General features: G+C 42.3%; 4 protein-coding genes, 1 long non-coding RNA gene and 1 pseudogene across 6 annotated transcripts in view; 5 read left to right on the forward strand and 1 right to left on the reverse strand.

The window, feature by feature from the left end:
* The first annotated feature begins 9,182 nt into the window (after positions 1-9,182).
* On the forward strand, positions 9,183-23,123 carry LOC118391930 (phospholipid scramblase 2-like). 2 transcript variants are annotated; one of them, XM_035783438.2, is made up of 8 exons: positions 9,183-9,345; positions 14,426-14,506; positions 16,345-16,703; positions 16,852-16,894; positions 17,112-17,332; positions 19,234-19,395; positions 19,603-19,764; positions 19,921-23,123. In XM_035783438.2, exons 2-8 carry the CDS (start codon positions 14,494-14,496, stop codon positions 19,978-19,980), a joined length of 1,020 nt encoding a protein of 339 aa, XP_035639331.1. In that variant the 5' UTR covers positions 9,183-9,345; positions 14,426-14,493; the 3' UTR covers positions 19,981-23,123. The 2 variants fall into 2 exon arrangements, with proteins under 2 accessions (XP_035639331.1, XP_035639332.1); XM_035783439.2 differs by lacking the exon at positions 9,183-9,345 and adding an exon at positions 11,118-11,239.
* A 1,667-nt stretch (positions 23,124-24,790) lies between these two features.
* LOC118391929 (activated CDC42 kinase 1-like) lies at positions 24,791-40,919 on the reverse strand. The gene is made up of 15 exons (XM_035783437.2): positions 40,399-40,919; positions 34,800-34,984; positions 34,351-34,421; positions 34,065-34,250; positions 33,649-33,801; positions 33,229-33,359; positions 32,342-32,488; positions 32,039-32,165; positions 31,664-31,810; positions 31,345-31,439; positions 30,696-30,935; positions 27,944-28,017; positions 27,236-27,750; positions 27,046-27,141; positions 24,791-26,841 (listed from the first exon to the last, which is right to left on the reverse strand). The coding sequence occupies exons 2-15, from the start codon at positions 34,960-34,962 to the stop codon at positions 26,638-26,640; spliced, it is 2,349 nt and encodes a 782-aa protein (XP_035639330.1). The 5' UTR covers positions 34,963-34,984; positions 40,399-40,919; the 3' UTR covers positions 24,791-26,637.
* A 523-nt stretch (positions 40,920-41,442) lies between these two features.
* LOC118392704 (probable tRNA (uracil-O(2)-)-methyltransferase) lies at positions 41,443-61,256 on the forward strand (annotated as a pseudogene).
* A 45,822-nt stretch (positions 61,257-107,078) lies between these two features.
* On the forward strand, positions 107,079-111,309 carry LOC118392620 (G-protein coupled receptor 26-like). Its single transcript, XM_035784666.2, has 3 exons — positions 107,079-108,154; positions 108,347-108,460; positions 110,578-111,309. The coding sequence occupies exons 1-3, from the start codon at positions 107,487-107,489 to the stop codon at positions 110,813-110,815; spliced, it is 1,020 nt and encodes a 339-aa protein (XP_035640559.1). The 5' UTR covers positions 107,079-107,486; the 3' UTR covers positions 110,816-111,309.
* A 6,677-nt stretch (positions 111,310-117,986) lies between these two features.
* Positions 117,987-128,911, forward strand: LOC118391931 (carboxypeptidase Z-like). The gene is made up of 12 exons (XM_035783440.2): positions 117,987-118,194; positions 118,715-118,753; positions 119,770-119,987; positions 120,181-120,337; positions 123,274-123,480; positions 124,477-124,706; positions 124,976-125,137; positions 126,446-126,604; positions 126,903-127,041; positions 127,552-127,691; positions 127,791-127,890; positions 127,989-128,911. Exons 1-12 carry the CDS (start codon positions 118,089-118,091, stop codon positions 128,336-128,338), a joined length of 2,007 nt encoding a protein of 668 aa, XP_035639333.1. The 5' UTR covers positions 117,987-118,088; the 3' UTR covers positions 128,339-128,911.
* A 3,793-nt stretch (positions 128,912-132,704) lies between these two features.
* Positions 132,705-144,179, forward strand: part of LOC118392621 (uncharacterized) — a 22,635-nt gene continuing 11,160 nt past the window's right edge. The window contains exons 1-2 of the long non-coding RNA XR_004827403.1: positions 132,705-132,816; positions 135,022-135,144. This is a non-coding gene — a long non-coding RNA (uncharacterized LOC118392621). The remainder of the gene's footprint in view (positions 132,817-135,021; positions 135,145-144,179) is intronic.

Below are 144,179 nucleotides of genomic sequence, written 5' to 3' on the forward strand. Positions count from 1 at the left end.
TTCTCCTTGCGGAGATGGTGCTAAATACATCAACACGGTCGGTCCCTGGGATTGGGCTGGCCAACACGATTTGGTTTGCTTGGAAGGAAAAGGAGTTGGAGCCTTTAGGACGGGAATCTTTTGGAAGGATAATATTGATGGGGATTCTAAAGCTGACGGTGAAGGACGTGTTTTGTTTCCAAGGCAACTCGTTGGAGGGAGCATACGACGTGGCACTATATACAGAGGAAAAACACGATGATATCCTGAGAAGGGCAAGAGCAGTGGGAGGTGAGAGGCCGATGTGCCACTACGAAATAACAAGCCTGGCGAAGAATAACTTTAGGGTTGTAACTGTCAACATTTACAACCCTTACGTTAAGGACGAAGAGGTGAGGGCTTTTCTGGGGAGATACATGGATAACATCTCCTCAGCAAGGCACCTCAAAGACTCCCTTGGGTTTTGGAATGGGAGGAGAGGCTTCCAGGCCCTCCTCAGAGAGGACCCAAAGGGACATGGTGGCTACCTCCATTCTCCTGCTATGTTCTCCCTAGGGGCTGACAGGGAGACGTTGTTTTATGCACGTCAGCCCCCATTTTGCAGGCGCTGTATGGCCTACGGTCACATATTCGCCTCGTGCAGTACAAGAAAATGCAGATTTTGTGCATCTGAGGATCACGAGGCGAGGGATTGTGACAAGCCTAAGACGTGCCATGGGTGTGGCTCGTCAGCACACCTGTGGCGGGGGTGCCCGGCCCGTCAGAGGTCATATGCGTCTGCGGCTGGGGGGAGCAGGAGCGGGGGATGGGGGAAGAAGAGGAGGGGAAGGAAGCACGCCTCATGACCAGAGTACAGGTCCAGAGGGGAAGGCCACAAGGATGGAAGAGGAGCAAGAAGCGGCGGATGGAAGAGAGAAGGAAACGGAAGGAATAGGAGAACCAGGAAAAGCGGCGGAAGAAGGCAACCGAGTGGAGGAGCATGAGAGAGAAGAAAGCGAGGGAGGAGTGGTGGAGAAGGAGACGGTGGAAGAGCAAGTGGACTGGGGGGAAAGTGCCCTGGTGGAAGAGATGAGGGGTATGGTGGAGGAGCTGGCGGGGGGGGGGGGGTATCTCTCCACTGCCGCCATCACCAAAGAAGAGAATGAAGAGGAGGGTGCGATTGGCCGACAGTGAGGGGGAGGGGATGGCCAAGAGAGTGATGGGGGTGGGAGAAACCTCTGGGTTGCTGCTGGTTTCCCCAGGCCCTCAACTTCTGTTGGGTGGGGACACACCTAACAAGACTCAGGACTGGGTACAGGAGGAGGTGGGGAGTTTTTTGTTTGGGGACTCAGCCTCCCCAATTTTTTTCCAAACCAGCTGCAACACTGGGGAGGGGGAGGATTGTGGGGGTAGACCCAGGGTGCAGGGCACCCCGGAGCCAAACACTATTCCTGCATCCTGGGATGGTGTGATGGAGGAAGAGGGGGGGATGTCGGGATTACGGATGGTGTTATCACCGGTAGATATGGAGCAGGGGAGCATCGGGTGAGTCTCCTGTTTTTTTTTTTTCTGTCTGGGTTTAGAATTTGAGTGTATTACATGTTTTTATTTTTTCATGGAGGCTAATTTTACTTTTGTTAGTTTAAATGTAAGGGGTTTAAGGGATTTTGTTAAGAGGAGGGCGGTTTTTATTTATTTGGAGGGTGTGGGGTTTGATTTTTGTTTTTTACAGGAGGTTCACCTGAGGGATGGAGGGGATGTTAGTAGGTTTAAGAGGGAGTGGGACAAGGGGGAGGCGGTTTGGGGTGTTGGAGGGGTGCACTCATCGGGGGTAGGGATTTTGTGTGGGCACAGGGAGGTAAAAGTGGAGGATTCTTTTGTGGTAATGCAGGGGAGGGTTATAGGGGTGGATGTCACGGTAAGGGATTGTAAATTTAGATTAGTGGTGGTGTATGGGCCACAGGTGGTGGCAGACAGGAGGGAGATAGATGGTGGACTGTCTGACGCCCCTGTGTGTCACAAATAGGAAATGAGTGATAGGGGGGGATTTTAATACAGATTTAGGAAGAGGGGGATAGCAGTGCAGGCGCCATTGCCAGGCTAATGGCTTGCCATGGTCTGGTAGATGGTGGTCTGCACACTACTCCGAAAATGGACGGTCCTACATGGCGCAACTCCAGGGGGGTTGAGCGGAGGCTCGACTATATTTTTGTACCCAGGTCTTTGGGTAAGTTGTCTGGGCGGCTGTTGCCTGTTTTCTTTTCGGATCACGACGGGGTGCTCCTGCAGGTGGGGTCGCCAGTCTGCCTCTTTGGTAGGGGGTACTGGAAGCTAGATCGGGATGTGCTGGAGGAGCAGGCTTTTGTTGACGGGTTTTATGGTTTCTTTTGGAGGCTTGAGGGCCTCCGGTCCATGTGCGAGGGGGTGTTAGAGTGGTGGGAATTAGTTAAGGTGAGGATTAGGGCTTTTATAATAGGGTATTGCAAGAGGAAAAAAAAGGGAGGAGAGGAGGGAGGTGGATCGTATCCAAAGGTTAATTGAACTCGAATACGAGGCGGGCAACCTCGGCGGGTCGTTTGACTGGGAGAGATCCGCAACCCTAAAGGCGCAGCTCAGGGAGTTGCAGGGGCGGATGGCTCGAGCTTTCCTGGAGCGTGCGCATAGTGGCTTTCTAGAACATAATGAGACTTGTTCTGCTATGTTCTTTAAGTTGGTTAGGGCAAGACACAGTAGGAAGGTAATGCATGGTGTTAGGGAAGAAAATGGTAGTATAGTTAGAGAACCAGAGGATATGGTCAGGGTGACAACTGATCATTTCCAAGGTTTATTTAAGGAAAGGGAAATAGATATAGAGCAGGGAAATGTGTTTTTAGAACACTTGTCCAGGCGGTTGCTGGAGGACATTAGAGAAGTGATGGAGGCCCAGATCTCACTAGAAGAGGTTGAGAGCGCTCTTAGGAGGATGGGAAAAGGGAAGGTGCCTGGGATGGATGGGCTGCAGACCGGTTGCGCACAGCCCTTCCCTACGTCGTTCATGAGGATCAGACGTGCGGGGTAGAGGGCCGCTCTATTAGATGGAACCTACAGTTAATCAGGGACTCCATCGCTTGGGTTGAAGATAGAGGACTGCCTTTTATGGTAGCAGCGCTAGATCAGGCGAAAGCCTTCGATCGCGTGAATAGATCCTTTTTATTCAGAGTGTTAGGTCGATTAGGATTTGGGGAGAAGTTTATAGGATGGATTCGTACATTATATGTCGGAGCGGGGTGCCGAGTTAGTGTAAATAGTCACTTGGGTAACGTTTTTGACCTCTCGTCTGAGGTCAGGCAGGGGTGCCCACTCTCGGCTCTCCTCTTCGTTCTGTACATGGAGCCTCTGAGGGGCTGCCATTAGGGCAGACACAGGGGTGGAAGGTTTGCTGATGCCTGGAAGTGGTGGGCTGCGTGTTAAGATGACGCAGTACGCAGACAACACTTCCTTGCTGTTGTGCAAGGACTCGTGCCTGACAAGGTCCCTTGCCATCTTTGGGGATTTCACCTGAGCGTCGGGAGCAGTTCTGAACCATGCAAAGTCTTCCGTCAAGTTTTTTGGAAGATGGCGTGGTAGAACGGATGTGCCTGGGGGGTTATCTCTCTGTGAGGGGGCCCTGAGGATTCTCGGGGTCCATTTTGAGACCTCCGGCTCAGCGACGCTAAACTGGAACATGCGTATCGCAGTGGTACAGAGGAAGCTAGCAATGTGGAAAGCTAGGTATTTGTCTTTTATGGGCAAAGTCCTGGTCCTAAAGGTGGATGTGTTGCCGTCTCTTTTGTATTTGGCGTACATCTACCCATTGCCGGCTTGTCTGAGGAGGCCTCTAGTGAGGCTTGTGTTTCAGTTTATGTGGAGTGGCAGGTGCGAGTGGGTCGCCAGGGCACGCATGATCTGTCCCATCGGGGAGGGAGGTAGGGGGTACCACATTTCCCCCTCAAGCTGGACACAATTTTTGTTTCTTTCTTGTTAACGGAGCTTGCTCAGCCAGTGATACACCCGTCCGGTTACCTCCTGCGGGTGTTTTTCTCGTATCAGGCGAGAAGCATAATGGTGTGGTCTAACACGGGTCCTCGGGCGGAACAGCTGCCATGGCACTTTGGTCATGCGGCCAAGTGGCTGCGTGTGCACCCTGAGGTTGAAGTTGCCAGAGAAGGTTTAGATCATAGGCACCTACCTCTACGAGGAGGTCAGAAAGGCAGGGAGTCCGGCGCATGTAGTGGGCATCTCGGAAGTGGTCTGGGAGGGAGTGCAGGCGCGGGGTCTGGACAACAGGCTCAAGGACCTGAATTGGTTGAGCCTTCATAAGTGTTTGCTGGTATGTTCCATATTGTACCGGTATAGTTTGGTGCAATCCCCCACCTGTCCAAGATCCTCTTGTGGCAGGGAGGAGACTGTGCGCCATGTCTTTTGGGACTGTGCCTTTGCCGGAGTAGTATGGGCTAGGGCACGGGTGTTTGTTAGGTTTGGTAAAGGGGGATTTTGTATTGACGTGGGCCAGGTTAGAGAGGGGTGTAGGGAGAGCGAGAGGGACGGATAGGGCACAGGTTTCTGCTCTGGCTTCTCATGAGTCTCTTTAAACGGGGGCTGTGGGAAGCAAGGCAGAACATGGTGAAGACAGGGAGAGATTGGGGGGTGGAAGGGATAGTGAGGAGGGTGGAAGGAGATTTGAGGGGGAGAATGAAGAGGGAGGAGAGGAAGTGGGGGCAGCATGCTGCTCGTGGCGAGGTGGAAGGGGGTTTAGGGCTGGGTGTCATTTAGATTTGTAAGAGGATAGATTAGGGACGGGGAGATAGGAAAAGGTATTTTGTAGGGTGACGGGGAGGGTTTGCAAGATGCTCCCATCAGAATCAGAGGTTTTGTTTGGGGTTTATGTTTAGTTTAATTCGTTTAATTAAAATACCATTATTTGAGTATGTATGTAAATTATGAGTTGTAAAGAATGAATGGTATTGAAGATAATAAATTATTTTTTATAAAATATGAAATGGTTGTATTCAACCTCCAACATCTTGACCGATTGAATGCCCTGTTGAGTTTTATGTCCAGGATCACCTCCGCATGATCAGCTATGACTATGCTTCCTATCCTAGCACTTTAGTAATGTTATCAGTCATCTTTTGAATCACCAGGTCCATTGTGCCTGTATCCGCAATGGTGTTAGCTTCACTAACGTTAGCGAGCTCCTCCTGCACATCTGCAGGGGATGGTGGTTTTGGTCGAGTTCTTAGTAGTTCTGTTGGGCATGTTGTCAGAGATTTTTGAGAAATAGCCGTCAAGACTCATTGTAGGATATCTTATTTAGCCAATTCTACCACTTTTTCAAGCTAGGAGATTAATGTAAGAATATACATTTACGAATGCCACGGGAGCTCGCTGAAACACAGTGTTCTCTCTATGGCGCCATTTTGTCCCCCCCCAAATGGCTTCTTAATAGCTTCTATCTCCAAGCCATAAGACTACTCAACAGCTAATCAAAGGACTACCCAGACCCCTTTTTTACGCTGCTGCTACTCTCTGTTATTATCTATGCATAGTCACTTTAACTCTACCTACATGTACATATTACCTCAATTACCTTGACTAACAGGTGCCCCAGCACATTGACGCTGTACCGGCACCTCCCTGGTCTTTGTAGTGGAATCTGTGTTTGAAATTCAATGCTCAGCTATGGGACCTTACAGATAACTGTTGTGTGGGTACAGAGATGAGGTAGTCATTAAAAAAATCCTGTTAACCAATGTTATTGCACACACGGTGAGTCCATGTAACTCATTATGTGACTTGTAAGCAAAGATTTATTCCTGAACGTATTTAGGCTTGCCGTAACAAAGGCATTGACTACTTATTGACTCAAGACATTTCAGTTTTAATTCATATGTAAAAATTGCAAAAAAACTAATTTCACTTTACATGATGGGGTATTGTGCGTAGGCCAGTGACACAACATCTCAATTTAATACATTTTAAATTCAGGCTGTGACAAAACAAAATGTGGAAAAAGTCAAGGGGTGTGAATGTTCTGAATATTAAGGTGGACATGTCCCCCCATCCCCCATGGTAATATTGCCTATGAATCACAGAGTATGTATGTCTCTGATCTCAATAGCACTGATTAAGAAATTGATGAACAGTTGACAGGATAAAAATATTACTAGGTCATAGGTCAACTACAGTATCAGGCTGCATACATGCCATGTGGTGTGAATGTTTTTACATTTTTAAAAAATCTCTCACTGTCATTTGTAACCTGTTGATCCTGAGACCGTTTCCCCTCAAAATTCAGTTAACTTTAAACAAATTGTGTGCAGGTTGCTTTGTGTAAAATCAGCCTTTGTGGAATGACATAATGCACCATTGGGGCTGATGATTAAATACAGTTGACGTCGGAAGTTTACATACATTTAAACTCAGTTTTTCACAATTCCTGACATTTAATCCAAGTACAAATTCCCTGTCTTAGGTCAGTTAGGATCACCACTTTATTTTAAGAATGTGAAATGTCAGAATAATAGTAGGGAGAATGACTTATTTCAGCTTTTATTTCTTTCATCACATTCCCAGTGGGTCAGAAGTTTACATACACTCAATTCTAATTTGGTAGCATTGCCTTTAAATGGTTTAACTTGGGTCAAATGTTTTGGGTAGCCTTCCACAAGATTCCCACAATAAGTTGGGTGAATTTTGGCCCATTCTTCCTGACAGAGCTGGTGTAACTGAGTCAGGTTTGTAGGCCTCCTTGCTCACACTCGCTTTTTCAGTTCTGCCAACACATTTTCTATGGGATTGAGGTCAGGGCTTTGGGATGGCCACTCTAATACCGTGACTTTGTTGTCCTTAAGCCATTTTGGCACAACTTTGGAAGTATGCTTGGGGTCATTGTCCATTTGAAAGACCTATTTGCGTCCAAGCTTTAACTTCTGATGTCTTGAGATGTTGCTTCAATATATCCACATAAGGGCACCCGTCCCTCCTGTTGCAAAACACCCCCACAACATGCTGCTGCCACCCCCTTGCTTCATGGTGGGGATGGTGTTCTTCGGCTTGCAAGCATTCCCCTTTTTCCCCTGAACAGAACGATGGTCATTATGGCCAAACAGTTCTATTTTTGTTTCATCAGACCATAGGACATTTCTCCAAAAAGTACACAATCTTTGTCCCCATGTGCAGTTGCAAACCATAGTCTGGATTTTTTATGGCTAGTTTGGAGCAGTGGCTTCTTCCTTGCTGAGCGGCCTTTCAGGCTATGTCGATATAGGACTCGTTTTACTGTGGATATAAATACTTTTGTACCTGTTTCCTCCAGAATCTTCACAAGGTCCTTTGCTGTTGTTCTGGGATTGATTTGCACTTTTCGCACCAAAGTACTTTCATCTCTAGGAGACAGAACGCGTCTCCTTCCTGAGCGGTATGACGGCTGCGTGGTCGCATGGTGTTTATACTTGCGCACTATTGTTTGTACAGATGAACGTGGTACCTTCAGGCTTTTGGAAATTGCTCCCAAGGATGAACAAGACTTCCTGCCATCCAGGACCTCCATACCAGGCGGTGTCAGAAGAAGACCCTAAAAATTGTCAATGACTCCAGCCACCCTAGTAATAGACCGGTTTCATCACTGTCCGGTATGGCAACTGCTCGGCATCCAACCGTAAGGCGCTACAGAAGGTAGTGCGTACAGCCCAGTACATCACTGGTGCCAAGCTTCCTAACTTCCAGGACCTATATACTAGTTAAGTGCCTTACTCAAGAGCACAGACTGATTTGTCACCTAGTCGGCTCAGAGATTCAAACCAGCAAGCGTTCAGTTACTGGCCCAGTGGTTACTGGTCCAGCACTCTTAATCACTAGGCTACCTGCCGCCCAGATTTCCTAAATTAAAATCACTTGGAGTTGATTTCCTGGTGGTTTTACAGTTTTTTTTATGTCCAACAATGAAAATTCTACAGAAAACTTGGGGGGACAAATATAGGCCTACAGGCTAATTCTATTCAACTGATCAGTAGAAGATTTATTAGCCCATAATTGAGTCGACATCGCCCTCTTGTGGATGTTGCTTTTTTTGTCAAAGTTGAGAAAATGTTAATGACGTAGTCAGTTGATGAAAAACATGAAAACCTGTAACCCCTACACGTCGACCTAACTTTGAGAGGATTCTGAAGGAATCGGTGTTAATTGTAAAAAGTAACCTATTATTATTATTATGATAAGGCACGAGAAAATACTGTATATTCTCTTCAGCAGATACCGCCTCACTACACTACATTGTAGCCGCAGTCGAAGAGCGTCTCTGCAATGTTTCACTTTACAGTGCTCGTTACCTAGATGTATGTGCGCCTTTACAAATGTTCTTGTCTACTGAAAATTGTCGGTCCGTTCACAGGGTCGTTTCTAACAAGAATTATGCTGCGTTCATAACCAAGTGGGAAGGTGGTAATTACCAGTTGTGAAGTCGCAAAACCAATTGGATGCATTCAGCGTTTTGAACTGGTTGAGAAATGCTGATTGGCTAATGACTCACGAGCTACGTCAATAATGAACTAAAAGTAAAGATATCATGTTAGTAAACAAATTAGCTCTCAAAAATCATATAAATAGATAGCTTTAAAAAAACAATGTTTTGTTGCATTTAACTGCAGAAAATGCTGCTATCAAGGTCATTTCATTAGTAGGTGCGTCAAAGGGCAGCATGTGGGTTGCTAGGGCAGCAAGAGGTTGGAGCTCAGTTATGATAGACACGTTTCCCAATATTATAATTACCAGTTGAGGGACATTGAAGTGGATTTTTCTCAGTCATATGTGGTAAAAAGCTTAATATACCTTCCCACTTGGTTATGAACGCAGCATTAACCTATGTTTTCCTCCCCTTTTTCCGCAAACCAGGGCTATGCTAAATTATACTTAAATAATTTATTTGCCACATTGAATACTCTAAGAATAAGAAGGGATTGAAATCAATTGATACTCTTAAGCTTTTCAAAATTCTTTGAACGTAAAAATCCTGTATGTGTTTATCTGTTTATGATGTTTTGTTACATTTTTTTAAAGAATAATGTATAAATTTTAATAAAATATTTGCATTTTTCATTAAAAAAAATGGAATTTCAATAATAGTAATAATACAAAAGTTTAGTACGAAAATGTTCTCGAACGTTGCAGAAAGAAATACCACAAAAAGTTGCCTCCTTTCAATTATGGGTCTTGTGGCGGCACCTAAAGGGGCGGGGTATCGAAAAGAAGACGAATGTAGCTGATAGCAAACAAGACTGGCAAGCAAGTAGGAATTTTCCTACTATTCTAATTGTCCTCAGTTTTTCGGGCCAAGAACCACCAAACATCGCCTTTTTGGTCATCTGAAAGGTAAGACATTCCTGCCATCTCCCTCCCTTACTTTCACTAATGTAAAGACAACGGAACACAAAGGTTAGAAAATTTGTTTGGTGTTCAACATGATTGAAATAATTAGGCTACAACCTTTTCTTCAGTGTTTCTGGAGGTATTGAACAATGGAAAATATAGCCCATTGTACAGTGTTCATATTAGCAATACTAACAATCAACATTTGCAGCAACAATAGCACAAAGTTCCATCGAAAGTAGTGCTGAGCGATTTATCAAAATGTCGGTTAATATTTCAGTTTTAAAAACAACTTATTGACCAACGTCTGTTCAACTACTTGAACCCCATTAATACTTCTGTGAGCTCAATACGCACATTGCGCAGTTTGTCTAGCGAAAAATCAGGGGTGGATTCAGTACGTTTTTACATTGTGGAATGTTCAAGGAAACGATGCTGTACTGAATAACCAGTTGGAACAACGGGGAGGGATTGGGGAACGCTCTTTAAAATTGTCTTAAAAAATATATAAACTAATATCTAAAAGCAAAAGAGGTATAGTCACATGCATACAAACTATTTACATTACCAGGAATCCTAAACAAACAAATCCTATTCATTACTAATACAAGTTTTAATTGCCTTTGTTTTTCTTTTTAGTTAGTGGTGCCATTGTTTACTCATTTATAAAGTGAACAGTTAGGTTTTGAATTAGACCATTTGCATTTGTGAATATGACATTTACCTAGTATTATTAGCAGTTGAATTAAATATGCTATGTCAATTTCTGAAATAAATCATATCAAAACCATTGTAGTACAACCGGTTCTCTTTTTTTGTAACAAAATTCTGTATGTCAATCCAAAACATTCTACTATAAATAAAGGCAAAATGGTGGTCTCCTCCATTCCACAGAAATCAGTTATTCAGCTTGAATCTTTCCAAAACATGTTTCACAAATTATATGTAACATTAAATTAAACTTCCTTTACTTTGTTACTGATACAATATTTGTTAGCAATTTTCCATGCTTTCCCGCATTGTATATCACCAAGATATTTGACCAAAATAATCTTGCTGAGGGAATTGTATCACAAACAATATTCCTAATCTGTTTTATTATTAAATTTCTTTGATGTTAATATTGCCAATTAATATATTTTTAATGTAAATCTATGCTACTTGCATCAACCACAGAGGAATTTAAGAGATACAGCCCCCTGGGGGAACGTTGTCAGCATGGCCACTCCGCTTTTATGCTCGTCACTCATTCCTTCAATCCACACCTTGCCACTTCCACCGAACGGGAGCAAATATACCTCAAGTCTGTTCAAGAACCGTTTTGGGGAAACGTGTCGGTCAGTACAAACTTTTCCGCAACGTAGCAAACGTTCTAGTGAACTGAACACACCTCAGACCAAGCCGGAACTGTGCAATCTAGTAGTAGCGAGTTGTAGTTTCCAACAGGCCAATATTCGTATCTATATAGTTTAGCACAGCAAACGTGGTAATTTAAACCTCTTAAATGTCAAGTCCCCATATTTTTTTAAAGATTATTTGTGTTCATTCAATTCAGTCTGGGCTGAGAACGGTAGCCCCCATCTGCAAAAGCATGGTTGGCTATTGATTTGTGCCTTCAAATCTTTGGTATGACTTACTACCATATATGGGCAAACGACTTTATAAGGCCAGGCCAAGCCGATGACCTCATTTCAAGATTGCTGCTTCCTACATTCTGTTTACCGTTGTGACGCACAAACAAAATAAACACGGAATATGTTGATATACACTGAAAGCCGGGACTCCACCGATCATGAGTATATCTTATTTGTCTGCCTGTGACTGACCATTATTGATAATCAGTCCCCGGAGTCAAAATGTTTATTTTACACAACGTTTTCAGCGAACATTTTACAAGGTAAGCTTAGATCTGGTCGGTCTTAGCGCTATAGCTACATGGGGGAGTTACATATGAACAAATCTAGCCTATTGCCAATGATATCTGATGCATGACTTAATGGCAGCATAGATTGTCTTTGTGCATCAAAAATATGATGTTGCCTGCTTACGCTCTATATCACCTGTCTGCCCATCTGGACAAGAGGAATACCTATGTAATAGAGGCTGACCGATTTTAATCAGGGCCATTTAAAGTTTTCATAACAATCGGTAATCGGCATTTTTGGACACCGATTACACTGCACTCCACGAGGAGACTGCGTGGCAGGTTGTCTACCTGTTATGCGAGTGCAGCAAGGAGCCACGGTAAGGTTCTAGCTAGCATTAAACGTATCTTATAAAAAAAACAATCAATTTTAACAATCACTAACACATGGTTGATGATATTACTAGTTTATCTAGCTTGTCCTGCGTTGCATATAATCAATGCGGTGCCTGTTCATTTATCATTGAATCACAGCCTACTTTGCCAAACAGGTGATTTAACAAGCGCATTTGTGAAAAAAAGCACTGTCGTTGCACTAATGTGTACCTAACCATAAACATCAATGCCTTTCTTAAAATCAATGCACAAGTATATATTTTTAAACCTGCATATTTAGTTAATATTGCCTGCTAACATGAATGTCTTTTAACTAGGGAAATTGTCACTTCTCTTGAGTTCTGTGCAAGTAGAGCCAGGGTATATGCAGCAGTTTGGGCCGCCTGGCTTGTTGCGAACTAATTTGCCAGAATTATGACATAACATTGAAGGTTGTGCAATATTTAGACTTATGGATGCCACCCGTTAGATAAAATACGTTTCCGTATTTCACTGAAAGAATTAATGTTTTGTTTTTGAAATGATAGTTTCCGGATTTGACCATATTAATGACCTAAGGCTCGTATTTCTGTGTTATTATAATTAAGTCTTGTGATTTGATAGAGCAGTCTAACTGAGCCGTGGTAGGCAGCAGCAGGCTCGTAAGCAAGCATTCATTCAAACAGCACTATCAACTCCCGAGATTAGGCTGGCAATACTAAAGTACCTATTAGAACATCCAATAGTCAAAGGTATATGAAATACAAATGGTATAGAGAGAAATAGTCCTATAATAACTACAATATTCCCAGGTAAGAAGTTTTAGGTTGAAGACTCATGTTAAAAGGAACCACCAGCTTTCATATGTTCTCATGTTCTGAGCAAGGAACTTAAGCGTTAGCTTTATTACATGGCACATATTGCACTTTTACTTTTTTCTCCAACACTTTGTTTTTGCATTATTTAAACCAGGGATTTCAAATATGTAATAGCACTGGGATTGTCTAATTTACAGACATATGCCACTTTGGAGAGGTTTTGGGAGACTTGGAAATATCCCGTGACCTCACCTGACACCACTTACTAAAACATCTGCCCATTTCTAGTTGTTAGGTCTATCAATCCCATTTTCTTCTGATATTGTTCATATGTTGTGGAAGCCATCTGATGCGTTTCCAGCGCTAGTCATCAATAATTCACTTATAGCTTGTCAATGAAAGATGACTTTCAAAATAAAAAGTAAATGTTAGTGTGTGCTTGAGCTTGTGTGTTCTGAATTGTATATCTCATCTTCTGATCATTTCCTCATCTCCCAGATGTCGCCTTTCCAAATCTACCACGTTTTTGCATTCAGAAAGTATCCAGACCCCTTCGCTTTTTTCACATTTTACACAGCCTTACTCTAAAATTGATTAAATTAAATTTTTTCCCCCTCAATCTACAAACAATACCCCATAATGAGAAAGTGAAAAATGGTATTCAGACCCTTTGCTATGAGACTCAATTGAGCTCTGGTGCGTCCTGTTTCCATTGATCATCCTTGAAGTTTCTACAACTTGATTGGAGTCCACCTGTGGTAAATTCAATTGATTGGACATGATTTGGAAAGGCACACACCTGTCTATATAAGGTCCCACAGTTGATAGTGCATGTCAGAACAAAAATCAAGCCATGAGGTCGACGGAATTGTCCGTAGAGCTCTGAGACCGGATTAGGTCGAGGCACAGATTTGGGGAAGGCTACCCAAGAACAGTGGCCTCCATTCTTAAATGGAAGAAGTTTGGAACCACCAAGACTCTCTTCCTACAGCTGGCTGAACTGAGCAATCGGGGGAGAAGGACCTTTGTCAGGGAGGTGACCAAGAACCCGATGGGCACTCTGCCACAGCTCTAGAGTTTCTCTGGGGAGATTTGAGAATCTTCCAGAAGGACAACAATCTCTGCAGCACTCCACCAATCAAGCCTTTATGATAGTTGCCCACGGGAGCCACTCCTCGGTAAAATATACATGACAGCCAAATAGCACCTAAAGGACACTGACCTGAGAAACAAGATTCTCTGGTCTGATGAAATCAAGATTGAACTCTGGCCTGAATGCCAAGTGTCACATCATGAGGAAACCTGGCACCACACCTACGGTGAAGCATGGTGATGGCAGCATCATGCTGTGGGGATGTTTTTTCAGCGGCAGGGACTGGGAGTTTAGTCAGGATCGAGGGGAAAGATGAGTGGAGTACAGATCCTTAATGAAAACCTGTTCCAGACAGTTCACCTTCAAATAGTACAACGACCCTAAGCACACAGCCAAGAGAACGCAGGAGTGGCTTCGGGACAAAGCTCTGTGTCCTTGAGTGGCCCAGACTTGAACCTGATTGAAAATGCACAGTAGAAAATGGTTGATCTCTGACTCATCACACCTATCCTCCAGTGGAGGCTTGATGGGAGGAGCAATAGGAGGACAGGCTCATTCCAATGGCTGGAATGGAATAAATGGAACATAGTCAAATGTGGTTTCCATGTTTGATACCATTCCAGCCATTACAATGAGTCCGTCCTCTTATTGCTCCTCCCACCAGCCTCTGCTGATATCCCCTATACACCTTGAAGCCTCAAAGAAAGACTTAGTGTGTATGTGTACACTGTGTATCATCAACCATGTTGCCCAACCACATGCTTTTTGAACATAGTGGCAAATTCACTTGTGTATGTTTAGGATTTTATGTTCGAGAATATTAGAGGAGAAAGTTCCCTTTTTTTAATAGCGGCCTTGTTAATAGATTGTCTAGAACGGTGGACATGTTTACTGTCATTCACACCCCCCCCTCATTTTCTCTTTGTCTCATAGCGAACCCGGTAGTGGACAACAGAGGAAGTCTGCCTGCTTTCCCCTTTGCGTCCAGTAACTAAGTCATCATGTCAGCCCCAGGTAATGTTTTCTTCTCTAAGTCTCTGTTGCTTTAGATATTATACTGGGTTGTTGCGATGTCCTCATAAATTGCGTCTTTGCATATCTTTTTGCATGTGTTCATATTGTTAATGTGATTCTGTTCGCCACCACTAACTCGTGAGTGTGACTTTTTGTTTCCTGAATAAATGGATAACTTCACCTACTCCACATTCCTCGAGCCCTCCACTGAAACCTTATCCTCCCCAAAAGTGTTCAAATAGCGAGGATGTTTGAAATGGGTCACACTTTTTAAAAAGCTAGTTAACTTGGTCTGTTTTCCTTCCTTGGAGGTAGTGATTGGTATACTATTCAGTGGGTTGCTCTGCTCACATCGCATTACAAAAGGCCAATTCAATGTAAAATGACACCTGCACTGTGATTCATACAACCCCCAAATGATGTCTTCCTATAAAGGGAGATATTTGTCACAGGCACTACTTTTTAAGAGGGCTTCTCCTACCAGGTTGCAGCCAGGAAACAAGACACTCCATTACTGTCTGACTGGCTGCGTTCTTCCATTTACCAGTCAAATGACTAGCAAAATACATTATGGACTCATGTTAGGAGCCTTTGTTTGTCTCTACCCTGACCGTCCCTCAATAACTTGTTTAACCACTGTTGAGTCAGGGTACTGGCCTGCTAACAGACATGCATTTTTGGCCTGGGAACTGAGGTTAACGTATGTGTGGTGAGTTTGATTGTAAATAAGGAAATACGCTTGTCTGCTTTAAACATGCCCAGTCAGATTTCAATTAGATTTTTACATCTCCTAATGCTCTAATGACAGTATAGTGTACATGAACCTTGAGGTAATACAAAAGTTGTGTTGAGAGAGGAATATAAAAACAAATACACCTCCTTCCACTGTGTGTCTGGGTGGGTGTGGGCAGCGGTTCACACCAACCCATAGACACATGGATTTTGGTTCACTGAGGTGTCAACAGACGTGGTGTGTATTTATGAAACCACTGATGGGCTGGAAGTGTTCTCGTAACTGTCAAACATGTCTTCTAGATATTATAAACAAACTACTTTAGTACATTAGTTATACACCTTAACAAGCAACTGTTTTTCTTAACTTTACAAACCAGAAACCGGTTTTATCTGACTGACATGGTGGCTGAAAGCTTGCTCCGACAGGACTGTTTTTGATTGTGTTTTTAACACTCTTTTTGCATGGGTTATATTTATGATTACAGTTTACTTCCCACCTTTGCAGTCAGACAGATTTGAATGTGTTATTTTCCTGTAGCCATACTGAATGTCTTGTCTGTATAGCAGTCCAGTCATACCTGATGAGAATAGTAAGCAGTGCTAGAGATGCTCTTACTGGAATTAGATTCTGAGCAGGAGGAGAGCAGGCCTACTGCTGATTCTTGGCAACAAATCCCTAATTTTCCTGTTGCACCATAGTGCAATACCCCCCCAGGATTTGTATAATGTTATTTCAAAGTATTCGAGATAAGAATTTGAAACCAGAGCTTGGCGTATAAAAGGCTGACTATGTTGATGTGAACTGTGTGTGACGATTATTGGGATAATCATGTGGCGACGGAGTTTGCTGGATACAATACTTTTGTTCCTTGCAGTTTCCATTGAAACGGGTGTGGTGTTGGGAATTCATTTTGTGTCTAACAATACGGCCCACTTTTGTTAAGCAAAAGAGTAATTTATTTTATGTAGAATCTCCAATACACTTCATGAGCCACCAGTTCTGACACCCCACATACATGCGTCTATAACTCCACATTCATGTTTAGCTTTTTATTTATAGGAATATATTGTCAACATGAAAATATTTGTATTTCCTCTTATAGGTTACCCATCCCCTAACCAAGGTACTGGAAGTTACTCCATGGCCCCTTACCCTGTTCCTCAGGTGGGGTATGGTGACCCTAACCAAGCTCCACCACCAGTTGGCTTCCATATGGGCTACAACCACCAACAACCCCAGCCAGGCCACCCAGTTATGTACCAGCCTGGACCAGTAGGCCAGGGCCCAGGTCCTATGCCCATGCCTGAATATGGTGCACCTCAGATGGGTCCTAGCCCAGGCTATGGTGGTCCCGGGCCCGAATACGGTGCTCCTAACTCAGGGCCTCATGCAGCCATCTCCCCAGCCCCTGCAGGAGTTGTGCCAGTCGGCGTTCCACCTGGTCTGGAATACCTAACACAGGTAGGTTAGGCTGGGGAGGAGTGATATAACAGGTTGTCAAATCCACTGATTTCACCAACATCATCTGTTGTCAGTGTACATGCTGGGGTTTGTTTTCTTCCATTCTCTCTCTTTCCATATCTATCGCTCTCTGTTTTCCATGTTTCAGATTGACCAGATCCTTATACACCAAAAAGTGGAGTTGCTGGAAGGTGAGCTTGCTAGTCTTCTCTTAGTATAGAGCGATCAGGATGATCAGCATTGCGTTTACTTGATAGCTACCTACACAAATAGCTAGCTAGAACAAAGTGTTAATAAGATAAATTCATTTAAAAAGATTAAAAGCAATACAAAAACTGTGGTCATTTTAAACTTGCATCTCTCAACATCCCCCTCCCCTCTTCTCTCTCTCTGTTTTCCTCTCCTCAGCATTCATCGGCTTTGAGACCAACAACCAGTACGAGATCAAGAACAGCCTGGGTCAGAAGATCTACAAGGCCAAAGAGAAGAACGACTGCTGCACACGCAACTGCTGCGGTGCCCTGCGCAGCTTCGACATGAAGATCAAGGACAACATGGACCGTGAGGTCATCCGCCTCATACGACCCTTCCGCTGTGCCTCTTGCTGGTGCCCCTGCTGCCTGCAGGAGGTATGTTGGCGTGCTAAACACTGACACATTTAATTACTTTGACTATATAAACAGGACCCCAACCATGAGGGGGAGAGATTATAAAGGGGAGAAAGTGCTGATTTTGTACATTTGCCCACTGACAAAGAAATAATCAGTCTATAATTTTAATGGTAGGTTTATTTGAACAATGTGAGACAGAATAACAACAAAAGAATCCAGAAAAACGCATGTCAAAAATGTTATAAATTGATTTGAAATAAGTATTTGACCCCTCTGCAAAACATGACTTAGTACTTGGTGGCAAAACCCTTGTTGGCAATCACAGAGGTCAGACTTTTCTTGTAGTTGGCCACCAGGTTTGCACACATCTCAGGAGGGATTTTGTCCCACTCCTTTTTGCAGATCTTCTCCAAGTCATTAAGGTTTTGAGGCTGACGTTTGGCAACTCGAACCTTCAGCTCCCTCCATAGATTTATGGGATTAAGGTCTGGAGACTGGCTAGGCCACTCCAGGACCTTAATGTGCTTCTTCTTGAGCCACTCCTTTTATGCCTTGGCCGTGTGTTGGGTCATTGTCATGCAGGAATACCCATTATCAATGTCCTGGCTGAGGGAAGGTTCTCACCCAAGATTTGACATGGCCCTGTCCTGTCATGGCCCTGCCCATCGTCCCTTTGATACGGTGAAGATGTCCTGTTCCCTTAGCAGAAAAACACCCCCAAAGCATAATGTTTCCACCTCCATGTTTGATGGTGTTCTTGGGGTCATAGGCAGCATTCCTCCTCCTCCAAACACGGCGAGTTGAGTTGATGCCAAAGAGCTCCATTTGTCTCATTTGACCACAACACTTTCCCCAGTTGTCCTCTGAATCATTCAGATGTTCAATGGCAAACTTCAGACGGGCATGTATATGTGCTTTCTTGCATGGAGCCCCAGGCCGAGGGAGATTGACAGTTATTTTGTGTTTCTTCCATTTGCGAATAATCTCACCAACTGTTATCACCTTCTCACCAAGCTGCTTGGCGATGGTCTTGTAGCCCATTCCAGCCGTGTGTGTGTGTGTGTGTGTGTATATATATATATATATATATACATATAAAATATATATATCTAGTGGCATGAGATTACTATATATATAGTAATCTCATGCCACTAGATATATATATAAACATACATGGTAATCTCATGCCACTAGATATATATATACATACATAGTAATCTCATGCCACTAGATATATAAAATATATATACATACATAGTAATCTCATGCCACTAGATATATAAAATAAAAATCATAATTACAAGCTGTATGTATGTATGTATGTATGTATGTTTATTTACCTTCAGGTTAGCATTGTACAAACAACTTTGCTAAAAAAAAGTGTTAATAAAAGCATGCAAACTATTGTACTGGAAGCCATTTTGGATTGTCCTAACGTCTCCCCAGTCCCTGTGCTTTGTAAAGACTCATGAATGACACTGAATGGTCTGTTGTCAGTCCAAACCCTCTGACTGTCTTGATCTGGTGCCATCACTTCATCTTTTTAGCTCTCTGTTGAATCCCATTGCTGGCACGCTAACTACAGTACATTCCCATGAGATGTCAACGTCCCTTCTGACTGCAATTTCACACTTTCATTCAGCATCTATGGAGACACAGCCTGTTACCATGTGAAGCATGGTACCTTTGTCTTTGCAATGGTTGCTAAGCCAATAGAATACACCAATGCACTTCTCAAATCAGTGCCATATTTCATGTCGACGCAAGCTTTGCAGTAACCAAAGCACCTGCTATTTCAAGCCACAATGTAAGGACCGAAGCCTGATTTTTGTGTTTAAAAAAAACATTTTTATATTTTTAAATAAAGTATTTTTAAGCACGTTCAAATATCTTTAGTTTTCGATGCGTGTGTCCCTCAGCTCGAGGTCCAAGCCCCGCCTGGCACTACCATAGGCTATGTGTCCCAGGACTGGAACCCCTGTGTGCCCAAGTTCTCCATCAAGGGTGCCAACAAGGAGACCGTGATGAAGCTGGAGGGACCCTGCTTCGCCTGCAACTGCTGCGGGGATGTCAACTTTGAGGTGAGGGGTCATAAACCCGGGAGTTAAACCACTTCATGTCATCCAATGGAGGCACTTGGGAATTAAGCTTCCATCGGGTTGACTATTTTTCCCCACCAACTATAAATCCACCTTGACATCTCTTGTAGACCAGAAAAGATTGTTGCTTATCAGGCAAGGTGGAAAAATTAGTATTGTATTAAAGTCTACACCCATCTAATCCTTTAGCTGACGGGGAAAGATGGAGGCAAGCCCATCGGCCGCATCAGTAAGCAGTGGAGTGGCCTACTAAAGGAGGTCTTCACTGACACAGACAACTTTGGCATCCAGTTCCCCCTGGACATGGACGTCAAGATGAAGGCTGTGCTCATGGGCGCCTGCTTCCTCATTGTGAGTCCACCTGTTTAAATAAAGATATATTTGATTCAAATGTAGATTTTTCTAATCACAGGCCTTACTCATCAAGTTCTATCACTGAGCTAATAAGATGTGCAGTTGTTGGAGGAAATTTAGTTGACATTTTCTTTCCTCTATTTCGCTTCATAGGATTTCATGTTCTTCGAGAAGGTTGGCGACATGAACCAGCGCAACACAGTCTTCTCGTGAAAAAGGAGGGAAAGACCGAGCACTTGATTCAATGCACTCTGTTTTTCAGTTCCTGTTCGGAACCCACTTTTTTTCAGATTCCGGATGAAACTCCTTCCTTATTCCAAAGCTTAGAGGAAGCTGCCATTCCATGCCAGTCCCAGAACTCTTTGTGTGAAACAGCATGAGACCTTATCTGACGATGAGCTTTCCTTTGCGCAAAAATTGCCTTTCTGGACTGTTTCTCTCCGTCCAAATATAAGAATCAGGAAGTTTTTTTTTATTTTCTTTATCTGTATGTGTGGGTTTCAGTACAGTATAGATGGAAAAGTACCTGTTTTATATCAACCTAAATTGACATGCTTAAATCTACATTCCAGATTTTTTTGGTGATAACCACGGCAACCACCTGAATACCATAATGTTTAAGTAGAAATATTAGACTCTACATTTTGCGATTTCTGTTTTGCATTGATATATTTAGCATATAACATGTCATTCATAAACCAAATGTATATGTTAATACATGTCCATCTTTCTAAACTTGAACCAGCCATCAAATATATTACTGTAGTGATCTAGGTAATTTCATGATTTAGTCTAGTACTTCTAAACAGATTGTAGAATTTGCATGTACAATACTATAGTAACTATACGAGCTATGGTGTTATTAGCTCCTGTATCATATTTTGTAAGACGATCATGCACATAACCATACAAAGTATACTTATGCGCTATGGTGAAAACTGGGACACTACCAGTAGTGGGAGAAGGCTCATTTTGACTAGGAATGCTTGTGCTAAATGTGTAGGAAAATGAGATGGTTGCAGATATGTTCATGTATTCTAAATGGCTCTTTCTCTAGCCTTGTCTCATACAGTATGTGTAACTATGTTGTCATGCCACACAAGAGTTGGCTATAGTACATGCAGTAGGGGTCAACGAGGCTACTCTTTCCCTGCCTCTTTTCTCTTGGCTTGTCTCCCTGAATTTGTGCATTGTTTGCAGTGTGCATGGTCTTTTCTGTTGCTATGGAGACTGTCACTCCTTTTTCGTCTCTAGAGATGGAATCTGTGCCAGTAGAAACTGAAAGGAAGAGGGCGTGGTGAGAGAGGGAAACCGGAAAAAGAGATGTGGGTAGTTAGAAGGAAATAGTGGGTGGGAGAGAACATTACTGAACATTGAGGTCAGGCGGTTAGCCTCTTGACAGCCTGGAAAATAAGAGTCAGGGAAACACTTTACTCTCCTGTGTAACCATGCTATTATATTAGTGAGATGATTGATGCCTTACCAATTGTGTTGGGAAGTATACTGTACTCACCCGGCATAGATCCTGAATGGTTGTTTAACAGATTTGAATGTCTGTTTCAATGTCCACTTGCATACTACTTAGAATTCATGGCCAATACATTAATTCATTATAAGTAGTATGCTAGTATGGACATTGGCACATTACCATGTGATTGTGAGGAGTATAGATCAGTGGAACTGTGGTGCAAATGTTGCGAAGAGCCATCGTCCTTGGAACAAAGCGTTGGAACAAAGCGTTAAGACTTTAACCTTTATTTCACTTCTTGGTGTGTCTCAAGTTACCATAGAGATGGATAGAGGACTCTTGTGCCCCAAAGCCTGTTTTAGCATGTGTAGTGCCATTGACTTTCACCAGTTGAAGTAGTTAACGGGGTGGGACTTCCTATGGGTTAAGGAAGGATCACATAATTCCATCTGGGTCATCAGGAGGGATCAGCCAGTTAATTTCTCGTGAGAAAACATTCCACAGCTGCAGGTAACAGTAAATTGCAAATATTTGCTTTATACCAGTTTAAACACATTCCAGGTTGTAGAACCCTTTCAGTTTGTTTACCAACTCATAGAAGGAGTAGACAAAGAAATTTGACTGCTTTAAAGAGTGACTGCCTTTTAAGAAGCAAGGAATACCTTTGAAAACAGCATCCATATGAGTAAGTTATTCTAGTGCCAAAATTGACTACAAAGTGTAAATAGGATTATTTTGGTCATAAAGTCAGTCTCGTCTAAAACTGAGTTTGGAACAACGGGTAAATTAATGTTGGGATTTGATGATGTCCATTTGCCCACTAACATTGGGTGAACAGCTTCATTGATTGCTCTGTATCCAATAAGCATAGACAGTGAGATAGACCTGTCCAGCAGCTCTGACTTAAAGACGACACGTCGCATATTTTACTTGCGAAATACTGAATACTTTTGGTCAGGAAACACACCTCCAAGACTGAAACCACATTTTTCTAATGAGCAACAGAGAAAAAAAACGTGCTAATCGATGTGTTCAGTAGCTCTTTAATGGAGATGCCATATCACAAATGCCAGAATGGGACAGATACAAAGAAGAGTCCTCTATCAGTCTCTATGGTCTAAATGGATATCGTGTCCCTCAATGGGGTGTGGCTGTGGTTCACAAAAGTGCCTTTTCACATCCCAACTATCTTCACTAGTAGGGATCCATTTTGGACAGACAATGTATCTGTCGATGACTTCTCCAAAGCCACTATCAGGAAGCATTGAAATAGTGTCATATTGCTGTGTTTCAATTTAATATAGGCTATACTTTATAAAATGTGAGATTGTATTATTGCCATTAATGTGCTCTGTATGCGATAGCTTAATGTTCTGTTTGTGTGTAAGCATGACCCCTATCAAGGAAATAGCCAATAGTGTTTCTAGTGCATTTTCTATGTTTAATGATTGTGAAATGCAATCATTAAAAATAACCTCTGTGATCTCCATCTTGCTAGCTATTATTTTGTATTTTATTCAAGTGAAATATGAAGTGATGTAGTTCTGTCAAATTGGCATTTTACATACAGACGTGTTGAGGTGAACATTTGAAAATCGTGGGAGGCAACCCGGATGTCTAGAGGCTGCATTGTTTGTGGATAGTGCATTAGGCAAATATGTCAAACATTTAAATTCTTTGGGGCAAGTGGAGATGTTTTGTACCATTTTTGTTTCTGAACATTTTCCTGGGAAACTTTTCCAAATGTTATGTTGTTTTTTTTTAAAGAAAACCAATCTTGTTCTGAGGCTGAAACTAATGTGATTGGGAGATAGGTTACTTTTATGCAAGCAATCTCCACCCGGAGGATTTACAGTATACTGCAACTAATTAAACCTACACCTCAGCCTTTCCTTGTTTTTTTTGTTGTCCTGTCCTCACCTTCTGGAACCATGAGCAGGAAATATTTTTGCTCTCCTTGAAGCCTCTGGTTCTCATGTTGTTTTTTTGAGAACAGGAGGAAAGGACATGCAATATTTGTCCAACCTCAGTTAATTTCAAAGTTGGGGTGGGATTCAATCCCAACCGAGTAGGAGATCACTTGACATTTAGAGGTAGTTTCCAGAGTTGACATCTACAGCATTAAACCTTGAATGCCATCTCAGCATTGACAGCGCTTAGACAGTATTTGTCAACAAAAGCCTGGCTCCGGTGTTTGACCTTTCATCAAGGAATTTGTGTGTTCTGCTTCTGACCAGGAAGAAATGTGTGAAGGAATAAGTGGCACAGGTATAAGGAGCTTGCCTCTGAATCCTGATGTGGGTTAGATCCCAGGCTTGGCACTTGAGTGTGGTTGTGTTGACTTTGCGGGGGTTGGAAGACTAATGGGGGTTCCCCGATAACCACTGCTCATTACTGTTTTGGAATTGCACAGGGGAAACCCCAGGATTTAAGCCCCCCTACTTGTTGCAGCCTTCAGCCATCTTTGTAGCCATGGCTCACTGACCAGGAGTCCATGTTGTCCACATAACCTTGCTCCAGTGCCTGGTTCGAACCTACAACCCCATGCTTATGGGTCGAGATCCTTACACCAGAGCCAACAGACTCCTTCACACATCTTACACTTTTCTTTGTAAATTTGACAATTGCAATAGTCTATAAAGGACAAGGATCAAACCCATAACCTCTTGGATGGAAGGCAGGGAGCTACAGACTCCTTAACATTTTTGACTTGACATGTCTGTTTGACATCAACAGTTGCAGAAGAGATAAGATTGAACCAATAACCTTTTTAGGTTACAAGGGAGGGACCAAACCCCAGAGCTACTGCCTCCACATAAATTGTACTCATTTTCATGTGAGACATCAACAGTTGCAGAAACATTGACAAAAGCGAAAGGTGAGGTTTGAACCCAAAAACTCTTGGTTGAAAGGCAGGGAGACAAGCCATGAGCCAGCCAGTGCCTTCTTCATACAAGTTGCACATCTGTTTGTAGCTTTAAAATTGACACAGAACCAAATGGATTACTTTAAAGAGTGACTGCCTTTAAGAAGCAAGGAATACCTTTGAAAACAGCATCCATATGAATCAGGTTATTCTAGTGCCAAAATTGACTAACAAAGTGTAAATATAATTATTTTGGTCATAAAGTCAGTCTGGTCTAAAACTGAGTTTGGAACATCTGTGCATCACAACAGGTAAATGGGTTGGAATTTGATTTGATGATGTTCGTTTGCCCACTAACACGGGGTGAACAGCTGTGGTGATTGCTCTCTATCCAATAGCATAGACAGTGAGACAGACCTGCCCAGCAGCTCCGACTTTAAGACAGCACGTTGCATATTTTACTTCTGAAATACTGCACCAAACACCTTAGATGTAAAATTGTGCAAAAACATCAAAAATAATTAGATTGCAAAGTAGAATAAAGCAACGGCAAGGTTTAAACCCATAACCTTTTTTTAAGGGTAGGAGCTAGGGAAGGAGACTAGGGGAATAATGGAATTGGACCCATGACTTTAAAAAATATTGGGTGGAGACTGGTGAAAGAGAGAAGAAAAGCCTGTAAGGCAGTATACATTTTTCCAATTAGTAACACATGTCATTTATTTAACAGGGCTTCATAAACACTGCTCTCCACCCCACCCTCAGTGGCCTAGCTCTCTCTGGCACTCACAAAACCTGAGCCGGGATTCAATCCAATCGCAGGTTATTGACATTGCGGTTTTGAAAGGATAATCCGATTACCGGTAAACACTGCATATGTTGGCTCATTCGGCAATTGCCTTTAAAGCTAGAGATGTTTTTGTTGTTGTATGGGCTGCATCTCAATCCACCATAAAATCTGCAATGCCTAGAACTTGACATATTGAATCTCAGCACTAGTGTAAAACTACAGGTCACACTGAACGAAAGATCCCAAACTGCTCTATTTACCACAAAGAATAATTGTTTGACCTAATACAAAAAAAACTTTCCCCAAATTGTGTACAAAGCAGGGTAGGAAACCTTGTTCCTGGAGTGCTGCAGGTACAGCAGGATTGTCATAATTACATGTACAGTAGGCACCACACTGAGCTAATTGATCAGTTCAGTGATTGCCTAAATTCAACATACCTGGTCTTCCATGTCAGTTAAGACAAAAACATGAACTGCTGCAGCACTCCAGGACCAGGGTTGCCTAACCCTGGCATAGAGCCAACTTCATACTCACCCCATGAACAAATAAATGACACTAGTAATACACGAGACAGATGCCCCGATCCCAAACAGACTTGGGTTCAAACACTTTGTGTAGGCATTCATCTTTGTGAACGTGACACCCCAAGTTCTAATATTAAATACAACGGTTAATCCATGTGCAGTTGTCTATATTTTAGGCCGAGAAAAAAAAGGGTATTTTATTTATGTTCCTGCGTTCACGGTTAAATGCTGCATATTTCGGCTCAATGGGAAATTGTCTTGTGGTTTCAAAGCATGATCAATTCGTTTATTGTGATTGTCAATCTCAATTTACACAGAGTCGTGCTTGATTTTAAAGAGATCCTGGTCACCAGGTTGACGGTTCAAACCTCAAACACAAAATAGTAGTGGCAAAGTGCCAGGGGGGCCTGAAAGGAGTAAGGCAGGTTCACAACATAAGGGAGGTGTTCTCATTACTCCCCCCACTTGCTGGAAGCATGCTGAAGTACAGTTTAACATAAGGCCATCTCCCTCCATAGAGGTTTCTCCAGCCCCATGTATTCTCCTCCTGCTCTAGTTTTATAGACAGCATAATGGGAAGCTCGCAATCAATTAGGAAGTCAAGGCAGTGAGAAATGCCAAACACTTCCTGTGAAAGGAAATTACATCACACTGTATATTCTCTTGATTCTACGACATCCCAGCTCTAATGATTTGTAAAATTGACGGGCATGAGCCACATGCAGCAGGGTAGCCTAGTGGTTAGAGCATTGGACTAGTAACCAGAAGGTTGCAAGTTCAAACCCCCGAGCTGACAAGGTACAAAATCTGACGTTCTGCCCCTGAACAGGCAGTTAACCCACTGTTCCTAGGCCGTCATTGAAAATAAGAATTTGTTCTTAACTGACTTGCCTAGTTAAATAAAGGTAAAATTAAATGCACATTTTGTATCAACAAATATAATCAATGCCAATACAATATATACAAATTCATCATGATACAACTATTTTTGAGAACAGAGAGGATGTGGCAGTTCGTCACAAAAAAATGTGTTTAACAGAACTGTAAAAAAAAGGATAAAATAGTATTTAAGGACTGAAACGTCTTTATGGTTCACTCCATATATATTCAATTCCTTTTTTATCCTCCTCCCATCCATTTAATTCCTAAAATTCCTTGTCAGTTCCTCTTAAATGTTGTAAAGCTTTATTGTCTGTTGTTTCCAGTATCCCTCCACCTCTCATACTCCTCCTCGTCTCGCCATGGCAACAGGGGGTGTCCCTCTCTCTCCATCCTTCCTCTTCCTCTCCCCTCCTCCAGTCCTGTCCTCCCGTACCATTCTGATCAGGTAGCGACTGGCCAGCTGTAGATTCCACTGGTAGCGGGACAGGATCATGACGCAGTCGTCACGAGAACACAGGCTCAGAGAGTACAGCTGCTCCATCTGAGAGAGAAGGAGAGAGAGAGAGAAGTGAGGTTGGGGCATCATATTTAGTATTAATTACATAAACACTGATCCAAATACTTAATTGTAGTATTCTTAGTTAACTATGTTGGCCAATGGAGAATACATTTTAAGTATATGTAAATAAAATATGCATTATTTCAGAATTATTACATAAGAATTATAAGAGAAATTCTGTCTTACCTTGAGTTGTTGCTGGGCCCTAACAGGGTTCCACTCATTGCGGCGAAGTGCATTACGAACCTCCTCATTGGTTACTCCATGCACCGCCTCCATGACCTGACCAATCAGAATACCTTAGTAAGTTAGACTAATTAAAGAGCCTGAACTGTCTAATACCTCAAGAACTAAAGACCCTACATCAATTCCATACCTGTGCTATGACGGCTTCCCTGGTGCGTTGCACTTGAGGCGGGTACCTCTCCCTCTCTCGTTCCCTCACCACCCTCTCCTTTTCTTGATCCCTCTCCTTGTCCCCATAGTTATCCAGTGTTGGTGTTGACCGTGCCATGTGGGCCATCTTGCCCAGATTGCTTCCTCCCATGGTCTGCGGTGGTTGGGGCTGAGGCTGGGCTGGCTGTAGCATCTGCTGCTGTGGATGTGTTGGAGGCTGTGGAGGCCATGAGGTGCCTGGGGCTGGATTTGCAGTAGGCCTCTGATCTCGGATCACCACCTGGGGGATCTTGAAGTTTTTGGGGTTCGGTGGGGGCGGGCGAGCCGGGGGGTTGATGCTGGCCTCGCTGAACCTACGGATGTCCTGCTGCATCCCCACGCTGTGGGCCCCCATGGCGGGGACTGGTCCACGACGGGGGTCCACCCTGACCCCTACTACCGTCTGAGTCCAGCTCTGGGGATCGCTCAGGACAGACTCCAGACTCCTGGTCATACCTGGGGACAAAAGGATAGTTATATTAAACATATTTATTGTGTACAAAAGATGTACAGTATACAGCATGTTGGGGGGTGGTTATCCCTAGTTGGTATAGAACTTCCGACCCGTTGCTCTCAATGCTAGTAGAACATGGATAACATGTTCGTATCAGCCATATGTTGATCAAAGAGCTCTGCTTGACGTCGTTACCTGACATTTTCTGTAAGTTGGAGCCCTCTTCCTCGCGATCTCTGCTTGCTGGGCCGCTCCTCCAGTTTACGCTCCTGAAAAACGTCAGAAAACAAACACACAGGTAAACACACTCTCCAAACACACACTGGTCACAGCCTCTAAGCTGAGTGCGGGCCGCAGCTCCCCCGGGACTGCTGCGCAGAAGAAATATCAGCGCGCACAGAGAAGCATGAGATTCAACTTTCTAGAGTTTTCCCCATTAGTTAACACTATCAACATTTCCCTTTACTGTGGCAATTGTGATCGAATCAATGCAATATTAGCCACTTTCAATGCAACATACCAAAACAAACTATGGAAAACTAACTATGCAAGAGATGTTGTTGTCGGCAGAATGCGTCGGAGTAGGATTCTATTGCATTGACATGCACGACTCAGGCCCACATTCTACAGACCGGCGCGCCATAACGAATCAGAGCTGCAGTAGACCTATATGCAAATAGACAATTGCCATATATGGATCTGTGCCATTCACTTTGAACTGGACTGTGTTTAGCGCATGAGCGGTCGTGAGTAGATGCGCTTGTTTTGAGATCAAAGCGTGAGCTGCATGAAGCCACGTGTGTACAGTTTGTTAATATCCTTTGCTAGTTAGTGAGTTATTAGCCCAGTTATAGATGATGTGTAGTCAGCAATATGGGAGTGATTGCTTCCTACAAGAGCACAAAACTTTGAAAAGTGAGTCAAGAAAGAGCTTTTTTTGTCTTAAAGCGGCAGTGTTGTATTTTGGGCTTGAATAAGTTGCCAATATGCAGGGGGTAGCATAATTGTATGGGAATAATGATGCAATTTTAAAGTGGATTCTTGCATCAAACAACATTTTCAGTCACCTCTTTGTCTGAAGGACAAGTGGATAAACAGGTTAACTCTTTTGGGATAGGGGGCAGCATTTTCACTTTTGGATGAATGGCGTGCCCAGAGTGAACTGCCTCCTACTCTGTCCCAGATGCTAATATATGCATATTATTAGTAGTATTTGATAGAAAACACTCTGAAGTTTCTAAAACTGTTTGAATGATGTCTGTGAGTATAACAGAACTCATATGGCAGGCGAAAACCTGAGAAAAATCCAACCAGGAAGTGAGACATCTGAGGTTTGTAGTTTTTCAAAGGTTGGCCTACCGAATACACATTAAGATATGGATAAAGTTGCACTTCCACTAGATGTCAACCATCTTTAGGAACTTGAATGAGGATTCTACTATAAAGGAGGAGCTCATGAAACCTCTGAGTCAGTGGTCTGGCAGAGTGCCTTGGTCTCATGACGCGCGCTCCCGACAGAGTTACCTCTCGTTCCAGTGCTTTACTTCAGACAAAGGAATTTTCCGGTTGGAACATTGATGTTTTATGTTTAAAAACATCCTAAAGATTGATTCCATACATCGTTTGACATGTTTCTAAAGGACTGTAACGGAACTTTGAGTTTTTGTCTGCGCCTCATGAAGATGGATTACTGGGCTGAACACGCTAACAACAAATGGCTATTTGGACATAAATGATGGACTTTATGGAACAGTCAAATCAGTCATTTATTGTCTAACTGGGATTCCTGGGAGTGCCTTCTGATGAAGATCATCAAAGGTAAGTGAATATTTATGGTGTAATTTCTAACTTCTGTTGACTCCAAAATGGCGGATATTCCTCTGGCTGTTTTGGGTTCTGAGCGCTGTTCTCAGATTATGCTTTTTCTGTAAAGTTTTATTGAAATCTGACACAGCGGTTGCTTTAAGGAGAAGTGTATCTTTAATACTGTGAATACCACTTGTATCTTTTATCAATGTTTATTATGAGTATTTCTGCAAAAATCACTGGATGTTTTGGAATCAAAACATTAATGCACGTAATGCGCCAATGTAAACAGATATTTTGGATATAAATATGCACATTATCGAACAAAACATACATGTATTGTGTAACATGATGTCCTAGGAGTGTCATCTGATGAAGATCATCAAAGGTTAGTGATTCATTTGATCTATATTTCAGCTTTTTGTGACTCCTCTCTCTGGCTGGAAAAATGGTTTTCCAGCCAAAGAGTGTTTTTTTGACTTGGCTATGACCTAACATAATCATATGTTGTGCTTTCGCTGTAAAGCATTTTTTAAATCGGACACGATGGGTAGATTAACAAGATGTTTATCTTTCATTTGCTGTATTGGACTTGTTAATGTGTGAAAGTTACATGTTTCCCAAAAATATTTTAGAATTTCACGCACTGCCTTTTCAGCGGAATGTTGCGGAGGGGTTCCGCTAGCGGAATGCTTGCCCTAGAAAGGTTCATGTCAAGCCCTGCATGTTTTTTTTTTTTTTTTTCAAAAGTCTCTGTAGGCCTACAGTTTGCACTCAGCAGACCTGACATTTCTTCAGTGATGAAAACATTTAAAGGGAACAATGGTCATGGGATGTATACTCAAAGGTTCAAAGTCATACTACATTTATCATATAGCCATGGGTTGAGTAGGTTGTTACACTACCTCATGGTGGAATGTTTACAAAAGAAAAGTGCTGAATACTAAGTGGAAGGTGGTTAATTCCTCCAGCTAAGACCCTCCTGCAGGCAGTTTCTAACTTAACCTACTCATCATTGTCAAACATTGCAAGAAAACAGCGCTGTTGAATGCAGGAACCAAGGTTAGCATACAGCATGATTAAGTCCCAGCAGCAAAACATTATCCAAGCCTTATGAAAACCTAATTAAAACTTGACTGACTCATCGAGGCGCTCCGGGGTGCCCCAGCTACGGTCGGGGTGGGTGTCTCCATGCCCTGTGTGCTGCAGACTGCCCTTCAGAGGGGGAGAGATGAGGCTGGAGGCAGGAGGAGCAGGGGCAGCGGGAGGACCAGGGGCAGCGGGAGGAGCAGGAGTGCTGCTGGGGGCAGCCAGGCTCGGGGGGAACCAGCCCACCGTCAGGGTCCTCTGGTTCTGACCCTTCCACTCACACAGCTCCAGACTACAGGGGAAGAATCACATTAAGAAACCAGTGACCATTGTACAATTTCAACCAGTGAGTTATAACCGTTTATACTGACTTATAGACTTAACTAAAAATATAACTGCTCATAAGTCCTTAACAACCCTCTTTACACTTTTACATAAGACTCTGCATAATGTAGTGTTAGCCAAGTTAAGAAAAGCAGACAGAGCGTGGAGTAATTGTAAGATTTTCGTGATAAAGAATTTGATAATACCCCCCCTCTCAAGAATTACCACAAGGGGGCAAGAATTTGAGGATTAGGGTTAACCATCAAATCAGGGTTGGAATGTGGTTCATGAATGGAGCTCTTTGAAGGAGCAGGTTTAACAAATTATTCCATCTTTCGTGTCCATAAATGTTCTCTTTCTTCCTATCCCTCACTCACCCATGGTCTATGACGGTCACTAGGTCGTTGGATAGCAGAGTGAGTTTCCTAGGTTCCGCAAAGTCCCTCACAGCACGCACCTCTATCGGCTGAGCCTAGATAGAGGGAGGAGGGGAAAACTATTTAAGCACGTCTCAAAGTGAAAATGGCCTGTATTCTTGTCACTGCCGACATGCTTACAAATAAACATGTTAAGGAACAACTGGATTAGAGCAGAGATCACCAAACTCAGTCCTGCCCCCCCGTGCACGTTTTGGAGAGTATAATGTAACTGTATACAGTGCATAACAAATGTACATAGAAATGTATAGTCTGTCACCTCTGCCACCAGAGTGGTGAGCTGGGAGAAGGTGGGTCGGTCGGATGGGGTGCAGGCCCAACACTTTCTCATCACAGAGTAGAGTTCCTGAGGACAGTCAGGGGGTCTCTCCATACGCTCTCCCTCCCTCTCCACCCTCCACAGGATCTGAGGAGAGAAAAGAAGAGAGGAACGTTTAATGACAAAGACATATTCAATATCTCTATATTGCAATTTTTGTGGTCACTCAACATTTTTTTTGCTAAAATAATGAAAAAAATATTTCAGAAGTCGTACAGATGCTTGGAGCCTTGAGTCGTTGTGAGTCATGGTTTATCTTAAAAGTGTACAAAAAACTGTCTCCATACTCAATTTCAAAACTTTTTCTACACATACCTGTCTGCCAGATAACCCCAGCCAAGGCTCGTCACAATAGGTGAACATCTCCCAGAGGAGGACCCCAAACATCCACACATCAGAGGAATGGGTGAAGGAGCCCAAACGCAGACTCTCTGGGGCACACCTGGAGGGTGCAAGAGAGAGATGGAATTACTACAAACTGACAATCATCCAGCAAAGAAAATTCCACAGTAGTGATATCTCCACATCGGCTTCCATTAGGTTACACTGCTAAACAATCAATGACTTGCAAATAACATTTCCCCCCACACACTCCTTGATGTTTCCTCCTCAGCTCACCAGGCAAAGGGGATGCGTCTGTGGGCTGTCATCATGTAGTGGTCCTTCTCCTGACTCAGGACCCTCATCAGCCCAAAGTCCCCGATCTTCACCATCTCCCTGGATGCCAGGAGAACGTTCCGGGCAGCCAGATCCCTGTGAATGAACCTGGAGGAGATATAACACAGGCACACTTGACCAGCCAAAACCACAAATGATACTGGGTTTTCATTGGTAAGAAGTGTCTTCATCCGCCTCTGGTCAAATTTGATTGGCTTTCAGGAAATGTATTACGTTGGTCAGAGAAATTGTTTACATTTAGGGTTACGGTGAGGGTTACAGTAAAGTTAGTGGTTAAAATGGCATGTGGTTGTAGCAAAGATTTTTATAACTAAACCAAGATAGACCACAGCCCGTCATTCCAAATGGGAACAAACGAGTCATAGTGGGCAGAACAAGCAAGGAGTTGGGCAGAGCCAAGCGCAAGCTAGCGAGATCCTATTGCAGAATTCTAGCAAACATTTGCATATTTCCATTAGGGAATGCCTACTCTGAAGTGTGCGTGTGCAATAACTCAATTTGTCTTTGCACTCCTTATAAAACAACGCTATTTTTTACAACTTTGACAAAGGGTAAAGTCTACAAAACTTAGTCCACACTGTTTGTAACCGATTCTAGTTTTGGGAACAGAAAACGGTATTGGGATCAAATGTATTAGCAGAATGTCGGCCAAAATCTCTCGTTCCATCTTCTTCCACTGCCCGCCACTAGGCTTCCTCTCACTACCATATGTGGCAGTCAGTGGAAACACCAAGCGAATGCTTCACATTTATACATCCAGTAAAATATCGGTCTCATTGTTCTATCTGTGGTTGTAGTCTGTAGAGTGGGACTGTTTTGTGTCTCACCTGCGACCCTCCAGGTACTCCATGCCTGCTGCAATCTGGGTGGCGAAGAGCCAGAGGCGTGCCAGGGGGTACTCGTACTGACGAGAGCGCAGCGTGTCATACAGGGATCCCAGACATGCCACCTCTGTCACCTGGGGGAAAGATAATACGGTTTTAAAGGGACTTCTTTGCTCTGAGGATTTTACTTTCCCCCCTCAAATTCCCTAAGTGAATTCTTTGAAAAACATAACATCTGAATGACCACTGAAAGTTTCTTTGAATTTGAATGGCTGTATTTGAATAACCAATCTTCCAATTAGAATTTTAGCCTATTGGGCCCAGGAATTAAAGGCGACAGGATTTCAATGTAGAAATATGAGAAATAATAAATATGTTTTATACTCCATCTTTCAGAGGTTGGACAGAATATGGCAGTCTCACCATCTTCAGGGGCTGTGTGAGTACTACTCCGTAGAGGCGGATGATGTTGGGGTGGTCTAGAGACTGCATGGTGGTCACCTCCTGGAGGAAGTCTGTCAGCGTGTCCGTCTGTCTGGACAGGCTACTCCTCAGAGTCTTCACCGCAACTGGCAGCTGTCACGGCAACAGAAAGGAGAAGGATGGATGAGTTAGGTATACTGATTAATAACATTTCGAATAGATTATAATGCAATTTCTATTGATCGGGAATATACTGTAATGCAATTTCTATTGATCTTTAAGATATCTTGCCCTGTGTGTCTTCCAAACAGGCAACCTAGCTCTGGCTTTTCACTAGTACTACTGCATATCTACATTCATAACACTGGACTTGGTGAGTAAAATAAGGGAGATAGTGTTTCTAGTGGGACACTCACCACTCTCCCAGTGGGGGTCTGCCACTCTCCCCTCTTCACCACACCGAAGGAGCCCATGCCCAGCTTCTCCCCTAGAGATAGTTCACTGTCCTGAATCAGACAGGTGAGTGCCCGCCCTCCTGTCTCCTGGCCCTGCCCCATACTGCCCCATTGGTCACCGCCCTCCGGACCACGGCCACTGAAGACCTGGGAGAAAGAAAGAAAATATATTTTAAAAATTATAAAATGTTTTACAATTAACAATCATCAAAGAAATACATTGTGGGAGGTGGTGTACATGTCTTACCTTGGTGATCCATGACTTTGGTCTCATGGTGATCTTGTACCGTTTCACAGCATCCCATAATCTTCTCTGTCCTACATGTCAACAAATAACCATAGATCATAAAACAAACTAGATCAACAGCACTTACAACTCAATTCTACCGTAACCCACTAATCTACTGGTAGTGCCAACATGGAGGATAGTTTGCTTGTGGCTAGATGGTATACTGCTATGGTAAAAAAAAAAAATAATAATAATCAAGTTCATGTTACTTAGAATTTTTGTATTTTAGCTAATACTAACCCTTTTCTTAACCTTAACCCAATTCCCCTAACCTGCTGCGTTAATTATCCTAACCTGCTGCCTAAATTGCTACGAAAAGTCACTTTAATCCGTAACTGTATACCATCTGGTCAAAACAGCAAAACTCTGATACGAATCATTTGGAGGCAACTGCGTCGAGCACTGACCTGGTTTGCTAATGCCGATCTGCTCGAGGTCAGACTCCTTGACATAGTTGAAGTGCTCTATGCGGGTGATGTTGAGGCCGTCCCGGACACGCAGGTAGAACCTCTCCAACTGGACCTCGGCCAGGAGGTGGTACAGCCACTGAGTGTCCTGGTCCATCAGCATGACCCTACAGGGCACCACAGCACTAGTGGGGTCAAAGAGGATGGAGAGGAAGAGTCATGTAAAGGTGCTGTTTAAGTCGGCCTTGTCAGTGGTGCTGGCTGGAATTGCGTGGAGTACTGGAATTAGCCTATATTGCTACCATCATGCTACCCAAAGTTAAAGGTTGGAGTAATGGAGTGGACAGTATTTCGCGATCACAGGTGCGAGACCTTTCAAAATCAACAAAAATATGTCTACAAGCAATTGTTACAGCAACAAGAAACTAGCTTCAATACCTTTTTCCAAATACTAGTTAACTCAACTAACAAAAGAATGGACGATCTGACCAGAGGTCCAGGACCTTCAGAACAGTTTGCAGTTCTCCCAGGGAGAGGCGAGTGTCCTGAAAGAGACATTCCGCAAGAAGTCCTCTTGAGATGACATCAGCACTGTGTGTGAATCATGAGACATAGATGGATTCTGAGGAGAATGTGAGAAGAAATATCACAAGAAACTGCAGATGGATCATAGGAAGATTGAGGTGGAGCCACACCCACAGGTCTGGAACACCTGTAACCAGCCCAGGTGACAGACCCAGGCGGAAAGTCGTCAAGTTCCTAAGGTTCAAAACAAGACGGATGTTCTGGAGAGAGCTAAGAAATTGAGAGGAACCAACATCTTCCTCAACGAGGACTTCTCTAGAGCTGTGCGCCAGAGGTGGAAATAACTCATCCTAGCTATGAAAGCTACCAGAGAGCGTGGGGACACAAGCTCATTGTCCACTCTCCCTCCCTAAAGCCTGGGAGGAATGAGAGAGCCAAGCTTCAGGGTCAGTAGCTTCAGCCTAACATCCCACAGACCTGATAAACAATGTATTTATTACATTTTACCATATTAGAGTGCCTTCAGAAAGTATTCATACCCCTTGACTTATTCCACATTCAATTCATTTTAGATTCTCACCCATCTACACACAATACCACATATTTACGAAGTGAAAACATGTTCAGAATTTTTGCTAATTTACTGATGATATCTCATGTACATACACTATCAAAAGTTTTAGAACACCTACTCATCCAAGGGTTTTTCTTTATTTCTTTATTTTTCCTACATTGTAGAATATTCTTAGCAATGATTTAGGAATCCTTGTGAGTAAGTATTAGCTAGGTTGCCACTTGTTGTTCACCTATTGAACTTCAGTTCATTCAAATAAATAGCTAGCCAGCTACTTTATCCTGTTGCCCAAAGCTAACGTTATAAGCAGCCAGCTAGCTTCATCATTTTGCACTATTGGTTAGAGCCTGTAAGTAAGCATTTCACTGTAAGGTTGTATTCCTGTTGTATTCTGCGCACGTGACAAATAAACTTTGACTTGATTTAGTGAGGCTCGGGTTATGTGTTGCGATCTAGACACAATAAGGATTAGGCACAATAGTGGAATTTTCGGGTTGCCTTCATATTAAAAGTATGTCATTGACAGTAATGCAAATTAATACAAATAGAATTATGCCAGACTTTTATTTTGAAGGCTAACCGCAAGTTCACTATTGTGGTTCATCCTTATTGTGCCTAGCTTCACATAGATGGGTCCGACCACCATTAATCAAATAAGAACTGTCTTATAAATTAGGGCTATTTTAGATGACACCTAGCTATATAGTTAGCTAGTTAACTACAGCTACTGAAACAGATTATGTTGTGTTATTTGCAAAGACCCAAACGGCGTTCCAAAGAAATCCTGATTGAGAATGAAACGACTGAACAAATGAACAACAAAAATGCACAGCAAGTAAGTGAAAGAAATAGGGTTTCATTATGTTTTACTGGTAATGGGGACATAGGTAAATGCCAACAAAATAACTTTTTGGTCAGTGTGGTGTGTGTAACCTTTATTTAACTAGGCAAGTCAGTTAAGTACAAATTCTAATTTACAAATGACAGCCCGACGAGGCTGGGCCAATTGTGCGCTGCCCTATGGGACTCCCAATCACGGCCGGGTGTGATACAGCCTGGATTCGAACCTCTTGCACTGAGATGCAATGCCTTAACACACACATGGACGCAGTGGTCTAACTATTTAAATGTACTAGAATGCTTAAAAGGCCGCAAATATTTTCAATATCGGTTATAATTCTATTTTTGCAAGGAAAATATCGTTATCGGCCAAAATGTAATATCGATGCATCACAAATAATAAGATGATAGCTGAGCTGTATTGTTATATTTCAGTGCAGTCTTTGATGTTATTGATCATAAATTGTCACTTCCTATGGCTTTACATCACCTGCCATCACATGGTTGGAGAGTCATTTATCCAATAGAACCCAGAGGGACCTTATCTGTTCTTCAATGGAAGCTTCTCTAACATCAGATATGTACATTGCGGTGTCCCTTAGGGCAGTTGCCTTGGGCCGTTACTCTTATCTGTTTGTACAAATGATTTGCTACTGGTCTTAGACAAAGCTAGAATGACTATGTATGTGGATGATTCCACACACTACATGTCCGGCAATATGGTGAAGTGCAGCAAAGTAAGACCTAGCAAAACTGCAGCTGGCTTAAAACAGAGCAGCACACCTTGCCCTTAAGTGTGCATCAGTGTTTTGTTACTTGTGTTTTGTGCAGACACCAGGAAGAGTAGCTGCTGCTTCTGAAAAAGCTAATGGAGATCCAAATAATGTATCAGGATGGTCCGGTTCCATTAGTAGAACAATATATCCTTCCTTTGTCAAAGTCGCTTCTGATCTAACTAGAATGGGTAGGTAAGTACGCAAGGGTATAGCTTTCCCCAGTCCAGTCAGTGATCACCTTAAGAGAGTTAAGGGAGGATGCATTTCAAGCCAATTCCAAGATACAGTGTAAACACTGCCTTGTTGCTAATTCCCAGCAGCTTCACCATTGGAATATTATGCATAATTGAATTGGGAATTCACAGATTTTGTTCAGTGGAGGAACATCAGAGAAAGTCAAAGAGCTGTAACCAAAGGAGACAGTACCTTTTCTGAGCCTCAATTCAACAACGAGCCAGCCTGTTTTACCGTAATTATGTTCAAAGTTCACATACCGGCCTCTTCTGGTCGCTATGGACACCCATAACAAGAATTCATCAATAAAAGTCCTGAGTTAATGCGCTGTCTAACAGAAGAGGGAGACGAGTGTGACAGCTTTCAGTACCAGCCAAACATTTAACAGACCTTTGTTTTGTATCAAATCAACCCTAATGAGCAACATTTTTTTTACCTGGCACCAAAGTCAGTGTCAGCTGAATCAAGTTTGTTATATCACATTTGTTGGGGGAAATCCTATCACCCCTGTTCACATGGACAAAGAACCAGTTACAGAAACAGAGGGGAAAGGCGACAATTGAGGAGAAGAATTAACCAATGGAGGATGGGAAGAGAGGGTGGGACAGGAAACAAAGAGATGAAAGTGTGTTAAAATAAGAATAAGCAATTGGGTGCTAATAGAATACGCCAGTGGGTGTTATTCACTTAGTTTCAAAATACATTTGCTCACTGTTTACTGCTACCACATATAAAGCTAATCATACCACAACATTGGTGCCCATCCTTCGGTTCTTAAATCAAGTGACGTATTTTTGTCCAGCTCCTACATCAACTTTGAAATAGTATTTTTTTGCAATCTCAAAGTAAGCAAGCCCACACGTCTGTTGCTCAGAGACTACTGGAAGTGCATGTTCTTCTCTCTGTCTTGAACTCAAATTTTGCAATTCACAAAGAGGCGCAACCTGTGACGCCAAGCTGTAATTTCTACTTAACGTCTATCTAACTACACACGTCATTTCATGTCCTTGTCTGCGTGTGGACTTCCGCGTCAGGGAATTGCCGCTATAAAACAATCACAGAGAAGGGTGTGAATCAGAGGCCTACATTCTTGTGTCAACTATTCTGGGAAACCCAAACCAGTTCTCTCACATCAACTGTCTGACATATCAGATATAACATGTGTGTATGTCTATGTCATAGCTGATGATGGGTACCTGATGTGGGTGCAGACTGTAGCTCGGTTAACAGATGAAGGCCATATCCATTTTCTATTTCCACAGAAAGACCGACAGAAACACATTGATGCAGACAGACGCAAGAAGGGGCTAGCCCGGACAAGCACTATTCCTGTCAAAAGAGATTCCCAAGGACAACTCCCAAACCCACACCCAACTATTTCATGAAAGTCACAATCCTGTGCCAAGTCTGCAGTAAAAACATGCGAGCAACAATCACGGGTCATTTCTCATGCATGCCATTGCTTTGAGGTTATTCAGATTTATGTACACAGGAATGCATCTTTAACCCACTCAGTTACCGGATAATGAATGTTATAAGAGGGAGGTAGCTATAGGGTTGTTTGGGCCTATTTGCTCTGTCCATGAAGCATTTGGGAGGCTTTGTTTACAATTGAGACTACGTCTTTTGGTGCTGATTGGGTGAGTGCACTCGATCAATTAAAAGACAAACTAATGGGGTAACCAGTAACATAAGCATTTCGCTGCACCTGCCATAAAACCTGCAAATCTGTGTACGCTACCAATAAACTTTGATTTTATAACTGGAGTCTGAAAAACCTACTGGACACATGATCCCTGATAAGCTGGGATTCTAACAAAGAGAGAGTTTGACAAAGCTTCCCGATAACATCTCCTCATAGAGAAGGGCTCTTTTAACAGAATGCATGGCCTGACTGACTCGGTCTGATTCATAACAACCAGAACTGTCCCCAATCTACATCAGTCAACAAAGGGAGTGCCTTCAGGCAATCTCTGGGAGTGCCTTCATGCAATCCCAATGAAGTAGCCTGGAAGTTGAGTAATTATTTCAGAGAGAAAGAAATATATATATAGATATATATACACAATCCTGGATACACACGAACCTCTCTTAGCAGTGACATAACTATTTGCATATGACCCTTGTTAAATAAGTATTTTCCAAACTCGGTCCTGGGGACCCCAAATGTTGCAAGTTTTAGTTTTTGCCCTAGCATTATACAGCGGATTCAATTAATCAAATCTTAATGCTGAGTTGACTATTTCAACCAGCTCTGTAGGTCTAGGGCAAAAGCCAAAACATGCACCCTTTGGTTTGGGAAACTCTGCCATTGTCATCCATGATGACTTTCGAAAAAATAGTTTAGAACAAAAATGTGAAAATATTATTTTCTCTAAATCAAATGCTTGATTCATTCTTGCCTATTAAAATGTCATTGTCATTTTTCTCAACAGAGTTAAAAGTAACTGCAACATTTGTTACCCTGGAGTTGATAGTAAATCAAGGTGTAGGCCTATGAATTACTGAACGCCACTAACTGTAACGTTAGTTGTGGGACGCCATTGTTTAGCCTTTCAGAATAAATAAATACTGTCAATATACCGTATTGACTGGTGGGGTAAATTGATACCAAAGGCTCGTTCAACAAAGATAAGTGCTAAATACTTACCGTCAACAAAATGACCGAAAGTCTACTGGTGCCACGATCTTGCTTATTTATGAACCCAGCTTTCGGTTATGCGCGACAACAACAAATTAACTGATTCCAAATAGGATCGGTAGACCTAGAGATAATCCACATCACATGCCATACTGTTTTTCTTCATTTCGTCAACAAATGATCATTATTTTTATTTTCTTAGTGTTGTCGGTTGTTTTATTTTATCGCAAAATATCTGAGAATCCTCACTTAAACTGGTGTGTTTCGCTCTACCTGTCCACAGTGCTCTCTCTGCCTCTTCCTCATATTTTCACTCCACCCCTTTTCAACGTCCACCTGTGCTACACTTGCCCAGCCACCCGCCTACACATCACTTTTTGGACATTGTCAATTCTAAAGATTAAGTTGAAAAGCAGGTGACCATAGCATAAAGTTAATCATATCGCTGTTATATTCCATCAATAACAGCCTCGGGGTATTTCTCTCCATTGATATTTTGCTTGTTTTGTTTGAATGATGTCAAAACTTGCCAGCAGCAATGACTCAAGTACTGTAGAGAAACTATACTCTTTCTCTCTCCCTCCCTCTTTACTGTGCATGTCTGCTCCTGCCAAGCCAGTCTGACTAGATTTTTGCCTCTCACATGGCCTCCTATTTGAATGTGCACCCAGGCAGCAACAAAGTGGAGTGCCCCCTGCATGCACTTCCTTGTACTAGTGGTATGGTACACACAACACAATAGAAAGGGAATGATGCTCAATTTAAAGGACAATCAAGAGTGGCGCTCAAAGAGTCTATTCTCATTAAAAAAAACAGTGGAAACTGGTTCTCTTTCATGACATTATCACATGGATATAAAATTACCGAAAGGGCTTCAGAGTGGCACAGCGGTCTAAGGTATTGCATCACAGTGCTAGTGGTGTCACTACAAACCCTGGTTTGATCCTGGGCTGTATCACAACTGGCTGTGATCAGAAGTCCCATAGGCCGCACAATTGGCCCAGCGTTGTCTGCGTTAGGGTTTGGCCGGTGTAGGCCCATCATTGTAAAAAAATAATTTGTTCTTAACTGACTTGCCTAGTTAAATAAATAATATATAATAAATAATAATAATAAATAATATATATATATATATATATATATACACTGTAGATGTGAATGTATGATTATGTATCAATAATGACTCATGTAAAAATCATTGTTATTGTGAAAAGAGATCATTGCTATATCAGATATTTTGTATTGTTTTTTTAGCAGTGACGCATTGCTCAATTACCATTAATTTACCAAGTGGATTGAGAAATATAACGACCTAATGATACCAGGTTGCGATGTGATATTCAGTTTCTAGAGAGCATGAGTATGTGGGAATAGTGGTGACCATAATTTTGTCTTTAAACGTCTGTCACAGGGTTCCGAATGCATATTCTTGAGCAAAAGGTTCTTAGTGTCAGCTTACAGCATGGGAAGCTCGTACTTTATGATGTGTGTGTGACCTGGAGGCTTGTGACATTTTTCTGTAGCCTTTTCTCACCTGACAATTGGGACCAGGATCCACCTCAGATGCTTCACAGATGAAAGGAGAAAGTTTTTAGGGGTAAATTATCATAATCTTTAGATGGTCTTTGTTTCACAGGAAGCATGTTCATGGTGCTGTAACAGTAATGTGAGGGTAGTTGTCAGAATTTGCATCAGACCTTCTACCCCTGAAGTGTTTATCAAAACATTAAGAAGGTGATCAGTGAGCAGAGTGTTTGGAAATCAGCATAAAAAGGCAAAATAGTGAAGGGTAATAAGATTAGTCATTGGTGTGAGGTCAAACTTGTGATATTTTTTTTTGCATCCTGATTTCACATTTTCTGCATATAAAATAATGTACAATTAGTACAGGGTCGTTCAAGATGTTGAGATTAAAAATACAACAGCACTCTCTGCTGTTGGTTTTTCAAACGGCGCTCTTTTCTTCTGAGTCGCGCTTTCATGGCGTCATCAACCCGCGACAAAATCCCTTTGAAACTATAAATCACCGGAAGTGTTTTTTTTGTTATTACGTTTGCAATGTACAACGTTTCAGTGCTATGCAATTTGCTATTATATCAAAACCATGTTGAAACTAAGTTTACAGACAAATGTAATTATCTTCCGGGAGGATTTTGGTCTGGCGTTAATGTTTAGATAAATAAACCACACGTTGTGAACAAATGTCATTGTGGACGTCATGGATGTGAAACGTCAGAGTCCAAGGATGTTCTTTCTTGCTTGTGTTCCCTCATGTGTTTTATGTATTGATTTGTTGTTAATAAAATAAAAAAAATAAAAAAACACTGAAAAAAAAAAAATTAAAAAAGGATGTTCTTTCTTTAGTGAATAGTGGTATTGAACTTGAATATGACAAGCAGAGACTGGTATTTTTCTGTGAGTGTAACGGATGTGAAACGGCTAGCTTAGTTAGCGGTGTGCGCTAAATAGCGTTTCAATCGGTTACGTCACTTGCTCTGAGACCTTGAAGTACCAGTTCCCCTTGCTCTGCAAGGGCCGCGGCTTTTGTGGAGCGATGGGTAACGATGCTTCGAGGGTGACTGTTGTTGATGTGTGCAGAGGGTCCCTTGGTTCGCGCCCGGGTATGGGCGAGGGGACGGACGTAAAGTTATACTGTTACATGAGGACATTCATTCCTAAAGTAAACTTATGGAACAACAGTACATAAAGACATACTCAAAAGTAAGGACATGCTAATGACAATAAGCTGCTTATCATCGAGTTCTGGCTGACTTTACAGCATGTGCACAACAACAGTTGGATGTGTGAAATGTTGTGTGTTCCTTTTTAAAAATCTTTACATTTTCAGACTTTGAATCTCAAAGAGTAAAGTAAGCTTCATACCAGTTGAGGAGAGTGCGGAAGGTACTGCGTTTCGAAGGAAGAACATCTATCAGATACACCTTCTGCCTGAGAACAATGATGAATGGTGAGTCTTTCCATGTTATGATGTTTAATCTCAATGTCAGCTTCTTCGCCTAGCCTTCCATCAACCCAGTCATGCATGGACACATTGGACAGTGTCTACATTGATTTGCTCTGTAAACACCTCCTGCGGCCTGATGACTGGTTCAGTGACGGGGGGGTCTACCCCTAACTGCCCTGGCTGGTTGAGGAGCTCCTGCCCAAACTGGTAAGCTGGGCCACAGAGAGTAGGACCAGTGAGTTCAGGAGCACCCCGTCCCTGCTGCCTGTAGAGAAGTACAACATCATGTACTAACAGCTGAAGGACAAGTACAAGGAGATGGTCTGGTCTTTCGAAGTGTAGCGTCACAGATCAGATTCTTTGTAGCAGTGTTGTTGTAGCAGTGTTGTTGTTGAAGTTGTTTTCATGTTAATGCCCCAACATACTGTAATATCTGTCTTTGTTTAGGTTTGGCCTGAAGTAACAGACCCTGAGAAGTTTGTTCTTTGAAGATATTGCCTTCGCTACATATCTTTTGATAGGCCTCCTCAGTATATGGACAGAATGCTAATATGTGTGAAATGACAGCTCTTATGACAATAATGCCATTGTTCTATCAGTGCACAGGTCCTATGGGGCGAGGAGCTAGCAGAGAAGGGTCTGATGGTCAAACAGTCCTTTGTGGATCTTGGTTATGGAAATGGTCTATGTATGATAAACACTACACTAGGTTGCCAGAACACAGTTACATAAAACAACCTGATATGCCCTGGTGCTGAATAATAACACCTGGACACCTGTGGAAAACTGACCTTTGTTTCCGATATTTTTTAGTTCACAAATGTCCACTGGATGCTTAATCAATGACACGGTGTAGCTGGTGTGTTGTAAGAAGCTTTAGGATGCGTCCCATATGGCACTGTATTCCCTTTGTAGTGCACTACATTTGACAAGGGCCCGCAAATGAACGACAAAACAAAAAACATTGATTTCAAAGTTTTCTTACATAAACATTTGTTTTACTCACTCTTTCTCCCCAATTATGATCTTGTCACATCGCAGTAACTCCCCAACGGGCTCGAGAGAGAGAGAGAGAGAGAGAGAGAGAGAGAGAGGCAAAGATCGAGTTATGCGTCCTCCAAAACATGACCGACAAACCACGCTTCTTAACCAGCTGCACCCGGACCGCCACAAGGAGTCGCTAGAGCGCGATGAGCCATGTAAAGCCCCCCCCTGGGATCGGACCCAGGTCTGTAATGACTCCTCAAGCACTGCACTGTACTGTACTAGAGCTGGGACGATAAACCGAAAATGATCGACACCAACCAATCACTTATTGCAGCCATTTTGCTGATACCATTCATTACGATAAGTAGCCTATACTAAAGAAATGTGAAGTTTGAAATGAAATACAATTGATGATTTGGTAACAGGATTTCAAATTTGTCACGTCCATTCCCGCTCACTCACGCAACGTCGCCGATTTACTTACTTATGGGCCTTGCGACCATTACGCACACCTGGCAACAATTATTACGCAGACCTGCATCCCATCAGTCACACCTGGAATTCATTACCACCTTGATTACTTATCATTTATCTAGCGCTCTGTTCTGTCAGTCGTCAGGTAGTATTGTTTATATTTCCTTGTTTTAGTTGTCTCTTGTTTTATAATGTTTGTTATTATTAAGCTCACTGCACTTGTTTCCTGACTCCCTGCGTCTACATTCATTTTAATAATTCATAAACAAAATTGATATCAGTAAAAACACTAACTAATTGATAGATCTACCTTTACGTGTTACTTCTGTGAACTTTCATTATCCTCCCTCAAGAGGGAGAGAAATGACAATATCTTAAAGATAAGTGGATTTTTGATGATGGAATTTCAAAGCACAAGGCAATGTTTCATAAAGGCCAAAAAATTCTGCTAAACTAAATGTGTTTATTAGTTGGCAGGGGTCTTTACTTCATTATGGTTTGCTGTATTTTTAATACCTTTTAAGACTTTCTGGTAGATGTTGTGAAAGACCCCTTTTCCATCTGTTTGACAAGAAATCAGTCTTAGCTTATTCAGAATTTGTTGTTGAAAAATGTATATATATACCTTAATAAATCAAATGTTTTACTCTTAGCTTTCATTTGACATGCTCCTATGAACTTCACATGTTGGTGCTCATGGCTTGGAATTGACCATAGTGCACTATATATGGAATAGGGTGCCATTTGGGATGCGGGCTTAATCCGCTCCAATTTCATGCCAGTGTTCAATTCAATCAGTGATGTGATTTAACGTCTAATCAAAACGCTGGATAGCCGTGATTGAAATGACACACTGGGGGTAGGTGAATAGTGTCTTTGTGTACCCAATGTTCAGTTCTGCCCGCTGATGAAGTGATTAGGGACTGACTGACCGTCATACCTGCTTGTGTTTCAGCACCCTGGAAAGGGCATCGATGTGAGGAAACAGAAGATCTGGAATATGTACGACCCATGAACCTATCTAGAGGTGAGGAAGGGCTAAATGAAACACTGTTTTATTCAGCTTTGATCAGTTGGCGCTTGTTACTTTAGAGGGTGTTTATCCTGCATGAGCCTCATAATACCCTTTAATAGACCCCAAGATCAACTTCATTTTGAGGGCTTTGTGGATATTTGGAATTCCCATTTTGTCTTCTTCTAAGAAACCAAAACTATTGCACTATTTGAAATATTTTTGAATACCAAATTAATTCAGATGATGTGTACAGTATGTATTATAGCGGTAATATATTAACTATTTCGTTCACCTTTTCAAATTAAGTCACATGTAGCCTAAGTCTAAACCCCCATAGACACACATGGAATTGCACGTGGGGTTGCAGGGAACCAGTGCTCTGCTGTGCTTTACTTTCCCCCTGCCGCACCCCTTCAATGTTTCATCTGAAGACATGCTGTTCTCTTTCCCTTTACTGTAACCAACATTCTCACCCACTGAGCTACAACCGTCACCGGACGTTGAAAAGTAGTTGAAATTTAGTCAGTCTGCCCTAGCCTTGATTGCAACATCTACAGATCCAAATTTTTGGTCCGGTCTGGACCAGCCTTGATTTCAATTAGGGCCCAGGGCATTAATATAACATCGATTATAGCACCCTATTTTCTACATAGTGCACAACTTTTGATCAGACCCCTACGGGCCCTATGGGGCCCTGGGCAAAAGTAGTGCACTACAAAGGGAATACCGGGCCATTTGGGACATAACCTGAGAGAAAAGGGAGTTGTGCTAAATTAGGGCCTCAAAAAAGAACTTGTTCTCTTGGACATTTCATCTCAGGTGTCAGACAGTCAGAGCTGTGAAGTCAATTAAATTCAGTCCAACATGCTGTCATGAGAGAATTTTGCCACCTCAGTTCCCCAGCGTCGTATAAATGACAATCTCATTTTCTCTCTGTGGCATACAGGAGTGCAGTTCACCTTAGGTTCCCCCGTGTTGTTGTTTTTTACATCATTATAGTTATATAGACTACAGTCGTGAGGATAGCCCATGTGTTTATTATATCAGACCCAGAAGTCTGGACAGTGGGCACCCCATTGTGATTTCCCTGCTGTGGAAAAGCTATTACCCTCTTACCAACAAATGACAGCACAATACCAGTCAATCAATCACCAAGGGCTCTCCACTCTAGATTATCAACTTCAAAACTGTTCTGTTGATTTTGTATAAGTGTTTCACCATGGCCTACTTAGTTTACATAGAGATTATTGTTACAGTACTGCACCACATTATGCAACATATTCAAGACACTCAACCTTTGTTTTGTTTGCAGCTAGGGATAGTATGCCAAGTTACGTGTGAACAGTGGGCAGGTTGGCATTTATTGTCAGGAATCTTAAATACAAATCTTGCCCTGGGGGAAGCTCTGCAAAGTGGTCACTAGCTGGCACAGGCACAAATTCATAAAATCAGATTTTTAACCTAACCTTAACCACATTGCCAACCCTAACCTTTATTATATAGACAATTTTGACTTTGCAGCTGACCCATCTAGCAGAAATGGCTCAGTTCTGCCTCCAGGGCCTTAATATCAAATCACATTTTATTTGTCACATGCGCCGAAAAGAACAGGTAGACCTTACAGGGAAATGCTTATTTATAAGCCCTTAACCAACGATGCATTTCAAGAAATAGAGTTAAGAAAATATTTACTAAATAAACTAAAGTAAAACATTAAATGTAACACAATAAAATAACAATAACGAGGCTATATACAGGGGGTACTGAGTCAATGTGTGGGGGTACAGGTTAGTCCAGGTAATTTGTACATGTAGGTAGCAGTGAAACAAAAGGGGGGGGTCAGTGTAAATACAGTGCCTTGTCGAAAGTATTCGGCCCCCTTGAACTTTGCAACCTTTTGCCACATTTCAGGCTTCAAACATAAAGATATAAAACTGTATTTTTTTGTGAAGAATCAACAACAAGTGGGACACAATCATGAAGTGGAACAACATTTATTGGATATTTCAAACTTTTTTAACAAATCAAAAACTGAAAAATTGGGCGTGCAAAATTATTCAGCCCCCTTAAGTTAATACTTTGTAGCGCCACCTTTTGCTGCGATTACAGCTGTAAGTCGCTTGGGGTATGTCTCTATCAGTTTTGCACATAGAGAGACTGACATTTTTTCCCATTCCTCCTTGCAAAACAGCTCGAGCTCAGTGAGGTTGGATGGAGAGCATTTGTGAACAGCAGTTCAGTTCTTTCCACAGATTCTCGATTGGATTCAGGTCTGGACTTTGACTTGGCCATTCTTACACCTGGATATGTTTATTTTTGAACCATTCCATTGTAGATTTTGCTTTATGTTTTGGATCATTGTCTTGTTGGAAGACAAATCTCCGTCCCAGTCTCAGGTCTTTTGCAGACTCCATCAGGTTTTCTTCCAGAATGGTCCTGTATTTGGCTCCATCCATCTTCCCATCAATTTTAACCATCTTCCCTGTCCCTGCTGAAGAAAAGCAGGCCCAAACCATGATGCTGCCACCACCATGTTTGACAGTGGGGATGGTGTGTTCAGGGTGATGCGCTGTGTTGCTTATACACCAAACATAACGTTTTGCATTGTTGCCAAAAAGTTCAATTTTGGTTTCATCTGACCAGAGCACCTTCTTCTACATGTTTGATGTGTCTCCCAGGTGGCTTGTGGAAAACTTTAAACGACACTATGGATATCTTTAAGAAATTGCTTTCTTCTTGCCACTCTTCCATAAAGGCCAGATTTGTGCAATATATGACTGATTGTTGTCCTATGGACAGAGTCTCCCACCTCAGCTGTCGATCTCTGTAGTTCATCCAGAGTGATCATGGGCCTCTTGGCTGCATCTCTGATCAGTCTTCTCCTTGTATGAGCTGAAAGTTTAGAGGGACGGCCAGGTCTTGGTAGATTTGCAGTGGTCTGATACTCCTTCCATTTCAATATTATTGACTGGGGCTATTGACAATGTGGAATTAGTCTGGACCTGGACTGGCCTCATAGACTGTTATTAATGGATTGTCCATAGACTCTGTGTTTGTGCACTGCTGTGAGCACAAGGTTGATTGCACATTAAGATTTATTTAGTGACTAAGAGGAAACGGAGATACTGTATTTGTTTGTTGTTGCCTCTGTTTTAGCCAATATACTAAAATTGTGAATCCTAAGCAGAGCTGAAATCTAAAAATACAATGCTAAAATGTCACAATACCGGTAAAAATGTAGGCACAAAACCTTTCATCCGACCATACAGTGTTTGCACACAATTAGTAGGCTAGTTGACTAGAAGAATGAATTACACGGAATGAGATTGTGTTAATTATTGCATCTTATGGTTCTTGTGTTCCTTTCAAACTTACATGAGGCAATTGTTTAGCTTGTTTAGCTAGGGACTCGCTGTACCTTTCACTAAAGGCTTGGGGTTCTGTCAGGATCTGCTCCCTGTCCTTTCTGGTGTCCTTATCCTCTGTGATATATTATGATGGGTGTCAAGACTGGAACATGGTGATGGGATAGGATGGTGTCTAGACTAGAACATGGTGATGGGATAGGATGTGTCTAGACTAGAACATGGTGATGGGATAGGATGTGTCTAGACTAGAACATGGTGATGGGATAGGATGTGTCTAGACTAGAACATGGTGATGGGATAGGATGTGTCTAGACTAGAACATGGTGATGGGATAGGATGTGTCTGGACTAGAACATGGTGATGGGATAGGATGTGTCTAGACTAGAACATGGTGATGGGATAGGATGTGTCTAGACTAGAACATGGTGATGGGATAGGATGGTGTCTAGACTAGAACATGGTGATGGGATAGGATGTGTCTAGACTAGAACATGGTGATGGGATAGGATGTGTCTAGACTAGAACATGGTGATGGGATAGGATGTGTCTAGACTAGAACATGGTGATGGGATAGGATGTGTCTAGACTAGAACATGGTGATGGGATAGGATGGTGTCTAGACTAGAACATGGTGATGGGATAGGATGTGTCTAGACTAGAACATGGTGATGGGATAGGATGTGTCTAGACTAGAACATGGTGATGGGATAGGATGTGTCTGGACTAGAACATGGTGATGGGATAGGATGTGTCTAGACTAGAACATGGTGATGGGATATGATGGTGTCTGGAATAGAACATGGTGATGGGATATGATGGTGTCTAGACTAGAACATGGTGATGGGATAGGATGGTGTCTAGACTAGAACATGGTGATGGGATATGATGGTGTCTAGACTGGAACATGGTGATGGGATAGGATGTGTCTAGACTGGAACATGGTGATGGGATATAATGGTGTCTAGACTGGAACATGGTGATGGGATAGGATGTGTCTAGACTAGAACATGGTGATGGGATAGGATGTGTCTAGACTAGAACATGGTGATGGGATAGGATGTGTCTAGACTGGAACATGGTGATGGGATAGGATGTGTCTAGACTAGAACATGGTGATGGGATATGATGGTGTCTAGACTAGAACATGGTGATGGGATAGGATGGTGTCTAGACTGGAACATGGTGATGGGATATAATGGTGTCTAGACTGGAACATGGTGATGGGATAGGATGTGTCTAGACTAGAACATGGTGATGGGATAGGATGTGTCTAGACTAGAACATGGTGATGGGATAGGATGGTGTCTAGACTAGAACATGGTGATGGGATAGGATGTGTCTAGACTAGAACATGGTGATGGGATAGGATGTGTCTAGACTAGAACATGGTGATGGGATAGGATGTGGCTAGACTAGAACATGGTGATGGGATAGGATGTGTCTGGACTAGAACATGGTGATGGGATGTGTCTAGACTAGAACATGGTGATGGGATAGGATGTGTCTAGACTAGAACATGGTGATGGGATAGGATGTGTCTGGACTAGAACATGGTGATGGGATGTGTCTAGACTAGAACATGGTGATGGGATATGAACATGGTGATGGGATGGATGTGTCTAGACTAGAACATGGTGATGGGATATGATGTGTCTAGACTAGAACATGGTGATGGGATAGACTAGAACATGGTGATGGGATAGGATGTGTCTGGAAGAACATGGTGATGGGATAGGATGGTGTCTAGACTGGAACATGGTGATGGGATAGGATGGTGTCTAGACTGGAACATGGTGATGGGATAGGATGTGTCTAGACTGAACATGGTGATGGGATAGGATGGTGTCTAGACTAGAACATGGTGATGGGATAGGATGTGTCTGGACTAGAACATGGTGATGGGATAGGATGGTGTCTGGACTAGAACATGGTGATGGGATAGGATGGTGTCTAGACTGGAACATGGTGATGGGATAGGATGTGTCTGGAATATAACATGGTGATGGGATAGGATGGTGTCTGGACTAGAACATGGTGATGGGATAGGATGGTGTCTAGACTAGAACATGGTGATGGGATAGGATGTGTCTGGAATATAACATGGTGATGGGATATGATGGTGTCTGGACTAGAACATGGTGATGGGATAGGATGGTGTCTAGACTGGAACATGGTGATGGGATATAATGGTGTCTAGACTGGAACATGGTGATGGGATATAATGGTGTCTAGACTAGAACATGGTGATGGGATAGGATGGTGTCTAGACTGGAACATGGTGATGGGATATAATGGTGTCTAGACTGGAACATGGTGATGGGATAGGATGTGTCTAGACTAGAACATGGTGATGGGATAGGATGTGTCTAGACTAGAACATGGTGATGGGATAGGATGGTGTCTAGACTAGAACATGGTGATGGGATAGGATGTGTCTAGACTAGAACATGGTGATGGGATAGGATGGTGTCTAGACTAGAACATGGTGATGGGATAGGATGGTGTCTAGAATATAACATGGTGATGGGATAGGATGGTGTCTGGACTAGAACATGGTGATGGGATAGGATGGTGTCTGGACTAGAACATGGTGATGGGATATGATGGTGTCTAGACTAGAACATGGTGATGGGATAGGATGTGTCTGGACTAGAACATGGTGATGGGATATGATGGTGTCTGGAATATAACATGGTGATGGGATAGGATGTGTCTAGACTAGAACATGGTGATGGGATAGGATGTGTCTAGAATATAACATGGTGATGGGATAGGATGGTGTCTGACTAGAACATGGTGATGGGATATGATGGTGTCTGGAATAGAACATGGTGATGGGATAGGATGTGTCTAGACTAGAACATGGTGATGGGATAGGATGGTGTCTGGACTAGAACATGGTGATGGGATAGGATGGTGTCTGGACTAGAACATGGTGATGGGATAGGATGGTGTCTAGACTAGAACATGGTGATGGGATAGGATGGTGTCTGGACTAGAACATGGTGATGGGATATGATGGTGTCTGGACTAGAACATGGTGATGGGATAGATGGTGTCTAGACTAGAACATGGTGATGGGATAGGATGGTGTCTGGACTAGAACATGGTGATGGGATATGATGGTGTCTGGACTAGAACATGGTGATGGGATAGGATGGTGTCTGGACTAGAACATGGTGATGGGATAGGATGGTGTCTGGACTAGAACATGGTGATGGGATATGATGGTGTCTGGACTAGAACATGGTGATGGGATATGATGTGTCTAGACTAGAACATGGTGATGGGATATGATGTGTCTGGACTAGAACATGGTGATGGGATATGATGGTGTCTGGACTAGAACATGGTGATGGGATAGGATGGTGTCTGGACTAGAACATGGTGATGGGATATGATGTGTCTAGACTAGAACATGGTGATGGGATATGATGTGTCTAGACTAGAACATGGTGATGGGATAGGATGGTGTCTGGACTAGAACATGGTGATGGGATATGATGTGTATACTAGAACATGAAGTGGTCTCCAACTCCTGAAAGGGCTTTCCTTGTTGTCATTTTATCTAGTTTCTCTAGTTCACAGGTTTAGGCTAAAATCATGTATTTACTTGTTTACTTTTGTTGTGTTGTATAAGACCAGTTATTTAATTAGGCCCTACATGGCAATAGGCACAAAATGTTGGTTTAAATTAAATACAAATAAATTGAATTTGTAACCTCATCTGACTCATTATTTCAGATCACCCTTCCTTTTACCCACCCTAACACTGAATGAGCTGGGATAAAAATATCAAGATGTTATCCTCCTTCAATATTAAAAGTTCGCAACAGAGTTCTTTAGCGACAGAGAGCGGCTGGGTGTGTCACAAGTCATTTAAAAAAATGAATGATTCAAAAATCAAATTACGGTCGTTGGCGGTGCGTCTCTCTGATCTAAAGAAGCCTCTTGTGCATTTGGGTGTGGGTTCTATTCCAGGAAATGGCAATCACTCCCAGTGATGGCTTCTTATTCCTGGACACAGACTGGCTAATTGGAAACCACTCGGAGGAGCTCTCGCCGTGGATCCCCGTTATAGCGGCCTGGCAAGTCATCAGCAAACACAATTTGGCTTAGCCGCCTCAAGTGGCAGCTGATCTATTGAATTTGAAATCCTGTTACTTTCATGAGTTGGGTTGGTTTGGGGAGAGGGGGATTGGAGGTGTGTTGATGTGTGAAGGGACTTGTTTGATGCGGTGGCCATCTGATGGCGATGTTGAGCTTGGCTCTTGAAGTTAGTCTCTGGTTTGAAAGCTCCCAACAGTACTTAACAATGCCTCATAGCTCCATAGGCTTTAAATTGTCCTAATTTTTCTTACACGCAACTTTGAGTAAGTTGTGCCTAATTCAGTTGTTCCTACAGTATGTTCTCACCTCTATGATGTCTGCTACATCTGCTTGGCCAGGATTCTCTAAGACTAAACCAACCAGGGAAATAAAGGATAGTTTTGATGTGTCATTTCTGTCACTTTCCTCACACTAGGTCATCCTTCTCCGGCCGGTACATTGTTCTGCCGTTTCTTTGACTTCTATGGGAAGTACCAGCGGTGACAGTTTCAGAAGTCCCAGTATAAGGAATACATTGACTTCATCTCTGAGATCAGCACAGCCTGTGGGTTCAACACAGAGGAGGACTGCCTGAGAATCCCCTCCACAAAGCGGATATGCTAATGGAGCGGCAGGTAGCCTAGTGGTTAGAGCGTTGGGCTAGTAAACGAAAGGTTGCTGGATTGAATCCCAGAGATGATAAGATAAAAATCTGTCGTTCTGCCCCTGAACAAGGCAGTAAACCCACTGTTCCCTGGTAGGCTGTTGTTGTGAATAAGAATGTGTTGTTAACTGACTTGCCTAGTTAAATAAAGGTTCAATTAAAAAAAATAACACCCACACTTGAACACATGGTCCCGTGTGGCTCAGTTGGTAGAGCATGATGCTTACAATGTCAGGGTTCAATTCCCATTGGGAAAAGTACACAAATGTATGCACTCACTACTGTTAGTCGCTCTGGATAAGAGTGTCTCCTAAAACACTAAAAATACAAAAATAATAATAAAAAATACAAATAAATTAAAAAACACAGAATATGCTAACATAAGCCAGTCACATTGTTTTAATCTAACCCTTTACTCTGCAGGTGTGTCTGGTAGGAAAGTCAAAGAGCTACCAGCTGTCGGATGAGTGGAGAGCCAAGTATATACAGGGTCGTCAGACCTGGTCCGGGGTCACAGTACAAGGGTCAAACGTCGAGGGGGAAGCTGAGACTGACAGGTCCCATGGGAGCAACTGAGGAGCTGGGTTCCAGCCCCGAGAGAGGATTGAGACTGTGTGGAATTGCGCCGCCCTCCCCCGGGATTTTGTAGATGGTATAGTCTTACGTGTGGCCAACACTCTGCTTGGTCGACCGACAAGGGCGGGGATGTCCCTGATGCCTGGAGCACTGGAGGTAAGGGAATGGGACTTAATAACTAAACTGTCAATCAAATCACAAGGTAATCTCTCCTTCAAAACATTGAGCTGTCATTGAGGTCATATTAGGTTTAGGAATAAATAAAAAAAAGTACATATCTGCTCTGTGGATCATTACTATAATGAAGTATATTGGGTTTATATACACTACATGGTGTATAGTTGACTCGGTGGAATTCAGGAATGTTAAGGTCATGATAGGTCCCATATGTCCTTCTCGCCCCACCACCAAGGCCCCTGGTGGTGCAGTGCGACCCTGCTTTGAACCCTGGAAGTGTTTCATCCTCTGCCAGCTACATCCTGTGTACGACACACACCGCCCCCATCTCTCCTTTATCAACCCCTCCAGATTCTCCCCTCCCCTCATCCTACACACACACACACACACACACCTTCACCCGAGGTACGACAGATGAGATAAGGAGATGAAGTGTACTCTGATTAAAACAGAAGAATCTCTATCAGGACAGGAATTAGAGAGACAGACAGAAAGGTAGAGTCGGGAGGGAATGAAAAGGGGGGGGGGAGTGAAAAATAGGATGGAGAGACAGAGCGCCTGTAACCCGGGATGGAGATGAATAATGCATTCTGATCCATCTTTTATGGATGACTCTGTATTTGTGTTCTCCTATGGTGCTGCTCTGAAAAGAGGGAGGGTAAGTGGTGGAGGGGGGCTGGGACACTGACAGCAACTAGCCTGCGAATTTCACTGTCTCTCTCTCAATAGATGTGACAATCAATGGACAAGCTAAACAATTGCCTCATGCAAGTTTGAAAGAAACACAAGAACCATAAGATGCAATAATTTCCACAATCATACTGTGTAATTCATTCCTCTAGTCGACGAGCATACTAATTGTGTGCAAACACTGTATGGTCGGATGAAAGGTTTTGTGCCTACATTTTTACCGGTATTGTGACATTTTTGTATTGTATTTTTAGATTGCAGTAATGCTTAGTATTCACTGTTTTAGTATACGGGCTAAAACAGACAACAAACAAATACAGTATATCTGTTTCCTCTTAGTCACTAAATAAATGTTAACGTGCAATCAACCTTGTGCTCACAGCAGTGCACAAACACAGTATCTATGGACAATCCATTAATAACAGTCTAGGTGGCCAGTCCAGGTCCAGACTAATTCCACATTGTCAATAGCCCCAGTTATCCCATTCATCTCAATTAGCAGTGTAGGCTATGGTCTCAAAAGGGCAGCTGTAAACGTTGTAATGATGTTATAGTAGGGTCCTGGGCCCCCGCAGGTTGAAGTTTGTCCTGAATCTTGCCCTGGAGGCAGAACTGAGCCATTTCCACTAGATGGGCCAGCTACAAAGTCAAAATTGTCAATATCATAAAGGTTAGGGTTGGCAATGTGGTTAGGGTTAAGGTTAGGTTTAAAATCCGATTTTATGAATTTGTGCCTGTGCCAGCTAGTGACCACTTTGCAGAGCTTCCTCCAGTTTGCAGAGCTTCCTTCCTTCCTGACAATAAATGCCAACCTGCTGCCAGCTGCCCACTGTTCACACGTACCTTGGCATACTATCCCTAGCTGCAAACAAAACAAAGGTTGAGTGTCTTGAATATGTTTCATAATGTGGTGCGGTACTGTAACAATAATCTCTATGTAAGCTAAGTAGGCCATGTTAAACACTTATACAAAATCAACAGAACAGTTTTGAAGTTGATAATCTAGAGTGGAGGGTCCTTGGTGATTGATTGACAGGTATTGTGCTGTCATTTGATGTCACTGATGTTCTGAAAGAGCTGCAAAATCTGGACCCCTACAAATCAGCCGGGCTAGACAATCTGGACCCTTTCTTTCTAAAATTATCTGCCGAAATTGTTGCAACCCCGCTAGTAGCCTGATCAACCTCTCTTTCGTGTCGTCTGAGATTCCCAAAGATTGGAAAGCAGCTGCGGTCATCCCCCGCTTCAAAGGGGGGGGGGACACTTTTGACCCAAACTGCTACAGACCTATATCTATCCTACCCTGCCTTTCTACGGTCTTCGAAAGCCAAGTTAACAAACAGATCACCGACCATTTTGAATCCCACCGCACCTTCTCCCCTGTGCAATCTGGTTTCAGAGCTGGTCATGGGTGCACCTCAGCCACGCTCAAGGTCCTAAACGATATCTTAACCACCATCGATAAGAAACAATACTGTGCAGCCGTATTCATTGACATGGCCAAGGCTTTCGACTCTGTCAATCACCACATCCTCATCGGCAGACTCGACAGCCTTGGTTTCTCAAATGATTGCCTCGCCTGGTTCACCAACTACTTCTCTGATAGAGTTCAGTGTGTCAAATCGGAGGGCCTGTTGTCCGGGCCTCTGGCAGTCTCTATGGGGGTGCCACAGGGTTCAATTCTTGGGCCGACTCTCTTCTCTGTATACATCAATGATGTCGCTCTTGCTGCTGGTGAGTCTCTGATTCACCTCTACACAGATGACACCATTCTGTATACTTCTGGCCCTTCTTTGGACACTGTGTTAACAACCCTCCAGACGAGCTTCAATGCCATACAACTCTCCTTCTGTGGCTTCCAACTGCTCTTAAATACAAGTAAAACCAAATGCATGCTCTTCAACAGATCGCTGCCTGCACCTGCCCGCCCGTCCAGCATCACTACTCTGGACGGTTCTGATATGTGGACAACTACAAATATCTAGGTGACTGGTTAGACTGTAAACTCTCCTTCCAGACTCACATCAAACATCTCCAATCCAAAGTTTAATCTAGAATTGGCTTCCTATTTCGCAACAAAGCATCCTTGACTCATGCTGCCAAACACCGTCCTAAAACTGACCATCCTACCGATCCTCGACTTCGGCGATGTCATTTACAAAATAGCCTCCAATACTCAACTTAATAAATTGGATGCAGTCTATCACAATGCCATCTGTTTTGTCACCAAAGCCCCATATTCTACCCACCACTGAGACCTGTATGCTCTCGTTGGCTGGCCCTCGCTTCATTCCTGTCGCCAAACCCACTGGCTCCAGGTCATCTACAAGACCCTGCTAGGTAAAGTCCCCCCTTATCTAAGCTCGCTGGTCACCATAGCAGCACCCACCTGGAGCATGCGCTCCAGCAGGTATATCTCTCTGGTCACCCCCAAAACCAATTCTTACTTTGGCCGCCTCTCCTTCCAGTTCTCTGCTGCCAATGACTGGAACGAACTACAAAAATCTTTGAAACTGGAAACACATCTCCCTCACTAGCTTTAAGCACCAGCTGTCAGAGCAGCTCACAGATTACTGCACCTGTACATAGCCCATCACGATGGCAACACCCATCCGTAGCACGCGCTCCAGCAGGTGTATCTCACTGATCATCCCTAAAGCCAACACCTCATTTGGCCGCCTTTCGTTCCAGTTCTCTGCTGCCTGTGACTGGAACGAATTGCAAAAATCGCTGAAGTTGGAGACTTTTATCTTCCTTACCAACTTCAAACATCTGCTATCTGAGCAGCTAACCGATCGCTGCAGCTGTACATAGTCTATCGGTAAACAGCCCACCCATTTTTACCTACCTCATCCCCATACTGTTTTTATTTATTTACTTTTCTGTTCTTTTGCACACCAATATCTCTACCTGTACATGACCATCTGATCATTTATCACTCCAGTGTTAATCTACAAAATTGTAATTATTCGCCTACCTCCTCATGCCTTTTGCACACAATGGTATATAGACTCTCTTTTTTTTCTACTGTGTTATTGACTTGTTAATTGTTTACTCCATGTGTAACTCTGTGTTGTCTGTTCACACTGCTATGCTTTATCTTGGCCAGGTCGCAGTTGCAAATGAGAACTTGTTCTCAACTAGTCTACCTGGTTAAATAAAGGTGAAATATTTTTTTTTTTTAATCTATAATTTAGCCCAAACAACTACCTCTTCCCCTACTGTATTTATTTTGCTACTTTGCACCCCATTATTTATCAGAGCAGCTCACAGATTACTGCACCTGTACATAGCCCATCTAATTTAGCCTAAACAACTACCTCTTCCCCTACTGTATTTATTTTGCTCCTTTGCACCCCATTATTTATATTTCTACTTCACACATTCTTCCACTGCAAATCTACCATTCCAGTGTTTTACTTGCTATATTGTACTTGCTATATTCGCCACCATGGCCTTTTTTGCCTTTACTTCCCTTATCTCACCTCATTTGCTCACATCGTATATAAACTTATTTTTCTACTGTATGTTTGTTTTACTCCATGTGTAACTCTGTGTTGTTGTATGTGTCAAACTGCTTTGCTTTATCTTGGCCAGGTCATAATTGTAAATGAGAACTTGTTCTCAACTTCCCTACCTGGTTAAATAAAAACACGTTTGTAAGAGGGCTGTTCCACAGCAGGGAAATCACAATGGGGTGCCCACTGTCCAGACTTCTGGGTCTGATATAATAAACACATGGGCTATCCTCGCGACTGTAGTCTATATAACTATAATGATGTAAAAAACAACAACAACACGGGGGAACCTAAGGTGAACTGCACTCCCGTATGCCAAAGAGAGAAGATGAGATTGTCATTTATACGAACCAAAGGTCAAAACAGATTGAATTCTTCATGTAGAGGGGAAAGTAAAGCCAGAAATACCTTAATCTCCATGAAATGGAACTTAAAGGTTGGCTAGCTGCTCTGCTGCGAACTCCACTGGGAATTCATATCTTGGCTTACACATATTGTGGAAACACAAAAATAGTTTTTGGCCATGCATACCCATTATCTAAGGCAGCCTGGGGAATGGGTTAATTGTAATACCTCCCTCTCTCCTAACTCGTTGGTATCTGAAATGACGCTGGGGAACTTAGGTGGTGAAATGTTCTTTTATGACAGCACGTTGGACTGAGTTTAATTGACTTCACAGCTCTGACTGTCTTGACACCTGAGATGAACTTTATGAGAGAACAAGTTATTTTTTGAGGCTCTAATTTAGCACAACTCCCTTATCTCTCAGGCGGTGTCCCAAATGGCACTACCCTTTGTAGTGCACTACTTTTGACCAGGGCCCCATTTTTGGCTTTGGTCAAAAGTAGTGCACTATGTAGGAAATAGGGTGCCATTTGGGAAGCAGACTGTGCCATCCCAAAAGTCTCTCCAGACACTCTTACATTTCATCCTTCTCCTACTACTCCATTTTGAACCCTGAACCACCACCTTCTCCTTTTTTATTCCAAATGCACTCTCTCACTCTCTCCTCTTCAGGCAGTCTGACAGGGAGAGAGGTGTTGGAGTAGGAGACTCTACAGGTCTTAAAGGAGTGTGGAGGTCTGTACACCTGCTCAAGAACAACCACCAGGTCTTCAGAGGTACGTGCAATACAAACTCAGCATGCAGACTAGTGTTGAAAAATGATGACAACTTTCCCAGGATTTTCAGTAGTCCCGGTTGGAAGACTGGAATCGTGTAGGAATACGCAGGAAATCCAGAATCCTCCCACCAAAATGTCAGGAAAACGTGAGAGTTTTGGGAATGTTACTAGAATGTTTTTACCCTAATCCAGACATTATCTCAACAAAGCTCTGAGCTCCATATTTGGATATAACCAGCGATGATATAGATCCAGTTTTAAGCAGAGATGATATAGATCCAGCTCTAAGCAGAGATGATATAGATCCAGCTCTAACCAGAGATGATACAGATCCAATTCTAACCAGAGATGATAGAGATCCAGCTGTAACCAGAGATGTATACAGTTGTGCAAAAAAGTATTTAGTCAGCCACCAATTGTGCAAGTTCTCCCACTTATAAAGATGAGAGAGGCCTGTATTTTTTTAAATCATAGGTACACTTCAACTATGACAGACAGAATGAGAAAAAAAATCCAGAAAATCACATTGTAGGATTTTTTATTAATTTATTTGCAAATTATGGTGGAAAATAAGTATTGAAAAGTACAGGCCTCTCTCATCTTTTTAAGTGGGAGAACTTGCACAATTGGTGGCTGATTAAATACTTTTTTGCCCTACTGTATGGATCCAGTTCAATGTAGTGATCTGGTAAGTATCCCATTTTGGCACCAAACATCATGTGAAAATAACATTATTATTTGCATTCTCACATGAAGGTTCATTATCTTGGAACATTTGGTGTGAACATGATGACTATTTTGTTTGCTGCACTCTATATCAATGGTTCTGGTACTGGGTCTAACTGCATGAATCATACTGAAGCAATTCAGGGATTATTGGAATGTCACATATTCAGATAAGAATGCTTGAAGGAATTTTCATTTGGCAGTCTCTCAAAGCTTGCACTCAAAGCTTGCATAAACTCTTGAAACTGGCCTAGACCTATTAGTAATATAAAAATGTTTGTATTAAACCCCCCTCCTCTCTCTCTTCCAGTAAAGGCGGTATGTTCCATATCCGGAACTGGCGGGTACAGACCCAGAAGGCTGCAAGGTACCAGGGCTGATGCTAAGCTGAAGCCCCTACTCTCTGGTGTCCTGAAGATCCGGGCTTGTTGGTTCCATGCCCACCACCCCCACAGATTCCCCCTGCCAGCCGAGGAGTGTGACTTTGCCCGTTGAGCCGACGACCTTCCACCAGACTACTCAAGAAAATGAAGAACTCAAATTAAACGCTCGATTCAGTTTAGAACGTTGCTTTATTTTTATTTGACGTTTTTATTTATGCCGTGAAACGATGGTACACAAACACCTGTGACTACAAAGTCATTTGTACATACTTGGTTGTAATTTATTGGACTTTTCAGACCTAAATCTGGTTAGATACGGTACTTTTGAGTTTGTAATCGGGGAGCAAGCTTTGCTATTTGTTTTGCACATCGCAAATATAACATCTAAAATATAAACATCCTATTGTCTTTATTACCTCACAAAAACCGGTCAGAAGGAAGGACATATGGGCTTAAAACTGTAAATGTCAGGGCCATTAATTATGTATTGGGTAGTGTTCTGGGGGGTGTCCTGTGTGCTGCTCTCTGTGTTCCCGCCTGTGTTCTTCTAACCCCTGGGCTCGTAACCATGTGGCTCAAAGGTCATATGGAGGCAGTAGAGGGCTGTCGTATCTTTGGCTATGCCGGATTAAGTGATATGACATGCTATTCTATAAAATAATTTATCCGTAATTAATATTACATGATTGAGATAATCATGTGAATAACTAGAGAGTCTGGCACCACAAAATAATATTTATAGAGCTGTTATCTTCCGAATAAACTCTTAAAGACCTAATAATATTTTACATCAATAGCAGTCAATATTAATCGTCATCTTAATTCAGTCTCATCTGAAAGTTGTAAATTCTTGGTTACCTGCACGAACCCTGGCTAACAAGTTGAACCAACAATACAAAATTGGGTTTAATTATTTATTTACTAAATACCTAACCAATCACACATACACCTAATTAAATCATAACTTGATTACAAATTACATCATAAAGGAAAACGTCCCTAGCGGGCGGAACAAATATGACAGCTTGTTACACAAAAGAAAAGGGGCTGGGTTTGAGTGAAAGAGTGGGAAGACTGAGGAACAAAGGGCGAAGCTGTGCTATCGTAAATACAGTATCTTATGCATTCTAAATTACCGCCCATTTAGAAAAGGAAAATGCAATAAATATTTACTCTGAGCTGCACTTCGGTAGGTTGGTGGTCGATGGAAGGCCGTGTTGCCCAACCAGGTCATTTGTTCTTTTGAAGAATGTCTCTGCCGGTAAATTGAATATGTTGTAACTTCGTTGTGTGGTAGACGGGATACTCTGTCTGTTCCTTCCTAACCCTCGTTTGCAGCGGCTGTAGGCTAACTCAACGGCTAGGAGGTATCACTTCTGTAGTGAATAAGAGTTCAAAGTTCATACCATTTGCAACCAAAGTTCACGCTGATGTTGGCTTCGTTCTCTGTAGTTATTATCTGAACCATTCTGACATCGGACCGTCTTCCTCACGTCCTCGGAACAGGAGGTTATATTGTCGTCAAGGGCTTATATAGGAAGGGAGAGGAGGGCGTGTTTGAAAGGTTTTATAGAAGAAAATGAAATGCACACATATTAAGATGAGGTGCTGGCTAGCGGAGTAGAAAATGTGAAAATAAAAGAGAGCCGCACACTCTAGGAGCTCAGATGCAAACATTTAATTACCAACGTTTCGACAGCCAAGCTGTCTTCATCAGGGTATGAAAAAGTTTTATAGCCCATGTCCCTTCACAGGACCGGCCACTGATTGAGCAGAGCCCTATCTTATGAAAACCCAAATCTCACATTTTAGAAGCTAAAATCACATTTCATCCCATCACAAATAATTTCATATTCAAACATTTAAATTGAACAACAATTCCATGTGAATCCGATAACTCTGATGTGTAGACTTTCCACTGTAGAGTTTGTCATCTTATCATTGATGACAATGTCTCAGATGACAACCGAACTGACATATTCATTAAGTACCACCGCATATGTTCCATTGGTCGGATTACCAGAATATGGTTAATTTCCCCCCACCTTCTGATTTTCCCAGAATCTCTATGTTAGTCCAAGGGTTTTGCAAAAATGTAACATCAGTAGGGTAGAGAGAGGAAAAAGGGGGGAAGAGGTATTTATGACTGTCATAAACCTACCCCCCCAGGCCAACGTCATGACAGGGCCGACCCAGGGACCACCATGGGGTCAGGAGATGTCTACTGCCATCCAGGACCTCTACACCAGGTGGTGTCAGAGGAAGGCCCTAAAAATTGTCAAAGACCCCAGCCACCCCAGTCATAGACTGTTCTCTCTACTACCGCATGGCAAGCGATACCGGAGTGCCAAGTCTAGGACAAACAGGCTTCTCAATAGTTTTTACCCCCAAGCTATAAGACTCCTGAACAGGTAATCAAATGGCTACCTGTGTGCCCCCCACCCCCCAACCCCTCTTTTATGCTGCTGCTACTCTGTTTTTCATATATGCATAGTCACTTGAACTATACATTCATGTAAATACTACCTCAATTGGGCCGACCAACCAGTGCTCCCACACATTGGCTAACCGGGCTATCTGCATTGTGTCCCGCCAACCCCTCTTTTACGCTACTGCTACTCTGTTCATCATGTATGCATAGTAACTTTAACCACATGTACATACTACCTCAATCAGCCTGACTAACCGGTGTCTGCATGTAGCCTCGCTACTGTTTATAGCCTGTCTTTTTATTGTTGTTTTATTTCTTTACTTACCAATTGTTCACCTAATACCGTTTTGCACTATTGGTTAGAGCCTGTAAGTAAGCATTTCACTGTATGGTCTACACCTGTTGTATTCGGTGCACATGACAAATAAACTTAGCTTTGATTTGATCGCAGTCTCTCCACAGACCTGTTGATTTGTAGGTCAGCCAGAGTGCTAGTCTCTTTTCTACTTAGCTATCGTTGGGTCAGCTAGCGCCTTGTACCTGTGACCGCATTACAGCCTTGCTAAAATCACATTGAAATGACATATTTGTCACATGCACCGAATACAACAGATGTAGACCTTACTGTGCAATACTTACTTACATGCCCTTAACCAACAATGCGGTTTTAAGAAAATAGATTAAACTAAAGTAAAAAAGAAGAAGAAACACAATAACAATAATGAGGCTATATTCAGGGGGCACCAGTACCCCCTTCTGCTATTATAGTTTAATAAACCATTTTTGTGTGAATATTTCTATTGGGATTTAGCATGAATGCAAACACACAAGCACTACATCTACTTGACTTTCCAATGGAGGACACATCTATTATCAATCTATGTGAAGCCTGCCACTTTATTTTCCCAGCCATAGTTATCGATAGCGTGCATAGCTCAGATTTGTTCTATTCACTCTCTTCCTGGTCTGAAGGTGATGTTCAAAGGGACAGCCTGCCGGATAACCTTGCTGAGGCCTGTTGCTGTGTCTGAATAGTAACAAAGATATATACGATTCTGCTTATAGGGGAATAATAGGATGAAGTTGTTCCTAGAGGGCCTATAGACACTGATGTAATGTCTGTTTTGTAGTCGCCACAGGAGACAAGATGGGACCAAACAACACTGAAAGCCAATGGTGTCTGTTGATGAAGAGACCCTCTAGCTGAGCATGAAGAAACAACGGTGGACAAAACCTGATGATTGTGACCCAGTGAGCTTCTCCCTGTAGGTGAAGGAGCCCTCAGGAGAATGACCTTCCTGGAAGGACCGGGGGAGAGAATCATGCTGAATTACACTACTATAGTAGTGGCCCTGGGGGCGGATGTGTGAAAGCTTTTAGTACTCATGAATGATGACTTTCCAGTTGTACACTGATGGGTGGGCTTTAATGACCTGAGCAAGCTACTACACCACAGCATCTCCACCTCTACCCCTTCTTATTTTCCTCACTTCCTCCATACACCTGAGAGAAATCAATTAATTAAGAGCCCTGCCTGCATTGCAGGTCTGCCAAGATCCAAACAGCCCATCAACCCGCTGCCTCACCCTGCACCCTGGCGAGGCGTGTGACGTGTCCGGGAAGTGGCACACAGACCCCCCCACCCTCCCGTTTTTGCTCTCTCAGTGACCCTTTGACCCCATGGCCTTCCCGACCTTCTGACCGGCACAACAAAGATTGATTGGCGCTCCCTCGACCGAGTTGATGCCCCGGTGGTGTGTAAACAAACAAAGCATACAAGCCTGGCTTAAAAGAATGCATCACCACGCCAACCACAACAATAGCAACAAATAGCAGCAAATGAGCCATTGCCAAGCCTCCTTGGGTGTGTGTGTGTGCGTGTGTCTGTGTGTGTGTGTGACATGTCTGGCCACTCAGCTTTGAGGAATCCCAGAGACTCAGTCTCTGCTTCTGAGAAGAAAGAGAGAGAATGATGTAAAAAAATAAAAAAAATAAAAAAAGAACAGAGAGAGAAAAAATTGGCGCTGAGGCCTGAATGTAGGTCAGGGAGAAGTGGCCATATTCTCTCAAAGAAAGATCACAAATGACTTTCACCTTCATGTGTTATTCATTATGTTGCACACACAAATGTCTCTTGTTCGTAGGGGCATAAACTGTCAAACCGCATCAACATCGATACTTTTTCTATGATTGCTATTTGGAGGATAGCAAGCAACCAGTTAGTTTCAGTTCATGTTGTTTTCTCAAAATGGAAGAAAGTGGTCTTGTCTGCAGTGTATATATTGTTTTTTTCAAGTGGTACATAGTAAATAATGTGGTATTTAAGACAAGTTCCCCTCAATGCAGCTGACAGTTCAACATTTATTTAACTCCCTACATCGATTCACTGTTCATCCCAACACGTGTACTTGTAGGCTACAGTATCGTGTGTGTGTTGTGTACTGTGGAGGAGGGAGTCTTAAGTTTCTCCAGCTGGAGAAGGTCTCACTCTCTGGCTGGGCCGCTCAGACAGTTGGAACGCACAGCGATCCCATGTGGTTAGACAGAGGGTCATTGGCACCGAGCGGTTCACTAAACGGTGAACATCACACTCCAAAAAGACCCCAAGATTTACGGCTGGGTTGTTGTGGGGGAATGTTTTTCTGACTGAGGGGTTTGGCTCGTGAGTGAAATGAATGTCGTTCACACAAATAAACCCTCCTCAAAAAGTAACAGAAAATCCATAAATCCCAACTGTAAAAAGATCACTAAAATATTTAGTCTACTGTTGCTTGACAGGCCTTAAATTGGCCTGTCATCAGCATAAAAATAGCCACGTTTCCTAAAACAGAGCTAATTCTAATTTCTACATTTTTTTTATTTAGAAAGAGTGTAGAATTCATATTTTCATCCCTTCCTAATGAGACTAGCCCCAGTTTATGCAACAGCAGTAATACACCTAGTAAATATTGAATGTGAAACATGAGGTTAATGGCTTACTGTATAGGCTAACTCCACACTGGATATCCAGGGTCAGATCCAAACCAACAAGATAACAATACGAAATGTCAATTAGTCATTATTTAATGAGGAAGTGGAGCAGTATAAACATGATTATCCATTTTGTGTGGTAAAGATACACGAGAGATAGAGGTCGAGGTCGAGAAAAGTTCAGACAACAGAAGTTGTTACACAATGACCGTTTGCATTGCAGCTGGACTGGTAATGTTTACACCCTTGTGGGTCCCAGTGAAGGGTTTGTAGGGTCTAATAGGCCCTGTTCCAAAACCTTGAGGAAGAAAGGATGCATTTTAATAGCATTTGAACATGGCCCTAGTTCCTCCTGTTACACATTAAATACATTAAATACAGTGCCTTAGGGAACTATTCAGACCCTTTACTTTTCCCACATTTTGTTGCATTACAGCCTTATTTTAAAATGTATTAAATAAAACATATTCCTCAGCAATCTACACACCCCATATTGACCAAGCAAAAATGGTTTAGAAATTTTAGCAAATGTATTAAAAATAAGTCTCGAAATCGAGCTCAGGTTAATCCTGCTTCCATTGATCACCCTTGAGATGTTTCTACAACTTGGAGTCCACCTGTGGTATATTCAATTGATTAGACAAGTTTTGGAAAGGCACACACCTGACTATATAAAGGTCCCACAGTTGACAGTGCATGTCAGAGCAAAAACCAAGCCATGAGGTCGAAGGAATTGTCTGTCGAGCTCTGAGACAGGATTGTGTCAAGGCACAGATCTGGGAAAGGGTACCGAAAAATGGCTTCAGCACTGAATGTCCCCAAGGACAGAGTGGCCTCCACCCTTCTTAAATGGAAGCCAAACTGAGCAATTGGGGGAGAACGGCCTTGGTCAGGAAGGTGACCAAGAACCCGATGGTCACTCTGACAGAGTGGAGATGGGAGAAACTTTCAGAAGGACAACCATCTCTGCAGCACTCGACCAATCAGGCCTTTGTGGTAGATGGCCAGATGGAAGCCCCTGCTCAGTAAAAGGCACATGACAGCCCTCTTGGAGTTTGCCAAAAGGCACTTTAAGCCTCTTAGACCATGAGAAAGAAGATTCACTGGTCTGATGAAACCAAGATTGAACTCTTTGGCCTGAATGCCAAGCGTAATGTCTGAAGAAAACCTGGCATCATCCCTAGGGGAAGCATGGTGGTAACAGAATCATGATGTGGGGGGATGTTTTTCAGGGACTGGGAGACAAGTCAGGATCGAGACAAAGATGAACGGAGCCAAGTACAGAGAGATCCTTGATAAAAACCCGCTCCAGAGGGCTCAGGACCTCAGACTGGGGTGAAGGTTCACCTTCCAATAGGACTACGACCCTAAGCATACGGCCAAGACAACGCAGGAGTGGCTTCGGGACAAGTATCTGAAAGTCCTTGAGTGGGCCAGCAAGAGCACGGACTTGAACCCGATTGAACATCTCTGGAGACACCTGCAAATATGTAGCTGTTTAGCAACACTCCCAATCCAACCTGACAGAGCTTAAGAGGATCTGCAGAGAAGAATGGGAGAAACTCCCCAAATAGAGGTGTGTCAAGCTTGTAGCGTCATACCCAATAAGACTCGATGCTGTATTCGCTGCCAAAGGTGCTTCAACAAAGTACTGAGTAAAGGGTCTGAATACTTATGTAAATGTGATATTTCAGTTTATTTTTTGTTGTACATGCTTTTGTTTTGTCATTATGGACTATTGTGTGTAGATTGATGATGGGAATTTTTTTTTTTTTATACATTTTAGAATAAGGCTGTAATGAAACAAAATGTGGAAAAAGTCAAGAGGTCTGAATACTTTCCGAAGGCACTGTATATGCAAATGTTTTTATTCATTTGAAACGGACTGTATGTACATCCTAAAGGGATAATTAGTAATTGTGCAACAATATTAGAGCCTGTTTCTTTAATTCCTCAGTAAATGTATCACTATACCCTAACTATACTGAACAAAAATATAAAGCCAACATGTAAAGTGTTGGTCCCATGTTTCATGAACTGAAATAAAAGATCCCAGAAATGTTTCCAAATGCCTGAAGGCACCGCGTTCATCTGTACAAACAATAGTACGCAAGTATAAACACCATGGGACCATGCAGCCGTCATACTGCTCAGGAAAGAGACTTGTTTTGTCTCCTAGAGATGAACGTACTTTGGTGCGAAAAGTGCAAATCAATCCCAGAGCAACAGCAAAGAACCTTGTGAAGATGCTGGAGGAAACAGGCACAAAATATCTACATCCACAGTAAAATGAGTCCTATATCGACATAACCTGAAATGGCGCTCAGCAAGGAAGAAGCCACTGCTCCAAAACAGCCATAAAAATGCCAGACTACGGTTTGCAACTGCACATGGGGACAAAGATCGTACTCTGATGAAACAAAAATAGAACTGTTTGGCCATTGTTATGTTTGGAGGAAAACGGGGAGGCTTGCCAAAGAACACCATACCAACCGTGAAGCACCGGGGTGGCAGCATCATGTTGTGGGGGTGCTTTGTTGCAGGAGGGGACTGGTGCACTTCACAAAATAGATTGCATCATGAGGACGGAAAACTATGTGGATATATTGAAGAAACATCTCAAGACATCAGTCAGGAAGTTAAAGCTTGGTCACAAATGTGTCTTCCAAATGGACAATGACCCCAAGCATGCTTCCAAAGCTGTGGCAAAATGACTTAAGGACAAGAAAGTCAAGGTATTGGCGTGGTCATCGCAAAGCCCTTTTAAAAAAAAGTTTCACCTTTATTTAACCAGGTAGGCTAGTTGAGAACAAGTTCTCATTTATAACTGCGACCTGACCAAGATAAAGCAAAGCAGTGGGACACTGTCACGCCCTGGTCTAAGTATTTTGTGTTTTTCTTCATGTATTGGGTCAGGCCAGGGTGTGGCATGGAGTTTTTGTATTGTGGTGTGTTTTGTCTTGGGGTTTTGGTGTGTATGTATTTGGGATTGTAGCTAGTGGGGTTATCTAGCAAAGTCTATGGCTGTCTGGAGTGGTTCTCAATCAGAGGCAGGTGCTTATCGTTGTCTCTGATTGGGAACCATATTTAGGCAGCCATATTCTTTGAGTTTGCCGTGGGTGATTGTCCTGAGTGTCTTGATGTCCTTGTTAGATGTTAGTTGACACATGTATAGGCTGTTTTGGTTTTGGTTTTTGTTTTTCGTTTATTGTTTTGTAGTGTTCGTGTTTACGTTTGTTTAAATAAACATGGATCGCAATATACACGCTGCAGTTTGGTCCGACTCCTTCACCACATGAAAACCGTGACAGACACAAACAACGAAACAGAGTTACACACGGACTAAAACAACATAGTCAATAACACAATAGAGAAAACACAATAGAGAAAACGTCTATATGTAAGAGTGCAAATGAGGTAAGATAAGGGAGAGATAAGGGTAAGATAAGGGAGATAAGGCAATAAATAGGCCATAGTGGCAAAATAATTACAATTTAGCAATTAAACACTGGAGTGATAGATGTGCAGAAGATGAATATGCAATTAGAGATACTGGGGTGCAAAGGAGCAACAACAAAAAAATCACAGTATTTTCATGAGGCAGTTGAATGGGCTATTTACAGATGGGCTATGTACAGGTGCAGTGATCTGTGAGCTGCTCTGACAGCTGGAGCTTAAAGTTAGTGAGGGAGATATGGGTCTCCAGCATCAGTGATTTTTGCAATTCGTTCCAGTCATTGGCAGCAGAGAACTGGAAGGAAATGAGGCCAAAGGAGGAATTGGCTTTGGGGGTGACCAGTGAAATATACCCACTGGAGCGTGTTCTATGGGTGGATGCTGCTATGGTGACCAGTGATTGGAGATGCTTAATGTGAGTCTGGAAGGAGAGTTTACAGTCTAACCAGACCAGTCTAATCAGACACTTAGAATACGTGAACAACTACAAATACCTAAGTCAAAACCGAGTAGTGATGCTGGACGGGCGGGCAGGTGCGGGCAGTGAACGGTTGAAGAGCATGCATTTAGTTTTACTTGCATATAAGAGATGTTGGAGGCCACAAAGAAGTCCAAAGAAGGGCCAGAAGTATGCAGAATGGTGTCGTCTGCATAGAGTTGGATCAGAGAATGACCAGCAGCAAGAGCGACATCATTGATGTATACAGAGAAGAGAGTCTGCCCGAGAATTGAACCCTGTGCAGTAATGCCATACCAAGCAGTAATGCAAATAGGATTTGTCGTGCCCTCTTCACAACTGTCTTGGTGTGCTTGGACTAGGGTGGCAAAGGGTCGGAAACTTCCCGGTAAATTTCCTAAATTTTTCCGGAAATTCTCCATGGGAAGTTAAGCCCAGGAATTTGTGGAAGTTCGTGTAAATTCATCAAAAAAAGTTAGCTTATAACAGTGAACCTTTTTTGTGGGATACACATAAGGCAATTCTAGGTCTTGTAGCATATTTTGGTTAAACTATCCCCAATTCAATGGAATTGCAACCCTCTGCATGCACAGTGCATTCTTCCATCACATGTACAGCTGATTCTCAAGATCTTGCACACTAATGAGATGCTATTGAGCTCACACTACTACCCTGTCTGAGCCAAGGACTACATGCTTTCTGGTAAATTTTGATTTACAGTACTGGGTGGGGTGAATATATTGTATACGACATACATGATTTTTTTGTAACTAGTAAATAGTAGCCTACAGTAAAGTGCATTTAAATAATTTCTAACTTGTTAACAATTTCTGCTAGTTAGTTTTAGCTACCATGTGGGTTTTAGCTTGCTTGAGCCTGCTAACTGAGGAGTGTTAATTCACTTGTTTCCATACATGTTTCATTTTAAAACATTTATCTTACAAAGGAGTTGTTTAATCTAACTGCTTAACTATTTATCTGTACATGGAATTGTATGTAATTATTTTTTAACTCATTTTTTTCTAGTCTTTACAGGAAAATGCCATGGGCACTATCTGATGTGTGGAGACATTTCACTGTAGCAAATGTAAAAGGAAAAGCTGAAAATGATGAATCAGACACCTTATCGATAGCAACAGCTCACGGTCCTCCTGGAATCAGATGTTTTTTTTTACTCAAAGAAGAAACGTAGTCAGAGAAATGCTGATGAATGTCTTGCTCGAGCTGTGTATGCAACTGGTTCACCTCTGATGCTCACAGGCAATGTGTTTTGGAAGAGATTTCTGAATGTTCTTCGCCCAGCGTACACCACTCCAACCAGACATGCTTTATCTACTAATTTGCTGGATGCAGAGTTCAACAGAGTTTAAGTGAAGGTCAAGCAAATCATAGAGAAATCAGACTGTATTGCGATCATCTCTGATGGGTGGTCGAATGTTCGTGAGCAAGGAATAATTAACTACATCTCCACTCATCCAGTATTCTACATGAGCACAAACACAAGGGACAACACACACACCGGTCTCTACATTGCAGATGAGCTGAAGGCAGTCATCGATGAGCTTGGACCACAGAAGGTATTTGCACTGGTGACAGACAATGCTGCGAACATGAAGGTTGCTTGGTCTAAAGTGGAAGAGTCCTACCCTCACATCACACCCATTGGCTGTGCTGCTCATGCATTGAATCTGCTCCCCAAGGACATCATGGCACTGAAAATAATGGATACACTCTACAAGAGAGCCAAGGAAATGCGTAGGTATGTGAAGGGTCATCAAGTTATTGCAACAATCTACCTCACCAAGCAAAGTGAGAAGAATAAGAGCACCACATTGAAGTTGCCCAGCAACACCCATTGGGGTGGTGTTGTCATCATGTTTGACAGACTTCTGGAGGGGAAGGATTCTCTACAAGAAATGCCCATATCACAGTCTGCCGAAATGCACAGCCCCATCAAGAGGATCCTCCTGGATGATGTATTTTGGGAGAAAGTGATAAGCAGCCTGAAACCTATAGCGGTAGCCATTGCACAGTGCCTCCCCCCCTCTCCCTTAGGAGAGAGAGAGGGAGGGAGAGAGGGGGAGAGAGAGAGACTGTACAGAGTTATGCTGAGAGACACTCCTCCTTTCGATCCCGTCCTTTATGTTAATTGATGTCATCAAAACATTGTGCCTCCGGCTCTGTGCTATGTTTAGAATAGAAACCGTCAAGTGGGACTGCATCATGTCATTAGTACAGTATGCTACAGACACACTTTTTCTTCTCCATCTGTTCATGTTTGTGAGAATAACACCTCAAGTTTAGCCTGGTTGACAGTCTTTTAGTGCTATCATGCCAACTGCTTTTCACTCATGATGCCAAACATGCTTGGCTTGACAATGGGCAATGGAGTTGGCAAGCGCACAAGCAGATCTGGCGCTCAAGATGGTTTGCTTCTCAAATGAGAACCAGCACCGGTAAGGAACACTGTTCAGATAGAGGAAGTAGTGTTATCTACGGAATACCTAGATGCATATACAGTGCCTTGCGAAAGTATTTGGCCCCCTTGAACTTTGCGACCTTTTGCCACATTTCAGGCTTCAAACATAAAGATATAAAACTGTATTTTTTTGTGAAGAATCAACAACAAGTGGGACACAATCATGAAGTGGAACGACATTTATTGGATATTTCAAACTTTTTTAACAAATCAAAAACTGAAAAATTGGGCGTGCAAAATTATTCAGCCCCTTTACTTTCAGTGCAGCAAACTCTCTCCAGAAGTTCAGTGAGGATCTCTGAATGATCCAATGTTGACCTAAATGACTAATGATGATAAATACAATCCACCTGTGTGTAATCAAGTCTCCGTATAAATGCACCTGCACTGTGATAGTCTCAGAGGTCCGTTAAAAGCGCAGAGAGCATCATGAAGAACAAGGAAAACACCAGGCAGGTCCGAGATACTGTTGTGAAGAAGTTTAAAGCCGGATTTGGATACAAAAAGATTTCCCAAGATTTAAACATCCCAAGGAGCACTGTGCAAGCGAAGTTGCATCATATTTCTGTTTAAGATGCGCTACCAGGGCTCATAGATAGTGACCTCTCTGTCGTCCATCCATTTAGCTTCACTGCTCGTGTCAACGGCTCTAGTAGGAAGTTGCGCCACTCGCAAGTTCTAATTTTCAACTTTCCAAATCGTTTTTGGGGCCAAAAATATAAGCAAATGTAATTCCATAATTGATTGTCACGTGTACTTTGTGTTTTAAAGGAGAACTCGACTCAGAAATGAAAACCTTGGCTACATTAAAAAAAACATTCAGCACAAAAATATTCCCTCAGTGAATATGGGTAACTGCTTATCATCTATTCCAGCAGTCTCTCTCATCCTATTAAATTGCTCTGTTGAGATTATGGATTGACGTGTCTTTAAGGGATGAAATTGTTAAATGACTATCTATTGTTGAGAAAGCCCTTGAGGCTCTACAAGATGTGAAAAATATTGCTTGGCTAACATTCTTCCTATTGGAGTTTCCTTCCTTCCTTCAGTAGATACAGTGCCTTAAAAATGTATTCACACCCCTTGAGTTATTCCACATTTAGTTGTGTGACAGACCACATTTTTTTATTGATTAAATTGAGAATTTGTGTCCCTGGCCTACACACAATACCCCATAATGTCAAAGTGGAATAATGTTTTTTGAAATTTCTACAAATTATTAAAAAATATAAATCTGAAATGTCTTGAGTCAATAAGTATTCAACCCCTTTGTTATGACAAGGCTAAATAAGTTCAGGAGTAAATATGTGCTTAGCAAGTCACATTAAAACTTGCATGGACTCACTCTATGTGCAATAATAGTGGTTCATAATTTTTGAATGACTACTACCTCATCTCTGTACCCCACACATACAATTATTGGTTAAAACTTCCTAAGGCTAGGGGGCAGTATTCGGAAGATCGGATGACTGACGTGCCCAAAGTAAACTGCCTGTTACTCAGGCCCAGAAGCTAGGATATGCATGTAGCATATATATATTGGTAGCATTGGATAGAAAACACTGAAGTTTCTAAAACTGTTAAAATAATGTCTGAGTATAACATAACTGATATGGCAGGCAAAAACCTGAGGAGAATCCATCCGGAATTGTTTTTGTTTTGAGGTCACAGCCCTTTCAAATGCTTGTTTATGGGATATTCAAAGGAATACCTCCCAGATTGCAGTTCCTATGGCTTCCACTAGATGTCAACAGTCTTTAGAAAGGGTTGACATAGACTGACCAGGTTAATCCAGGTGAAAGCTATGATCCCTTATTGATGTCACTTGTTAAATCCAGTTGATGCAGGACGGAGAAAGGGGTTACCATAGATGCCAGACTGGGGGTGGCGTTTCCATGGCATCAGAACTGCGGCTGGTTACTACACTTTGACGTAGACAGCTCTTTTTACATCATCTCCCCCAAACATCGCAGTTCAATAACGTTGAATTGACCTTGTAACAGTGTTGCACCTGCATTCCTTGTGGAATCACAGGCACATCAACATGGTGAGTCAGGTGAAAGTGCCACCCACCTGTAGCCCAGGGACACATAATAATCCTAGCACAGACTGGAATATGTTCCGTGATTCATCCAATGGCATTGAGGAGTATACCACCTCAGTCATCGGCTTCATCAAAAAGTGCATTGACGACGTCGTCCCCACAGTGACCATACAAACATATCCCAACCAGAAGCCATGGATTACAGGCAACATCCACACCAAGATAAAGGCTAGAGCTGCCGCTTTCAAGGAGCGGGACACTAATCTGGACGCTTATGAAAAATCCCGCTATGCCCTCAGACGAACCATTAAACAGGCAGTGTCTATACAGGACTAAGATTGAATCCTATTACACTGGCTGATGCTTGTCAGATGTGGCAGGGCTTGCAAACTATTATGGACTACAAAGGGAAACCCAGCCTCGAGCTGCCCAGTGACGTAAGCCTACCAGACGAGCTACATACCTTTTATGCTTGCTTTGAGGCAACCGCACTGAAGCATGCATGAGAGCATCAGCTGTTCCAGACGACTGTGTGATCACACTCTCCATAGGCAATGTTCTGGTCAACATTCACAAGGTGGAGGGGCCAGACGGATTACCAGAGCATGTACAACTGGAAGGGTCTTTACTGACATTTTCAACCTAATCCCTGACCGAGTCTGTAATACACACATTTCAAGCAGACCACCATAGTCCCTGTGCCCAAGAATGCGAAGGTAACCTACCTAAATAACTACCACCCCGTAGCACTCACGTCGGTAGCCATGAAGTGCTTTGAAAGGCTGGTCATGGCTCACATTAACACATTCCGGAAACACTAGATCCACTCCAATTCGCATACCGATCCAAGAAATCCACAGATGCCGCAATATCAATCACACTTCACACTACCTTTTCCTACCTAGACAAAAGAAACACCTATGTGAGAATGCTGTTCATTGACTACAGCTCAGCGTTCAACACCATAGTGCCCACAAAGCTCATCACTAAGCTAAGGACCCTGGGACTAAACACCTCCCTTTGCAACTGGATCCTGGCCTTCCTGACAGGCCACCCCCAGGTGGTAAGGGTAGGCAACAACACATCTGCCACGCTGATCCTCAACACCGGGCCCCTCGGGTGTGTGCGTAGTCCCCTCCTGTACTCCCTGTGGTAGACCTGATCACTGACAACAATGAGACAGCCTATAGGGAGGAGGTCAGAGACCTGGCAGTGTGGTGCCACGACAATAACCTCTCCCCTCAATGTGAGCAGGACAAAGGAGATTGTAGTGGACTACAGGGAAAGGAGGGCTGAAAAGGCCCACGTTAACATTGACGGGGCTGTAGTGTAGTGAGTCTATAGTTTCAAGTTCCTTGGTGTCCACATCACCAACAAGCTATCATGATCCAAACACACCAAGAAGAGGGCACTACAACACTGTTTCCCCCTCAGGAGACTGAAGAGATTTGGTTTGGGTCCCCAGATCCTCAAATAGTTCTACAGCTGCACCATAGAGAGCATGGCTGCATCAGTGCCTGGTATGGCAACTACTCAGTATCTGACCGTAAAGTGCTACAGAGGGTAGATTGTATGGCCCAATACATCACTAGGGCCAAGCTTCCTGCCATCCAGGACCTACAGTGCCAGTCAAATAATGTAGAATAATAGTGAAGACATCAAAATTATGAAATAACACATATGGAATCACGTAGTAACAAAAAAAAGTATTAAACAAATAAAAATATGTTATCATTAAGATTCTTCAAAGTAGCCTGTCTTTGCCTCGATAACAGCTTTCACACTCTTTGCATTCTCTCAACCAGCTTCACCTGGAATGCTTTTACAACAGTCTTGAAGGATTTCCCACATATGCTGAGCACTTGTTGGCTGCTTTTCCTAGACTCTGCAGTCCAACTCATCCCAAACCATCTCAATTTGGTTGAGGTCAGGTGATTGTGGAGGCCAGGTCAACTGATGGAGTGCTGCATCACTCTCCTTCTTGGTCTTATAGCCCTTACACTGCCTGGAGGTGTGTTGGGTCATTGTCCTGTTGAAAAAAAATAAATGATAGTCCCACCAAGCGCAAACCAGATGGGATGGCGTATCGCTGCAGAATGTTGTGGTAGCCATGCTGGTTAAGTGTGCCTTGAATTCTAAATAAATCACAGACAGTGTCACCAGAAAAGCACCCCCACACCATCACACCACCTCCTCCAAGCTTCACTGTGGGAACCACACATGCGGAGATCATCCATTCACCTACTTTTCATCCCACAAAGATACAAATTTGGACTCATCAGACTATAGGACAGATTTCCACCGGTCTAATGTCCATTGCTTGTGTTTATTGGCCCAAGCAAGACTCTTGTTCTTATTGGTGGCCTTTAGTAGTGGTTTCTTTGCAGCAATTCAAACATGAAGGCCTGACTCACACAGTCTCCTCTGAACAGATGATGTTGAGATGTGTCTGTTACTCTGTAAAGCATTTATTTGGCCTGCAATTTCTGAGGCTGGTAATTGTAATGAACTTATCCTCTGCAGCAGAGGTAACTCTGGGTCTTTCCTGTGGCGGTCCTCATGAGAGCCAGTTTCATCGTAGCTCTTGATGGTTTTTACGACTGCACTTGAAGAAACTTTAAAAGTTTTTGATCTTCTCCGGATTGACTGACCTTCATGTCTTAAAATAATGATGGACTGTTGTTTCTCTTTGCTTATTTGAGCTGTTCTTGACATATGGTATTTTACCAAATAGGGCTATCTGCTGTATACCACCCCTACTTTATCACAACACAACTGATAGGCTCAAACGCATTAAGATGGAAAGAAATTCCACAAATTTACTTTTAACAAGGCACACCTGTTAGTTAACTTCTTCGATATAGGGGGCGCTCTTTTAATTTTTGGATAAAAAAACGTTCCCGTTTTAAACAAGATATTTTGTCACGAATAGATGCTTGACTATGCATATAATTGACAGCTTTGGAAAGAAAACACTCTGACGTTTCCAAATCTGCAAAGATATTATCTGTGAGTGCCACAGAACTGATGCTACAGGCGAAACCAAGATGAAATTTCAAACAGGAAATGCCCCAGATTTTGAATGCGCTTTGTTCCAATGTCTCCTTATATGGCTGTGAATGCGCAAGGAATGGGCCTACACTTTCTGTCGTTTCCCCAAGGTGTCTGCAGCATTGTGACGTATTTGTAGGCATATCATTGGAAGATTGACCATAAGAGACGACATTTACCAGGTGCCCCGCTTGGTGCCCTCCGTTGCAATTATTGCGCAATCTCCAGCTGCGTGCATTTTTTCCATTTGCTTCAGGAGAAACCAAACTGCCACGAATGACTTATCATCGAATAGATATGTGGAAAACACCTTGAGGATTGATTCTAAACAACGTTTTCCATGTTGCTGTCGATATTATAGAGTTAATTTGGAAAAAAGTTTGGTGTTGTAATGACTGAATTTTAGTTTTTTTTTCTTAGCCAAACGTGATGAACAAAACGGAGCGATTTCTCCTACACAAATAATATTTTTGGAAAAACTGAACATTTGCTATCTAACTGAGAGTCTCCTCATTGAAAACATCCGAAGTTCTTCAAAGGTAAATTATTTTATTTGAATGCTTTTCTTCTTTTTGTGAAAATGTTGCCTGCTGAATGCTAGGCTTAATGCTATGCTAGCTATCAATACTCTGGTTGAAAAGCATATTTTGAAAATCTGAGATGGCAGTGTTGTTAACAAAAGGCTAAGCTTGTGAGCCAATATATTTATTTCATTTCATTTGCGATTTTCATTAATAGTTAACGTTGCATTATGGTAATGAGCTTGAGGCTATAATTACGCTCCCGGATACGGGATTGCTCGACGCAACAGGTTAAAATTAATTCCAGTTGACTACCTCATGAAGCTGTTTGAGAGAATGCCAAGAGTATACAAAGCTGTCATGAAGGCATAGGATGGCTACTTTGAAGAATCTCAAATATAAAATACATTTAGATTTATTTAACACTTTTTTGGTTACTACATGATTCCATATGCGTTATTTCAAGATTTTATGTCTTCACTATTATTCTACAATGTAGAAAATAGTCAAAATAAAGAAAAACCCTTGAATGAGTAGGTGTGTCCACACTTTTGACTGGTACTGTAAATACAAGGCGGTGTAAGAGGAAGGCCCAAAAATTGTCAACGACTCCAGTCACCCAAGTTATAGACTGTTCTCTCTACTACTACATGGCAAGCGGTACCGGTTGTGCCAAGTCTAGGTCCAAAAGGCTCCTTAACATCTTCTACCCCCAAGCTATAAGTCTGCTGAACAATTAATCAAATGGTCACCTGGAATATTTACATAGTCCAGCCTCTTTGTTTTTACACTGCTCCTACTCACTGTTTATTATCCATGCATAGTCACTTTAACCCAACCTACATGTACAAACTACCTCGACTAACATGTACCCCCGCACATTGACTCAGTACCGGTATCCCCTGTATAAAGCCTCGTTATTGTTATGTAATTTTATTGTTACATTTATTTTTTACTTGCTATTTAGTAAATATTTTCTTAACTCTATTTCTTGAACTGCATTGTTGGTTAAGGGCTTGTAAGTAAACATTTCACGTAAGGTCTACAGCTGTTGTGTTCGGCACATATGACAAATACAATTTGACTTGATTTATTTGAACACAAAATGGCTATTTGCCTTTCATCAAGCACAGTGACGGAAAAAGTACCCAATTGTCATACATTTAGTAATAGTAAACATACCTTAAAAGAAAATGACTCAAGTTAAAGTCAAGAGTTAAGAGTCATCCAGTAAAATAAAAAATGTACAAGTACATCTTATTCAATCATTGCACCCACAATGCTTGCGTACTCCAACGAGCGTCTACGTTGCCAGGCGCTAAAATAGAAGTTGCTTCTATTTGTGACACAGAACGCGATGCAATTCCTGCCTCTCCCATCTCCTCATTGGCTTTTAGAAACATATACCCACGTGCCATCTCCTCATTGGTTATACCCACGTGGGTGATTGAAAGATGAACTGAGGTCGGTTGTGTTAATGCACCTTACTATGAAAGTTAGTTGGCCAATCACCATATAAAGTCCAAAGAAGTAAAAGCCTGGAAGGAGGAGCGATGACTAGAAATTATTCAGTTGACCGTTTTATGTGTGGATTAATTGTTGGAGTAGAGGACCTTGTGCATTTCAGGTAAAATAACTCAATGTTTATATCATAGGACAAATTAGCTAGCAACAGCAAGCTAGCTAGCTAAATAGGACAAAATAGCTAAAAACTGCAAGATAGCTACCTAAATTGCCATAAATGCTTAATGTTTTTAGACCTATCCCCAAATTAATATAATTGGTTCAGAGTTTGTTTTGATATTTCAACCTGCGTGTCATGATCTCGTTTGTTGTGGGGTGACAAAATCAATTTGCTGACGCACGAAGGCGCACATTTGGGCATGGTGTCAGACATAATTTACAAAGAAAGCAGATCAGAGGCAGTAGAAATGGCCAGAACAAGCATTCAAAATGTAATGAGTACTTTTGGGTGTCAAGGAAAATGTATGGAGTAAAAAGTATCTTTAGGAATGTAGTGAAGTAAAAGTAAAATATGTCAAAAATATAAATAGGTAAGTACAGATACGACTTAAATAGTACTTTAAAATATTTTTTACTTAAGTACTTTACACCACTGATCAAGCACGGCCTCTCCAAATACACTGACCCAAACCAGTGTTTTAGCTGGTCAGGCAGGCTGTGTTAGCTTGGGGGTGGACACATCTGGCAGCAAATATGGAAAACTCAAACAGCAACATGTGGACCAGGGGTGGGCAAATAGTAACGTCAAAACAGAGAGCAATTACTGTACACTGTGCTGTTTGTCTTATGAGGGCGTGACTGTAACACTGGTTTGAGACAGATTTTACACAGCTAAAGGTTCAGGCCTGGTTTAACTGTAGAGACTGTACCAAGGTGATCTTAATAGGTTTTGTCATGGATTTGATTATCTAGTTATCTTAACACTGTTGAAATCAATGTCTAATTGCTGAACGTGTGCTGGTAATTGTATTAATTATTATTAATCTATATCGACCATAAAAATGTATTTATAGTGGGGCAAAAAAAGTATTTAGTCAGCCACTAATTGTGCATGTTCTCCCACTTAAAAATATGAGAGAGGCCTGTAAAGACCCAGCCACGTTTCATCTTCAATTCCCTTGCTGGTGGAAGGAGGTTTTCTCAAAATCTCATGATACATGGCCCCATTCATTCTTTCCTTTACACGGATCAGTCGTCCTGGTCCCTTTGCAGAAAAACAGGCCCAAAGCATGATGTTTCCACCCCCATGCTTCACAGTAGGTATGGTGTTCTTTGGATGCAACTCAGCATTCTTTATCCTCCAAACACGACGAGTTGAGTTTTTACCAAAAAAGTTCTATTTTGGTTTCATCTGACCATATGACATTCTCCCAATCTTCTTCTGGATCATCCAAATGCTCTATAGCAAACTTCAGACGGGCCTGGACATGCACTGGCTTAAGCAGGGGGACACGTCTGGCACTGCAGGATTTGAGTCCCTGGCGGCGTAGTGTGTTACTGATGGTAGGCTTTGTTACTTTGGTCCCAGCTCTCTGCAGGTCATGTTCTGCAGGTTCTGGGATTTTTGCTCACCGTTCTTGTGATCATTTTGACCCCACGGGGTGAGATCTTGCGTGGAGCCCCAGATCGAGGGAGATTATCTGTGGTCTTGTATGTCTTCCATTTCCTAATAATTGCTCCCACAGTTGATTTCTTCAAACCAAGCTGCTTACCTGTTGCAGATTCAGTCTTCCCAGCCTGGTGCAGATCTACAATTTAGTTTCTGGTGTCCTTTGACAGCTCTTTGGTCTTGGCCATAGTGGAGTTTGGAATGTGACTGTTTGAGGTTGTGGACAGGTGTCTTTTATACTGATAACAAGTTCAAACAGGTGCCATTAATACAGGTAACGAGTGGAGGACAGAGGAGCCTCTTAAAGAAGAAGTTACAGGTCTGTGAGAGCCAGAAATCTTGCTTGTTTGTAGGTGACCAAATACTTATTTTCCACCATAATTTGCAAATAAATCCTACAATGTGATTTTCTGGATTTATTTTCTCATTTTGTCTGTCATAGTTGAAGTGTACCTATGATGACAATTACAGGCCTCTCTCATCTTTTTAAGTGGGAGAACTTGCACAATTGGTGGCTGACTAAATACTTTTTTTGCCCCACTGTATATTCCCTTTCCAAGATAATTATTCAACAAATGACAGCAGTTTAAAGAGATTGTACATTTTACGTTCTACCAGCACAACATTATGTTAGCTAGAGAGAATGGGTCCTTTGAGGCCACTTCATGTTGTAGTATAAAACATTTTAGGTGCATAACACACTGTTTTAACATAGCTGAGGAGATGGGCACACACTGGTTCGAATGCAACGCCCAGAAATATTCAGTGCAGTTTGAGGAGAGTGGGTATATGCTGCTCTGCATTAGGCTACCGTGAGATGGTGTTGAAAATATAATGATGTTAAACTGTAGAGAAGGTGGTATTGTTCTATAGGCCAACATCCTATCCAAATGTAAATCATCAAGTTATGTTATGATGACATGTACAGTATTATATAGGTTAGGTACGAGGAATGAGTTAAGTCACCCCCACCACTTCCATAGCTCCTGTGCTGCAAAAATGTGCTCTGTTTAGCTTCAATATTTCTGCAGTCAAGATTGGATTGAATACCAGACTGGGTCATCTTCTGAAAGTCATTTCCCAACACCCTGATTTTAGGGCAAAACCTGTATTATAGGTGGCCATCATGTCCAGAAACAAGTCCATATTTTCTGTAAGTAGCCCTGTTCAACACAATCACATTTTACCAGGATATTTTTTATAGTCCTTCCTGTTTTAACAGACTCCCCTCTTCCTTCCCTAGAGAGTGTAGGAAAGTGGGTGACGACGGCTGCAAATAGCGCCCGTCGAGAACAGATGAATCAACGCTGCACCTTGTGCTTAATTAAAGATTAACGAGAAATTGGTTGGTGGTACGGCAGAGGTTTCTAGAAGCCTTAACTTACTTCCCTGATTGGACTTGTGTAACATTGGTTAATACTGCATGGTCCTGCTGAAAAAGTAATGACATCCGAGACGGTGGCAGAATCATTCTTCTGATGACTGCCTGTGTGAAATTTAGAGCCAAAAAAGTGTCCGTATGAAAACTAAAGTTGTCCCATTGCCAATACTAAATCACATAAGTCAGTTTTTATGAAATTGCTTTGAATAAATAATTTGGACCTCCCAAGAAGCATGGAACAGGTTCAGTTTTTCTTCTCTCAAGCAACAGTTCTAATTAGGTAGCCTAAGCTTGTGCCAGTGGAAAAGCTACAGTACACACTGGTACTTATTGGAAGCAGTCGTTCATTGATTTATATGCTGAACATGCTCATAATAACACTACAATATTAATGTTATATTAAATCACACTTCAACATTCCTCGCCATTTATAACACATCCCAAATTATTATAACAGTAGGCCTTTATAATGTGTTGCTCAGCAGTGTTGCTTAGCAGTGTTGGAGTAGGACCTCTTACTCACTCTGGGCTGAGTCCTGAAGTCTGTATAGTAGTGAATTGTAGTGCTGAAGTCTGTATAGTAGTGAATGGAAGTGTTGGTAGTGTTGATGTCTGTATAGTTGTAAGGGGTGCATGTTGGTGGCAGGGCAAGTCAGGCGCAGGAGAAAGAACTTGTTATAAACGGAGTTGTTTTAAATGCTGACAAAACTCCAAAACAACCAAAATGTACAAAATAACAAAGTGGGTACAAAATCCGTCGCACACCAACACTAAATAGCACATCACATACAATCAAAACAATCTCCGACAAGGATATGAGGGGAAACAGTGGGTTAAATACACAACATGTAATTGATGGGATTGGAACCAGGTGTGAAGGAAGACAAGACAAAACCAATGGAAAATGAAAAATTAATCAGTGATGGCTAGAAGGTTGGTGACGTTGACCGCCGAACTCCGCCCGAATAAGGAGAGGGATTGACTTTGGCGGAAGACATGACAGTACCCCCCGCCCGACGCGCAGCTTCAGCCCCCGCCTGACGCGCGGCTCCATGCCCCTCGCCCGACGTCTCGAATCCAGTATGGAACGAACGGAGTACGCTGGGGCCCCCTCGATGTCCAGAGGGGGTGGAGGAACTCAGACTCCTGGAGTGGGCCAGCCACCACCGACCTGAAGAGAGACACATGGAACGAGGGGTTGATGCGGTAATCGGGGGGAAGCTGTAAGCTGTAACACACCTCGTTCACTCTCCTCAGGACTTTAAATGGCCCCACAAACCGCGGACCCAGCTTCCGACAGGGCAGGCGGAGGGGCAGGTTTCGGGTCGAGAGCCAGACCCTGTCCCCCGGTGCGAACACCGGGGCCTCACTGCGGTGACTGTCTGCGCCAACTTTCTGGCTCAGTACGGTGGGCTTAAAGGTGGACATGGGCAGCGTCCCATGTTTCTTCCGCGCGCCCGAACGAGACGTCCACCACAGGAGCCTCGGTCTGACTCTGATGCCAAGGAGCCAGAACCGGCTGATACCTCAATACACACTGGAAGGGAGAAAGGTTAGCAGAGGTGTGGCGGAGCGAGTTCTGGGCCATCTCTGACCAGGGCACGAACGCCGCCCACTCCCCCAGCCGGTCCTGGCAATAAGACCTAAGAAACCTACCCACATCCTGGTTAACTCTCTCCACCTGCCCGTTACTCTCGGGGTGAAAACCTGAGGTAAGGCTGACCGAGACCCCCAGACGTTCCATGAACACCTTCCAGACCCTTGACGTGAACTGGGGACCCCGATCAGACAATATATTCTCAGGCTCCCCGTAGTGCCGGAAGACGTGTGTAAACAGGGCCTCCTCAGTTTGTAGGGCCATAGGGAGACCGGGAAAGGGAGGAGATGACAGGACTTAGAAAAAAAATCCACAACGACCAGGATCGTGGTGTTACCCTGTGAAGGTGGAAGATCGGTTAGGAAATCCACCGACAGGTGTCTAGGAGCCTTGCACTGGACACACACCAAGCAGGAGGTAACATAACCCCTCACGTCCTTAGCTAAAGTGGGCCACCAGTACTTCTCACTAAGTCAGCGCACCGTCCGACTGATCCCAGGATGACCAGAGGAGGGTGACGTGTGGGCCCAATATATCAGCCGGTCGTGGACAGCAGACAGAACGTACAGACGCCTAGCTGGACACTGAGGGGGAGCGGACTCTGCACGTGATGCCCGCTCAATGTCCGTGTCCAGATCCCACACTACCGGCTCCACCAAACAAGAGACGGGGAGTATGGGAGTGGGATCCATGGGCCGCTCCTCTGTGTCACACAGCCGGGACAATGCGTCTGCCTTAACGTTCTGGGAACCTGGTCTGTAAGAAAGGGTAAACACTTTGGATGCAACTCAGCATTCTTTGTCCTCCAAACACGACAAGTTGAGTTTTTACCAAAAAGTTCTATCTTGGTTTCATCTGACCATATGACATTCTCCCAATCTTCTTCTGGATCATCCAAATGCTCTCTAGCAAACTTCAGACGGGCCTGGACATGTACTGGCTTAAGCAGGGGGACACGTCTGGCACTGCAGGATTTGAGTCCCTGGCGGCATAGTGTGTTACTGATGGTAGGCTTTGTTACTTTGGTCCCAGCTCTCTGCAGGTCATTCACTAGGTCCCCCCGTGTGGTTCTGGGAATTTTGCTCACCGTTCTTGTGATCATTTTGACCCCACGGGGTGAGATCTTGCGTGGAGCCCCAGATCGAGGGAGATTATCAGTGGTCTTGTATGTCTTCCATTTCCTAATAATTGCTCCCACAGTCAATTTCTACAAACCAAGCTGCTTACCTATTGCAGATTCAATCTTCCCAGCCTGGTGCAGGTACACAATTTTGATTCTGGTGTCCTTTGACAGCTCTTTGGTCTTGGCCATAGTGGAGTTTGGAGTGTGACTGTTTGAGGTTGTGGACAGGTGTCTTTTATTCTGATAACAAGTTCAAACAGGTGCCATTAATACAGGTTAATGAGTGGAGGACAGAGGAGCCTCTTAAAGAAGAAGTTACAGGTCTGTGAAGGCCAGAAATCTTGCTTGTTTGTAGGTGACCAAATACTTATTTTCCACCATAATTTGCAAATAAATTCATAGAAAATCCTACAATGTGATTTTCTGGATTTTTTCCCCCTCATTTTTTCTGTCATAGTTGAAGTGTACCTATGATGAAAATTACAGGCCTCTCATCTTTTTAAGTGGGAGAACTTGCACAATTGGTGGCTGACTAAATACTTTTTTGCCCCACTGTATGTTTCCATAGCCTCCGTCTCCGCCTGTGAGAGGGGATACACGTGACTCCTGGGAAGTGCAGCGTCTACCAGGAGATCTATCGCACAATCGCCCCGTCGATGAGGTGGTAATTGAGTCGCCTTCTTTTTAGAGAAGGCAAGAGCCAAATCTGCATATTCAGGGGGAATGCGCACGGTGGAGACCTGGTCTGGACTCTCTACCGTAGTAGCACCAACGGAAACCCCTAAACACCGACCTGAGCACTCTTGCGACAACCCTGTGAGAGTCCTCTGTGGCCAAGAAACATTGGGGTTATGACAAGCTACCCAGGGTAGGCCCAGCACCATGGGAAACGCAGGAGAGACAATAAGGAAAATACAAATTTTCTCAGTGTGGCCTCCCTGCGTCACCATGCCCAAAGGATCGGTGACCTCCCTAATTAACCCTTCCCGGTGAGGCACAAGACGAGGGCAGACACCCTCTCATGGTCCGATGGAGCTGGGTGGACCGTGGCCAGATAGAGGTTTAGCTGAAGGAGGAACTCCTGGCAGTTGGCAGCACTCCCGTCGTACTCCTGTGGCAAGGAGAGACGGATCCCACTGGTCTCCGGCGGGAAAGGGGCACTCAGGAGAGACCCCGGTTGTGCTGGTGGAGGGGCTGGAAGAACTCCCCGTCTCTCCCAGAGGTCCATTGCCTGGACAACGCAATCCATGGCGGCGCCCAGATGGTGAAGCATAACCGCATGCTCCTGGACGCGCTCCTCCACCTCCATGGCCGGGGTACCTTCTCCTTGTTCGTGCGGTGGTCAGAGATTCTGTAAGGGGTGCGTGTTGGTGGCAGGGAAGTCAGGCGCAGGAGAACGAACTTGGTATGAACGGAGTTGTTTAATAAATGCTGACAAAATCCAAAACAACCAAAATGTACAAAATAACAAAGTGGGTACAAAACCCATCGCACACCAACACTAAATAGCACATCACATACAAATCAAAACAATCTCCGACAAGGACATATACACAATATGTAATTGATAGGATTGGAACCAGGTGTGAAGGAAGACAAGACAAAACCAATGGAAAATGAGAAATGGATCAGTGACGTCGACCGCCGAACACCGCCCGAACAAGGAGAGGGACCGACTTCGGCGGAAGTCGTGACAATAGTAGTGAGTGGTGGTGTCGAAGTCTGAATAGTAGTGAGTGGTAGTGTTGAAGTCTGTATGGTAATGATTGGAAGTGTTGGTAGTGCTGAAGTCTGTAAAGTAGAGAGTGGTAGTGTTAAAGTTGATGGGGTCAAATTGGAGTCATGATAAGGGCTGCACAAAATGTTTGATGTATTATAATAATTGATTATCAAATCAAATCAAAATCAAATCAAATGTATTTATATAGCCCTTCGTACATCAGCTGATATCTCAATGTGCTGTACAGAAACCCAGCCTAAAACCCCAAACAGCAAGCAATGCAGGTGTAGAAGCACGGTGGCTAGGAAAAACTCCCTAGAAAGGCCAAAACCTAGGAAGAAACCTAGAGAGGAACCAGGCTATGTGGGGTGGCCAGTCCTCTTCTGGCTGTGCCGGGTGGAGATTATAACAGAACATGGCCAAGATGCTCAAATGTTCATAAATGACCAGCATGGTCGTATAATAATAAGGCAGAACAGTTGAAACTGGAGCAGCAGCACGGTCAGGTGGACTGGGGACAGCAAGGAGTCATCATGTCAGGTAGTCCTGGGGCATGGTCCTAGGGCTCAGGTCAGTTGAAACTGGAGCAGCAGCACGGCCAGGTGGACTGGGGACAGCAAGGAGTCATCATGTCAGGTAGTCCTGGGGCATGGTCCTAGGGCTCAGGTCAGTTGAAACTGGAGCAGCAGCACGGCCAGGTGAACTGGGGACAGCAAGGAGTCATCATGTCAGGTAGTCCTGGGGCATGGTCCTAGGGCTCAGGTCAGTTGAAACTGGAGCAACAGCACGGCCAGGTGGGCTGGGGACAGCAAGGAGTCATCATGTCAGGTAGTCCTGGGGCATGGTCCTAGGGCTCAGGTCCTCCGAGAGAGAGAAAGAAAGAGAGAAGGAGAGAATTAGAGAAAGCACACTTAGATTCACACAGGACACCGAATAGGACAGGAGAAGTACTCCAGATATAACAAACTGACCCTAGCCCCCCGACACATAAACTACTGCAGCATAAATACTGGAGGCTGAGACAGGAGGGGTCAGGAGACACTGTGGCCCCATCCGAGGACACCCCCGGACAGGGCCAAACAGGAAGAATATAACCTCACCCACTTTGCCAAAGCACAGCCCCCACACCACTAGAGGGATATCTTCAACCACCAACTTACCATCCTGAGACAAGGCTGAGTATAGCCCACAAAGATCTCCGCCATGGCACAACCCAAGGGGGGGCACCAACCCAGACAGCATGACCACATCAGTGAATCAACCCACTCAGGTGACACACCCCTTCCAGGGACGGCATGAGAGAGCCCCAGTAAGCCAGTGACTTAGCCCCTGTAATAGGGTTAGAGGCAGAGAATCCCAGTGGAAAGAGGGGAACCGGCCAGGCAGAGACAGCAAGGGCGGTTCGTTGCTCCAGAGCCTTTCCGTTCACCTTCCCACTCCTAGGCCAGACTACACTCAATCATATGACTCACTGAAGAGATGAGTCTTCAGTAAAGACTTAAAGGTTGAGACCGAGTTTGCGTCTCTGACATGGGTAGGCAGACCGTTCCATAAAAATGGAGCTCTATAGGAGAAAGCCCTGCCTCCAGCTGTTTGCTTAGAAATTCTAGGGACAATTAGGAGGCCTGCGTCTTGTGACCGTAGCGTACGTGTAGGTATGTACAGCAGGACCAAATCAGAGAGATAGGTAGGAGCAAGCCCATGTAATGCTTTGTAGGTTAGCAGTAAAACCTTGAAATCAGCCCTTGCTTTGACAGGAAGCCAGTGTAGAGAGGCTAGCACTGGAGTAATATGATCACATTTTTTGGTTCTAGTCAGGATTCTAGCAGCCGTATTTAGCACCAACTGAAGTTTATTTAGTGCTTTATCCGGGTAGCCGGAAAGTAGAGCATTGCAGTAGTCTAACCTAGAAGTGACAAAAGCATGGATTCATTTTTCTGCATCATTTTTGGACAGAAAGTTTCTGATTTTTGCAATGGTACGTAGATGGAAAAAAGCTGTCCTTGAAATGGTCTTGATAGGATCTTCAAAAGAGAGATCAGGGTCCAGAGTAACGCCGAGGTCCTTCACAGTTTTATTTGAGACGACTGTACAACCATTAAGATTAATTGTCAGATTCAACAGAAGATCTCTTTGTTTCTTGGGACCTAGAACAAGCATCTCTGTTTTGTCCGAGTTTAAAAGTAGAAAGTTTGCAGCAATCCACTTCCTTATGTCTGAAACACATGCTTCTAGCAAGGGCAATTTTGGGGCTTCACCATGTTTCATTGAAATGTACAGCTGTGTGTCATCCGCATAGCAGTGAAAGTTAACATTATGTTTTCGAATAACATCCCCAAGAGGTAAAATATATAGTGAAAACAATAGTGGTCCTAAATCGGAACCTTGAGGAACACCGAAATTTACAGTTGATTTGTCAGAGGACAAACCATTCACAGAGACAAACTGATATCTTTCCGACAGATAAGATCTAAACCAGGCCAGAACTTGTCCGTGTAGACCAATTTGGGTTTCCAATCTCTCCAAAAGAATGTGGAGATCGATGGTATCAAAAGCAGCACTAAGGTCTAGGAGCATGAGGACAGATGCAGAGCCTCGGTCCGATGCCATTAAAATGTAATTTACCACCTTCACAAGTGCCGTCTCAGTGCTATGATGGGGTCTAAAACCAGACTGAAGCATTTCGTATACATTGTTTGTCTTCAGGAAGGCAGTAAGTTGCTGCGCAACAGCCTTTTCTAACATTTTTGAGAGGAATGGAAGATTCGATAGTTTTTTATATTTTCTGAGTCAAGGTTTGGCTTTTTCAAGAGAGGCTTTATTACTGCCACTTATAGTGAGTTTGGTACACATCCAAGCACAGGAAGCAGCTCTTTCAGTAGTTTATGCTTATTATGCTTATGTTGTATTAATAGAAGGGGAGGGGCTATAGGAACACTGCTCCTCTACATTTATAGGGCACTAGACTACATATTAACAATATATATTCATTGTAAGGTCTTAGAATTGTTCCACAGTCTAAGTCTCTGCCTCTTATTAAGAAATGGGGGGTCTGTGAGAAAGCATTTCAAAGATAAACAAAGAGCCCTGCAGGGGAGTAGAAGAGATAAGAGGCTAGTCAGACATACCTCTATAAATCAACTTGGGGGAGTGGACATTTACTGCTGAGGTCTTAGAAAACTCGAACTATTCTCTTGCAAGTTTGTATAGCTGTGCATTCATGGGCTTGTGTGAAGAGTAGCAGGTAATGACGTATGCAATGACATCACATGGGGGTTGACTACGAGCATGATAAAAGCAACTTGGACTTTTCCTATGGGGCAGAACTCATGAGAGACATCAGTTGTATGTGTGATGTTTGATCTTTGACTTCTGTCTACAGAAGTATTTTGATTAAAATTGTTATGATTTTTAAGTGCACATTTTGAGTGTTCCTTATTTGTTAAGTAAATAAAACGGAGCACAGAAAAACGGAACCAACAAAGTCTGTATTGTAGTGAGTGGTAGCGTTGAAGGCTGTATAGTAGAGAGTGGTAGTGTTGAAGTCTTTATAGTAGTGAGTGGAAGTGTTGAAGTCTGTATTGTAGTGAGTGGAAGTGTTGAAGTCTGTATTGTAGTGAGTGGAAGTGTTGAAGTCTGTATTGTAGTGAGTGGAAGTGTTGAAGTCTGTATTGTAGTGAGTGGAAGTATTGAAGTCTGTATAGTCGTGAGTGGTAGTGTTGAAGTCTTTATAGTAGAGAGTGGTAGTGTTGAAGTCTTTATAGTAGAGAGTGGTAGCGTTGAAGTCTGTATAGTAGAGAGAGGTAGCGTTGAAGTCTGTATAGTAGTGAGTGGTAGTGTTGAAGTCTTTATAGTAGAGAGTGGTAGCGTTGAAGTCTTTATAGTAGAGAGTGGTAGTGTTGAAGTCTTTATAGTAGAGAGTGGTAGCGTTGAAGTCTGTATAGTAGTGAGTGGTAGTGTTGAAGTCTTTATAGTAGAGAGTGGTAGCGTTGAAGTCTTTATAGTAGAGAGTGGTAGCGTTGAAGTCTGTATAGTAGAGAGTGGTAGCGTTGAAGTCTGTATAGTAGTGAGTGGTAGTGTTGAAGTCTTTATAGTAGAGAGTGGTAGCGTTGAAGTCTTTATAGTAGAGAGTGGTAGTGTTGAAGTCTTTATAGTAGAGAGTGGTAGCGTTGAAGTCTGTATAGTAGTGAGTGGTAGTGTTGAAGTCTTTATAGTAGAGAGTGGTAGCGTTGAAGTCTGTATAGTAGTGAGTGGTAGTGTTGAAGTCTGTATAGTCGTGAGTGGTAGTGTTGAAGTCTTTATAGTAGAGAGTGGTAGCGTTGAAGTCTGTATAGTCGTGAGTGGTAGTGTTGAAGTCTTTATAGTAGAGAGTGGTAGCGTTGAAGTCTTTATAGTAGAGAGTGGTAGTGTTGAAGTCTTTATAGTAGAGAGTGGTAGCGTTGAAGTCTGTATAGTAGAGAGTGGTAGCGTTGAAGTCTGTATAGTAGTGAGTGGTAGTGTTGAAGTCTTTATAGTAGAGAGTGGTAGCGTTGAAGTCTGTATAGTAGAGAGTGGTAGCGTTGAAGTCTGTATAGTAGTGAGTGGTAGTGTTGAAGTCTTTATAGTAGAGAGTGGTAGCGTTGAAGTCTGTATAGTAGAGAGTGGTAGCGTTGAAGTCTGTATAGTAGAGAGTGGTAGCGTTGAAGTCTGTATAGTAGTGAGTGGTAGTGTTGAAGTCTTTATAGTAGAGAGTGGTAGCGTTGAAGTCTGTATAGTAGTGAGTGGTAGTGTTGAAGTCTGTATAGTCGTGAGTGGTAGTGTTGAAGTCTGTATTGTAGTGAGTGGAAGTGTTGAATTCTGTATTGTAGTGAGTGGAAGTGTTGAAGTCTGTATAGTCGTGAGTGGTAGTGTTGAAGTCTTTATAGTAGAGAGTGGTAGTGTTGAAGTCTTTATAGTAGAGAGTGGTAGTGTTGAAGTCTTTATAGTAGAGAGTGGTAGCGTTGAAGTCTGTATAGTAGTGAGTGGTAGCGTTGAAGTCTTTATAGTAGAGAGTGGTAGCGTTGAAGTCTTTATAGTAGAGTGGTAGTGTTGAAGTCTTTATAGTAGAGAGTGGTAGCGTTGAAGTCTGTATAGTAGAGAGTGGTAGCGTTGAAGTCTGTATAGTAGTGAGTGGTAGTGTTGAAGTCTTTATAGTAGAGAGTGGTAGTGTTGAAGTCTTTATAGTAGAGAGTGGTAGTGTTGAAGTCTTTATAGTAGAGAGTGGTAGCGTTGAAGTCTGTATAGTAGTGAGTGGTAGTGTTGAAGTCTTTATAGTAGAGAGTGGTAGCGTTGAAGTCTGTATAGTAGTGAGTGGTAGTGTTGAAGTCTGTATAGTCGTGAGTGGTAGTGTTGAAGTCTTTATAGTAGAGAGTGGTAGCGTTGAAGTCTGTATAGTCGTGAGTGGTAGTGTTGAAGTCTTTATAGTAGAGAGTGGTAGCGTTGAAGTCTTTATAGTAGAGAGTGGTAGTGTTGAAGTCTTTATAGTAGAGAGTGGTAGCGTTGAAGTCTGTATAGTAGAGAGTGGTAGCGTTGAAGTCTGTATAGTAGTGAGTGCTAGTGTTGAAGTCTGTATAGTCGTGAGTGGTAGTGTTGAAGTCTTTATAGTAGAGAGTGGTAGCGTTGAAGTCTGTATAGTCGTGAGTGGTAGTGTTGAACTCTTTATAGTAGAGTGGTAGCGTTGAACTCTTTATAGGTGGTAGTGTTGAAGTCTTTATAGTAGAGAGTGGTAGCGTTGAAGTCTGTTATAGTAGAGAGTGGTGGTTGAAGTCTGTATGTAGTGAGTGGTAGTGTTGAAGTCTTTATAGTAGAGAGTGGTAGCGTTGAAGTCTTTATAGTAGAGAGTGGTATGTTGAAGTCTTTATAGTAGAGTGGTTGAAGTCTGTATAGAAGTCTGAAGTCTGTATAGTAGTGAGTGGTAGTGTTGAAGTCTTTATAGTAGAGAGTGGTAGCGTTGAAGTCTGTATAGTAGAGAGTGGTAGCGTTGAAGTCTGTATAGTAGTGAGTGGTAGTGTTGAAGTCTTTATAGTAGAGAGTGGTAGCGTTGAAGTCTGTATAGTAGAGAGTGGTAGCGTTGAAGTCTGTATAGTAGAGAGTGGTAGCGTTGAAGTCTGTATAGTAGTGAGTGGTAGTGTTGAAGTCTTTATAGTAGAGAGTGGTAGCGTTGAAGTCTGTATTGTAGTGAGTGGTAGTGTTGAAGTCTGTATAGTCGTGAGTGGTAGTGTTGAAGTCTTTATAGTAGAGAGTGGTAGCGTTGAAGTCTGTATAGTCGTGAGTGGTAGTGTTGAAGTCTGTATTGTAGTGAGTGGAAGTGTTGAAGTCTGTATTGTAGTGAGTGGAAGTGTTGAAGTCTGTATAGTCGTGAGTGGTAGTGTTGAAGTCTTTATAGTAGAGAGTGGTAGTGTTGAAGTCTTTATAGTAGAGAGTGGTAGTGTTGAAGTCTTTATAGTAGAGAGTGGTAGCGTTGAAGTCTGTATAGTAGTGAGTGGTAGTGTTGAAGTCTTTATAGTAGAGAGTGGTAGCGTTGAAGTCTTTATAGTAGAGTGGTAGTGTTGAAGTCTTTATAGTAGAGAGTGGTAGCGTTGAAGTCTGTATAGTAGAGAGTGGTAGCGTTGAAGTCTGTATAGTAGTGAGTGGTAGTGTTGAAGTCTTTATAGTAGAGAGTGGTAGCGTTGAAGTCTTTATAGTAGAGAGTGGTAGTGTTGAAGTCTTTATAGTAGAGAGTGGTAGCGTTGAAGTCTGTATAGTAGTGAGTGGTAGTGTTGAAGTCTTTATAGTAGAGAGTGGTAGCGTTGAAGTCTGTATAGTAGTGAGTGGTAGTGTTGAAGTCTGTATAGTCGTGAGTGGTAGCGTTGAAGTCTTTATAGTAGAGAGTGGTAGCGTTGAAGTCTGTATAGTCGTGAGTGGTAGTGTTGAAGTCTTTATAGTAGAGAGTGGTAGCGTTGAAGTCTTTATAGTAGAGAGTGGTAGTGTTGAAGTCTTTATAGTAGAGAGTGGTAGCGTTGAAGTCTGTATAGTAGAGAGTGGTATCGTTGAAGTCTGTATAGTAGTGAGTGGTAGTGTTGAAGTCTTTATAGTAGAGAGTGGTAGCGTTGAAGTCTGTATAGTAGAGAGTGGTAGCGTTGAAGTCTGTATAGTAGTGAGTGGTAGTGTTGAAGTCTTTATAGTAGAGAGTGGTAGCGTTGAAGTCTGTATAGTAGAGAGTGGTAGTGTTGAAGTCTTTATAGTAGAGAGTGGTAGCGTTGAAGTCTGTATAGTAGTGAGTGGTAGTGTTGAAGTCTGTATAGTCGTGAGTGGTAGAGTTGAAGTCTTTATAGTAGAGAGTGGTAGCGTTGAAGTCTGTATAGTCGTGAGTGGTAGTGTTGAAGTCTGTATTGTAGTGAGTGGAAGTGTTGAAGTCTGTATTGTAGTGAGTGGAAGTGTTGAAGTCTGTATAGTCGTGAGTGGTAGTGTTGAAGTCTTTATAGTAGAGAGTGGTAGCGTTGAAGTCTGTATAGTCGTGAGTGGTAGTGTTGAAGTCTGTATTGTAGTGAGTGGAAGTGTTGAAGTCTGTATTGTAGTGAGTGGAAGTGTTGAAGTCTGTATAGTCGTGAGTGGTAGTGTTGAAGTCTTTATAGTAGAGAGTGGTAGTGTTGAAGTCTTTATAGTAGAGAGTGGTAGTGTTGAAGTCTTTATAGTAGAGAGTGGTAGTGTTGAAGTCTTTATAGTAGAGAGTGGTAGCGTTGAAGTCTGTATAGTAGTGAGTGGTAGTGTTGAAGTCTTTATAGTAGAGAGTGGTAGCGTTGAAGTCTGTATAGTAGAGTGGTAGTGTTGAAGTCTTTATAGTAGAGAGTGGTAGTGTTGAAGTCTTTATAGTAGAGAGTATGTTGAAGTCTTTAGTAGAGTGGTAGCGTTGAAGTCTTTATAGTAGTGAGTGGTAGTGTTGAAGTCTTTATAGTAGAGAGTGGTAGCGTTGAAGTCTTTATAGTAGTGAGTGGTAGTGTTGAAGTCTTTATAGTAGAGAGTGGTAGCGTTGAAGTCTGTATAGTAGTGAGTGGTAGTGTTGAAGTCTTTATAGTAGAGAGTGGTAGCGTTGAAGTCTGTATAGTAGTGAGTGGTAGTGTTGAAGTCTGTATAGTAGTGAGTGGTAGTGAGTGGTAGTGTTGAAGTCTTTATAGTAGAGAGTGGTAGCGTTGAAGTCTGTATAGTCGTGAGTGGTGGTAGTGTTGAAGTCTTTATAGTAGAGAGTGGTAGCGTTGAAGTCTTTATAGTAGAGAGTGGTAGTGTTGAAGTCTTTATAGTCGTGAGTGGTAGTGTTGAAGTCTTTATAGTAGAGAGTGGTAGCGTTGAAGTCTGTATAGTAGTGAGTGGTAGTGTTGAAGTCTTTATAGTAGAGAGTGGTAGCGTTGAAGTCTGTATAGTAGAGAGTGGTAGCGTTGAAGTCTGTATAGTAGTGAGTGGTAGTGTTGAAGTCTTTATAGTAGAGAGTGGTAGCGTTGAAGTCTGTATAGTAGAGAGTGGTAGTGTTGAAGTCTTTATAGTAGAGAGTGGTAGCGTTGAAGTCTGTATAGTAGAGAGTGGTAGCGTTGAAGTCTGTATAGTAGTGAGTGGTAGTGTTGAAGTCTTTATAGTAGAGAGTGGTAGCGTTGAAGTCTGTATAGTAGTGAGTGGTAGTGTTGAAGTCTTTATAGTAGAGAGTGGTAGCGTTGAAGTCTGTATAGTAGTGAGTGGTAGTGTTGAAGTCTGTATAGTCGTGAGTGGTAGTGTTGAAGTCTTTATAGTAGAGAGTGGTAGCGTTGAAGTCTGTATAGTAGTGAGTGGTAGTGTTGAAGTCTTTATAGTAGAGAGTGGTAGCGTTGAAGTCTTTATAGTAGAGTGGTAGTGTTGAAGTCTTTATAGTAGAGAGTCTTTATAGGTGGTAGCGTTGAAGTCTGTATAGTAGAGAGTGGTAGCGTTGAAGTCTGTATAGTAGTGAGTGGTATTGTTGAAGTCTTTATAGTAGAGAGTGGTAGCGTTGAAGTCTGTATAGTAGAGAGTGGTAGCGTTGAAGTCTGTATAGTAGTGAGTGGTAGTGTTGAAGTCTTTATAGTAGAGAGTGGTAGCGTTGAAGTCTGTATAGTAGAGAGTGGTAGTGTTGAAGTCTTTATAGTAGAGAGTGGTAGCGTTGAAGTCTGTATAGTAGTGAGTGGTAGTGTTGAAGTCTGTATAGTCGTGAGTGGTAGAGTTGAAGTCTTTATAGTAGAGAGTGGTAGCGTTGAAGTCTGTATAGTAGTGAGTGGTAGTGTTGAAGTCTTTATTGTAGTGAGTGGAAGTGTTGAAGTCTGTATTGTAGTGAGTGGAAGTGTTGAAGTCTGTATAGTCGTGAGTGGTAGTGTTGAAGTCTTTATAGTAGAGAGTGGTAGCGTTGAAGTCTGTATAGTAGAGAGTGGTAGCGTTGAAGTCTGTATAGTAGTGAGTGGTAGTGTTGAAGTCTTTATAGTAGAGAGTGGTAGCGTTGAAGTCTGTATAGTAGTGAGTGGTAGTGTTGAAGTCTTTATAGTAGAGAGTGGTAGCGTTGAAGTCTTTATAGTAGAGAGTGGTAGTGTTGAAGTCTTTATAGTAGAAAGTGGTAGCGTTGAAGTCTGTATAGTAGAGAGTGGTAGCGTTGAAGTCTGTATAGTAGTGAGTGGTAGTGTTGAAGTCTTTATAGTAGAGAGTGGTAGCGTTGAAGTCTGTATAGTAGTGAGTGGTAGTGTTGAAGTCTTTATAGTAGAGAGTGGTAGCGTTGAAGTCTGTATAGTAGTGAGTGGTAGTGTTGAAGTCTGTATAGTCGTGAGTGGTAGTGTTGAAGTCTTTATAGTAGAGAGTGGTAGCGTTGAAGTCTGTATAGTCGTGAGTGGTAGTGTTGAAGTCTTTATAGTAGAGAGTGGTAGTGTTGAAGTCTGTATAGTAGTGAGTGGTAGTGTTGAAGTCTTTATAGTAGAGAGTGGTAGCGTTGAAGTCTGTATAGTAGTGAGTGGTAGTGTTGAAGTCTTTATAGTAGAGAGTGGTAGCGTTGAAGTCTTTATAGTAGAGAGTGGTAGTGTTGAAGTCTTTATAGTAGAGAGTGGTAGCGTTGAAGTCTGTATAGTCGTGAGTGGTAGTGTTGAAGTCTTTATAGTAGAGAGTGGTAGCGTTGAAGTCTGTATAGTAGTGAGTGGTGCCCAGTGGCTTTGGGATATGACTTGTGCATTGTTCCCCCGTTACGTAACAGTGGCCCACCACTTCACAGGGGCCAGTCGGAACCAGGAACAGAGTGGCCATGTCTCTGTGGCGTTGATGGATATCTTGATGGATGGCTTAAGTGGCGTGGCTGTCAATTGAGTTATTCTGTGTTAGATGCAGGCCAGTGTATAAGTGCCCGCTAGGACATCTCCTCCCCCTGGGTGGCGTTGTATACTGTACGTTGTGAAAAGGTAAAGAGGGAGATGGGGGGAGAACGAGCAGAGCAGATGTGCAAAATGCTTATTATGAGAAGAGCTGAGGGATGTTTCTTATAATTTTTCTTTTTTACTCTGCAGCCCAGTAAATATGGTGTGTGTGTGTGTGTGTGTGTGTGTGTGTGTGTGTGTGTGTGTGTGTGTGTGTGTGTGTGTGTGTGTGTGTGTGTGTGTGTGTGTGTGTGTGTGTGTGTGTGTGTGTGTGTGTGTGTGTGTGTGTGTGTGTGTGTGTTTGTTTGTGTGGGCCTGTGAATGTGGGGGTAAACAGGTGGTGAAATGATAACACTCCTACATCTCCGCTGAACAACAGAGAAGTGAGAGGAGGGCTCTTTCAAAGCACACCTGCTCTGCCTTTGTTCCCCTTGACAATTTACTGTCAGAGGTTGTAAAAGCCAAATAAAACAGAATTTCTCAGAACAACGAGCCCACAGAAAACAACGCTAGACTATAGAGGACCGTGATCAGAAACCAGTGCTCAGGTAACATCATCAAATGTCACTTGTCAGGCATTAGTACTCAATCATAATGAAATGACACTTGTCAGGCATAAGTAATCAATCACCATTAAATCTAATCTGCAGTCAGATTAGATTCATAGAATTAGATTTCTATTCTTAAAAAAACATGACTCTATGATGTAATGCAGACAGAAGAACAACATTCATCTATGTTACATGGAGCTCCGTTCGACATAATGATATAATTGCAGGGGGTTGTTAGGCCATAAGTCATTAAGTCATAATATGAATGGGATCAGTATCGTGAAGAAGATAACAGCGTTGACATCCCGTACTTGCATTCCACTCCCTCTGTTGCACCACCAGATGTAATATAGCCTACTGAACTTTTCTTCAAAGGCAATTAACATCTGCCAAATATTTCAGGTGGACAATCGGTATTTCAATCTGTATTCAAACAAACACATCAAACTTTGACGGTCTCCGTGCGACCGTTAATAAAACTCTCAAAACGTTGTCACTCCCACACAAATAGCGTTAGACATACATAATCCCAATGGCCTCATTATGTCATTACACCATCCCCTTTTTAAAGCTGTTTAGTGGTGTTTTCTCCATCACTGGTCTATTTTTTTTTAATGAGGCCCTTTTCATTGCCTTCTGCAGAAGCTGTTTGCGCTGCCTGCCTGCATGCCACTCCTGTCTGCTAGTTGGTGCCTGGGCTGGCTTCAAAGAGCTCCTGTCTCCTGGTGATAATGAATGCAGCGTGTCTGCCTCTCTGTGCTATGGCCCACTGTCAATCTGTTCCCACAATCTCCATTTACACACTGTTACTGTAAACTCACTGAGCTCTGAGCTCAGCCCTCATAGTCCTCTTTCACCGTGTAGCTGCTACTCGGTTTTCCAGTTACCTTCGGAGTTGTGTTAATTGTGTTTTGAATGTCTTTTGTTGTCCATTTTCCTGTCAAGTGTATGAGGATGTTCAAGCCTTTAATCATATAAATGTTTCAATGCTCTTTGAATATAGTTAGATTTTTTCACTTCCATGCTGGCTGTTAATGGTCAGTCGCTGAATGTACTCACTTCAACGTCCATCATGGCATGAACTTATATCAACTCAATGCCCCACAGGGAACCAAGAGTACACAGTAAATATGGTGAGTCAGAAATGTGACCTAATTCTATCCAATTAAAATGACTGTCTGTATGATGACTCAACTGTTATGACCAGTCAAGGAAGAGAGTTGGCTAATGCAGACGTATGGTATTAGCCAGAGTTGACTGAAGAATGCAACACATAGACAGATGGAGAAATAAATGAATAACGTAGGTAAACCGAGTCATCAACAACAACAAAAAGGTTCCCTTTCAAAAGTGGCCACACTGTGTTATTGTCGGGTCGAAGGGATCCAACTGAAAAGGCATTATTTATGCCTCCTGCCCACCCCTACCTGCTAGCTCTCTCTCCACTCTGTTTGGTCTCCACATAAAAGAGGGTTGCCAGGTGAACAAAGCAATGGTTTGACAGGGCTTTGGCCACCTGTGGTTGACCAAACCTTTCAATCAGCAAGGAGTTGAGTGAGGCTGTAGTCATGCATGTAACTTACAAAAAACGAATTGGGTTATTAGAGAGAATCATACCTTATTAGAGGCTAGTGATGGTACCGTTCAATTAGAGAACTGTTATGAACGCAGTATGCAAATATGATTCAAATATGATGTGAAATGTTTAGATATTGGCTTGGTTACAAACAAACTTCTCTACCTGCGCCACTTGTCATACATACAGTATATTCTTCGTGCCACAGAATACTGTCAAAAAAGTTCCCCTGTTGCTTAGATACAGTAAAGATTAACACACATTGCTTCAATTTCACCATCTCAAGATTATGAGGGGTGAGCTGGTGACATAGGAATTTGAGACAACAGAGATACCTAAGAGAGGTCTCAAAATCTGTCTCCGTGGGAATAACAAGACCATAAAAGATATTTAGATCGACATCAAAACACAAATTCTTCTCTGACTCCTGTGTTGCCATGGGAACATGACTCATCAAAACAACTCACACAGCTTACCTGTAGCAGCTGGAGGCGACTCATGAGAGCTATTTTCACACTGCTTTGTCTGCCAGCACACTGTTAGGCAGTACTAAGCTTTGATTTTCAATAACATTTCACACCAGATGTCTCATAAAACACAGAAGAGACACTCACTCCAAAACTACTGGCTGGAGTGAAGGTTATATGGCTATTAAGACTATTATTCTGTGAGCTGAGGTACTGTGCTGTTCTATGATTGTTTAGGCTAGTTGGGACAGTTTGGGGTAAAATAATGATATGAAGTACTCTCTCAAAAGGTGAGAAGCAACAGTCAAAGGAGGGAGAACATGTAATGAACATGACAGGATTTCTCACGCCACATATCAGAGAGCCAATGCTGTTACACAAAATATCTATCCGTCTGAACATTCCAAATCAAATCAAATGTATTTATATAGCCCTTCGTACATCAGCTGATATCTCAAAGTGCTGTACAGAAGCTCAGCCTAAAACCCCAAACAGCAAGCAATGCAGGTGGAGAAGCACGGTGGCTAGGAAAAACTCCCTGGAAAGGCCAAAACCTAGGAAGAAACCTAGAGAGGAACCCGGCTATGTGGGGTGGCCAGTCCTCTTCTGGCTGTGCCGGGTGGAGATTATAACAGATGTTAACAGATGTTCAAATGTTCATAAATGACCAGCATGGTCGAATAATAATAAGGCAGAACAGTTGAAACTGGAGCAGCAGCATGGCCAGGTGGACTGGGGACAGCAAGGAGTCATCATGTCAGGTAGTCCTGGGGTATGGTCCTAGGGCTCAGGTCCTCCGAGAGAGAGAAAGAAAGAGAGAAAGAGAGAATTAGAGAAAGCACACTTAAATTCACACAGGACACCGAATAGGACAGGAGAAGTACTCCAGATATAACAAACTGACCCCAGCCCCCCGACACATAAACTACTGCAGCATAAATACTGGAGGCTGAGACAGGAGGGGTCAGGAGACACTGTGGCCCCATCCGAGGACACCCCCGGACAGGGTCAAACAGGAAGGATATAACCCCACCCACTTTGCCAAAGCACAGCCCCCACACCACTAGAGGGATATCTTCAACCACCAACTTACCATCCTGAGACAAGGCTGAGTATAGCCCACAAAGATCTCCGCCATGGCACAACCCAAGGGGGGGCGCCAACCCAGACAGGATGACCACATCAGTGAATCAACCCACTCAGGTGACGCACCCATTCCAGGGACGGCATGAGAGAGCCCCAGTAAGCCAGTGACTCAGTCCCTGTAATAGGGTTAGAGTCAGAGAATCCCAGTGGAAAGAGGGGAACCGGCCAGGCAGAGACAGCAAGGGCGGTTCGTTGCTCCAGAGCCTTTCCGTTCACCTTCCCACTCCTGGGCCAGACTACACTCAATCATATGACCCACTGAAGAGATGAGTCTTCAGTAAAGACTTAAAGGTTGAGACCGAGTTTGCGTCTCTGACATGGGTAGGCAGACCGTTCCATAAAAATGGAGCTCTATAGGAGAAAGCCCTGCCTCCAGCTGTTTGCTTAGAAATTCTAGGGACAATTAGGAGGCCTGCGTCTTGTGACCATAGCGTATGTGTAGGTATGTACGGCAAGACCAAATCAGAGAGATAGGTAGGAGCAAGCCCATGTAATGCTTTGTAGGTTCGCAGTAAAACCTTGAAATCAGCCCTTACTTTGACAGGAAGCCAGTGTAGGGAGGCTAGCACTGGAGTAATATGATCAAATTATTATTATTTTGGTTCTAGTAAGGATTTTAGCAGCCATATTTAGCACTAACTGAAGTTTATTTAGTGCTTTATCCGGGTAGCCGGAAAGTAGAGCATTGCATTAGTCTAACCTAGAAGTGACAAAAGCATGGATTAATTTTTCTGCATCATTTTTGGACAGAAAGTTTCTGATTTTTGCAATGTTACGTAGATGGAAAAAAGCTGTCCTTGAAATGGTCTTGATATGTTCTTTAAAGGAAAGAGATCAGGGTCCAGAGTAACGCCAAGGTCATTCACAGTTTTATTTGAGACGACTGCACAACCATTAAGATTAATTGTCAGATTCAACAGAAGATCTCTTTGTTTCTTGGGACCAAATGGTTGTGCCCTGTTGAGTGTGGCCCAGATCAAAGTCCAATTTTGGGGTGGAGTTCCCCTTTAAATATAGAATGCAAGGACCTCATTATTTTTAATGGATTGTTATTTTCCAGTCTTTCTTCAAGTCTTTGTTATGCCATTTGAATCTTTCAAGGTAGCTATTCAACTGACAAATAAACAAAAGGTTAAATGAAGTGTCACACATCTATGTATAGGCAGTTAAATGTCAGTATGCTAGACTTGGAAGCTGTTATGAGTTTATTGTTCTAGTGTCTGGGGTTTCAGGTATGGTGTCATACACTGCTCTGTAAGGTAGATATGCTATAGGCAGGCCATCTGTCCCTGGCTGCTATTTCCTGTAAACAATACACAGAGCTGCCAATAAACATTAGCCTACCCCAGAGCCATATATTTATATGCTAAATATATACATATACAGCCAAGAGTGTGCAAAGCTGTCACCAAGGCAAAGGGTGGCTACTTTGAAGAATCTAAAATATATTTTGATTTGTTTAACACTTCTTTGTTTACTACATGATTCCGTATGTGTTATTTCATAGTTTTGATGTCTTCACTATTATTCTACAATGTGGAAAATAATAAAAAATAAAGAAAAACCCTGGAATGAGTAGGTGTGACAACTTTTGACTAATATTTACATAAAATGTACAGTACATGGCTCTGGCCTAGCCTATGTCTATAGCTGCACTCCCATTGGCTACGTTTCTATTACTTTCCATTCAGGTTCGAATGGCATAAGATACACTGTATGTCAAATTACTGCCTTAGGATGGTGTTGATTGTATGTCAAAACCATTTTTGGTTCCAAGTAGAACTCTTTTGGGGTTCCATGTAGAACCCTTTAAACAAAGGGTTCTACATGGAACCCAAAAGAGTTCTACTTGGAACCAAAAAGGGTTCTACCTGGAACCACAAAGGGTTCTTCAGAGGGTTATCCTATGGGACAGTTGAATAACCCTTTTGGAACCCTTTTTTTATTAGAGTGTACTTTCATGTACTTCACAAAAGGCTTCTATGTTAAGGTTGCTACAGTATAGGTACACACCAACTGACATCCCAGTTACATTGTCAGCCTTCGGGGAATAACAGGGAAATAACGCCACTTCTTTTGGTCATCTGAAGCACGTTAGTTACTCTACTACGGTGCCATGTCTATTGGTTTGTGTGAAGCTCAACGATGGTTACAAAACAGCCAAAGTACATTGTCTCACACCTGAATGGAAAGAAAGCCTGAACACCGTGATTCACATTGCAAGCAATATAGAAGTGCAAACTCAATGCATTGAATTAACTGACAGACACCTCTTAATTTCCGGGATCCATTTTTAGTTGTGCCAACTGTGTGAATCCACCTGCTTGCTTAGGGGACATTACACATCCACTATTGATAAGTGGGGTGATGTCAACCCACTGGACACAGACGTCAATTCCACGTCTATTCCACATTGGTTCAGCGTAATTTCATTGAAATGGGATGGAAACAACGTTTATTCAACCAATGTGTGCCCAGTGGGAAGTGTGCAATCCCCATTAGACTAGCCTGTCAAACATGTACCGTCTTTTATGGATGTATGCACTTTCACTCTTCAGTAAGTCCTCATAGAACCAAGAAAGACCATCAATCAAATAGCAGAGCCCTCCTTTAACGAGGTCACCGTCAGTGTAAACTCAGAGCTGTTATTACTTCAGACCTGTTGTCTTTAAATAGCTGGGCTAACAAATCCAACTACGTGAACTGTGCAATACCACACACACTACCCCAGGACCCTTCAAATGGTGTCTCATTACTGCTATTGAGGAGTTATGTGAACTATAGTACCTTAACCTCATCGGGGCTGATGATATTACTAGTCTACAGTAACTAGCAGACTGGTTCAGAACTGGAAATGTTCAAGATTCAAGATTGAATACTTCATTGCCATACCAACTGAAGTGGTAGGGAATTTGGCTTAGTGCAGCTCATGAAAACCGGTACAAACGATTCATATTCATTTGCAGAGCCTATACATACAATAGCGGCAGTACATGGTAATGCATAGTGTATTTTATATTGTAACACTACATGGTATTGCATAGTGTATTTTATATTGTAACACTACATGGTATTGCATAGTGTATTTTATATTTTAACAGTACATGGTATTGCATACTGTATTTTATATTTTAACAGTACATGGTATTGCATACTGTATTTTATATTTTAACAGTACATGGTATTGCATACTGTATTTTATATTTTAACAGTACATTTATCATATTATTGATTGTAATGATAAGAGCCAGATGGACTCTGTGGGGGCTGGATTTGATTACGCCTTGTGGAATAATAACAAAAATTTCAAATACAATTGGACTAGCAAAACATTGGCTGATATCAGTCTGTTGTCCATTAAATCAAATCAAATCAAATTTTATTTGTCACATACACATGGTTAGTAGATGTTAATGCGAGTGTAGCGAAATGCTTGTGCTTCTAGTTCCGACAATGCAGTGATAACCAACAAGTAATCTAACTAACAATTCCAAAACTACTGTCTTATACACAGTGTAAGGGGATAAAGAATATGTACATAAGGATATATGAATGAGTGATGGTACAGGGCAGCATACAGTAGATGGTATCAAGTACAGTATATACATATGAGATGAATATGTAGACAAAGTAAACAAAGTGGCATAGTTAAAGTGGCTAGTGATACATGTATTACATAAGGATGCAGTCGATGATATAGAGTACAGTATATACGTATGCATATGAGATGAATAATGTAGGGTAAGTAACATTATATAAGGTAGCATTGTTTAAAGTGGCTAGTGATATATTTACATAATTTCCCATCAATTCCCATTATTAAAGTGGCTGGAGTTGGGTCAGTGTCAATGACAGTGTGTTGGCAGCAGCCACTCAATGTTAGTGGTGGCTGTTTAACAGTCTGATGGCCTTGAGATAGAAGCTGTTTTTCAGTCTCTCGGTCCCAGCTTTGATGCACCTGTACTGACCTCGCCTTCTGGATGATAGCGGGGTGAACAGGCAGTGGCTCGGGTGGTTGATGTCCTTGATGATCTTTATGGCCTTCCTGTAACATCGGGTGGTGTAGGTGTCCTGGAGGGCAGGTAGTTTGCCCCCGGTGATGCGTTGTGCAGACCTCACTACCCTCTGGAGAGCCTTACGGTTGAGGGCGGAGCAGTTGCCATACCAGGCGGTGATACAGCCCGCCAGGATGCTCTCGATTGTGCATCTGTAGAAGTTTGTGAGTGCTTTTGGTGACAAGCCGAATTTCTTCAGCCTCCTGAGGTTGAAGAGGCGCTGCTGCGCCTTCTTCACGACGCTGTCAGTGTGAGTGGACCAATTCAGTTTGTCTGTGATGTGTATGCCGAGGAACTTAAAACTTGCTACCCTCTCCACTACTGTTCCATCGATGTGGATAGGGGGGTGTTCCCTCTGCTGTTTCCTGAAGTCCACAATCATCTCCTTAGTTTTGTTGACGTTGAGTGTGAGGTTATTTTCCTGACACCACACTTACAGTGCTGTTATTCTGGATTTTGGAGTTCGGTAATAACAAAGCTGTTAAACTTCACTTTATGTTTGATAAAATATCCTGTACTTACATCATTGAGGCTGCCGATGAGGCTTATAAGGTGTAAGGTGGCACATCATCATCATCATCATCATCATCAGGATGGGTTTTTCAGATCCCCATATAACATTTACTTCATTAGCATCAGTGATTAGTTAATTAGTCTCTGGCATTTAAATGATGCTAGTAGGCTGCTAGGGATGTGCTCTACTTTCCCTCCAGATGAGGTAAAAGTCATAATTTTTATGGTATGCCTCTATTTGACATGCCCATCTCCAGTGAAATACCACATCATATTATAATGAAGGAATCTAACTATTGTGGCTGCGTGGTTTTAAGCAAGGAAGTTATGTGCCTTCTCTTCCAACCATTAATTCCTTATCGGCCATTACTGGTGATATGCATTTTTGTTTTTACTACTAAACACGTGAGACATATTTCAGTTGTAACAACCTTACACAATTGCTCAGGGTTCATGAATAATTCATAAGAGTGAAACAGATATATTAGCCTGTTTCCTTACTCGCCCCTCAAATGTGCACAGGGTGCCCTTTGGCCACGGGAGACGCGCCAAATTATTGGATATCCCTCATGTAGGCCTATCATTGCGGCATGTGTCGCTTCGCCACTATCAACTTGGGAAAGTGTCATCAATAGATACGGATGAAGGGAAGTTGTTTCTGTGAATGAAAAATAATCATATCTGTGTTCTGATGTGTATGACCTCACAAACACACTCGTAAAAGACTAAAATATCGAATGAATCACTGGAGGAACCAAAATAACTTCCCAATGTTGTAAATGGATGACGTTCTATTTTTCCTCACGTGATAGCTAATTGTAACATTAACATTCAAACGAATTTGCACTAGACAGGGCAGGCTCCAAACAGTCATCTGGTTTAGTACGCATGTTCTGCGCACAAAGGCAGTGGCGTGCGTCGCAGTCTCACTGTTTTCATGCTGAGGTAGTCGTAGAAGGGAGCGGAGATACGAACCATTTGCCCATGTGTTACCCAAACGCTCAGTTACACATGCCATCATATTCTGTTACAAATACTTGAGTGGCGTGGGAGTAGAAAACTCCATACGGTTAAAGAAACGAAATGGTCTGTCGCTCGTGGGGCGCGCGCGGTCTCTCCACTTCAGCACTCTGGACAGCGCTCCACCAACTTGGAGACGGCGAAACTTGTTGGAGTTAAATTCTGGAATGACGACCTTGGAGATAAACGACGGTGCAATCATGGTGGATATTAAGTGTATATTATCTACAGGTGCATGCAAAACGCAAGTGGACTTTTTCAAGTGAGACATGGACTTTGCAGAAATTATCTTCACGTTGTTCATTGTTGTGGTCGCAATTGTCTCGTTGTTGTCGAACTTGCTGGTGCTGCTATGTTTTGTCCAGAGCACCGAGATCCGCCGACAGGTACCGGGTATATTCATCATGAACCTGTCTTTTTGCAACATACTTATCACCCTTTTAAACATGCCATCGACATTGGTGGGGATTGTCAGAAACCACCAGCCTTTTGGGGATTGCCTTTGCCATACAGTGAGCTTTCTGGAGACCTTTTTGACTGCGAACACTATGTTGAGTATGGCAGCACTCAGTATAGACCGCTGGATAGCAGTGGTGTTCCCCTTGAGTTACTCCAGTAAAATGCGCTACAAGGACGCAGTGATCATGATGTGCTACTCGTGGCTCCACTCCCTCACGTTTTCCCTCATCGCCCTCCTGTTCTCCTGGGTTGACTATAGCCACATTTACGCCTCGTGCACATTGCATTTGAGCGAAGAGAGCGACAGGATCAAGTTTACAATTTTCACCGTCGTTTTCCACGCCAGTAGTTTCATGCTCTCCCTGCTGATCCTGTGCTTCACATATTTGAAGGTGCTAAAAGTTGCACGCTTCCACTGCAAGAGGATTGACGTTATAACCATGCAGACGCTGTTCTTGCTGGTGGATATTCACCCATCGTACGTATGGTCCTTTACTTAAGAGGTGTGCGATCAATTGCCGTTACAATGTGCAATGTTAGCTTTACAGTAAGCTATAGATTAAATCCTGGGGAAACATACTTACTGTAGGTGTTAATTTTTTAAAATTCAAATGTAGAATGTTTCGTCATTTATTCTGCTGGACTAATATCAGTTAATTCCTATTTTCAGTGTGAAACAAAGGTGTCTGGTAGAACAAAAGAGAAGGAAACAGAGAGCCACCAAGAAAATCAGCATTTTCATTGGGTCATTCATCATCTGTTTTGCTCCCTATGTTATTACGAGGTAAGTGGGTTTCCAGTCAAGGGGAGACAGGCAGCTGAACAAACAGGAGTGTCATTCACCTACCTTAAACACATCATTAAAGGGGTTATTATAGAGGTTATGAGATTAACACATCCCCAGGTGAACACTCTTTGATAATACAACTGGGTTTATGAACAGTAAAGGTAAAGGCTATCATCACAGGGTTTACTCTGTTTAATAACTTTGCCACCCCAGCAAAATCACAGAAAAATGATCAGCAACATTCAGTTGAAAGATGAGGCAGGTCTCATGTAAGGTTGAGCAATGCACAAATTAAGATTGGCATTCCTGCATATACTGTGGGGCAAAAAAGTATTTAGTCAGCCAGCAATTGGACAAGTTTTCCCACTTAAAAAGATGAGAGAGGCCTGTAATTTTCATCATAGGTACACTTCAACTATGACAGACAAAATCAGGGGAAAAAATCCAGAAAATCACATTGTAGGATTTTTTATGAATTTATTTGCAAATTATGGTGGAAAATAAGTATTTGGTCACCTACAAACAAGCAAGATTTCTGGCTCTCACAGACCTGTAACTTCTTCTTTAAGAGGCTCCTCTGTCCTCCACTCTTTACCTGTATTAATGGCACCTGTTTGAACTTGTTATAAAGTATAAAAGACACCTGTCCACAACCTCAAACAGTCACACTCCAAACTCCACTATGGCCAAGAACAAAGATCTGTCAAAGGACACCAGAAACAACATTGTAGACGTGCACCAGGCTGGGAAGACTGAATCTGCAATAGGTAAGCAGCTTGGTTTGAAGAAATCAACGTTGGGAGCAATTATTAGGAAATGGAAGACATACAAGACCACTGATAATCTCCCTCGATCTGGGGCTCCACGCAAGATCTCACCCCGTGGGGTCAAAATGATCACAAGAACGGTGAGCAAAAATCCCAGAACCTGCAGAACATGACCTGCAGAGAGCTGGGACCAAAGTAACAAAGCCTACCATCAGTAACACACTACGCCGCCAGGGACTCAAATCCTGCAGTGCCAGACGTGTCCCCCTGCTCAAGCCAGTACATGTCCAGGCCCGTCTGAAATTTGCTAGAGAGCATTTGGATGATCCAGAAGAAGATTGGGAGAATGTCATATGGTCAGATGAACCCAAAATATAACTTTTTGGTAAAAACTCAACTCGTCGTGTTTGGAGGACAAAGAATGCTGAGTTGCATCCAAAGAACACCATACCTACTGTGAAGCATGGGGGTGGAAACATCATGCTTTGGTGCTGTTTTTCTGCAAAGGGACCAGGACGACTGATCCGTGTAAAGGAAAGAATGAATGGGGCCATGTACCATGAGATTTTGAGTGAAAACCTCCTTCCATCAGCAACGGCATTGAAGATGAAATGTGGCTGGGTCTTTCAGCATGACAATGATCCCAAACACACCGCCCGGGCAACGAAGGAGTGGCTTCGTAAGAAGCATTTCAAGGTCCTGGAGTGGCCTAGCCAGTCTCCAGATCTCAACCCCATAGAAAATATTTGGAGGGAGTTGAAAGTCCATGTTGCCCAGCAACAGCCCCAAAACATCACTGCTCTAGAGGAGATATGCATGGAGGAATGGGCCAAAATACCAGCAACAGTGTGTGAAAACCTTGTGAAGACCTACAATGTGATTTTCTGGATTTTTCTTCTCATTTTGTATGTCATGTTGAAGTGTACCTATGATGAAAATTACAGGCCTCTCTCATCTATTTAAGTGGGAGAACTTGCACAATTGGTGGCTGAATAAATACTTTTTGCCCCACTGTACCTATGGGCAAGAATATTGTAGCAATGTTCAATTTATACATATTTATTTTGAAGAAATACTTTCATACATAATTTTTTCCTAACGTATAAGGCTTGTTGCCAAAGCTGGTTTTCTGGCCCATCCGTATATCCTAATTTATTCTATTCTACCTTGTAACCTTAGAGCCTCATGGCATTTCATAGAATACCAACTGAATTATCACCAAACACTCTCAAAAGCAAACAGAACAATTGCCTGCAAGATAAATACCATGCTTTGAATATTGGATAACTTTTGCCCTTTCTAAAAGGCTATTTGCGAACTCTAACTTGACCTCTGCCTTCTCCTCAGGTTGACCGAGCTGCTTCCCTTCGTGGGAATCAACCGCCACTGGGGAATTGTCAGTAAGTGCCTGACATACAGCAAGGCGGCGTCCGACCCCTTTGCCTACTCCCTCCTGCGTCTACAGTACAAGAAGGTCCTGGTTAGCGTTGTCAACCGGTTGCTGCGTCGTGACCTGTACCCCTCATCTGGCCACAACAGCTCTCTGGACACAGAGAACGACTACTCTCTCCAGAGGATCAGTTAATGTCACCATTATGGACATAACAAATATACCACAGACAGACAGACCCAAAATAAAGGTTTCCTCATGGAAAGAGGGAGGTGAGCGAGAGAAGGAAGAGAGCAAGAGAGAGAGATTGGAGAAAAGGGGATTGTAGGAAATAGGAGAGAGCGAGAGAGAGAGAGGGAGGCTGTGGGAGGGGAAGAGGTGGATGAGGTGGATAGAAGGAGACAGCAGAAAAACAGGTGGGGTAGACAGTGGAAGAGAGGGCAAGACGGATAGACTGCACAGAGAATGATCGCGTTCAGGGACATTTGCTCCAGACGATACTGATAAACAAGGGAGTCTGATGATCCATGATTCTCTGGTAGAACCACACACACACACACACACACACACACACACACACACACACACACACACACACACACACACACACACACACACACACACACACACACACACACACACACACACACACACACACACACACACACACACACACACACACACACGCACGCCCAGAGCCAGAATCAAATGAATCAATGTTATTGAATCAGCCAGGGGTTCGGTCGATTCATAAACTCCACAGACTCCACAATGCTAGTGGGCTTTTATAATATAATAACCTCTTTATAAAGGAGATGTCATAGCCACATTTACAGACTTTTTGACACCCGTATAGAATATAGGAACGTGCTATTAAGGTTATTAATCTCTCATGGACAGATGCACGTAACATAAATGGTAGTAGAAGCTGTTGACAGACTGTGGGATGCCATGACTAACGAGGAACTTTGTTCCGGTACGCTGATTTTTCATCACTGACCACTTGGACAAATCACGATTTTGCAGGTGCTCGCATCGTTCGAATTTCGGAAGGGGAGGGGACATTTTGGGCCACAGACTTGCCCGTAAACTAGCTGAGAGTTTTCATATAGAGGGGTGGAGACTTTGCTGGTCTTATTAATATATTTTATAACACGTCTCCCCCAGAACTTAATGGAGGATCTGACAAATTTCGCAAGATGTATTTTCTGGGTGTCCGAGGTTATGTACTGTCAACTGGACAGAGTGGAAGATGGGAAAGCTTTGATAGGCTGACCAGTAGCCATTCGGGCACTGGTGCAATTTCAAGGGGCACCAATTCATTTCTTGAAGTTAAAATGTGAACTTTTCAATGAATGGTACTTGCTGTGGCAAATGCTGCCAACTAGATAGCCATGTTATGTAGCCTATGGACTGTGTTTTAGACTACTACTGCAGTTGCTCACAATTTCACATCAATCACTGGATATTGATGCACTTTGTATTTCTCTCAGAGCTACTAGTTATAACAGCCAAAGGCAAATGCCATCATGTTTACTATGGTAGCGTGTTGTAACTGAATGTACTGCAGGTATTAAGGTAATTTTGACTGAAATGGATTTGTACTATTGTGTATATTGTAATACTTTATTCTGGCAGGTGATTGCTGGAAATGTTTATATGGATATTTATAAATACCGGATGTTATCTTTATCAAACTATTTTGCACTGTATGAGAAACCATAATATGTATTTGTTAAAATGATCTTCAAATAAATGAGACGTTCTATAGCAGAAGAATGTTATGTTATGTTCAAGTAAGTGCTTTAAAACACGTTATTGTGTTCGTGCCAGAATTCAATATATGACTGTTTGGCTTATCAATAGTTGCTTTATCAGAACCTGATTCTTTTTAGATGCACCAAGCACACGTGCATTTCATTATGCAGGCCTATGCCACTTGCTGTACTTTGGCAGTGTGTGAGTAAAGCTGTTGGTGAAAAATGTGCAATAAAGCTGTCAAATAACAAGCATCCTTTGATATATTTATGGCCATATGACAAGACATGTAGAAGCATATCTAATATCTAATGCCAATCTGGGGATTTCATGTTGACAGATTCATCAGCAACTGTTTTGCAGGTGCCAGAGGCTGTTCAATGTTTGTGCCACCACACCTCAAATAATACAATAGGAATGTCAAGCAGTAGGATATGTAGGGGAGAGTGAGGTAAATTGGGCCATTTATTTTGTATTTTTTTACATTCAGCATCACTCCTTCAAGGGCGATATAGTGTTCTAACAACAGTGGGGAGAACAAGTATTTGATACACTGCTGATTTTGCAGGTTTTCCAACTTACAAAGCATGTAGAGGTCTGTAATTTTTATCATAGGTACACTTCAACTGTGAGAGACGGAATCTAAAACAAAAATCCTGAAAATCACATTGTATGATTTTTAAGTAATTAATTTGCATTTTATTGCACGACATAAGTATTTGATACATCAGAAAAGCAGAACTTAATATTCGGTACAGAAACCTTTGTTTGTAATTACAGAGATCACATATTTCCTGTAGTTCTTGACCAGGATTGCATACACTGCACCAGGGATTTTGGCCCACTCCTCCATACAGACCTTCTCCAGATCCTTCAAGTTTCGGGGCTGTCGCTGTCCAATACGGACTTTCGGCTCCCTCCAAAGATTTTCTATTGGGTTCAGGGCTGGAGACTGGCTAGGCCACTCCAGGACCTTGAGATGCTTCTTACGGAGCCACTCCTTAGTTGCCTTGGCTTTGTGTTTCGGGTCGTTGTCATGCTGGAAGACCCAGCCACGACCCATCTTCAATGCTCTTACTGAGGGAAGGAGGTTGTTGGCCAAGATCTCGCGATACATGGCCCCATCCATCCCCCCCTCAATACGGTGCAGTCGTCCTGTCCCCTTTGCAGAAAAGCATCCCCAAAGAATGATGTTTCCACCTCCATGCTTCACGGTTGGGATGGTGTTCTTGGGGTTGTACTCATCCTTCTTCCTCCTCCAAACACGGCGAGTGGAGTTTAGACCAAAAAGCTCTATTTTTGTCTCATCAGACCACGTGACCTTCTCCCATTCCTCCTCTGGATCATCCAGATGGTCATTGGCAAACTTCAGACGGGCCTGGACATGCGCTGGCTTGAGCAAGGGGACCTTGCGTGCGCTGCAGGATTTTAATCCATGACGGCGTAGTGTGTTACTAATGGTTGTCTTTGAGACTGTGGACCCAGCTCTCTTCAGGTCATTGACCAGGTCTTGCCGTGTAGTTCTGGGTTGATCCCTCACCTTCCTCATGATCATTGATGCCCCACGAGGTGAGATAATAATTGCACCAACAGTTGTTGCCTTCTCACCAAGCTGCTTGCCTATTGTCCTGTAGCCCATCCCAGCCTTGTGCAGGTCTACAATTTTATCCCTGATGTCCTTACACAGCTGTCTGGTCTTGGCCATTGTGGAGAGGTTGGAGTCTATTTGATTGAGTGTGTGGATGGGTGTCTTTTATACAGGTAACAAGTTCAAACAGGTGCAGTTAATACAGGTAATGAGTGGAGAACAGGAGGGATTCTTAAAGAAAAACTAACAGGTCTGTGAGAGCCGTAATTCTTACTGGTTGGTAGGTGATCAAATACTTATGTCATGCAATAAAATGCAAATTAATTACTTAAAAATCATAATGTGATTTTCTGGATTTTTTAAAAATATTCCACCTCTCACAGTTGAAGTGTATCTATGATAAAAATTACAGACCCCACTGTGTGTGTGTGTGTGTGTGTGTGTGTGTGTGTGTGTGTGTGTGTGTGTGTGTGTGTGTGTGTGTGTGTGTGTGTGTGTGTGTGTATATATATTTATATATATATATATATATACACACATACACACAGTGCCCTCAATAATTTTGGGGACAGTAATGCATTTTTGTCTATACTCCAAAAGCTTAGATTTGAAATCAAACAATGACTATGAGGTTAAAGGTCAGACTGAGCTTTTCATCCATTTCGTGTGATCCGTTTACAGATGACACTTTTTGTACTTTTTACGGGAGCAAAATCATTGGGACAAATTAACTTATATGTGTATTAAAGTAGTCAAAAGTAAAGTATTTAGTACCATATTCATACCACACAACGACTCCATCAAGCTTGTGACTCTACACAAGCTTGATGGAGTCATTGATGGGGGTGGCAGGTAGCCTAGTGGTTAGAGCGTTGGGCCATTAACCGAAAGATTGCTAGATCGAATCCCTGAGCTGAAAGTCTGTCTTTCTGCCCCTGAACAAGGCAGTTAACCCACTGTTCCTAGGCCGTCATTGTAAATAAGAATCAGTTCTTAACTGACTTGGCTAGTTAAATAAATATGCATTTGATCTATGCTTTGGTTGATACAGGGTAGGTTGAGCACGGGACAGGGTAAGTTGAGCACGGGACAGGGTAAGTTGAGCAGCGGGACAGGGTAAGTTGAGCACGGGACAGGGTAAGTTGATCAGCGGGACAGGGTCAGTTGAGCAGCGGGACAGGGTAAGTTGAGCACGGGACAGGGTAAGTTGAGCACAGGATAGGGTAAGTTGAGCAGCGGGACAGGGTAAGTTGAGCACGGGACAGGGTAAGTTGAGCAGCGGGACAGGGTCGTTGAGCAGTGGGACAGGGTAAGTTGAGCAGTGGGACAGGGTAAGTTGAGCAGCGGGACAGGGTAAGTTGAGCAGCGGGACAGGGTAAGTTGAGCAGCGGGGCAGGGTAAGTTGAGCACGGGACAGGGTAAGTTGAGCACGGGACAGGGTAAGTTGAGCAGCGGGACAGGGTAAGGTGAGCAGCGGGACAGGGTAAGTGAAACAGCCTACACATTTCTTAAAATTATGTCTATCAGAATCGTAATTTTGTCTTTTAATAATTACACATTTTTGTTCCGTTCCACTGTTCCGACCTGCAAAATAAAGTTCAGAAAGTTCTGAACCGGTTCGACTTCGACTACGAAAACAGAACCGGTGTAATGAATTTCCTCCTCTTCTTCCGAAGAGGAGAGGCGAAACGGATCAGAGGACCAATACGCGGCGTGGTAATTGTCCATGGTTCTTTTTTAATGCGTAAAGGTACACATGAACAAACTAACAAAAAAACAAGAAATGTGAAAACTCAAAACAGTCCTATCTGGTGCACACACAGAGACAGGAACAATCACCCACAAACACACAGTGAAACCCAGGCTACCTAAGTATGATTCTCAATCAGAGACAACTAATGACACCTGCCTCTGATTGAGAACCATACTAGGCCGAAACATAGAAATTCCCAAAACCTAGAAAAACAAACATAGACTGCCCACCCAACTCACGCCCTGACCATACTAACTAAATACAAAACACAGAAAATAAAGGTCAGAACGTGACAACCGGTTTATATTGTTCCAACTGTTCCTTTTTATTAATTATTTTGTAATTTTACCCAATTTTTCTCATGATATCCAGTTACAATCTTGTCTCATCGCTGCAACTCCAACAGGCTCGGGAGAGGCGAAGGTAGAGTCCTGCGTCCCCCGAAACATGGTCCCACCAAGCTGCGCTGCTTCTTAACACCTGCTCGTTTAACCCGGAAGACAGTTGCACTAATGTGTCGGAGGAAACACTGTTCAAATGATGACCAAAGTCAGGTTGCAGGCGCCCGGCCCGCCACAAGGAGTGCCTAGAGCGTGATGAGCCAAGTACAGCCTGCTGGCCAAACTTTCCTTTAACACGGACGACGCTGGGCCAAATGTGCACCATCCTATGGGACTCCCAGTCACGACCTGTTGTGACACAGCCTGGGATCAAACGCCAGGCTGTATTGACACCGCTGCACTGCGATGCAGTGCCTTAGACCGCTGCGCCACTCGGGAGGCCACTAACTGTTCCTTTTAAACCTCTGAAATATATATATTTTTACATTAGCTCGACATCAAATTACTTCACCAATCAGTTCGAACAGAGCAGCTTGCTATGGAGTGGGCAAGCTATTGTTTACATGCGAGATGCGACTGAAATTTTGAAGGTGGGGGAGAGAGTGGATGGAGTTGGCTTGGCCCACATAATTATACCTACGGATGAGTGGCTTCTACGGAGGAACTTCGAATATCTTTGAACATCCAAGAGTTGGCTTATTTTTGGACCAGAGCTAGCTAGCTAACAAGCTTGTGTGTGTAGCGCAGCACCAGAATGAAAAACACGTCTTACCTTTTTGTTGTTAACAAATTCAATGTGAAACGTGATAACTACAGTATCCATAACTAACATTGAAACAGTTCATCCATTCTTCTCTAATTAAACATCTATCCCTAATTTCTGAATCATGCTTGTAACGTCAATAGGCTACATTAGCCTAAGCTTCTGAGGGGAGGGGCAGGTTGCATACACACATACTGGCAAAGATTTTCAGCTGGCAGGCAGACACTGGAATAAGTTTAAGTGACTGTGAGGGCTTTGCCCTGAATGCAAAATAACATTTGTTTTTCTTGTTCCAGAACAATATAGATCACTTTTATTCCCAGTTCTGATTCTGTTCCTCGAAAAAAAAACATTTGTTTTTTCTCCCTGAACCGGCTCCAACCCCTGATTAGCCCACACAGCTACAAGGATGAACTTTCATTCTAGGTTTAGGACCTCATATTAAAGCTCAAAGAGACCCCAACTGATGTATGCAATCTAAGCATAATTTACTTTGGTTTAAATACATGCATCATGAAACCTAGAACACAATAAATTAATTTGACTTGGTGAAAATTCACCGACTTCACAGACTAAATATTTGATCAAATTATTAATTTTGTGTATGTTTTCCATTGAAACAAGTTGGCTCTATTTACCACTTTGGTCCAATTTACCACACTCTCAAATATCCTGACATTCTTCCAAGCATATTGCTGATTGGTTGAAAGGGATCAAAGGACTGTCTTGAGTAAGGACTAAAGGACTGGGCAAATGGGCCGAGAAAACAATAAATCGGTTCTATTCGAAATCATTGGGAAGTTCCTACCCCATTGAAGGGGGTTATGTAAGGGTTAAGGTGAGGGTTATGGTTAGGGTAAGGGTTAAGGTTAGGGGTCACCCCAATGATCCCGGATAGCACTGACGGAAAGAAATAGTGGCCTATTATTTTACAGTTAATGTCCACTGTTCACATAATCCAATACATACATTTAGATGTAAGAAATTATAAGGTTAACATTGAATAATAAAGTGGTGGAAATGGTTGAGCAAGACGGTTTAGAGTATAGGAATTGTTAACAGGTGTATTTCAGAAAGTTTACTTGCGCAAAGTTTACTTGCGCGAATGATTCCACCTCCACCCAGTCTTCCATTTCCGTCCGAAACATTTTCCTTTGTAATTTGATAGCCGACCGTAATTCGTGTAATAAACTCACTTTTTAGGGAAGCCCAAAAAGTTTTCGTGCAATTAAGCACAGTAGCCTTGAGGTGCCACATCACAAAATATGGAATTTATACGGAGGAAAATGAAGACTATTGTTTTTCTGAATGCACTGGCGACAGTTGTTTGGTGTGCCCCTTCGCTCTGCGACCCTGAAGACGAATTTCTAGGTAAAGTAGGCCAACTCTTTGTTGTTTATGATAACGCACATGGTGTGTTTTATGCATTGGAAGGAAGTGATGGTGTTAGGGCTAGTTCTGAAATAAAAGTGCATGGTTCAGAAATATTTCATTATATCTCAGACAAGACATGCAAACTGTGATGCTTCTATTCACAATGATTATTCACAAGCCAACCGTAACAACAATAAAAAAAATAACCTCGTGTCACAAATTAGTGCGAAATAAAGTGCTTATTTTTCTTCAGAGAATTATTATAGAACTGTGGGCTATAACGATTGAGGTAGATATTCATCACTAGTGAGAGGTGACCTGATCCAAAGAATGACAATTCTCAGCATTAATACGTTTTTACTGAAAGATAGACATTTGGGAGGAGAGATCGTGAAGCAAGATGAGAGGGTTAATAAAAAGCAGATTTTATAGTGTCACAATAACGCTGGTGATAAATGCGATTCTGCCATCTAGTGTTAAATGCATGACAGCAACTAACAATAGATGTGTCTTTCAGGTATCTTTTGCAAAGAACCAGAACCAGAACCAGAACAACGTATGTACATTTTATTTTCTTCAATAAATCCTTCAACTCATGTAAATGTGATGTTTGTAAAGCCTTGGTGACCAACATATGCTAAGGTTATGATTTTAGGACCGACTCTGACTATTCTAAACCAATTGAAAGGATCCTAACATGTTGTGTGCATTGCGCCACAGTTAGATCGCTTAGAACGTACTGTTCATACAGAAAGAAGGCCTAAAGGACTGTACATTTATACAATGTTATCAAACCACAGGTTGAACAACCTATCACACTTTTGAAGATGAAGTTTTACTAAGTGATTAGGCTAAATGGGATATTATGGCCTTAAGGCCTCTCCGAGCTATCAAGTGTATTTTTGGATGATAAATGGCTGTATGAAATATTCACATTTTAATCTCCACTGATAATAGAAATATTTGAACTTGATCATTTTCAGTACTGCAGAGAGGTAGCTAGCTATATGAGACAATGAAGATGTTTTAGTCCAAGGGGTGGATTCTTCATGCATATCCATATGACTTCTTAATATCAGGTTATGCTCATTTTCCATGCCAAGGATATGAGTAATGAGCCTTATTGTGTACTGAGCATCTTAGCTAGGTTTCTTAAACAAATTAACTTAGAACAAATGTAAAAGTACAAGAGAAAGAACAACCTGGCCAATACCCCTAAACATACTGATTTACAATGGAGAGAACATATGGTCTCAAAGCAGCATCTTGCAAGCAGGTGAACACTACGCCTACCTGAAAATGTTTTATAACCAACCTATTGTTCTATGAAAATGTTGCCACCCACCTTACAAAAGCACCCGAAGGTCTCACCGATGTTAATTGCAAAGATTTCATGAAATTATGAGACAATAAATGGTATTATAACACATTACATAATGATGAACCTATTGATATAACAGTAGGTATTCTATACTTTGATGATTCAACACGGTACGCCACATTCAGATCAGTCACTCACCATTATAATACTGAATTTGTCCTGCTCCTCGGTTGGCTCTTTCCTCTACTCAGCCAAGTGCATGGGCATCATGATGAACTATTGCGACGACATGTCCTATACCCACACCGTGTTCCCCAACATCCTGGGCCACAGGACCCGCGAGGAGGCCGAGCTGGGCCCCGAGTACCTCCTCGTCAGTGTGGTCCACAACTTGCTCAATGGAGAGTGCACCCCGGACATCCGCATGCTGGGCTGCTCAGTGCTGGTGCCTCGCTGCGAGAAGGAGAAGGTTTGATGCTAACAAAGGATAATGTAATAATAAAAATAAATCCAAGAAAATTGCACTCTATATATATATATGTCCCCAACAATTTAATGTAAATCTAATAACCAACATGTTGGTAATGCAGTGCCTTCTTCAGTAAAAAAAATATATATCCCACTTTCAATAATTGAATGACGCTTTTCTTTTATAATGTAAGGTGCTGAAGCCGTGCAGGAGTACGTGCGAGGCTGTGAGGAAGAACTGTTACCACGCCTTCGAGGGCATCGAGATGGCCTGGCCATACTTCCTGGACTGTGACCGCTTCTTTGTCAGTGACCAGGAGGGCTGTTACAACCCACTGGAGGGCTTACGAGGTAACGGCCACAGTTTAACTGGTGTGTCATAAAAATGACTATCAATATATGATAGTGACACCAGTATGACACTAACTGTGCAGTATGATGTTGACTCAAATAATATTTTCATGCATGAAACAATCCCCTGAGCAAAATGTAAAACTAGAGAGAACCATGTGTGTCAATATTATTACAAGATTATTTCATTATAAAGAAAAATAACACCCAAACCCCTTTTAATAACAGAAGCATATTGAGTGGTAACTGAGATGCAGTTTCTATCCAGATTAATGACAGTCACCTGGTTGCCACATTGCTCCTTGCGGCACACCTCAAGAATGGGTTTAAACTATTTATAGGTCAATTCAAATGCCTTTTTACATTAACATTCACAGTTTTTTGATGATTGTATTAAGCCACAATCCTGTCAACACATTTTTTAAATGAACCTTTATTTAACTTGGCAAGTCAGTTAACAACAAATTCTTATTTACAATGACGTTAGCATATCTGCCATTAATATCTTGCCTCCTACAAGATATATGCATTTTAACAAGTCTATGAGTTCACACTGATAGGTGACAGAGAACTGTAGTATATGTTCACCGGAGCAGTGATCAGTCTAACGTGAGTTCAGTACAGTTTGTTTCTCCCTGTTAACCAGAGCAGTGATCAGTCTAACGTGAGTTCAGTACAGTTTGTTTCTCCCTGTTCACCAGAGCAGTGATCAGTCTAACGTGAGTTCAGTACAGTTTGTTTCTCCCTGTTAACCAGAGCAGTGATCAGTCTAACGTGAGTTCAGTACAGTTTGTTTCTCCCTGTTCACCAGAGCAGTGATCAGTCTAACGTGAGTTCAGTACAGTTTGTTTCTCCCTGTTCACCAGAGCAGTGATCAGTTTAACGTGAGTTCAGTACAGTTTGTTTCTCCCTGTTCACCAGAGCAGTGATCAGTCTAACGTGAGTTCAGTAGAGTTTGTTTCTCCCTCTTCACCAGAGCAGTGATCAGTCTAACGTGAGTTCAGTACAGTTTGTTTCTCCCTGTTCACCAGAGCAGTGATCAGTCTAACGTGAGTTCAGTACAGTTTGTTTCTCCCTCTTCACCAGAGCAGTGATCAGTCTAACGTGAGTTCAGTACAGTTTTTTTCTCCCTGTTCATCAGATCAGTGATCAGTCTAACGTGAGTTCAGTACAGTTTGTTTCTCCCTCTTCACCAGAGCAGTGATCAGTCTAACGTGAGTTCAGTACAGTTTGTTTCTCCCTGTTCACCAGAGCAGTGATCAGTCTAACGTGAGTTCAGTACAGTTTGTTTCTCCCTGTTCACCATAGCAGTGATCAGTTTAACGTGAGTTCAGTACAGTTTGTTTCTCCCTGTTCACCATAGCAGTGATCAGTCTAACGTGAGTTCAGTACAGTTTGTTTCTCCCTGTTCACCAGAGCAGTGATCAGTTTAACGTGAGTTCAGTACAGTTTGTTTCTCCCTGTTCACCAGAGCAGTGATCAGTCTAACTTGAGTTCAGTACAGTTTGTTTCTCCCTGTTCACCAGAGCAGTGATCAGTCTAACGTGAGTTCAGTACAGTTTGTTTCTCCCTCTTCACCAGAGCAGTGATCAGTCTAACGTGAGTTCAGTACAGTTTGTTTCTCCCTGTTCACCAGAGCAGTGATCAGTCTAACGTGAGTTCAGTACAGTTTGTTTCTCCCTCTTCACCAGAGCAGTGATCAGTATAACGTGAGTTCAGTACAGTTTGTTTCTCCCTGTTCACCAGAGCAGTGATCAGTCTAACGTGAGTTCAGTACAGTTTGTTTCTCCCTCTTCAGCAGAGCAGTGATAAGTATAACGTGAGTTCAGTACAGTTTGTTTCTCCCTGAAGCTGCAAACAACCAACCATTCCAGCTGTGTGATTGCTTTGAGTGTTCATGAGTCCTCTCTTCCTGTGTACTCTCTCTCTCTCTTCCTGTGTACTCTCTCCCTCTCTTCCTGTGTACTCTCTCTCTCTCTTCCTGTGTACTTTCTCCCTCTCTTCCTGTGTACTCTCTCTCTCTTCCTGTGTACTTTCTCTCTCTCTTCCTGTGTACTCTCTCCCTCTCTTCCTGTGTACTCTCTCTCTCTCTTCCTGTGTACTCTCTCTCTCTCTTCCTGTGTACTCTCTCCCTCTCTTCCTGTGTACTCTCTCCCTCTTTCTGTTTATCTCTGCAGCTGCTCTATGCCACCATAAACAAGTCCTACAGGAGCCTATGCTGACACAATAACAGTTAATGTAGCCATTTAGCTGAAATAAATCATAGATATGCATATTACATGTATGATATGGGTGTAGATATTCACACAGATGGTGGTACCACATTTTGCACAACAGCTTTTAGTGTAGTATGAAATCTGTTTCCAAAAATATATTTGATATATATATTGAATATATTGAAATATTGAAATACAAGATGTCTGGCAAGCCTTGTAAGCTATGTATTTAATTCCATGCTGATATTTATTTTGAACAGATGTCTCTGGTCTTATGTTTCAACTTAATTCAGTTTCTTACCTTTTAGGTCTTGCACATTTCCCTAAAAGAGCACATTAATACAGGGGAGACAGGGGGCCTTTTCCACTTTATGTAATTTCTCTGTCTGCTGACATTTTACAGGGCTCTACTCGACATGAGATGAAAGACTAAGGCCTCATTTAGTAATGAGGTATCTCGATATACACCCGATGAGGCGGTTTATTGACGCATGGTTACGCTTTCGATGTTAACTTTTCTAGGACACTGAGTCAAAAGTCACACTTGCTAGTTAATACAAAGTGTCATGAACTGGCTTGGAACACTATTGACCTCTATATCTTTGGTTACACTTCATAATAACTTCCACAAATAAGACATTACACTTAACTGTTCATAGGTGGTTATAAATGCTTTTCAAATCATTATCATACAGTGTCACCATCTCTTGTTTATCCTAGCGATACAGGAAGAAGGTAATACCCCTGAGAAGCCTCATACTGTCATCCAGTTTAGTTATCAGTCTAACGCCCAGATGAACAGCATCCTGAAGAAGACTGCAGCACGATGCCCCGAAATCGCCATGACCTACAGCATTGGCCGCAGTGTGGAGGGCAAAGACCTGCTAGTGATAGAGTTCTCAAACAACCCTGGAGTACATGAATTGCGTAAGTACTAATGGTCCTCGGTGCACTACAGTGTGAGTCCTGGGAATGCTATTTCTTAAACGACGTCATATGTCTCTCAATGCTATTCAATTAGGGGCTGATTCCGACTTAGGAATTTACGCCATTCCTACGCACTTCAGTATTTGGTATTCAGATTGACCTTATTCAGCCGCGTAATGCACCATGCCGGTGCTACCTTGCACGCTCTGAATACACCCAGATTTATAAATACTTATTTAGGTTTAGGAAAGTATTTATGAATCATGAATTGGTTTGGAGAGCTGATGATTAGGTGACCATGATGGTATGAGGGCCAGATTGGGAATTTAGCCAGGACACCAGGGTTAACACCCCTACTCTTACGATGTGTCATGGGATCTTTAGTGACCACAGAGAGTCAGGACACCCGTTTAATGTCCTATCTGAAAGACAGCACCCTACACAGGGAAATGTCCTCAATCACTGCCCTGGGGCATTGGGATCTTTTTCTAGACCAGACAAAAGAGTGCCTCCTACTGGCCCACCAACACCACTTCCAGCAGCATCTGGTCTCCCATCCAGGGACCAATCAGGACCAACGCTGCTTAGTTTCAGAAGGAAATCAGCAGTGGGATGCAGGGTCAGAACACGGCGTTTCTGTACACACCTCCGCCACACCGTCAATTATTCGAGCTCCATCCTAAACAAATAGCGGGTGAATACCATGCTATTCTAATGCTTAAGTTCAAGGTCAGAATGCACAGAGAGAAAAGTGCATCAAAAGGGGATTATGTTCCATTCCCGCACACTTAACACGGGTCAGAATCGGGCCCTTAATTATTATCTCGCCTATGTCCACAGTTCAACCAGGGACAATGTAACTTTTCTAAATGTTACACATGACTGTAAGCTGCTGTCTTGGTTAAGTCTCTATGGAAAGCAGATAATTCATCTCAAGGGACTCTTTGGTTGAATACATTTAAAAGAAGTCAATATCCGGTCACCTTATATCAACAGTTGAACCAGAGATGAAGTACATAGGAAACATGCATGGGAACGAGGTGCTGGGTCGTCAGCTGTTGATCTACCTGGCCCAGTACCTGTGTTCAGAGTACCTGCTGGGGAACCGGCGCATCCAGACCCTGATCAACACCACGCGTATCCACATCCTGCCCTCCATGAACCCAGACGGGTACGAGCTAGCTGCCGCCGAGCTCCAGGACACCATCGACCCTGAGAACGAGGAGGTAGGTTGAATCAACGTTGTTTGACATGTCATTTTAATATTTTGTTGTTTTATCACTGTGTAAAACAAATTGCATTTGTCAGAACGGTATTAATGTACCGTATGTAATCAGTTTCCCAGCTTTAAAAAAAAATTAAACAACAGGCCTCAATATTTGGTTTAAACTATCGCTGATTTTATATTACTTGACGGCGAAGATCCTACAGTATGCTTTGACATGTCTGCTTTGACTCACATACCAACCTGACTACCACTGTATGAACCCAACAGGCTCAGAACTACAACAGCTGGACCCTGGGTCGAGGCAACGCCCAGAACATTGACCTGAACAGGAACTTCCCTGACCTGACTACGATCGTTTACAGCCGGCGCAGACACAGACGTTTCCGTAGCAACCACATCCCAATCCCAGACGCTTACTGGTTTGGTAAGGTACAGTATGAATTCCTAGCCATCCATGCTTGCATTTCGTGTGGGATTTTATACTTGCGGATAATAATACATGCATCAAATATTGTGCAATGATGACGGCTTTCAATGTCATTTGGATTTACATTTACATTTTTTAACCTTTATTTAACTAGGCAAGTCAGTTAAGAACAAATTATTATTTACAATGACGGCCTACCAAAAGGCAAAAGGCCTCCTGCGGACAATATAGGACAAAGCACACATCACAACGAGAGACAACACCACATAAAGAGAGACCTAAGACAACAACATAGCATGGCAGCAACACATGAAAACACAGCATGGTAGCAACACAACATGACAACAACATGGTAGCAACACAACCTGGCAGCAGCACAACATGGTTGCAGCACAAAACATGGTACTAACATTATTGGGCACAGATTACCGTACAAAGGGCAAGGTAGAGACAACAATACATCACGCAAAGCAGCCACAACGGTCAGTAAGAGTTTCCATGATTGAGTCTTTGAATGAAGAGATTGAGATAAAACTGTCCAGTTTGAGTATTTGTTGCATCTCGTTCCAGTCTCTAGCTGCAGCGAACTGAAATGAGGAGCGACCCAGGGATGTGTGTGCTTTGGGGACCTTTAACAGAATGTGACTGGCAGAACAGGTGTTGTATGTGGAGGATGAGGGCTGTAGTAGATATCTCAGATAAGGGGGAGTGAGGCCTAAGAGGGTTTTATAAATAAGCATCATCCAGTAGGTGTTGCGATGGTTATACAGAGATGACCAGTATAGAGTGCAGTGATGTGTCCTATAAGGAGCATTGGTGGCAAATCTGATGTCCAAATTGTAAAGAACATCTAGCCGCTCGAGAGCACCCTTACCTGCCGATCTATAAATTATGTCTCCGTAATCTAGCACCGGTAGGATGGTCATCTGAATCGGAGTTAGTTTGGCAGCTGGGGTGAAAGAGGAGCGATTACGATAGAGGAAGCCAAGTCTAGATTTAACTTTAGCCTTTGATATGTGCTGAGAGAAGGACAGTGTACCGTCTAGCCATACTCCCAAGTACTTGTATGAAGTGACTACCTCAATCTCTGTTTGATTTATCTTCAATGTTAAATATCAAAGTTCGAATTGAGTTTTGATTACCAATCATCAAGTTTTAATTGAGAAGTTGACGATTGGTAATTGTTGTTAACCGGCACCTGATTGTACCCTGTTATGCCATCATTTCCAAAACCCTGTGTTTTATTGATGTGCCCAATAAAACAGTTGACTGTAATTGATATGCTTGTCTTTATGTGTGTCATAATGCAGGTAGCTCCAGAGACATACGCAGTCATGAAGTGGATCAGATCCTTTCCCTTTGTGCTCTCAGCTAACTTCCACGGAGGGGAGTTGTTGGTGTCCTACCCCTACGACCTCTCCAAACACCCACTAGAGCAGAAGATGTTCTCCCCCACGCCAGATGAACAGGTAAGCAGGACTGACAGCAACATGTACAGTCAATAGGACAACAGAACTCTCCAAAATGGATTGCACTCTATGATCTGAAGTGTGTCTGTTGCAGAGAGAAGGCCCATTGATTGTTCAGGCTCTACATATGTAAAGATGAATTGTATTTTTATTTCCTCGACAGTCGTCATGTAACATAAATGTAAAGAAAGAAGAAAATGTATCTCAGCTGCTACCAAATCAAACTAATGTAACATATCAAATTTAAAGGTAAACGAAACTACCCATTATATTTTTTATATTGTATTTTTGGCTACAGGTATTCAAGCAGATAGCGAGAACATATGCAGATGCCCATGCCACCATGTCAGAAGGAAACTCTGGAAGGTGTGAGAACTTTGGCAGCATCGGCCAGGACGGCATCATAAATGGAGCATGGTGGTACAGCTTTGCAGGTGGTAAGTTTAAAATAAATAAAAACCGGTCCAATTGAAAACAGTCCAGGACTGTTGAAGTGACGATATAGCGAGCGGGTGGCTGGTGGCACCTTCGTTTGGGAGGATGGACTCATATTAACGGCTGTAATAGAATGGTATCGATCCATTCATTCCATCACAGCTATAATTATCAAATCAAAGTTTCCTGGTCACGTACACAGTTTAGCAGGTTTTACAGCGGTGAAGCAAAATGCTGATGTCACTAGCTCCCACCTATGCGGTCAAATGTCAAACAGCTAGAATGTAAAGTAAAGCAAGAAATCAAGAATGGTGGGAAACAACTGTTCTTATGAACCTTCCTCCTGTGATTGAAATAGCTGATGCAGGCTCAATGAACATAATAGGCAAGTTATATTATGAACTATGATCGCCACCTGGTGGCGCTCTTAGTTATTGTCACTAGTTCAATTATGAAGATGGTGGTTTGTAGTTTCTATCACTGGTACGTTGTTCTTCCTGTCATGTGATCAGGTATGCAGGACTTCAACTACCTCCACACTAACTGTTTTGAGGTGACGGTGGAGTTGGGCTGTGATAAGTTCCCAGCTGAGGAGGAGTTATACACTGGCTGGAAGGACAACAAAGAGGCTCTGCTCACATTCATGGAGTCGGTGAGAGACTTTAAAGCCAGCATTTCATTCCAAAACATCACTCCCTTTCACAAATCTGAGACGAGTTCTCCACTAACCCTGCGTCTCAATGTTTACCAGGTCCACCGTGGAATAAAGGGAATAGTAAAGGATGAGGACGGGAATGGAATCAAAGGGGCAAGGATATCTGTCAGAGGAATAAGGCATGACATCACCACAGGTAAAGTCAGCCTCTTCGATTGGTCATTTTTACTAGAAAATGTCAGTATGATTCTGGGTGGTAAGCATGAAAAAAAAACGTCCTAACACTCTCTCTAGCTGAAAACGGAGACTACTGGCGCTTGCTAACCGCCGGCATCCACATCCTGACTGCGTCTGCACCAGGCTACACCAGAGCCATGAAAAAGATCCACCTCCCGGCACGCATGCAGAAAGCAGGCCGGGTGGACTTTGTCCTGCAGAAGGCTGTGGTGGAGCCTGACATGGAGGAGGACTATAGAATCCCGTCCATGGGGACCTATGAGCACTTCGACCCCTACAACCAGTTTGAGCGCTACACCATTAGCGAGCAGAACCAGAACGGAGAGGAGGGGCAGGAGAAACCGTGGTGGTGGAGCTACTTTAGCAACGCCCATGGCTCCACCCCCACCTGGCTTCTCAGAAACTAGCTCCTCCCCTGAATATACATAGAATCCTCTATGGCTCCCACTATAGCCTCCTTTCTCAACTCTGGTCCCCGATTACCATCAAGGGTTGCACATACCTCCTACAGGTCAATACTAGCACACCTAATTCAATTAATCAAGGGCTTGATGATTAGTTCAATCACGTGTGCTTATATAAGGGTGGAACAAAAATGTGCAACCCGGGGTACTCCAGGACACTGCCCTACATGATCAAAGACTGGTTACTATTTAAGTTGAATATGATTTACATAATGCTATCATACAAGTGTCACATTTTAGCATCACCATTATTATCCATTGCTGCAAACCTGTCGTAACTGAAGCAACATATAAAATAGCTAGTTGTTCATGATAGCAATATGTAATCTTAATAAGTCATGGTTCATGTAAAGTGTTTTCTCCTAAAGCTAGCCTCCATTTTACAAGCTTTTGCCTTGTTAAACTGCTTCACTTTATGACCATAATGCAACACAGGAAGGTTGAAAAGCTTCGACGATTTGTCTCTCCACCCGCACATATCTGTACTTGTTTACAATAAAACATTATTAAAGAACATTCATTTGTTAATATTACTGCTGTTTATGGAGCCCCACCCTACTGCAACTTTGTTAAAGAGACGCGTTCTTAATGAGTGTGGTGCTTTCTAGTTCAATTTGAGCTTACTTGCGGAGTTCCACTTTACTTCATGATAATACGGTAAAGTATCTTCTTCTCAGATGGTGACCGTTATACTTTACAATACTTGTCCCTGAAATGTATTCACATGGTAGTAAATGGGAAACTTGTCACCGTCGTCTCTTCAAAACATGTAATGAAACAGATTGGCCAAAAGATGGCATCCTAATTCCATTTGTTTTCGCCCATGTTACATTTTCAACTGAACTGCCTTTCCAAGAAAGGCAACCTTTCCAGCCAACCAATACTGTATCCCAAACTGTCCCACATGGCAACTTATAGCATCTGTTAAAGAACCAGAGGCACTGTCAGTCTCTTATACCAACCAGTCAACCAACCATGCTTTTTTCACATAGCGCTCTGCATCACTTTCTCTAGTGGATCTAGATATCGTTTGTGTTTGTCTCACATGTTACCTAATGATATGAATTGATCTGAAAAAAATGTCAGTCCTATCATGTAATTTGTTTTGCCACATGTTAACTTCTGAATATCATTTTGTCTACCCCTTTACAGTGCGCATGTGCCTTGAAAAAAAAGAGTAGGATATTTGTTGTAAATGGTAGGATGCAGTATAGTCTTGCAATAAGGGATCATCAAGGAGTGGCTATGCGTTCAAGGAGTGACGACGCGCTAGCGGAGTGGAACTGACCTTCCACGGAGTTGCATTATTTTCCAGAGAACGCACAGAGCCCGGGGTAGATTATCCCTTTTATGCCATGGCTTGGAATATTTTACATGATTTAATACCATGGACACCATTCCACAGTATGCAGCTAGCGATGAGAATAAATGTTTTCTTCAATCTTCCCTCCAAACATTTGAGATGATGCTCAGTTATGATATTTAGTAAACGGAGGCCAAATCTGATTTGTGTTTGTGTATATTTCCAGATGTCAGCACTCCTGACATATCTACAGTTGAACTGTGGCTGCTAGGCTGTTGTCACTTGACCCAATCTGACCAAACACATCTCCTAGGATCATCACTTATTGAGCTGCTATAATAATAATAATTTATAGGCATTTCAATAATGCATAACTATACATTCTGTGTCTGTGAAAGGGATTCTTCACCCAAATAATTACATTACTTTAGTGTTTCATTACATTGAAAGTAAAAGGCAAGGAGAGATTGTGACCCACACTTAGCCATACATGGCCTCCCACAAACCCTAATGCATTTGTGACCAAATATGTTTTCGAGTGAATGAATCCCATATATATCATGTCGTTATTTGCATGTACAAATCATACATTGCATAGTAAAATGAATACATTTGTATCAATAATATTGTAATTTAGGTGAACTCTCTCTTGCTCCAGAAATGTTGCGCATTTAATTTATGAAATTCAGTCTGTTATAAATAAATAAAAAACACATTGTTAAAGTAATCTACATAGTGGTATGGTACTGTAAATTAGAACATCATTTATTCGTTTTTGTTTAAAGAGATACAACTCAGGCATACCATTTATATGTCACCGTGGGCAGTTTAAAGCATCCCTTTAAGTCTGGGGTATAAACAGGATGATCAACTCCACTCTGTGCAGTACTATGAAAATATACCAATTCCCAGCCTATGCCTCAGGATCCGTATCACCCCCTGAATCATGGTATATTTCCACAGAACTACACAAAGCATCCTTGATGATCCCTTACATAACAAGAAAATATAGCATAAATTCCATGTAATTATGCACTGTGAGCACTAGGGGCGGTAGGTGCCGTTTAAGATGAAGGAGGAGGATTTTTTTTATGAGGATTGGGTTTATTTATATTACAGCACGTTGGATGACTGTCATTCATATTCCATTTACCCGGTTCAACATAACATCGATAGGTTTAGGCTACGACCAGTGGTGGAAAAAGTACCCAATTGTCATACTTGAGTAAAAGTAAAGATACCTTAATAGAAAATGACTCAAGTAAAAGTGAAAGTCACCCAGTAAAATACTACTTGAGTAAAACTCTAAAAGTATTCGGTTTTAAATGTACTTAAGTATCAAAAGCACATGTTATTGCTAAAATATATTTAAGTGTTAAAAGTAAAAGTATAAATCCTTTTCAAATTCCTTTTTTTAAGCAAACCAGATGGCACAAATTTCATTAAAAAATATTTTAAAAATGACACATAGCCAGGGGCACATTCCAACACTCAGACGTGATTTAGAATCAAAACATGTGTTTAATGAGTCCGCCTGATCAGGGGCAGTAGGGATGACCAGGGATGTTCTCTTGATAAGTGTGTGAATTAGACAATTGTCCTGTCCTGCTAAGCATTCAAAATGTAACGAGTACTTTTGGGTGTCAGGGAAAATGTATGGAGTAAAAAGTACTTTTAGAATGAAGGAATGAAGTGAAGTAAAAGTAAAAGTAGTCCAAAATATAAATAGCATAGTACAGATACCCCCAAAAGCTCCTTAAGTAGTACTTTCAAGTATTTTCACTTAGTACTTTACACCACTGGTTACTATATGATCTCAAATTTTCCCTATACCCATCATGAGGTTTCTACAACCTAGCCTATGAATGAAAGTTTACAATGTACGTGTACACAGGTCAAAAGAAAGATTTGAGGTGAGTTTTGAGAGTTTCTATTGGACAAATTATGTTATGTGTATTCCCGTTTCATTCCGTTTGCTTCAGTTTAAGAAACGTTTTTCAACAGAATTGTCGGAATGAATACATCCCTGATCACACGCAAATGGTTCACTTTCATAGCCAAATACAAACAGCTTGTTGTATTCCTTCTCTCATCTAAGTGCTCTCCTCCTCTCACATTTTCCCTTAGCTTGAGGAATTCAATGCACAACACATCAGCTGTCTGTGATGAGGCAAAAAAAAAAATCCAAGCCAGACATTCAAATCATAACCGCTACACACAGCTTACATTGTTGTCACCATATTAGCTAAATTAATGTCATAGTCAACTTAGCTAATATAACTAACACGTTAGTAAACCCTCTACAATCTTGCAGTACAGTGTAAGCAGTTTAGCAGTTACAGCAGGCCCCGGTGGCAAGAAAATAGTCAAACCAAAAGCTTATCTTGACTTGGAAGAGTTTCAGTTTTGGATAGTCATAGCCAGCTGACTAACATAGCATCTCTTTATTTGGCCTGGGTGTTTGAGTAGGTAGGGTAAACTAGTTAGCTGCATTTGCTAGCTAAGAAAGTGAAAAGAAATTACAAAATATATCTATTTATCTCTCTCACTCTTGCTCCATTTTTGAATAAATAAATGTATTCAAACCTGTTCAGCTATTGTCTTTCTCTCTCTTTGAGTCAGCTACTCACCTCATGTTATGAAGAGCACTGCTAGCTAGCTGTAACTTATGCTTTCAGTATTGGATTCATTCTCTGATCCTTTGATTGGGTGGACAACATGTCAGTTCATGTTGCAAGAGCTCTGTCAGGTTGGAGGATGTTTATTATTACTGTGTAAGTCTTTGGAAGTGACTGAGAATCATGAGCCTCAAAAGTTTGTATTGAAGTCAATGTACCCAGAGGAGGACAGAACAGGGGCGGAGCCAGAGGGGTGTCCGGACACCCCCGACATCTGATTGGCCATCCCGGGTGCCACCCCAAAATTTCATTCGCTACTGGCAGTTTGATGCTGATTGAAAGAAGCATTTCTTTTGACCTTCGGCGGCGCATTTTTCAAATTGAGGAAGAGAGAATAGGTTGTGAAATACAGAAGAATAAGAAGAACATACAGAAGAAGAGAACATATTTCCACAGCTCCACAAGCTCTTTTCACGATTGGCAAAAGCATCATATTTGAAGTAAGTTTTAAGGTTTAGCATCAGGTTTAGGTTTCTTGAACAACTTTGACAAAAGTTGAGTCACTGTAAGTTAATGGTAGACCTTTGGATCCATTAACAGACAGTTAATCAGATAAGAGAGATCGGTTCCCAATTATGTTTACATCTGTGCTAGTAATACACTCATATACAGTTCAGTGTTGTAAATTACAGTATACGAATGTTTAGTTAATGTGGGGTAACTAGTAGGCTACATCTGTCAATAGGCTACAGCTGTCAGTGTTCATCAAGTTAACATTCAGCAATTTGAAATCCATTAATTCAGTTAGATTTCCGTACTTGAACTCAAAACAAACAATTGTTATTATCAATCTGTTAACGTTACTCAAAAGATTACCACATTTTGCAGATAGCCTGTTTGTTATCGTAAAGGTGTAAGAAATTATAGCTAGATAAATGACTTACTGCAGAGTAGGGCTAGACATGATCTAACTAGTAACTTAGGCTGGTAGTTGATTTTAAGGTACAGTTATGACAATGGGGATTTGTAATTAAGATTGAGATTGGACTAAAATGTGGGTAATTGGATGCTGAGATGTAACCATAGAAAGTCTTATATTTTTTTGCATAGGGTCAATTAAACATGAAAAGAATGGGCGAGATATCAGACTTCTGTTCCAAAAGGACCCAATGGTAGGACAGGCCTATCCTTTAAACTACACATTTTAGATAGCAGCTGTTAGTATCTAATCTAGTGGATCCCTTAATTATACATTTCCATAGAGATATGACACATTATTTCACTTGTATTTCAGACATTTCAAGATCCAGAGAACAAATACACCTGTATTTGAAAACATTTCCCAGAACTCTGCATGATACTAGGAAAAGGGCTTTCAACAGCTCCTGGTATAAGTGTAACGGATGTGAAACGGCTAGCTTAGTTAGCGGTGCGCGCTAAATAGCGTTTCAATCGGTTACGTCACTTGCTCTGAGACCTTGAAGTAGTAGTTCCCCTTGCTCTGCAAGGGCCGCGGCTTTTGTGGAGCGATGGGTAACGATGCTTCGTGGGTGACTGTTGTTGATGTGTGCAGAGGGTCCCTGGTTCGTGCCAGGGTATGGGTGAGGGGACGGTTTAAAAATTATACTGTTACATTGGTGCCGTGACCCGGATTACTGGTTGCTGCGGAAAAAGGAGGAAGGTCAAAAGGGGGGTGAGTGTAACGGATGTGAAACGGCTAGCTTAGTTAGCGGTGCGCGCTAAATAGCATTTCAATCGGTTACGTCACTTGCTCTGAGACCTTGAAGTTACATAAGGACAATTCATGGCTTGAATATTCTGTAAGTCAAGATTCGACTTATTGTTTCACCTGTAGGCATTTTCTCTGACCAATACACCTGAATCTGCCTTTACATCACAGTCAGGTTTTTGTAACTGGAAAAAGGTGCTGTTTAAAGATTCTGGGTTTAAGCTCCAATTGAAGGCAGAGCATCATATCAATGCTATGTATGCTTGGAATCAGCATAAAAGGGCTATTGACAGCAACTCATCAATGTTAGATGTCATAAATGAGGACCGGAAAAATAAAGTGGAGGAAAACTGTACTTACACTAAAGAAATTGCAGATGTACTCCTATTAACTGCCACTCAAAATATAGCGCAGAGAGGTCATCGAGAGTCTCACAACAAGGGCCATTCTTTGACAAATAGCAAAGCATAGAGATATAGATATAGCATAGAGAAAATGATGAATACATGTGGCAATGCTAAGTACACAAGCCACCAAATCTATAATGAAGTTCTTGAGGCCTTTGCTGAGATGGTACAAAGTTAAATAATAAGATAAGTAAAAGAAAGTGAAGTTTTTAGTGTAATTGCAGATGAAACAAAATATTTAAAGAAAGAATAACAAATGTCTTTAGTTGTGAGGTACTATTACAACGGGGCCATACACAAAAGTTTTATACACTTTCAGTCAGCCGAAATCTAGGATGCAGCAGGTCTCACAAAAATTATAATTGATTGCCTTGAAAAACATGGTCTGGACTACAGAAATAATCTTGTGGGGCAAGGCTATGAGGATGCATCAGTCATGAGCGGAAACCATTTGTGTGTTTGCACGGATTAAAAACAGTGCAAGATGAACATTTTATGTGCACTGTAATGAGCATTGTTTGAATTTGGTTCTTGTCGATGCTGTAAAATCTTTTTTTGCTCTCCTGCAGAAGCTTTACAACTATGTATCTGGCTCGTACGTTCATCTCAAGTGGCTTGCAGTTCAGAAAGAGCTGTATCCACAGCAGTAGTCCAGAACTACAGAGACTTGCGGATGTCAGGTGGGCATGCAGGTACAGTTGAAGTCGGAAGTTTACATACACTTAGGTTGGAGTCATTAAAACCCGTTTTTCAACCACTCCACAAATGTATTAACAAACTATAGTTTTGGCAAGTCAGTTAGGACATCTACTTTGTGCATGACACAAGTCATTTTTCCAACAATTGTTTACTGACAGATTATTTCACTTATAATGTACTGTATCACAATTCCAGTGGGTCAGAAGTTTACATACACTAAGTTTAACAGCTTCGAAAATTCCAATTGAGGATTGATTCTTAACAACGTTTGCCATGTTTCTGTCGATATTATGGAGTTAATTTGGAAAATAATAAATAATATTTTTGGAAAAACTGAACATTTGCTATCTAACTGAGAGTCTCCTCATTGAAAACATCCGAAGTTCTTCAAAGGTAAATTATTTTATTTGAATGCTTTTCTTGTTTTTGTGAAAATGTTGCCTGTTGAATGCTAGGCTTAATGCTATGCTAGCTATCAATACTCTTACACAAATGCTTGTTTTGCTATGGTTGAAAAGCATATTTTGAAAATCTGAGATGACAGTGTTGTTAACAAAAGGCTAAGCTTGAGAGCCAATATATTTATTTCATTTCATTTACCATTTAAAGGCAATGCTACACTCAATTAGTATTTGGTATGTAAACTTCTGACCCACTGGGAATGTGATAACAGAAATAAAAGCTGAAGTAAATCATTATCTCCACTATTATTCTGACATTTCACATTTTTAAAATAAAGTGGTGATCATAACTGACCTAAGACAGGGAATTTTTACTCGTATTAAATGTCAGGAATTGTGAAAAACTGAGTTTAAATGTATTCGGCATGCCATAATCTGAGGGACAGGCTTCCAGTGCCACAGGATATCACACTTGAAAATAATGGCGAAAGATCAGTGGAGGTAAGGGGCCTTCTTTCTCAGATATATTTACATGTTAAAGGGCTTTCGGTTACCTTTTGTAAAGTGCTTGGTGATGCCAAATGTCTTTCTGACACGCTCCAATCAAGCTCTCTTGACCTAGCAAGGGCTGTGGATCTAGTAGGTGCCCTTACAGACACACTACAGGACTACAGAAGTGAGGGTTACTTTGGAGAACTATGGAAAGACATTGAAGAGATTGTAGAGCACTGCAAAATAAGTGTACAAACGGTGTGTAATAGACAGCCTAAAACAAGCTTAAGATTTCACGACTCATTGATGATGGGCACTGTAGGACAGAAAAGTTGTGACCAAAGTGATGGTGAGAGCTTCCAAAAAGCTATCTTTTATCAGGTGCATGACAGTCTCACAGCTGAGCTGCAGAGGCGTTTTTCAAAGAACAATTGCGAGACAATGGAAGGGGTCCAGTCTTTCAACCCAAAGAGTACAACATTCTTGAATGAAGAGCCTCTGTTGGCCTTTGCTCAGACCTTTGAGTCAGATTTAGAGGACCTCAAACATGAGGTTCATCAAACCAAGCGACTTCTTATAGGAAAGAGAAAATAAGAAGGGACAGACCGTCTTCCTGGACTTTGTTGTGTTTCTAGAACCTTATAAAGAGGTCTTCCATGAGCTATTTATCGACTTTGTAAGATTTCAGTCAGCACTGCTTCTTGAGAGATACGCTTCTCAGCTTTAAAACGGATTAAAACCCACCTTAGGACAACAATGGTTGATGACAGGTTCAGTCACCTCGGAATTCTCAGTGTTGAGTCAAGGAGGGCACGCTCCCTCAACATGGATTTGTTTGTGAAACATTTTGCCAGTTCTCACCAGAACCGCAGAATTATGCTGGTTTAAATCTACTTGGGATAATTTGGCACTTAGGCGGTCATGATTAAAACCTGCACTGTGTACTAGCTAGTACACTGACATTCTAAAATGATAAATCCAAAGGGTATCATGTCACACAGATTTCATTTGGTCTTGATTAGACCAATTCCAAAGCTTTTCTTTGCTATTAGTTAACATAATGTATATGAGCATAAATATGACACTGCAAGTTCGTAAAATTGAAGTTTTTTTTATTTTTCAAGTAAATTTCTGCTTGATACCTGGTGTATCAAATTGCAGTGTGTTTGTTTTGTATATTAACTTTTTTTGTAAATTAACTATGCAATTTATGCAACACACAAATGCAATCTTATCTCCTTGGTGCTTGAGCTTTATTTTTATGATATATTCACGAAAACAGAGTGACCCAAGTCTCTCCAGTATGTCTGTGTGTGTGTGTGTGTGTGTGTGTGTGTGTGTGTGTGTGTGTGTGTGTGTGTGTGTGTGTGTGTGTGTGTGTGTGTGTGTGTGTGTGTGTGTGTGTGTGTGTGTGTGTGTGTGTGTGTGTGTGTGTGTGTGTGTGTGTGTGTGTGTGTAAGAAATTGAGCTGCAGTTCCGATTTAGAGACACTGACTATTCATAGTATGTTAAAGAATTCTATTGAAGTAACCCTTTTGGACCACACTATCTGCCACATTGAAGAACTCTGGGTTCAGTGAATTATCACTTCTACCTCTAATCAGCAATCATAGGATTCATTCATGCTCCTTAGATGCCAGGTTAGGGTTGCACACACATTTTCTGTCATGGTCTATGGACACCCTTAAGTAGCCTTGGCAACTCCCTGGCCACCCCATGTATAAAACTCTAGTTCCGCCACTGGGACAGAAGCTAGCTGTCCTCTGACTACACCATGGTGCTACTCTACAGAGTGCTGTTGAGGCTACTGTAGACCTTAAATGCAAAACTGCATTTTAATCAATTATTTGGTGACGTGAATATATTTTGTATAGTTTTATCTAAAAAGGATAACCTTTTTAATGTTTCACTGTGTATTTATGAAATTCACTGAGGATGGTCCTCCCCTTCCTCCTCTGAGGAGCCTCCACTGGTGGACACAGTAGACACAGAAGCACTGCAGGCAGACCGACTTTTACTGTCGGCCTACACTGGCATTGATGGGCTTTTCCTGTCCGTCTGACTGAACTGATGCTCAAGACAAACTGAACAGTGTGCACTGTTCAAACTGCAATCTCAAGGGCATGTTGTCAGCCAAGGCCTTCCTTTCCTCTCTGACTAAGAGAGAGGGAGTTATGGGAAGGTCACATGCCTCTTAGTGGGTCTGAGGACGATACTGTATGGGACCTGCCCTCCCCCAGCAACCCATGTGAGGTGGGGTCCTGGTTCACCAATTACTTAGGAAGGCTGAGAAAGTTGCGTGGAGCTGCCCTATACTGCCATGTTATATTAGCATCAGGCTGCTTAGGCCGGTAGAGGCTATTGCAAAGTAATGCTTCGGTGCAGTTCAGTGAATCTGCTGCTTTTATTCCCAAAGCAGTTGTCTCTCCCCAAGCCATGTCTACATTAGGATTAATTATAAACATAACTGTCTAGATAGTTAGAGCTTTCAGGAAAACTATGACGTATTTCACTATTGGTATTTAGATTCAATGCGAGGATCAAATCAAATCAAATGTATTTATATATCAGCTGATGTAAAAAGGGCTCTCAAAGTGCTGTACAGAAACCCAGCCTAAAACCCCAAACAGCAAGTAATGCAGGTGTAGAAGCACGGTGGCTAGGAAAAACTCCCTAGAAAGGCCAAAACCTAGGAAGTAACCTAGAGTGGAACCAGGCTGAGAGGTGGCCAGTCCCAGGATCACATTGATAAATAGAGTACTGTTGACCTACTAGGGATGTAAAAACAAAATAAGACATCATTTATGGTACAATCAGGTCATGTTTATAATAAGTTGTGACTTCATTTTTTTCAAATTTTGGTGTGCAGAGGCTATGCCCTAACACTTTCTTGTTTATAAGAATGTGATGAACTCAGTTGCCCCCAACAGTAAAAACAAACAAACAGTCTCCATATATACTTCCATACATTTTTTCAACTGGTACCTGGGGGACCTTCAGACGAGTCTTGTGAGACCTTTAGCAAAACATGTACGTGTCCGTGAGAGTCTCCTCTTTCCATAAGGGGGCCGTATTAGTTTGTAAGCCAACCTGTTTGGACGCTACAGACGATTTTGTGAGAATACCCATGTCTCCTGGTCTGACAAACACCGCTGTAGCTCTGTCACCTTTCACCGCAGATGCGGTAGTGTGACATCGGCGGATGCACTGGATTGAGAAGCATCCAATGCATCGACCTTAGGGGTTAAGGCCCAGTGCAGTCAAAAACGTGATTTTATATACATTTCAACACTATGAGGTTGGAATACTACTGTCAAATTGTGAAAATTATGACAATGCCCTTTTAGTGTAAGGGCTGTTTGAAAAGACCGCCCGCATTTTCAGCCTGTTTTGGTCGGATGGAGTTTTGTAGCGTCCAAACGGGTTGGCTTACAAACTAATATGGAAAGAAGAGACCAATAACAAAGAGAGTTCCAAACCTCTCTGCCAATAACAGCTAGATTTGAGTTTTCCCCTCCCCACTTGCATGGCTCTTTGTTAAGAAGCAATTTGTTTCTTTTTGAACATTTTAAGTTATAATAATCACAGTAAGATATGTAATTGGTACCCAGAAATGATTAGATATAGAGATAAAAACAGCTGCATTGGACATTTAAATCTGTGGTGTGGATGTGCCTTTAATTTCCAGTCCACCATTTCACTCAACACCCCATCCTATTCACATTCAGAGGCACCACCAGTCTGGGTTTGGTGGAAAGTGGAGCTCCGAGTCGCTCCTCTCAAACTCTCCCTGCGGCCTCATTGTACTTCACGCGGTACCGCTAAAGCCCTGCGATTGTGGCGAGATTCACTTTTTATGAGCTTCACAAGGGCGATTCACTGTGCTCAGCCAAACTAATATAATTGCAAAAACAGCATTTGATTTCCTAATAATGGCTCAGTGTCACGTCCAATTCAGTCTGCTTGTTCAGCGGCAGCAATTACTGAATCGTACATGTGCAGACAACTCCTCCAGCGGGCGATAATAAGCCACTTTCTTTGTTAAAGACCTTGAACAAACTTGGGCAAAACATGTGAAGCAGAGATAATGCGCCAAGTCGAGCGTGAGCTCATACAAAACCAGCAGATCATTTGTTGTCGAAAACTCCTCAACTATAACAAAAGCTGGTCCAACTGGGTTAAGGTGATTCCACTTTAATAGTGTTGGGATCCCTGACCACAATGGAAATATAACAAGAGGAAATGCCGCTGCTCGTTTGTGAAAGTCACTTCCTTGAGAAACTAAAGAGGGCGCCTACAGCTTGATTGACCACCAGTGGTTTATGAACCGGGGTGGTTTATGGAGGGTGGGTTTCTATTGGTTTATTTGGTGTTCCCTCCAGAAGCGTGACGGCCGGAGGTCACTGTGCAGAAAGGCCTGTCCATACGTGACCCTGAGACTAATTCGACCCCCTTTTGAATGATCACTGAGATCCATCCACCATGTTTGTTGACATACGGGTCTTTATTCCGTTTGTTTTGATTTGTCTTTGAAACGCTCTGCTACTTCTTCCTTGTTCCTGATCAAAGACAAAGGCGAGGCCCTCCAACGAGTGGGCCCTCATTTTTTTCCCCCAAGGCCGAACCTGACCTTATAGTACCCCCCTCGTCTTGGCAGAGGAGCCTCTTAAAAAGTGTGAAAGTGTGAAACATTAACACTGACAATGACATGTTAACCCCGTTCAGGTTTACCTACTTATTTCAATTGGTAACACACTCAAACCCTCTGAAAGGAGAGGTATAATTTGAATGAATGATTCATTTAGCCATATTGTACTCTGTTTATACACAGCAGGCCTATGGGTTAGGTGGATTCAGAATACACTTTTTACAATTTCATACCTTTTTGAATTTAATGTGAAATACATTTTCATGACAAGTGCCCATTGTCTGCCCAAGCCGCAAAAAACTACAGAGAACCTTAGCGGTAGAATTTGGTTTCAAAAAAGCTTTTCACACGAAATAGAATCCTGCTGGAATGTGTGAGGAGTTACATGTAGTAAAGTATTTGACTGATGACAAACACACAGCATCAAACTACCTCTCTGTAACGTAGACATTCTATTATTCTCATGTGATACCCCCCCTTGAGACGGATACTATAAAACCCAGAGGAAAATTACTACAGTCTTCCTCCATCTGACAATAGCTGTATGCCGTACGATACATCCAGACTTTCACCAAACACCTGAGAGGGCACTCAGTTCACAGAACCCAGACGGCAGCAAGGCGGAGCAGTCTATCCCAACAGAAGGTCTGAGGGACCTTAGGCACGACCACTTCAGATCAGTTTGCAACAAGAGAAACCTAACACTGACTTGAGTCTATAATACTTCGCTGTTGTAGAGTAGTGTATAGCTAGCTTTATTGAGGCTAACTGGAAGAGCGTATTTATTCCTTATAAAATACTAAATTAATGGTTCGTAAATGTGACATGTGATGTTGTATAACTATTGCTAGCAATTCAAAGTAACTTTATGTTAAGCATTTGTAAAGCATTTATAAGTGAACTCTATAATCATTGGTGAATCATTTTGTCTAGGAAGATGCAATGAATGATCCCACTGAGCAAGTATAGTATCTCATTGTTTAAAATAACAGACGCTTTGAAATCTATTTACATGCATCCACAGTCCAACCCAATTCACCAAGGTTGAATAGATCCATGCCTCGAAGCCAAGGAAGTTCAAACAATAAAAATGGACTCTGAAGATCGTGGAAACATTAGGGCACTGGGGAAGATAGTGATTAATGCAAATGCGGGAGGTAAAAAGTAAATCATTGGATCATATGCTTGAGAAAAATTAAATTTACAATTAGTAAAGTAAACATAGCAGGAGATTAATTCTACAGTCCAATGTGTCTCTATCCTTGGTGTGTGTGTGTGCGCGCTGTGTATGTATATAATACATGAGCATGTTAAAGGATTATACAATACACCCCTAAAAACATTGTATTACAATACACAGCCATTTTGGTACGGTAAATACGCTGAATTCCTTATTAATAGAACTACGATGTGGGTTATGGTGTTTTGCGAGTCCTATAGACATGAAACACTTTTGGTCAATAGGGAGTGCTTTTTGCCTCTGCATGAATGTACTTGTACATTAAATATTCAATTCAATTGGATCCAGCCCTGAGGCCAATGGTGTTCCAGCCCTTTTTGATCACAGAAGTTCTCACGCACTTACATAGCACATTATCCTTCCACACACATGCTTGTGAACATTATGCTTGCTTTTGAATACAGTACATTTGTATTTCTTTAGGCTATGCATTGTACTGAACACTCAAGAGTGTGCACTTTTCCCACAGAGCAATAATGAATAAATGCTGACTGTATAAAACACCTAGAAAGTAGATGATTAGCCTTTATTGGTAGTGTCAATGTGCAAAATATAAAGTGATTACTTACCTTATCTTATTATGGTTTTTGTCAGACATGTATTACATTTTACAAGCGGTTTTATTGATTCCAGGCAGACATTCGGTCACTTTTCACTAGAGCCACTTTGGTGACCTCTTGTTGTGGTGGACTTGGCATCAGACGTCCTGTGATGCACTGAGATCGGAGATCATGTGTCAACAGTCTGTCTGACAAAGATTTACAGTGTCTGCTAAAACTGGATCCTCTTTTTGGAGAATGCCAGTGCCTGCAGTATTTACATTTTGGCTTTTCTACATCAGGTTGTATTCATAATTGTTGAAGAACGCAGAATATTCTGGCATGTCACCAACAGTCTTCTATTACAGCCCCCATTCATGTTCAGTTTCTTGCTTTGGCTTTAGGGTTTAGCGTTCTCAATATCTTGACATGTGTAAAAGCTTTAAGATCGTGATGATATCAGTCTTGTCTCTATCTTCACTGGCTTTAAATAAATCAGTGCCAGACAATAATGTGCTTTATTTTTTTTTAACATAATGACAACATTCTGCTATGGAATGACTGGAATGTATCTGAAATTACTTTGGATCTAATCCAGTGTCTTAGAGATTGAACGATTGGGAATGGCTATGTGGTGTAGACATACTTGTTATTTTGGGAAAGAGGCATATACCATTCACCTGGCAAGCTTCCTAAAATGCCTTGCAACAAATGACATGAGCTATGATAAGGATTATGACAGGTGTCATGTCATCTATAATAGAGTCAACTCGGTGAGAAATCTGTCGATGTGCCCGAACACTAATTGCTCCTGTAAGTCGCTCTGGATAAGAGTGTCTGGTAAATTACTAAAATGTAAATAATACATAGTCGACTCACTGACTCACAGTAGATGTCAAATGTTAGTGTTCAGGCATTTCATTGGCCTGAATGTTCCCGAGGCAGCCCGTAGCTGTGTCATGACTGAACAGACGGTGCAGAGGTTTGCCTGTCTGAATAAGCCATAGGGGCTAAAGCAAGAGCTGCCATATGTGTCCTCCCAACATCAAATGCATCACGTACTGTACAGCACTTCATCCTCTGAACTCAGCCCCTTAGCGCATAGGCCTGTGTACATTTAGTCTCTTTGCAGAATGACACTTTGAAATCTGTGGAGGAGGATTTCTCAGTGACCTCTGGTTTTCAGAGCGAATAACTAAATACGCATGGGAGGGACTGTGCTAATACACTGAAGCTCATACAGACAACTGCTTTCTCGTTGTGGGGGGGAGGGGGGGGCTCTCTCCTGCATATGTGAGCTATTCGAAGCGTGGCACAGTCTAAACACGGGCAAATGAAGGGGCCGGAATAAAACATAAAGCGCAATCTAAATAAGTGTTCGTGATCTTAATGCACATTATCGCGCCGTGTCCCAAGGATAAAACACTTTAAAGTCAGTCAGGAAGAATAGAAAAGCCGGAGGGCTTCGGAAGCTGGGTACATGTCTATGATGCACACGGCTACTTTAGCTGTCATGCAGCAATATCTCAAGGCATTCGCCGAGTGCAGTGAGGCTTGGCTTAAGCCATTTAGCAGCGCCCTGGTTAACTGAAACCGACAAAACTTCTGATTCCAGCCTGGTCTTAGAATAACACCCCTGGCGAGTGTGAAGCTGCCTTTGTGCATTTCGTCCCAGCATAGCCCCATAAGTGCATTTGTAGCTGACAGA

This window comes from Oncorhynchus keta, chromosome 13 (assembly GCF_023373465.1).
Source record: "Oncorhynchus keta strain PuntledgeMale-10-30-2019 chromosome 13, Oket_V2, whole genome shotgun sequence".
Taxonomy (NCBI): domain Eukaryota; kingdom Metazoa; phylum Chordata; class Actinopteri; order Salmoniformes; family Salmonidae; genus Oncorhynchus; species Oncorhynchus keta.

What these genes read in the sequence shown, in the direction of transcription:
- LOC118391930 (XM_035783438.2), top strand. An exon ending in AAAAGTGGAGTTGCTGGAAG is followed by an intron (nt 16,895 to 17,111) that starts GTGAGCTTGCTA and finishes TCCTCTCCTCAG; the next exon opens with CATTCATCGGCTTTGAGACC. An exon ending in GCGGGGATGTCAACTTTGAG is followed by an intron (nt 19,396 to 19,602) that starts GTGAGGGGTCAT and finishes CTAATCCTTTAG; the next exon opens with CTGACGGGGAAAGATGGAGG.
- LOC118391929 (XM_035783437.2), bottom strand. Translation starts at nt 34,962, where the DNA reads ATGCTGATGGACCAGGACACTCAGTGGCTGTACCACCTCCTGGCCGAG. An exon ending in GATCGGCATTAGCAAACCAG is followed by an intron (nt 34,422 to 34,799) that starts GTCAGTGCTCGA and finishes GTTGACATGTAG; the next exon opens with GACAGAGAAGATTATGGGAT. An exon ending in TGGGGTTATCTGGCAGACAG is followed by an intron (nt 31,811 to 32,038) that starts GTATGTGTAGAA and finishes TTCTCTCCTCAG; the next exon opens with ATCCTGTGGAGGGTGGAGAG.
- LOC118392620 (XM_035784666.2), top strand. Translation starts at nt 107,487, where the DNA reads ATGGACTTTGCAGAAATTATCTTCACGTTGTTCATTGTTGTGGTCGCA. An exon ending in CTGGTGGATATTCACCCATC is followed by an intron (nt 108,155 to 108,346) that starts GTACGTATGGTC and finishes TCCTATTTTCAG; the next exon opens with TGTGAAACAAAGGTGTCTGG. An exon ending in GCTCCCTATGTTATTACGAG is followed by an intron (nt 108,461 to 110,577) that starts GTAAGTGGGTTT and finishes CCTTCTCCTCAG; the next exon opens with GTTGACCGAGCTGCTTCCCT.
- LOC118391931 (XM_035783440.2), top strand. Translation starts at nt 118,089, where the DNA reads ATGGAATTTATACGGAGGAAAATGAAGACTATTGTTTTTCTGAATGCA. An exon ending in CCCCCACGCCAGATGAACAG is followed by an intron (nt 126,605 to 126,902) that starts GTAAGCAGGACT and finishes TTTTGGCTACAG; the next exon opens with GTATTCAAGCAGATAGCGAG. An exon ending in AAGGCATGACATCACCACAG is followed by an intron (nt 127,891 to 127,988) that starts GTAAAGTCAGCC and finishes CACTCTCTCTAG; the next exon opens with CTGAAAACGGAGACTACTGG.